Below are 144,179 nucleotides of genomic sequence, written 5' to 3'. Positions count from 1 at the left end.
TCATAACTTTTCCAAATTCGAACATCACAATCGATCACCGAAAAACGAATTATATACGCAATCACTCATGATACTTATCGGCAAAATAATAAATACACACACACACACACACACACACACACACACATATATATATATATATATATATATATATATATATATATATATATATATATATATATATAGTATGTGTGCTGTATCAATGATATACCACTAGATGTGCAACGTTTTCATCAAAAGGAACCGAGGTTTATCGCTACTGACTGCAATGACTACGACATAGTGAATTAACTCACATGCATGCAGAGTGTGTCGGCTACAAAATGTAGTTCTCTGCCTCTCTTGATATTCACAATCACCATTACACATTGGCCAATTGATGGTTTTATTGTTTCACTATCTTTTTCATTCACAATGTTTAAATCAATATAAAACACAAGTACTATCTATACGTGAAAGATGGTTTTACTTTTGAAAGTAGAGAACCTCAAACAACTTAAATTCTTGAACACTGAACTCTCAACTAGTCATGTACAGGCGCATGAAAATTAGGGACGAGTGGAAACTGAGCAAAATGACGAACCAATAAAACGTAAGTAACATATTTTAATATGTGTTCATTTGACCTAAGCCATTGTTCTGCTTTAATCAACATTACTATTGACCATAAATAATCTCTCTCTCTCTCTCTCTGTCTTCTTTTGTATGGCTTGACATAACATTTATTTTCATTCTTCATAGGGACAGAAACATTGCGGTATGACACAAGCAAGAATGAGAAAGAGAGAGAGAAGGAGGGAGAGAAGGAAACATGGAGAAACGGTGGTTGGGTATTCTGTTGGACAATTTCATATTTAAATAACACAAATCGATTTTTAGAACATTTAAAAGGTTTAAGAAACAACAACAACAACATAAAGAATTAAAAACATTGTATTTTTTGTTCCCCATAACCAAGACAGTTTATTATAACTTTGTGTTATTGATTATAGTAACGATTTAGATAGTTCTCAAGGAAGTGTACACAAACTGTTACGACGAACCATACTTTTGTAGGTTATTTGATGCAACTCCAGTTTCAAAGTTTACATCCAGACCTAATTTGTTTTCTCTCTGAATACAGATTTCTGCATATTTTATCCCTTATGGATGACAGGGGAGAGAGCAACAGAAAAAGAAAGGATTGCGATAAAATCATGCACCATCTTAAACTGATTCAGAAAATAGGGATTATTGCTACTTTTATCGTTAGTAGAATACGACACTAATGATTAATGAGTGGAAAGTCATCATTTTTCTATCGGAAGAGAAACGACAGGACACAATTTCAATATTGCATATAGATGCGCATTATTGCGCCATTGGCATATCACAACTTGATATCCCAATAGTAGAGATATATCAAATTCCTTTATCCCAACACTATAGGCCTTCACGACATATTTTATTAGGTTTGGTCCTTGCATACGTTTATTATAGCATTTTCATCACTTAACTTTTAATTCACCCTCTATAGTCATTATTGCGATGAAGATCTGTTTTCCTAGGTAGTAGATCTGATATATATCCTCACTTTACTATTACTCTATTTGATCTGACTTGAACGTTTTCTGGCAGTTAAGAACACACACACACACACACACACACACACACACACACACACAAACACACACATACATACATACATACGTACATACACGCGCATGCATACATACATATAGAAAGACAGATATACATACATACATCCATACACACATACATCCATCCATCCATCCATCCATCCATACATACATACATACATACACGCATATATACATATAGACAGACGGACAGACAGACCCACAAGTATATATGAATGCATCCATGCATACCTGTAATTAACAGTCAACATTCGACTCAAATGCTATTGCTAGCAAGCCATCATTAGTCCTAGGACACAAATCCATTTATAGTTTGTTTAGTTTGCTAAAACCATAGGAATACATATTTTTAGATGAAGATATATGGGAAGAATTCTAGGCCACAACCGCTTATAAGAATTATTTAAAAATTTACAATACCAACACCACCACCACCAAACCATCAATATATACAAAATAGGTAGCTTCAACAAGCACATACCAGATGCCCACAAATTATACATTTTTTTAAATTTAAAACAGCCACCATCACCTTCAAAATGTTTTCAGGAAACAACAAGGACTCTCAAGCGAAAACAAACCGAAAACTATTGTTATTAAGCCAAATTGTTTTGATAGAACTTGATTGTTTACCTATTTTCAGTTGTTAAATTCATTTGCCGTCAGTAATAATATAATCTAGAGGTAAGTGCAAGAGGATTTTTTTAACAGAATTAGGGCTTTCATCAACTACACATCTAAATTTTAACAATTTACTTTACATATTTAGAACACGGTGTGATATGAATGTTTCTAAGATAAATTACCTGGGCAGCAGGGAGGGCGAACAGACCAAGTTTATTTCTTCGAATGAAGGCTCCAGAGAGAAAATCATTTGTTTAAAGTCTCTATTTCCCAAATAAAAGGCTTCCACAGAGTATTAATTTTGCTCCGGCCATCATATAAGACACCCAGTAGGTCAGAGGCCCTCATTGCTGCTGTGATGAAGGTTAATTTAAAATATTTTTTCGAGACCGATTCGATATCGTGTTTGTGGATCATGCAAATTTATCGTTATGAATCCATGTGGAGTCAACTGGGCATGACTAAAAAAATTTCTAAATTTAATAATATCCTTGTCTCCATAACACCAAGTTTGATGAATATTCCTTAAAGTGTGCGTGTCAACGCCGTTAAATACTGCTAAAATATTACAATTATCTCTAATTACTTTCGGAATTTGTGTATATCGTTGAGTTCCATAAATAACATCAGTATTTTTATGTCGTCCTCGAGAAAATATCCTTGCAGGATTCGATTGTTTGTCTAACATTACGTCGTCATATACAATTAAATTATTGACACCCCCGTCAAGATCATCAACAGATGGTGCGTCATTGATATCGGTGATAAATTCAATAATATCATCGTGATGTTCATTTAATAGTCGCGCATTTTCATTAAAATCCTTTAATACCTCATAGCATCGCTGATCATCAACTGATGGTACAACTAAATATAATTTATCGCATTTTAGCCACCGCATTATCAAATTCAGCAACAATTGTGTTTTACCCGTACCCAGATGGACCTAGCATGATTCATCTGATAAAATTTGGTAATGCCGGTTGATGTTTAACCGGTTCCTGATGTTGTGGCGGAAAAATCAATTACATTCATGGTATAATTATACCCATGGATTTATATTGTGTAAAATGTCGTGCGCGTACTCCAACAATAGGCCTAACTAATGTTGTCACGCGCAATAACATATCAGCCGCGACAGGTGCATGCGCGAAATGCGGCACAAAGAAATTTAGATTTATATCATCTGGTAGACGAGCAAAGCCGGCCAAAATGAAATCTATTTTTAAAAAAAGAAAAATGGGCGGTGACATTGCAGCAACGTTAGCCAGGTTACCTGGAATACCCTGGGCTAAATATCCTGGAGAAAAACATCTTCCAGGATATAATTATTGTGGTCCTGGCACTCGACTTGATATTAGACTCGACAACAATGACAAACCAAAATTAAATGAGGATCCCGTAAACGCCATAGATAAAGCATGCTATGTTCATGATATTGCTTATCGAAGCAACGATCTACAACAAAGGCACCTCGCGGATGTAAAATTGAATCATACGTTAATTTCTATTCCTAATAAATCAATAAGAGAAAGATTAGCTAGTTGGTTAATTAATACTTCAATGAAAGGTAAATTAGCGCTAGGTGCTGCTAATTAATATTATGGAATCTATTTATTATTCTTCGGTTGGATTTTGGGAAGGTAAAGCGGCAATTAGCAAACTTGACAAGGCTGCTCGAGTAAAGATTCCAGCTGCAGCATTATGGATATCTAAACAAGCTGTGTGGCAAATTTATCTTCCGCCGCCAAAACGAATTGAACACGCACAATTTGACGTTAGTGTCCCTAATGAAGTTCATCAAGCTGATATTAAGTGTCTACCACACGATATTGTTGGTCAAAAAACATACAAATATGTCCTCACGGTAGTTGATATCGCAAGCAGATATAAAGAAGTAGAACCGTTAGTAACAAAAACCGCCGTTGAAGTTGCTGATGCATTTAATAGCCTTTATCAGCGAGAATCCTTAAGATGGCCAACTTTACTTCAGGTTGATCCTGGTAGAGAATTTTAGGTGCGGTATCATTTTTAATGAAACAATATAACGTCAAAATACGGCGAGGACACTCTGGAATTCACCGAGATCAAGCAATTGTTGAAAGATTCAATAAAACACTAGCTGAGCGATTATTCGGATATCAGTATGCGAGGGAATTTATTCAGGATTCAAGGTCGTTCGAATGGGTCGAAAGATTACCAAATGTAATATCAGCAATAAATAACGAAATAGCACGAACAATTAATATGAGACCGGCTATCGCGATCACAAATGAATTATACCAATAAAACGACGTGATTTTTCAACTAGGCCGGTACTAGGTAGTATCATCGTGAGATATTTATATAAGCCAGGCGAGGCTGAGGGTGGCAGAAAAAGAGCGACGGATCCCGTCTGGAGCGTTACATCACACAAAATATCCACCGTGACAAGGTCATCGGAAAGACCGGCAATTTACATTCTTGACTCACTAGCTCCTCAACGTGGATTTACTCGTGAAGAATTACAGGTAATTCCCACGGACACTCAAGTGCCACCTAAATCACTTAAGTAACGCGTCTGTTACATTCTAAACACGCCAAAGTGACATTTTCTCGTGTATGACCATGATGGTTATTTTTCCTGTCCACGGTAAATTGTCTCGAATCATTCTTCTGATATTTCCATAACATTACTCAATTACAAATTGCACAGTGGTTATTTTGTTGTTGTTTCAGCGACATTACAAAATCAACATCTAGGTCAAATTCACGATTATTATTTTTTTGTCACTTTGTTTATAGCTGGATAATTTTTTTGCTAATTACGTCGTCGTCAAATTCATCGTTAATTATTAGCCCATCTATGACAATTCTTCTCAACTGAGATATTTTTCTGACCCTAGACACGGCTAAATAAACTAAACTTGACCTTTCTATGCGATCGTCAACAATTCAAACAATTATATCAGAAATAGTTAACCCCTGTGAATAGTGAATCGTCATTGCATATCCTAGCGTCCGCGGATTTTTTTCCATATTTAGTGCCTCTTCGACGAAATCAATATCAACGGCGACAATATCATTTAACACTACATTCTTTTTCCCTTGTCCCGGCACATCAACGTCAATATTTTGTCGTCGAGTATCTGCCGGTTGATAACACAACGGCACAGGTAATGATGGAAATTTCTCTAGCTGTAATTGAAATAATTCTCGTTGAAGCGTATCACGGACTACTTTTCTACTAGCAATTATCACATCATTTGGTCTCCACGTGGATAAAAAGTTCTTCATGGATGTTTCTGAGATTACTTCGCGCATAATCGTACATTGAATTATATTTGGTTGTAATCGAAGTAATTTCTTAAATTCACTTAATTTCACATCGAGTGATCTATAATCGGTGTCAACTTCTTCGTAATAATCAACAAAATTATTCAGCCAGTCATGAGGAGATTCACCATCAATTGGACTTGGTTGGCCGTGATCGCCAAACATTATTACGGCAGTATTTTTCAGCAATAACCAATCAAGAAAAGTTTTTAATATTTCTATCGAAACAGTACAAATCTCATCCCAAATAATAATTGTATTAATATATTTTTCTCCCATTCGCGAAGAAGTCCATGTTCCGCCGCTATATTTGAAAAACTACGATACGTACACGAATTAACTCCTCGCTGCTTCATTTATTTCGCTAATCTGAGTGTCGGTGTTAACACGATCAAGTCAGAATTTTTAAATAATTCAATTACTCGTGCTGTTCTACCTGAACCCCCTCGCCCGTTCATGTAGAATGATTTATGTCGCGATATCGGATCATACACGCACGGCGAAGAAGAAATTTCTGATATTTCACCACGATAATATTCTTTTTTAACTTCGACGTCAGCTGATTCACAATAATTAAGAATATCTTCGCTTTTTATTCTCCATGTGCCCCATGAACCATCGCTGGTTAAATTTTCTAACAGCGCTGAATATTTATTATCAATATAAAATGAATCAGTTGCTACTCTAACTGCGTGCTTCGGAAATGTATTTATCATTGAAAGTAAATTTATACTTATATAAGCCAACATCAATGATCTTAAATGAGTATACTGTGGAGATTTTCGGTCAACGTAACTGACAACGGTACCCAATATTACTCCATCAGCGAGGTAAATATTTTCTCAATTACAAAATATAGCTTTTTCGGCGATATCAGCAATTATTAAATCTAATTCAGCATCATCCATTAACCGAGAATGATGTCGCTGATGATCATATGACCCGCCCTGGGTAAATTTACTACCTAGATCTTTTGCTGTTTTTTCGTCATGATCCATTGGCAACCACACGTTAGTTTGTTTTTTTATATGATATAATTGCTTCACTGACTATCAACGACGTTAATATTGCCGAATCTAGCATATATTGCTACAGAAACGTATGAACCCAACGTCGTTCTGAAAAATGTCTACCACACCAAATATAATAAATTTTATGAAGATTTTTAGCAAATTCGAATGATTCTACACGAGCGAATCCTGTTATTGGAAAATCCGGCAACGGACCATTAATTGATATTCGTGTCATTTCGCTGCTAGGATGTCCAAATTGAGCAAAATATTTGGCGCACTCTCCTAACCCTAGGAAACGTCCAGGATAACACGTAACCATGTCAACGGATATCATATCGTTGCGATTATATTAGTGTTCCATAATCCGCCGTGTCCATATTCGACACGACTTTCTTGTACATCTTTGAGAAATTCGCCTCGTGTCGGTTTCCAAAGATTTTTCCCTACCAGCGTGGGCAGCAACTGATGGAACAGTAAAACAATTAACCAATAACTGTTCAGAATTTATTGAATATTTTCCGCTATTTGTTTCATCTCGCCATCCAGTGATTCATTTCTGTATAATTCACCGCTAGGGACCCCGAGTGGCCGAGTGGTCTAAAGAGCTTTTCTTTACGGACCACTGCCATCTCACCTATGTCTGCGGTGGTTCGAGTCTAAGATTCAGCCAATGTGGGTATGTGAGAAAGCTTTCCAGTAGCTTATCGTGGGTCGGTGGTTCTTTTCGGGGTTTTCCCGGGTTCTTCCTCCACCGTTAATACTGGCCATCATATATAGCCTATGCTGTCCTGAAAAATGGCGTTAAATCCAACAACAACAACAACAACAATAATTCACCGCTAGGCCTTACAAATTGATCATATTTGTCCTCGCTGAACTGGATCGGATTTACTTATTTCATAAATAAAAACAAACATGTCTGCCTCAGAATTTTCTGAGGAATAAAATGTAACAGCACGATCTCATGGGAATATCGTCATCGCGGATGTCCACGCGTGTGAATTATGATCAATAATTATAATTGGTGTTCCCCGAGATTTGGAAGCAGATTCATATAAAATTTCCGCCGATAACGTCTTTACTGTAATTGGGAATTTTAATGTACTTGATAATTCAGCAACATCATTTATTGACGCGCCATTAGTGACTGATTGCGCCCACGTATTTATTTTCGCTAGCCTCAAATCGGTCAAACCAGATCCACATTTTGTATTTTTTAGATATTCTATTACTCGTTCAGCTACACAGTTTATTCCCGAAGATAATTTCATTAAGGCTAGATTTTCAACATCTGGTTTATTATTTATCACGAATAATCCAGATTTCATTGTCGGTCATTTGTGCAATAAATTTTATTCCAAATATAAATTTCTCGTCGCGATGATTAGCGCTAATATAATCGCTTATTTGTTTCGCTCTTGCATCGTTCATAGTGTTATCGATGAAGTTGGTTTTCCACGTTGACCACACATGAACTGCGCCGTCGTCGTAAAACTCCTTCTTAGCTTTATCAGCGTCAGCTATATCGTATTCAGTTTCATCGAGGTCAAATATCTAAATAATAATGAATCAATGCAACTGGCTGATAGTTGGTTCGTTGACTTGTTGCAATAAATCATGTAGAAGTGAATTCTGTGGCAAGCATTTACAGGCTATTCGCAAGGGCGGTTTATGACCAATTAGATGTATAAAATGTGACATTGGAACACGAGGAAAGGCTGGAATATGTGCAAATTGTTGCAGAAAACGTTACAGGGAAATTAAAAGATATTATGACAAAAAAATAATGACAGTGACAACGGTATCAAGTGTGAGGAGGATTATATAAATAGGTTTCCAAGCAAACTTTGATTTAGACAAATAATAGTTACTATATGAATCCAATATTCATGAAGCATCCAATCATTGAAAACTACGAAGCATCATGCGATAGCGTGGTTACACAATGCAAATTGAAAAAAAAACACTTGGTAATATTATCAATTCTGGTTATCTTCATTTTAAGGTCTGAGGCAAGAAGAATTATCTTAACCACCGTTTTGTTTTCGAATGTTTCCACGGACCAATCAAAGATGGTCCTGTAATTGACCACGTTCACGGAAATAGATTAAATAATTCCGTATCAAACCTTCAGGCGGTCACACCAAGTGAGAAAAACATACGAGGAAATACTGGTAAACACAATAATGAAAGTGCTAACGCTGTTAAATCAGTAAATTCATAAACCAGCGAGAAGATGATATTTCAATCAATGTCAGCGGCTGGAAAATATTTATAATTCACCCTGATTCTGTGAGAAAAGTTGCAGAAAAAAATACAAAAATCATCATTTTCATATAAGTTTGGTGAATGGATCACATTTTATTATATTCCCCTAATATTAGATTAAAATCATTTTAAAAATATAAAAATTATAATATATTTTTTACTTAAATAAATGATATCAGTATTATAATGAATGAGGAAAATATCAACAATGGAATTAACGCCATCGAATAATTAAAAAACAAAACAATAAATTATCCGCAGAAAAGATCATCGTTCACTTTGAAATACTGGCACAAAACAAACACGAAGGTAGATATATTCTACCAGCGGAATATAAATTTATAAAGAAAATTCAATCATCAATGTATCAGTCGTTAACCGGCGTAGATGAAGCACAAGTAAAAGATTTTGATGCGTTATATAATGCAGTCGAGAAGATCAGATCAGAATTGTCTGAAGAATATGAGGCAAAAAAATAATTAATACCCGCGTGATACAACTAAGAAAAATAGTAAATGATGAAAATTAAATTTATTTATTTATTGAAATTATTTGTTTTTTTACTGAAATTATTTGTTTTTTGCTGAAATTATTTGGGGTTTTTTGCTGTTTTTTTACTAAAATTATTTGATTTTTACTGAAATTTCAGGTAAATCGTTCAATTTCCATGATTTTGAGCACCAAATACCCCCTCAAAATTACAAAATTATACAATTCGCACGATTTTGACCACCAAATACCCCCTCAAAATTAACAACTTATGCAGTTTGCACGATTTTGACTACCGAATACCCCGTGAGAATTTTTGAAAAAAAATGATATTTTTGTTAATATTTACCGATTTTTATCTATTTTTTGTTGTTGTTTTTTAGGTGGAGAATCTCGATTTTACCAGCAAATTAATACTTAGCGTCACGTTTCTCAAATCTAATAAATTTCCTTTCTGATCTGTTAATCTGAAATTATTTATCGATAATAAACTATTATGACATTGTAGATAAACTATATTAATTGGTTATTGTACGATTAAAAATCCAGGAGGTTCTTTTGATGAAAATGAAAAAAGAATAAATCATTGTTGAGCTTGATTTGACACAGATGCGTCGGCGCTGTAGCTGTTTTCGACGACGTCACAACTAAGATTAACTGCGACTACATTTGTTATATTTACGACCTCTGGTGAAATATGCCGTCCGCCTCTAGATTGATCATTATTATGTCTAAGTATAGCTGGTGGCGGTAATGATCTTCTCCACGCGGCTAACATCTCAAGAAATAATTCATCAATGGCGTCGCTGACAGATTTTCTTAATTCGTCTGCGTTATAACTGGAAAATATAAAATTTGGTAATTCAGCTTCTGTCAGTGAATACGCGTCTAAAAACAATTTGTTTATTTACCGTTTTATTATCAATTATTGCCTGAATTAATCGCCCGTGAACATATTCCGTGCCGGATGCGAACTGATTTAATATTTCTACGCGCTTGATAATCTCGCTACATGAACTTGATACATTAAAAATACACTCCTGAAAATACTGCCGTAATCGCTGTAGCTGTTTTTTATGCTCTTGATTAATTTCTTCGAAATATTCAATAATTTGATTCATCATAATAGATGATCTTTCATAATAATCGCGATAATAAGATATACGCATATTGCTGTAAAAAATCCACGATGATATTTTTTATCGAAGATAAAAAAATTCACTGTCTTTAGTATCTGGATTAAATTCGTGATCTGATTGCTTGTCTGTGGTATAATCTGATTTTTTAGGTTCTGGTGGCGCTGGTGACGTTAGTGGTTGAATTTCAGGCCGGTTCTAATTGAACTTTGATAACTATCTACGGCGTAGTTGGGTGAAATTATCTCAACGACCGAAGTTAACGTTGGTTCGTGAGCGGATATTTGTATTCCAGGTTCTTTTTCTCCGGTTATATTTTTTATTCTACGTGATAATTCATCGTTAATTTCTTCGACTTGATAGATACCTGTTGGTAATCCATCAACGGTCCAGTCAGGGGTGCCGTCGAGTTTGTTTTTATTAGCAAAAACAAATGACTTATTTGATAATAATCCACCAAATGATTTAGATCTAATGTTGGGCCAGCTGTGATAAACTCGCAATTGTGCCAGCGAGATCTCGTCAACGGAAGTTGCCGCCGGAAAATTAATATTAAATTCTGGATTAGTCGAGCTTACGGAGATCATCGTTGTTTTGCGCGGGACTGTGTTTGTCATGATCTGCTGAAGTAATTCAACATTATTAATATTTGTAGCTTTAATATCGGCTTGATTGTAAATTTTTTATCATCAGCGAGAACTCAAAATCAGATATACTTCCGTCATTGAGACTCTCCGATAACAGAGAAGATAATTTTGAATATGCTACCGTTGCCACGCATACTTTAATTACGTACTCGGATAATTTCTCATTCGTACACGAACATACATTTTTTGCAATAATATTAAGGACGACCGTTGTTGCCGCGGAGATACAAATAGTCACAGCTATCGGTGCCATCATTGTTACCGCGCATAATATTATTCCAGCTGCAGCAACGGCCGCTGATACCGAATAAACAATTACGTCAACGATAACTTGTCGTCGTTAATATTTTGTATTTTTGCCGTGTACGTATCAATGATGTTTCTCAGCGACAATTGCCACTCACGCGCTTGATTGTATCTGTACTCGGACGCATCATTCATATTTTATTTTATTTAGTAAATAATTGAGGTGCTTCAGATATAAATTCCATGCACCACCAGAATGATGTTGGCGCTGTTGTTTTGTCAGTTTCTAGCGTAAATGTTTCCTCGACATTTTTATTTAATAAAACAGTTAGAAATCCAAGAAATATATTGCTGGGATATCTCCAGTCATATTATTTAGTAATTATTCTGAATCTTATATTAGAAAAAACGTATAATCTGTACACGCCAGTGACAGCGGCGGTGTATTTGAGAGTGTTATTTTCTGGCGTCCATGTTGATGATCCCTTTGACGTTGAGAATATGATATTATTGACCTGTGATGAGGTTATTGTTGGTGGAATCTTAATAAATCCAGTTTTTTCGATAATTCCAGGAATTAACGCTCCAACACCTTCAAATAGGTCAATACTGGTCTTAATATTATCGAGTCTTTTACTAATATTAACAATACCTTCATTGTGTTTTATTGTACCAATTTTTGAGGCAATAGAAGAATCTACTCTTTGAATAGTTTCGTTGATTTTTGTAGTAACAAAAGAATCTAAATTTTTAATAGCCTCATTGGCTCTTTTAACAGCTTCATCAGTTTTTCTAATAGTTTCTTGGAGGCTAGCAAAATAACCCACGTGAATCATATACTCGGTCCGTCGAATTATATCACTTAATTTGATATTACTTGTTTTTAATTTTCCGTGTTGATCTTAAAAAAATAACAACTTCGTCAGGATCTATTCCTGATATTGCTAAGAGATTATTAAGGTCGTCTTTTGTTGCATACTTCGATAAATAAATGTCGGCGGGTCTTTTTTTAACGTTCGCGATAAAAGCGATCTTCCTTAAATGTCAACCATTATTTTTAAGTGATTGATTTAATTTATCAGAAGTGTACATGTTAACAACTTTATGATATGGTTTAGTTGATGTTGACATTGCATCAAGGACATTAATTGCTTCACGGCCACATATCGGAGGATCGGTTAGTGTCTGCGTCGGTAACGTTGAATACAAACTGGCACGTTTAATTGTTTTACGTAATTTAGAAATTCCCGTGGCGGCGCTAACCCACATGAGTCAAAGTAGATAATTTCACGTGGATTTATCGCGAAGCAACCCAGTGTGTGCCAGGACCGTCGTATAAGTCAAGATTTATAATTCCTGTTTCATTACGGTTTGGTTGTGCTGGTAATTGATCTCGCATAAATACACCTCTGAAGAATTTTATCTTGAGTTTTTTAGCGGCGTCGGATAAATCAAAATTTGACATTGGGGAAATATTTAACGGATTTTCGGATACCACTGAGGCAGTATTCCTGGTAGTCGAAGGCCTTTTCCGTACCAGTATGCTGGTGTTCCTGGCAATCTTAGACCGCGTCCTTTTTTCCGTATTTACTTCCTGTTATTTTTTCTGCTATTTTACTACCGGCGTATCCAGCAGCACCTAAAGTAGCCGTTTTTCCTATCATTGGGGCAGCAATTACTGCATTTACAATTAATGCTGTATTAAACCAGCGAGAAGAGGGAAGAAACCACCTATTTTGATCATATCCTTGACGGCGCTCGGAGAAAGATCATTTTGAATCCCAGTATTCGCTGATTTAGCTTTAATAAAATTTTTATGTTGAGTTTTAGTTAGCGATAATTTATTTGGACCACCATGAATTTGAACAATTTTTAATGTTAATTTTGCCCCACACATTTTTGTTGTATTTGATTGGAGTTTTTTCACCTGACCCTGAGTCAGGGTCACACTAGCATGATCGTATGGCATTATAATTACATGATTGATTTAAATTAATCTCACATTTTTTCCAGTGGAGCATCAATGATTCTCATTCGTCCGCTAATACCCTCGAGAATCATAGTTCTATCACTAAGTATGACAGCAACTGCTTTAAAATTATTGCCAACTGGATTAGTTATGCTGTCTTTGAAATGTATATCAACGACAGCAGATTGTTTCATCAAATCAAGGTGTTCTAGTGAAAAATAATAAATCGGATATAATGTCATAAAATCTAATTGTGATATTTATAAACCAGTGTCAACATTTTGATCTCGCCCCATAAAACTCATTAAACGATAATATCCACTCGCCACTGAATTAGTTTCAAAATCTAGCGATATTTCCTCAGATGGTTCCTGATGTCCGTTTATTCTTAATGATATTTCGATGGCATTAAAATTATCAAAGATCATGTGACTAGCTGCCTGACTATATCTATTAGCATTTTGGAGAGCAACAAAGATGTGTCTGGGCGCAGAAACACCTTGTTGTGATGCCATGTGCCAAGTAAAATTACCATTAATGTTGCTAGTGATGCTATCGGTAGTTGTTGTTAGCCAAATAATACAGAATTCTTATCAATTCTTCCTCTTGGACTTCTTGATTATATTACATACTTCGTTTCGTCAAGATAAAGCTTAGTATTCTTGTTTTTAAAAAATCACAACACTATTCAGAGAATGTATTTGGGGTGCCTGTCAATCAAACACATCACAATAACAGTCACTATTCTTCTTTTGGTACAACATATCACCTACAATCTATTATGCACAATACAATATCGAAATCCCATATTTAAAGCTAGCTTTCAAACACAGGGAACTGAAATAGGGGCATCCTAACTGGACAGTTTGCTGGGAGTCTAAAAGCAATAAATTCTGACATGAATGAAATTCACACTTGTTAATAACAAGTTGATGACAGATTCATGTTAATTTGATGTTGTATTCTGGCGGCAGATATCGGCCATCTCATTATAATGAAGTTTCATATAAAGAAGTTTGCACATCATATAAGGAAGAAATCACAGCATATAATGAAGTTTGCACATCATATAAGTACAAAAGCACAGCATATAATGAAGTTTGCACAGCATATAAATTAGTTTGCACATCATATAAATGCAAAATCACAACTTATAAAGAAGTTTGCACATCAAATAAGTACAAATGCACAGCATATAACGAAGTTTGCACATCATATAAGTACAAATGCACAGCATATAAAGAAGTTTGCGCATCATATAAGTACAAATGCACAGCATATAATGAAGTTTGCACATCATATAAGTACAAATGCACAGCATATAAAGAAGTTTGCGCATCATATAAGTACAAATGCACAGCATATAATACATATTCTAATATTAAGACAGCTCTGGCGTTCCATAGTATCACGGCGGCATATTGCATACACTGTAGATGAGACTCTTTTCCTCCGGCAGCATTGTGATGTAGTTCATCATATTCGGTAACTGCCGGATAATTCCTTCCATTACCATAATGTTGAGAGCTTAGTTTTTTATCTCTTTCCACTCATGAAAATAAAAATTACACCGCTTTTTAAATCTACGGGAAAAGCAAATTTGTATTTGTCATTCTTTTATTTTGCTTGAATCGACATTGTAAATATTGGAAGCAGACAGCATAGTATTTTCCTTCTATGTATATACATGTGTAGTGCTGCACATACCACTTAGCTGAAAATGGACTTGTCCAGGAACCGCAAATGACTGACAAGCATGGTTGTCTTTAAAACTGAAAACGTCGTTTTAAGTACAATGCGCAGATGATAACTGTGTTAGGGACCCCTGGGCACAATCATTAAATTTGAAATTATAAATCAATGAATGAACTGATTAAATTCTGAGCATCTTTGATCTCATGTGTGCCTTTGCTTTTAAAATTGGAAGGGGCGTTACAAATAAACGGGGAGGTATAGTCAGACTATAGTTTAAGCTCGATTTAGTGGAACTTGATGTTGTTACTGAATGGGAACACCATGTCAACATGTGATATGTCAGAGCACTTTCACATCAACACGTATATTCCTGCAGAAAATTAATTCTCAATTTGAAAAACTCTGCATATTGCTATTTATACTTCTACACTTCCACACAAAACCCTAACGAACTTTATTCTAGTTAGGACTATGCCATACATATATACGGTAGTCAGCAGCAACTGGCTGTGAGTCATCTGTGAGACTGCAGCTATATTTAATGGCCACCATATTGCTTACATCAACGTACAGTGTTGACAATAGCTTCCTTGGGCAGATGAGTCTGTTGTAATATTTGTTTCACTGATGTTCTGTTGCAGTGATACAGGGCTATGGACTATTACATGTGCTATCTGCATCTATTATTAGCACACGATAGTTGACCTAGAGTGGACATCAGAAGACGTCACTTTCCTGTGCCATAAATATATATTATCTGTACACAGAGCTAGGTGATGTTTCACCATAAATATATGGCCCCCAAACTACCCGAGTTAAGATTTGTCGCACTTTTCACCTTCACACAAGTCTATTACTTCTCGCGCCACCGTTGTAATATATGCTCCAGTAGAAAACAGCGTTTTAGAGTAATAACAGTAGTACATAGAAAACTCTAATTTACCAGAAAAATGAGACCAAAAAACTCACTTTAACATTCCTAAAGGTTTTCTTATAGTTATTATAATTTTGATTGGGGAGAGATTTTGTCTAGAAAGCAAAAATATTATAATTTGGGGAAAATCATGATGGTATTATAACAAAATTGTTTACTTATTAGTAAAAAGATAGTAGCCATGCATCAGATTTAGCTTATTACCCGTTTTTAAAACAAATAATGGGTAATGTGCATTTGCATCCATCATAACTCATTTCGCGAGAAGTGAAGATAATCATAGACGAAAGACAAAGTTACAGAAGAAGATTTTAATTTCAATATTTTATCATTCTTACCTTATCGTGGGTCGGTGGTTCTTTCTGGGGGTTTTCCGGGTTCTTCCTCCACCAATAATACTGGCCGCCATGTATAGCAAATTGTGTGCTCAAAAATGGCGTTAAACCCTACAACAACAACAACAACTTTCATACATAACAAATGTTGTTGTTGTTGTTGTAGAGTTTAACGACATTTTTCAGCACAAGATAGGTTATACATGGGCGCCATTATAACTGGTGGAGGAAGTACCATGGAAAACCCCAGGAAGAAACACCGACCCACAAGAAGCTACTGGCAAGCTATCTCAAGTGCCCGCGTTAGCCGAGCCTGAGACTCAAACCCACGCAGACAGAGTTGAGATGGCAGTGATCAGGAACGGTGAGTGCTTCAGACACTTGGCCACTCGGAGCCCCTAAAACAAACGTAAAGGACGCTGATACAGCTATGAAATGTATCACACAAGTATTTGTATCTTGTAAATATGCGCAGATTACAGTAACAAATAACCACCTAAAAAATCGGTTACAACAGCTTCTCGTGGAACTTGAGATTTCATTACAGCATTCTGAACAGTGTTACTGATGTAGAATACATGTTTAGTAGCTGACTGTTTTAGAAAGACGTTGGCTTGCCTCATCCAAAAAGTTACGAAGGACTTTGATGAGAACTTTACTGATTCAAAACATGATAATTAGTGTAATGAATTTTTTATGGCATGTAACGTTTTGATCACTGAGAGATTCATTCTCTTGAGAACTGGCAGTTTATGACTTTTAGTCAAAACAATGCATCATCAAAATGGGGTAGGATGATGCTGTTATTGTATGTGCTGTTTTTAGACCATGATTTCTTGTGCATAAAGCACATTAATATAGCTGCAATATCGAAACTTATACAGCATAGTGTTAGGAACGATTTAAATTACAACCTTTGAAAAGACATATGATAAAATGCACATGAGATTTTGGAATTAAATGTCAGATGACTCTTTAGTTTGGAAATCTATTGAGAACCCTGCCTCTGTGTATAAGGAGGGCAAACCTTGTCAAAACAGTACAATGATTGTTTCTACTTTGAGATTTTTTATCAATACTTTCTATAGAATCAAATGAATAATGCATAGTTTTTATTACATATGCAGTATTTAATGTATTATTATGACTAGCTTTATTTGAATCTTAATTGATGTTTATGAATTAAGTAGTTGTCCCATTGCAGGCCCCATTAAGTGGTCAGTAAAGAATGAAATTATAGAAGCAATGGCTGCATTACTGTTTCCAAAATTAGAAATTATGCTTGAATGATGGACTACTGTATCATTAAGGTTGCTAACTGAGCAACATGTTACTGTTACCCGAGTCCTACCGTGTCAGCTGTCGCCCCTAATATGTATAGTGGAATTAGGGCTGGTAATTGTCTTACTTCCTGAACATACCGTGCCGGTGACCTAGTAGTTAGTGTCCGCCTGAGATGAGGGAGATCGTGGGTTCGAAGCCGAGTCATACCAAAGACTTATTATAATTTTACTAGCAGCTGCCTAGCTTATCGCTCAGTATTAAGAGGTTAGTGCTAGCACTGGTTGGACTGGTGTCATGATGATGTGACTGCAGGACCGGCCTTAGTCCGATTGGACCGAGTTTAAGTTCAATATCATATAAAACTTGTTTTAAAGTTTACTTTCACATACCTTGTTCACACGGGGTCCCGTGCATAAATCCAGGGGGCTCCGCCAAAATGATCCAAATCGAGCCCCACGTTTCCTAAGGCCGGTGCTTTGTGACTGGGTGGGACAAGATGGTACATGTCTGTAGCATAATGTCCCTGTGCTAGATATCACTATAAACTGTCTCACTGCAGACATCATTGCGATATGACTGAAAACTTTTTAAAGTTAAATTAAAATTTCAAATCACACACACACACACACACACACACACACACACACACACACATTTCCTAAACAATTTCTGCTGCATACATGTTCCATTGTCTAATTGCTTTGGTCGTATTGAAGTTACCATTACGCCTTTTTCCTTATGGAAGTATATCCAGACAGAATCAAGTAGTTTTTTTTTTTTTCAATTTTTGGACCACCAAATGTTATTAGCCACTTGTTAAAAGAAAATTTACACTTAGTTCAAACATATTGGGCATAACTCCGCGTCCATACCTCTTCAATCTACTGAAATGATGGTCAACACATTTTGAAAAAGATACCTGATTGTATCTCTATATACTTCTGTAAGGAGAAAGTCATCCTAGTAAATTTTGTATGATTAACACAATTAGAATCATATCTGAGCAGTTTTATCAATAAGGTTTGTCTAGTATGAGAGATATTATTGAAACTTTGTCCTTGTTGTTGACTGCCAATAGGTTAGGCTATAGATCAGTGATTGTTCAGGCAGTACATAGACCCTCCACCAGTGTATATATATATATATATATATATATATATATATATATATATATATATATATATATATATATATATATCAGGGGTGATGCCCTTCATGGTATGACTGACTGGTACCCTAGTAGAAGCTTCTTATAATGCTTCTAACTTCTGTTGCATAGTAAAAACGTGAATGGGTTGTTGATACAACCAAACACTGATCATCCTGGCTCCTTTCAAGATATGAACATTGGGTTTGATAAATGCTCCTATAAATAATGAAATGATGAAAAGCACAAAGTTTAGGTATAAATGACATTCAGCTTGAATAAATGCATTCCATTTAATTTGTTTAAATATAATCACTTTGATTTTAATAACCTCATTTTACATATTGATAATTTACTTTCCCATTGCAATCAAATAGTTCTCATTATTATTAAAAATAGCTGGAAGGATGATGATATCATTGTGCTATCCAAAGTCTGTCCGATTATTATGCAGCTTTGTTTTGTCCATTAATGTATCCTCTTACTGATATTTAACCCAGATATGTATCATAGCTAGACAGAGTGTCACGTATAGCGAAACATTTTCTGTCTAATGTGTTTTATGTATCTGATATGTAGTTTTCTTAGCTTCAGGAAATATGATGATAACACTATATGCAAATATACATTATAGCTCACCATTTTCACATATCTGATAGGTCCCAATTGTAAAGGTCAGATTATAGCAAGATGTAATACACATACCATGTTTGATTACCTTGTTATAGTATTTTTGATAATGAAAACAATTGGCAAGTATCCAGTTCTTACACTTTATTTAATTTAAAATATATTTGAAGATTTATCCTTACAGATGTTATTGAAGAACTTCCGGATGATGGTTCAGAGGAGGGAGAAGAAGAAGAAGAAAGAGCTATGTTACAAGTCTATGCTCTTAAGATAAGTAACAGAAAAGAGTGAAAAGCAATAAGCTTTTCAAAATTCAACAAATAATTTATTTCCCTAGAATGCAAAATGAAAAGTAATTAAAAGGAACTTATGGTATTATGAATTAAATCCCACATAATCCTAGAATTACAGACACAAGTCCTAATAATTTAAAGTCCTGAATAAGTTAAATCCAAAACTGAGGTTGTTGATGTGTCTCTAGTAGCTTGTAGAGTGTTGATGTTCAGTCTTTAGTTGAATCGCAGTAATATAGTTCCAGATTTGAATTCATCATATATTCCAGTGAATGTCTCTATCCAATAATTGTATCAGAGCACTTTTGTATTTCCAGAGAAAATAATCACTTGAATAATTTGAAGAAAAAGATTCCAGCCCGAAATAAAATACTGAACACAACTTATAATTCAACTTGAAAGTGCTAGATCTTAAAGCATGACTGACAAATCCTCTCAGTTACAAGATTATATAGTTCTATACTTCACATTAGGTCACTATTAGCGTTTTCTAAAACAAAACCTAATACCTAATGGACAATAACATTCTAGAATGATCCTGATGTTTACAAAATGAAAATGTTAGTTATTATTAGAAAGCAGAACCTTGACTATGTGAATTATACTAAGGGAATTTCAAAACTTAGACCAGACACTAACAAACAAACATATTTACTTCTCATGTTAATAATGATCCTGATATTAAGCTCATACACATAGAGATTATTTTAGCTATGTATTATTTGTTTACAAAATAAACGTTTTAAAAAATGTCAATTAAGGTCTGGCAAAAGATGATAACAGTTTTGGACAAGGTCAAGTCCAACATACAATGTTACATTAGAAAAGCATGTAATGAAATACAAAATTATGAAAAAGCAACTAACAAACAGTGCAAATTAAATTAACATAACAGCAGAATTTTTTGACGGTAATATATTGAAAGTTATGCCCCTGGAGTTAAGCACTTGAAATAAATTGATGTGCAATGCTTTAAAAAAAAATGTGATCACAAAAACCGCTAAGGCTGTGAATTCCTTTCTTGATGGTTACCACAAACAACTAATTGCAAGATCCCATGACAATATGTATTTGAAGACGAGCTCACATGTTAAAGATATCCACAAAGTAATATCTACAAGTTGAAATTACATGATTATAACATGTTATTTAAATGTATCATGTTGATTTCTTAGCCCTTTTGTTGTATCAGAATAATTATATTTCAGAACATTAGAGCACTATCAGAAATATATTATTTACAAACCATAAGCTTTTCACATGAAGAAAAAAAATCACTGTTAATGCTAACATCTGTACTTTTAAGATTGTTTAACGAAAATTGGTGATAACTTTATCCCACAATATTAAACTAAGTTTATTTTATGTCAAAACTAATTGTTCTAGTATATCTAAATTATATTTAGTTAATGGCACATTATTCCATTTTTGATTTTTGATGTGTTCCTAGAGATGTTAACAATTAAACTTGTTTATTTTATTTTGCTGGCTACAACTCGTATACTATATGGCTGTGATGCTGGGGTTAAAGGTTTTGCATTTACTATGCTTGTAGATGATATTCTCTGGTAGCTGCTGCTGTTAAAACAAATTAATAGTATGTTACAATAATATATTTGCAAGTGTGAACTCAAGATCCTAAATTTAATGTTTCCTATTGGCAATCTTGATTTTTTTACATTGGTTTCTTTGCATTGATTAGGGCTCTTCCATTTAAACATACCTGGTGCTCAGGGAAGGCAGTGTTTTAAAACTATATGCCATGGTACTTAGATTTCAGACAATTCATGTTAAAATTATAAGAAAATTCTAAATTGCATCTTTGGGTGAGTAACCACTTTAAATGTGCTTTCCCTGGGTCACATGTATATTTTAATGGAACAGCCCATACATGGTAATCAGTTGAACAATTTCTATTTCACATGGTATCAATGTTTGGGGAATGTAATATCTGAAAGTAAAAGGGAATATTGTGTTTTAGGTAAAAACTGCAAGTCAAGTGTGAAGGCAAAAACGAAGACAATGACTAAAATACCATGGTCTAAGGAGGAGAATACAGCTGTAGAAAGACAACTGGGACAATTTATAGGAACTGCTTCACTACCAGGAAAAGCAGCATGTGAAGAGGCAAAGAGGAAGGTGCCTATTATGACAAGGTGTCCATGGCGCCAGATTAAAATCTATTCAAAATTAAAAATCTAAAGCTATGTTAAAGCTAACAAAACTAGACACTTTACCTACAAAATTCGAATAGATGATACATATTTGCTGGCCTGTAAGTTGATAACTTTTGGATTAGAAAGATTGGGCTTTATCTTATACTGCAAATCGGCATGTGTATGGATTATGTAAGTCAACTAGTGTTATCGTTCATCGTGTATTTGTCTGTTATGTAAAAAAAATTCTCCAAAGTATGAGAAAAAATGTGCAAAATAGTTATCATTTTGGAAAGAGATAGCATACTAAAAAATTAGGACCCGACATTGCGAAGGATTTTAAAATATCTGCATGATTTATAATATTAAATTCATGTGCATCAGGTGTAATTGCGCTAAAACAGTATGTACTAGTAATATATGTTGTTTAAATTAGATTACATATATGTGCGTTAGAAAATGACTAACCATGACAAAGACAGGTATTCCATCGCATTTTTCTTCTTGCACCTTGTGATCAAATAAAATATGCCCTTATAAGAGAGAGAGGTTTGTGGACTATTGCAATCTGTATTGTTAAGTTATGTGACAATAGTGATCATACTCTTGTACAAAGGCAATGTTACATATCATTATCATTTGATATCACTGTCAACAATTTCTTCTAGTTTAATTATGATATCCATTGTCTCAAGAACAAAACAGCTTTGCTGTGCTATTTACATGTTACTTAAATACACTAATGCTTGGTTCAAGTTATTCCAGTAAAAACCTGTTTGAGGTTAATGTTCGACAGACCAGGTCAAATCTGGTAATGAGACTACCCATATTGTATTATGAATACAGTACCATGTAATGCCAGGTGCTTACTCGTGCAAGTTTCTCAACCAGTGACACATTTTGTACAGAAATATCATTCAGACTAACAACCAGCCTGAGCAAAGATGAAAACCACATGCCACCTAACTATAGGAAGTGTACATGAACTTAATCTTATTTGTTGGGAATGGAGAGGTCACCGTGCATACAAAGAATATTACACAATATGATTCAGTTCCCATTTTTTGAGATTTTACCCATATGGAGTCTATATTGATATAAATATTGTGAATATTTAAATTTGAAACCGAAAGATTATGGTATGTATTTTCTACATTTACTGTTTAGTTTATTACTGTTTTCTTTTTCACAAAAGATTCAGATAAACATGACAGTAGTGTAAATAAATAGCATGAAATGCGATGGAATGCACATGTCTCTCTCATCAAAAGAGAACTCTGGAAAAGACAATTTAGCATCAGTGATGCAATTTCCCTGTTGCCGGTAATCTGAAGTATATACCTTTAATATTCCTGAAAATGGAAGTTGATAAAGTGCATTTCACACAGCATTGAGAATTGTATCGTATCTGTATGTCATTAAATTTTCAGGTCATCTGTAGCTAAAAGTAGCAATTTTGTTTTAAATATTTTGTGTGAAACGAATTTTGTACTTTTAGCTACATTTGATGGTGCTGACCTGCAAATTTATGGAACATTCTCGATGCTATGTGGAACAAACATCAGTGAAAAAGACAACATTAAGGTATTGTTCTGGCCTTGTCTTATACTCAGCATCTAGTTATACATGGATGAAGGATAGAAACTGTACAGAATGTGCAAATTCGACTTAAACTTCACAGTGACTTATAGGCCGACAAATAGTGTAGATATTCCAGTTGTGTTTACAATGTGTTCTTAGATTTCATTTTGGTTATTTGATTAATTTGCGTTCAGGGCAAAGAAGTATAAATTGTGTTCATATTTATAGTTTTGTTATTTGTACCTTTTCATATTTTTCTTAAGCAAATAATTTTCCTGTCAGTGAAGTAGTTCTTATATATTTGTCATTCATTGAAAAAGCATAGAAAGTATTACCATGTTTCAAATATGTAAATTTGAATATTTCCATCAGAAAATAAAGAGTTGTCTCTGAATTCAAGATTATTTCGTTATAATTATTCATTACGGTTTCTTAACATGCTGTGTAAATTTTGCTTCTTTTTACAAATGTGCTCCTCCTGTAAATATTTTCCATATTTGCCTTAAAGAAGTTTGGATTTTAATTTCTTTACCCATAGTAGATTGAGACATTTATACTGTGGTAAGAAATGTAAAGCAGTTTTTAAATGGAACATTGCATAACTTAAATGCAAGTCTAGTACAATTTTATTGCTCCAACCTAAGTTTGTGTGAATATTCTGAAGGCAAAACGTATTAAGCATATTTCAGGTGTATCTGTTTATGCAATAATTCTGTTTGTCAGATGTTTAAAATGTCAATCAACCAGGGCAATGTACCTGATAATAAAACACTCTGAGAAGCTCCTGTGTCCCTTAATATTTTAATAAAGATAGGCTTGGAATTATTGCCTACAGGTGATATAGAACCTTACAACGTGAAGGTTTATAATTCTCAATAATAAAATCAGGCGGATTTGTTTGATCCAACAAATTTGTCGCATTCAGTATAGGGCTGTGACCTTGGCCTCTTACAATAAGAGCATTTGGAACGTCTATCTTTTATTATTTTGCTTATTTTTCAATCTGTAACAATCAGAAATAGCATGCACTTTCTAGTTGCAATATTGGTCTAATCAGTTTCCATTTTGAAATTCCTAACCTGTGTTGATATATGTCAGGTATCAACTCATCACTCCTCAAGATACATTCCTTAACCACATCATAATTAACACTTTCTTGCAATGACAATGAAATGTAGATTTTATTAGTTTTGCCAATAAGTACACTTTGTAAAAATATGTTTCAATTCTCTCTTGGCCATATTGATCTCCTTCCTCTTCTCTGAAAATTGATACTATCATATTATTTAAGATAGCTTCGAAACAGTACCGTGTATGTAAAGGAAGGGGTTACTTTTCACCTTTTTCCTCTCTGTGTTTCCATCTTTTCTTTTTTATTTACTTTTGCTTATCGACCAGTCCGGTGGCCTAGCGGTTAGAGCATCCATCCCAGATGGGGAAAGTAGCTGGTTTGAACCCCGGCCGAGTCATACTAAAGACATAACAATGGTACTACGTGTTCACCAATAAGAGTTTAGCGTTGGGACTGGTTATCCTGGTGTTAGAACAATGTGTCTGGGTGGGACAGCAGCATGATGCCCCAGTGCTAGACATCACTATATACTGCCACGCTGCAGACATCGTTGCGATATGACTGAAAAATTGTTAAAGCTATGATAAATATCCAAATCGCATACACACACTACATTTGCATATCTTCTCTATCTCTCTCTCTCTCTCTCTCTCTCTCTCTCTCTCTCTCTCTCTCATTCCTCTTTCTGCAACTCTCTCTTTCTGAAATTGCATTTGTCTTCCTCAAATTAATTCCAGTACTGATCCAAATAAAATTCCAATATTGAACTTGATATTTCAGTAGCCTCGAATGCGCTAATGTTCCAATAGTCTTCATGTATCAGAGTGATATAATCCAAAATGTCTAAAAATCAATTCAGTACAATTCCAAAATAGTGATTTAGTCCAAGAAGTAATAATGAGCACCTTGAAATTCCAGTGAATAATTTAAAGAAATGAATCCTCTGAAATATTAACTGAAATGCAACCTAAATAGACTCCTCAAAATCTGATGTTAAGACTTGCAATAAAAAAGTTCTGTTTACTTCTCCCATTGTAAAAGAAACCCAAAATGTATTAACAGAACAAGGTTGAAGGTTATTTTGAGAATATTTTAAGTTTTAAACAAGATTAAGTCACTTACTAAAACTTTAGTTAAGAACATGTAATGCAGCGGGCACACTAGGAATTCCCAAGAGGAACATCAATGTCTTAAATATAAACTCAAGTAAACGTTTATCTCCAGTAATAATGATCTTAATACATAATCTAAAGTCATAGATAAATATTAGCTATGTATTATATTTCCTACACAACAACAAGACTTTTGTCAGGTAGGCATTAAACTCAATTACTGGAGGTCGTGGGTTCGATCCCCGGCCGAGTCATGCTAAAGTCTTATAAAAAAAATGGTGCTAACAGCTGCCTCGCTAATCGTTCAGCATTCAAAGGTTAGTATTAAGACTGGTCGGCCTGGTGTCAGGATAATATGACTGGGTGGGACAGCATGCTACATGTCTGCGGTATGACGTCCCAGTGCTAGACAGCACTATAAACTGCCACACTGCAGACATCGTAGCGATGTGACTGATAAATTGTTAAAGCTATGTTAAAAACCCAAATCACACACACACACACACATGCACACACAATTACTGACCAAGCTCAATATCACAATTTAGATATATGTATAAATAATCATGGATAAAGTCCAACATATACAAATTAAATATACATCACAAGCGTTGTGACATGTTTTTAAAGTTGTGCTTTTATATGTCAGCGGTATCTAGAGTCTCGGCTACTTCCCACATTTATATTAAGAGAAATAAATCCTTGCACTGTACCACCTGAATAATACGTACAAGGACAAACCACCACCAGTGTTTGTTTTATTACAAAATAACACTGTAACAATGCATTTTTTGAGAACAGTGAAAAGGAAACTGAAGTTTGCAGATATATGGGGTTCCCCTGCTACCATTGGTCTACAAATGTATTTCAAACTGAAATAGAGTATGTCTTTGATCAAGGAGAGCTGAGAAAGTGAACGAAACTTTACAACTGTACAGAACTCCGCCCCCATCCTTAGTCCTGAACTGATTGGTGCATAATGTAGAGCAATGAGGAGGGGAATCCCTAGCACCTGTCATATTCTTCTCAGGTAATGCCTTGTTTCCACGGTTATATTTTACAATAAAATTCAATGAAATTGTTCAGATATTTACATGCATGATCACTTTAATGAACTATGCTCATTGAATTTATCTTACAAAAATGTGAAGATCACACAGTCTAGATAAGCTTTATCTGCTGGTACGATTCGACCTTGAGAATTGCCATGAAAGTTTACAACACGTAGTCTAATTGATTCTGAATGAAAATGATGCCACTCAAACATTCAATATTTCCAACAAAGCGTCCATATTGACAATATTGTTCTCGCCACTCCTGAGTAGATAGTCGCAGCAATATGAAATCTCACCAACATAAATATTGTAATATATTGGTCCTAAATTAAAATGGTGGAAATCTGATGTTAAGAAGGCCGTCGTGGTAGGCATCTTGAAAATCGTTTTGCTACCCCATAATATAATGTCATATTGCCATCAGGTCTTCACAGAAAAATAAAACGTATGATGTCTAGTTTGCTCCAAACAAAAATGGTGCTGATCGGATGTATAATATGAACACAACAGTACTGCTTTGGTCCTATTAGTTTGATCTTCTTGGAGGGGGGATCATGAATTTGCTATGATATGTGATCTGTAACTGTTTCAATGCAATATATTACACGTAAATAATTGAATATTGATGATGTCAGTTGTTCAAAAAGTAGGAATAAAAAATAACTGGATCTTATTTTATGCTCTCTCTCCCACCCATCTCGTACAAGTGTTATAGTTATAAATCTCGTCAACAGTCACTAGCACAAGTCATCTTCAATTTGATCCAGAATATAATAGACACTCATATTTTTGTTTCAGAATCTACTTACCTGATGCCAGGAAGAAGTTCATGTTAGTCTCAAGCATTATCACGTCGGCAAGGCGAAAAAATTAAAAGAGCTCGTGTATAGTTAGTAATTTTGTATGTTTTGCAATGTTCATACTTTGCGATCTCCCTAAAGTACATATGTCATCACCTTTATGTATGATTACATATATCGCAGTCTTCTTTTACATAATGGTCCACAGTCTCTATAACCAATCAATCCCTATTAAAGTGTATAATTTTCATTTTATAATCCGTGACATTACATGAATACTTGAAGCAATTTTGACAACAGGTACAATATGTTTATATGTGCTGTCTACTTAGTAATTACTAGTAACGTATGAAAATAGCGTTAACCAGTATTAATAATCCCCGTTTTCTAAATGAATTTAATATGGTACACAATTTCATCGCAATCCTTTCTGCTTTCCGTTCCCCTTCCCCTCTCATCCATATGGCACAAAATACTCAGAAACCTGGAGTGAGAGAGATAAAGAATTTGGGCTGGATGAAAACCTTGGAATTGAACTTTGACCAAGTAACATACAAGAATATGGCTAGTTGTAACGGTAAGTGTGTACTTGCCTTGATATTTATATAATCAAAGATTTAAAGTTACAAACCCTGTCAACATTATACCGTAAATTTATCGGTTACATGGTACACATACATGTACTATGATGTGTGTGTTTGTGATCTAAATTTGTTGCGTAGATTTAGCAATTGTTCAGCCATATTGCTACGATATCTGCAGTGTGGCAGTTTAGAGTGATGTCTTGCACTAGGGCACCATATGGCAGACATGCAGCATGATGTCCCCCGCCTGTCATATTATCTTGACGCCAGGCCGACCAGTCCTAACGTTAACGTCTTAATGATGAGCGCTTAGCGAGGCCGCAGTACTATTTTTATGAGTCTTTGGTATAACTCGGCTGGGGTTCTAATTTTCGAGACCTCCCGTATCTGACGCGGATGCTTGAACCACTAGGCCACTGGAGCGGTCCATACTGTGATGTATTTAATGTTTAGCTGTTGTTTCCTAAACCTATTATAACGTTCTGAAATCGATTTTTATTATTATTTAAATACGAATATTTCCAAAGGCCTCCCTCCTCTCTGGACCATAGTAACAAGATACGGGCGAAAACCTATGAAAAGACGAGCGTATAGGATGATTGTCTTTTGTGTCATCCCATCATGCCTCTGGACTTATGAATGATGGCAAAAGTTAATTCAAACCGTCCAAAGGTAGAGAGAGAGAGAGAGAGAGAGACAGAGAGAGACAGAGAGAGAGAGAGTTTATGGTTGGTAGTACTATTATGAAAGCAGAATAATTATTCACATCAACTGTAAATATATTAAAATATGTGTTTGTTCATCATTTTGCTAGGTTTCTATTACAAACTAATTTCCATGCGCTGGTACGTGAAGGGATGAGCGTTCATGTCAATGATTGAGCTAACCATGTGTTGGCATTGCTCTACTTCCTTCATTATAGCCATCTTTCATATTTAAATCATAAATGTGTCTTATGTTGATTTAATCAATGTATAAAATAGAACCTCAAAAAGAAAACAATCAACTAATCAAATTGCAAAGGTGATTTTAAATAACAACAAACGGAACATACTGCATTTTGACGTGGATACACTCGGTAGGGATGTGAGTAGTTCATTCATTCAGTCAATACACAGGTGCTTGTTGTCAATCTTAAACTCCATTCAAAGTTCAAATACATGTATTTGCAAGTGATATAAATAAAACATATGTACAGTATGTACGCTGGTTCAAATATATACCACTCGCATACATTTTTCATTAAAAGGATATTCGGCAAGCCTCTTTTTGTTTTAATGAAACATTTATACATCTCGTGTTATAACATTGGTACAGCGTACATTCGCGGACTTCAAGCCATAACGCAGCCATGGAAAGTTTGCGGGCTGCATTATATGCCAAGATTCCAGACTAAACAATCGGCTTCTCAAAGATTATTTTGATACATGTCGCTGATTGGAAAGTAATTAGGTAATACATGTACATGCTACTACTGTAACTCGTGCGAAATTTATTTTACAAGCATACTTAATAAAGTACTTATTCATAATGATTATAGCAATTTATATTTTCTTGAAATGCCTAATCAGTCAACCTAAGCACTAGCAACCCAGTCGGTGCTTATCATCTATTTTCGGATTGTTTACATGAAAACTACAGAAGACTGATTACTTTTTATTTTTGTAAAAGAAGTAAAGAAATAAAAAAAAGAGTCTTAACTCCTTCTCAAAAGTCAGCTCGTCAGAGAGAGAGAGTATAAATGTATGTTGCCGACTTCATGGTGACTAAATGATTATTGTTAGGCAAATGAATAACCAGTGTTCTCAAATCATTTAGTTTTTAAAAAAATAAAATATTCAATACAGTCCAGCTTTCAAAGATATTGATCTGGTAGCATATCTAGGCGTAAAAAGTGAATTTAACAACATTTCCAAAAGCAAATCAAATGAACCCTTTCAAAGAAAAATGTTTAATGTTTCACTTCAATGTGTTTTACATACTCCACCTTTCACTTTATACTCTCTTTCTCAACTCTACCTATTTCAAAACCATAATATATTTATCTATGTATTTACACATGCATATATCTGCATTCTAACCCTTCATTTCCTTCTCACGTACATAGTTATCTTCGTTCACTATTTACACACATCTTTTCGATAACTTGAATTATTTATGAAAAGTGGCAGTAAAATACATGTCCAATCATGTACAGCACTACTAATGACATCTAAATATTTATCGACAACAAACGCGTTTGTGTAAGTTGGAGTGAGAAACCCAACGTATAAGACATTTATGACATTGGATTTTGTGGGGTTTTTTAAATCTGTATCGCGATGCCTATGTCTCCACAAAAGTGGTTATGATTGCACGGTCCTTGCACCTCTTAACTGTTCTGTTTCCTTACACCATCTCGGTTAATTCCTCTCAGCATCATATATACTTCATTGTTAAAAATGTATGTGTGTATGATTGGCGGCAATAATAATGTCTCGTCTAGGGTCATGGGCTTTGTCTGAAATATTTGACATTTAGTTCAGTTGTGTATTTTACCTAAATGTTTACTATATGCTCCAGTGTTATATTTTGATTTTAGGTAGAAAAGCTGTAGCTCAATTTACATAGTAGAAAAATGTTCTGGTATCCGGAATGTTAAATTTTCAGTGTTAATTGTTCTTTTAGTCTTCACGGGCGAGATCACGGTTGGCGTACTATATTCTAAGGTGCGCAACACCTGCGTTGTTATGGACTGTAACATCTATAACATAATGTATATATGTATTACCAAATTAATTGAAACAATACAATTATTCAGCTCGTGACAGAATATTTTATATGATTTTAAAGTCAATTAAATTAATCCAAGTATATAAATGTGGATTTTGATTATTCCAAACTGATATCGTTCATCTTAGACAAGGGATAGCGAGGTTTCTATAATGTGTTCAGATTAGAAAGAATGAATAAAAATAAAGCTAATTTCTCGTTGAAAATGATTTCCAACAGTTTGAAATGAGTGAGTGCGCTCGCAACACAAAAGTACGTTTAAAGCCAAATGCTAACACTAATTAATACGGACTATACTTGTATGCACGTTTTTAATGAGATTATTTTAAAATTCAGTTGGCTGATAAATGAATGGAAAAAATAATCTGTATTCACAGGATCTCAATGTACTGGATGGGTGCACTTATTACATTCACAGGATCAGAGTGAACAGGGTGGATATCGTCACTGAATTCCGTGGGAATTGATTGAACAGGGTGGATATCGTCACTGAATTCCGTGGGAATTGATTGAACAGGGTAGATATAGTCACTAAATACCGTGGGAATTGAGTGTACTGGATTGAGGTACCCATCGAGTTCTTCCTTCCTTCCTTGTAATGTTACTTGGCCTCAGAAACTCTTCTGATTCATTATCCTTTTGAACCATGGTTTGTGCAATTAGCTGTGGTTCGCTGTGTTGTTCCAAATTCATTTCCATGGCGGTGCTCAGTTCTCCCCTTGGGTTGCTTACAATTGTCCAATAATTTCCAGACAGATTATCCTCCTGTATATTTTCCGCTCCATCATCTTTAATTGAATCGGTAACTCTGTTATCATTGGATACTCTGTCCGTACGTAAGCTAGAGAAGAAAATCATAACTTTTAAGGAAAAGGATAAATGCGCATGTGCAATACATATAGATGCATTAGCAACATTAAATTTACTATGATACAAAGTAAGTAGATGGGGTACTTAATAGTGTCGAAACGTTATGTGTAGATATTACAATAAAATAATTGCATCAACTTAGTCGCCGGATGTACGCCAGCCATTGAATAATATCAGGTCGAAGTTCAATGATACAGTTCTCAAACCTATACGCTCAATTGACTTATCACACACACACGGTTGTGTGCATATTATCTTCTATCAAAATGTATGAATTATTAGAGCAGCTGATTATGATAAATAAATAAGTATATATTTCAAGGATATATCTGTATTGCAGATACTACATACCATCTTGTTCTGTGCCTTTTTTACTTTCTTTTCGATACGTTGACAATTTATAATTACCAGATTCTAAGTTTGTGTTGAAGGCAGGCGATGAATGCAACGGCCAAAATACATCCCATTCCGAGAACAATATACAGCAAGTCGCGTTTAGATGGAAAAGCTGAGGAGAAATAAAGAATTATTTTTCTGTCTTATTTGGCAACTGAAAGTTAACAGTTCTTTTTTATTTATATATTCATTTCAAGATTCTAATTGCCGCAATTTCATACAAAAAGTATTGCTATGAAATCGGCCCAAAATTTATCACAACTACTAGAGGGTTATCTCCCTTACAATAATTATTTCATTACGAAGCATGATACATACTTCATCACAAGTAAAGTATTTTAGTGTCATTTGCATACAATAATAAATCGAAACATTAATATAAGAAGATGTGGAGTCAAGAAAAGCGATGGAGGCAAATAACATGCAGATGAGAAGACAAGACCGGTGAAAGGAGACATTATGAGTAATCGACACTACCATATGAAGCACTGGAAACTGTAACAGGAAGAAACACCCTGATCATCAAAAGTAATAGTGTGTGTGTGTGTGTGTGTGTGTGTGTGTGTGTGTGTGTGTGTGTGTGTGATTTGGATTTTTAACGTAGCTCTAAGAAGTTTTCAGTCATATTGCTACGATGTCTTCAGTGTGGCAGTTTATAGTGATGTCTAGCACTGGGGCATGATGCCGCAGACATGTAGCATGGTGTCCCACCCAGTCACATTATCCTGACACCAGGCCGACCAGTCCTAACACTAACCTCTTAATGCTGAATGCCAAGCGAGGCAACTGTTAGTATCATTTCTGTAAGTCTTTGGAATGACTCGGCCGGTAATCGAACCCACGACCTCCCGCATCAGGGGTTGACGCTCTAACCACTAAGCCACCAGGCGGTCAAAAATAATAGGTATTCTTTCTTCTGATAATGTGGACATTCGAGAAGTAATCGGCTTTTTCATACTAAGGGCCTTTAGAACAATATAGTCTATTTGCAAGATTTACACGACATGAATCAATTTAAGACAAATGCAAATATATTACAGTTTTGCTAGGATAATAATTGATTTTATATTTTCTTTCGTGAAATATATAATTTTGTTATATACAGTTTTGTAATATGTCCACATGTGAAGATTAGTTACAGTCGAATCAGGTAAATTCCAAACAAATTCAGCCTGAATGAAAGATAAAGATAATAGTTGATACGTCCTTGGCATCAACTTTAATAAATTGCTTTCTCTAAAACGATAACTGCATATATCTTAAGAAGAATATAAAGTGGTTGTGGGGAACGACACATTCAATATCGATGTCGTTCAAACCCAGGTTATGCATGCAATTGTTTGGTTATGTCGATATAAAATAAAAGCCACATGCTTGAAATTTTGTTTTTATTTGGGGAGGGTGGGGGAGGGGTTACACTATTCCCAGTGATGACCATTCCAAGAGCCCACAAATCTTGTCTAAGAGTATGTTCAATGTCTGTCACAGCAACCCTTTATAATTAAATGAAGAATCGTCAGCTTTTTAATTTTCTGCAGTATCATGGAATAAAAAACGACAAAATTGGTTACAATACGGGATCAACGAAATGTTAACATCAAATGATTTAAACGTATATGATCCATCATATTTAAAATCAGTGCTGTTTTCAGATCATAAATAAGGAATGTAAAACATTTATGTGAAATAACAAAACCTGTTTTTAAATTGATAATGATATACTACACGTTATCGAACGCATTTAAAATATCAACCTTAACACATATTTCACATCAAGAACTTTGTAACAATTATGACATATTCAGTCAAGTAAACGTTCTTATATCAGTACAAACAACACAGTTGAGATATATAAATAAAAAGAAACGTGTATGTATGTCTAAGTACGTACTAACTAGCCTAGCCGGTCCGCCCTTTTTAGTCTAGTGGAATGAACTCTCGACTGTGAGACAGACAATCCGGGTTCGATTCACGACGCTAGCCAGAATCTGTTACATTTGAGCGTTTGTCCAACTCTCAGTAGGGGATGGCCAGATTTGGACTGGAGTTAGACCGCACAGTGAGGACGAATATCAAAGTAAGCGGGCGACGAGTTAGACCGCACAGTGAGGACGAATATCAAAGTAAGCGGGCGACAAGATTATTGGTCTAGTGGTATGTTCGACCGAAAATAACGCAGACTAACAGGGTTCAATTCCCGATCGTGATAGTTGGAATTTGTCGCCACTCCTATTACAGTTGTATGCATGCGTGAATACAATTCATGCGTAACAACTAGCACGTTTGATAACAGTTTCATGGATTCGATAATATCAACTTGTTGAATTGCTTAATATCTAACAGTTGACAATTTCATTATAAATTAGATGCAAAGAGACTGAAATCTCATTAACTTTTTCAACAGTTTAATGTCTAATTGGATCAGGTCCTCGAGCTTTATATCATCCCGAAAATGAATTAATGTAACATTATCCGTGTATGTGCTTGTGTGTGTGTGTGTGTGTGTGTGTGTGTGTGTGTGTGTGTTTTGGATTTTTAACGTAGCTTTAAACATTTTTTAGTCTTATCGCTACGATGTCTACAGTGTGGCAATTTAATGTGATGTCTAGCACTGAGTCATCATGGCGCAGACATGTGGCATCATACCCCACCGTATCACATTATCCTGACACCATTCCGACTAGTCCTAATACTAACCTCTTAATACTGAGCGTTAAGCGAGGCAGTTGCTAGGACCATTTTTTATAAGTCTTTGGTATGACTAGGCCGGGTTCCCACCCGCGACCTCCCGCATCTGAGGCGGACGCTCTAACCAGCTGGGCCACCGGAGTAGTCCATACTATTATCTATTAGCGTTTAAGATCTGCTAGCTACAAAGTTTTAATTGTTTTTAAAGTATATAATAAGGAAAATATAGTATATACGTGTACCGATATACATGACATGCTAGACGGTGAATGAATGACTATTTAATTTTCAAATAACCTGTATAGTGAATGTATCAAATACTAAATCATTTCGTTTAGAGCTAAGTAGAAAATGGGACATATTTTATTTATTAGACTTTATATCATATTTTCCGTTTGCGCGTGTCGTTTCCGTTGAATAACAAGTGACAAGACAAATCAGGAAGTTGATTATAAAATATTGGCAACATATGTCAACCAGAGACTTGAGGTGGATTAATCTGTGAAAACGAATAGCACATTATGTATATAATATTATTATATTTACTTTATGAAATTAACACATCAAATATGATCGAAACAGAAGTAGCAATGTTATTTTACAACTGAGGTTGTAACGTTTTGGGACGTAGTACCGCGTTCACGTCAGCGGGTCACATCAGCCGAAGCTCAAATCCTTCTTTCTCTCTAGGGTCATAGATGGTCAACCTATTGATTTAGGTCAAAAAATTTTGTTCCTCGTGCAATTATCGTAATTTTTGTAACGAAAATGCAACGAGCTGTAAGTATTGCATTAAATGAAACATACATTGTTAATGATGGTCAGCACATCAGAAGACTAACAAATTAATGTTTTACCAGTCCATGCAAGTACTTTACAATTAGTGAACATAGGTTTGGTACAGTACCTTCTGCATCCACTTCTGAGGTCATAGCTGTGGTCTTGTAATGATTGATACCTGAGCAAAAACCAAAAATTTAAATACTTGCGAACTCTTTGCCTTTGTAAGAGATACATAATTCTTCTCTGTCTAATATAATGGACGCTTCAAAAAGTAGACAAATAATCATGAATACGGGCATTGAAAGTTTTTTTCCAAAAAAGGCAGTACGCAAGTGATAACATATCGTCAGGTAGATTTATCTATTTCTTTATTTATTTCAGTTATCTTTTTTACTGTTTATCTCTCACGATCTCTCAATATAACGGGATGTCCGCGGTTTACCGATTATTTTCTGTTGTCTTTTGTGATTATTCACACAGAAAATATAAACAGTTACATAATTATCCTTCTAAATTCATATTAAAATAGCACATCCTGGATTTGAACTGGAATAGTTTTAAATTAACCCATCGGCAAAATATACATCAAAGAATAAGTTTGAATGTCACATTTATTATGTTACTGACACGGCACTGAAATTATGTATCATAATTCACTCAAGTGAATTTTCACAATCCTTCTACTTGGAAAATATTGTAACTCACGGCCTAGCATAGCATAAATTATATATTAGTAATTATATATTAGTTTCAAACGAAAGATAATCCCAAACATGAAAGCATCTAAAGTGCAACAAACGAGTGCAAAACTAACAATGGGACTAGTACACACCTCAAATGGAATTATATTTGAAACAAAAATGGACAAACGTTTTTTTTTTTTTTACAATTAAAGTAACTTCTGTAATTAGATTCCGGCTCAGAATAGCGGTTGTATAATCATCTATTCCTGAAACAAACGAAAATAAAACTGCATGGATTTTCTGCCCTATTCTTCGCAAGCCAAGTTTCCCCTATGTTTGCCTACCTACACCTTGGCGGATCGATCAAATATGTCAATGCGTTGCACTAGCGTCCTCTATTGGATTTCACTAGTTTACCCCTGGTATTTATTTCACTCTAACCATGGCGAGCAACAGCGATGCATTGTACATCGGTATAAAATGGTGGAGACAATTGACAACAAAAGGAAACTTTGCAAGTTTAATATCGATTGTCAGACAAAACGAAAACACTAATTGTTTAAGGAAATGGTGTAATTTGCAAGCAAGGACCGGCAGTGGAAAATCACCTATTTACCTGTCCATTCCAGCTGTGTGCTCCTCTTGTCTCGATTATGTAGAAATCGTGTTCAGATTTGAACAACTTGATTTTGATTGGATCCAGTGGCTTGCCACTGCATCCAATGAAACTCACTGACCAGAAGTATTGAAATGTCTGACCGATCCGGCAGTGTGGAGATAGGCTTACATTTCTGAACCTTGGCTAGCGAAGATGTTTAAAATAATGGAAGCTTTGAAAGGTAGTGTTATGGATATCTATATATTTTGTAACTCCTGGTACATGATTTTATCTAATCTTCATAATTCTTATTCATGGTTGGAATGTGTATAGAATATCTTTAATTAAGTTTGGCCTTCGTGATTTGCATCTGTTAACCTCACAATATGGCACAGGATATATAAATAGATGTTATGTATGTTTTGACAATTTTAATGACAATTTTAATAAGACTTAAAATGGCACCTAGGGCGTGATTTCTCAGTCACTGATGTGAGTTCCACGTTTCGAGAATAATTCTGTAAATTCCTATTAGTATACGCTAAGTTACGTGAATTGGTCCAATTCAACGCAAAATGAGTTGTGTAAACTGTCACGTGGGGTCTATTGTGAGGTACAGTCACAGTATACGGTGTATATAAGGAGAGAGTTAAGCATTCATTTTCATTCAGATTTTTTTAGTCAGTCACACTTATTGTGTTCTTATTGTAAGTCTGCAGATGCGTTTTATGTTGTACTTAGATATTATTCGAGAGCAAAACATTTGTTTAAAGTGTTTAGCGGAAATAGAAAGTGCTCATTAATTGGACTATAATGTTATTCTGGAACTATTAAAAATTATTTGAAAGCGTTCTGGACAACGCCATCTTGACAACATCGCAGTAGTTTTTGGAGGACCAGTACATTTTCGGTTTTGAAATTAATTTAGGACTTTCATAGACGTTTATAAGGACTATTTTGGATTCACTTCATAATACTGTAAGATCCTCTTACAGTTTTGCGTATAACTTTTATAACTAAATTAGCTGGTAAGTTTAATAAAACTTGCTGCTTTTGCTTCTTTTCTTTTACTTAAGTCGGAGACCACAGGGTCGTAATTGTAGCCATATTTAAAGAACAACGAACAACTGTATACGAAGTCAACGAGAAAAATGAGACGAAGCTGAAAAAAGAGCACATGATTTACAAATAGATTTTGTTTCTATATCATTATCAATATTATTATTAGTAGTAGTAGTAGTAGTAGTAGTAGTAGTAATTGTATTAATGAAACTAGCAAAACCAGTGTTTTTATCTTTGTTGCTGTTCATGTACTACATTAAAGTTCTTATTCATATAGAGATAGACCATGAAACACCCATCAACGAATTGTTGAGTATTCAACAAACCGCGACAGTGTTTAGCATGTCATTAAGCTATAAGAAATTTTAAACGTCAAATCTTGTATGAACGAAGTTTGGTCGTTAGTCCGCGATCCTAGTAGGCAGTGAGGTCACATATTTTCTTGTTTCACTTAATTTGCAGCGAAATGTACTTCCATTCATGACATCATCACAATTTTAACAAATATTGTACAAGTGACATCAATAAGAATGTAATACAACTATTCAAGTAACGTTTTCAGAAATGAAAACGGAAAGGAGTATCAATTGCAACAAAAGTATCTTCTGTGGCCTCGTTCCGGCTTATCGCTTTAGCCGTGTAATAATGGATTTCTGAAAGGAACAAAATGATTTTATGAAAATTCTGCTGTCTTGAAAGAGACGTTTTCCTTCTTGCTCAGAAATATTGGCAAAACAACCAACATTTCCAACCAATCAGTATGCTGTTTTTCAGCAGCGTTCTTTTTATTCATGGTAAAGTTCTGCACTGTAAGAAAACATTGTCATAGATCGCTGTGTAATTAAATGAAAACAAAACGCATCATCTGGAAATATTATTTTTCTCCATTATTCTGATCCTCTCTCTCTCTCTCTCTCTCTCACACACACACACACACACACACACAAACACACACACACACAACCACACACACACAGACACAAAAACATACAAAACATAACAGAGTCGGGTGAGACGCCTTTATACCAATCATGATATGTTTCTCGATTCTGAATCGGATATGAAAATAATTGTATTTACAGAATCATTACCTTCTGTACTCTCCTTCTGAGTATTCACTATGGTTGTGTAATAAGTGTTTACTGGAAAAAGTGAATATTGTATGGACGCTCAAGTTAAAAAGGATAACTACTTCTCCTTTCCCTGGTATACTTCAAATTGTAATCAGTACGAAAATACAAGTACTACTGTACCCGAAAAATACAAGGACTATTTAATGTCATTTATGGCATAATTAGCTTGTTTAAGACATAGCAAATGTTTCTAGAGCAAATAAGAAAAACAGACATTAGAAAACACAAGCTCTCTGTCAGGAAACGTCAGCGGAACTTAGAGATGATGGTGAAGTTTAAACAATTGGGGGGAGAGAAGATTACAAATTTTCACCACACAGAAAAGAAAGTGCTATATCTAACCCATACGATAATGAAACATGTCACCCATTGATTTATGTGATTATAGCATTCTAAACGGAGTATTCATACAGGAAGACAACAATTTTGTGTATTGTCCAGTGTGCTATTTTTCCAGTTGGATCGATTTACAAAACATTTCTGAGAAATTATACAGCATTAGCAATCAGAAGTATTTTCCGCAGAGTCGCCAGATTTTAAGTTGCAAAATAGCCAGATATACCATATATAACGACAATATTTGGCACAAAAATAAATTAATAAATACATAGATATTTGTAATTGTGCGCCAATAGTATGTTGCAGCTATAATATACCCATCAGAATGAGTGATGTGACCATCAAATAACATTGTCTATCATATTTTCTATTTCAATCACCTACCTACCACCGCCATATTGCCATTCCCAAAAATAAACAACATTTCCAACCAATCAATAAGTTGCTAATCAGTAATGTTTTTGTTCATGGTAAAGCTCTGTACTGTTAAAAAAAACGGGTCGTAGACCGCTTTATAATTAAAAGAAAATGAAACGCTTCATCTTCTTGAAATATTATTTGTTATTTATTTTTCTGATCTTCTCTCTCTCTCACACACACACACACGCGCGCGCGCGCGACATAACAGAGTCGGGTGAGGTCGCTTATACAGTCATTAATTGTTTGTCGAGTCTGAATCGGATATGAAAAGAGCTGTGTTTGCACAATCATTACCTTCTGAAGACTCCTTATGGGTAGTCGCCATGGGAGTGTAATAAGCGATCCCTGAAAAACAAAAGTGATTATTGTATGGGAACTCAAGTTTTCAAAGATAAATAGTTCACCGTTCCATAATATACTTCGAAGTTCAACCAGTCCGAACATATACGGACTATTATATTCGAAAATATAAGGACTATATAACGTCATAAATGGCATAATTAGCTTCTTTTAGATATTGGTTTGGATACATAACTTAGCAAAACCTCGCCTTGTCGTTTGATTTCAAGTTCTTTTTCGTCGTGACCGCATGTTATTCGACTTCGTAATTTTTCAATGAATATTCAAGCGTTCTTATGCGGGTAAGGGTCGAATATGTAAAATAATGTATTGTGCGTACTCAGTATGCAAGAAGTATAATCGAGTTATTTGTGTACATTTGTGTATCATTTTTAGTATATGTTGTTGGACACGGTCAAGTAAAACGTAAAAATCTTAAGGTCAATGCTGTCCCTAAATTTCCAGTGTCTATCAATAAGAAGCAATTGATGGGACTCTTGGGTATGACTTAATATTATCGGAAATTTAGCTATATTTGTTTTCATAATTTCTGAACCCTTGACCAATCTTTTCGGGTAAGAAAACCAAGTTTCATTGGTCTGACAAATGTCAGGAGGTTTTTGATAAATTAAAGCAAATTCTAGCGTACAAGAGTTGTTTTTTTTTTCTCTTCCAGGTTTCAATCAATCATTTAAAATGCCTTCAGATGCGATTGTTGAAGGGGTTGTTGGAATATTCATACAGGAAGACAACAATGGTGGGTATTATCCATTGTGCTATTTTTCCAGTTGGATCAATTTACAAAACATTTCTGTGAAATTATACAGCATTAGCAATCAGAAGTATTTTCCACTCAGTCGCCAGATTTTAAGTTGCAAAATAGCCAGATATACCATATATAACGACAATATTTGGAACAAATGAATACATTAATAAATGCGAAGATAATTATAATTTTTCTCCAATAGTATGTTGTAATTATAATAAACCCTTCCGAATGAGTGATGTGATCGTCAAATGACATTGTTTATTGTATTATCTATTTCAATCACCAATCTGCCACCGCCATCATCACCAGAAATACATTTACTGACCTTGGAAAGATGAATTCAGATGTGCAACTTACATGGGGCCAGTGTACCATCCTTACCCGCTAGGCACCATGGCAACGATTAGTAAGCTTAAAACCATTCAGATCTTCATTTAGTCATGTACCTGCTTATTGAGTTGGACTATCCAGATTTTCATCCGTTAACTATTTACATATTTACTGATGAGGACTATCCAGATTTTCATCCGTTAACTATTTACATATTCACTTATGAGGACTATCCAGATTTTCATCCGTTAACTATTTATATATTTACTGATGAGGACTATCCAGATTTTCATCCGTTAACTATGTGCATATTTACTGATGAGGACTATTGAGATTTTCATCCGTTAACTATGTGCATGTTTACTGATGAGGACTATCCAGATTTTCATCTGTTAACTATGTGCATGTTTACTGATGAGGACTATCCAGATTTTCATCTGTTAACTATGTGCATGTTTACTGATGAGGACTATCCAGATTTTCATCTGTTAACTATGTGCATGTTTACTGATGAGGACTATCCAGATTTTCATCTGTTAACTATGTACATATTTACTGATGAGGACTATCTAGATGTTCATCCGTTAACTATTTACATATTTACTGATGAGGACTATCCAGATTTTCATCCGTTAACTATTTACATATTTACTGATGAGGACTATCCAGATTTTCATCCGTTAACTATGTGCATGATTACTGATGAGGACTATCCAGATTTTCATCCGTTAACTATGTACATATTTACTGATGAGGACTATCCAGATTTTCATCCGTTAACTATGTGCATGATTACTGATGAGGACTATCCAGATTTTCATCTGTTAACTATGTACATATTTACTGATGAGGACTATCCAGATTTTCATCCGTTAACTATGTACATGTTTACCTACGGGGACTATCCAGACTTTTCTCCGTTAACTATGTACATGCTTACTGAGCAGGACTAACAAGTTTTCATTTGTTAACTATTTGCATGCTTACTAAATTGGACTATCCAGATTTTCATCCGTTAGCTATGTACATGTTTACTGTGTTGGACTGTCTAGATTTGCATCCGTTAACTATGTATATGCTAACTGAGTCGGACTATCCAGATTTTCGTCCGTTAACTATGTACATGCTTACTGAGCAGGACTAACAAGTTTTCATCTGTTAACTATTTGCATGCTTATTAAATTGGACTATCCAGATTTTCATCCGTTAGCTATGTACATGTTTACTGTGTTGGACTGTCTAGATTTGCATCCGTTAACTATGTATATCCTTACAGAGTTGGACTATCCAGATTTTCGTCCGTTAACTATTCGGATTTCCATCTGTTATCTATGTACATGTTTCCTGATGAGGACTATCCAGGTTTTCATCCATTACCTGTGTACATGTTTACTGATGAGGACTTTCCAGATTTTCATCCGTTCACTATGTGCATGTTTACTGATGAGGACTATCCAGATTTTCATCCGTTAACTATGTGCATGTTTACTGATAAGGACTATCCAGATTTTCATCCGTTAACTATGTACATATTTACTGATGAGGACTATGCAGATTTTCATCCGTTACCTATGTACATGTTTACTGATGAGGACTAACGAGATTTGCATCTGTTAACTATGTACATGTTTACTGATGAGGACTATCAAGATTTTCATCCGTTAACTATGTATATGCTTACTGAGTTGGACTATCCGGATTTTCGTCTGTTAACTATGTGCATGTTTATTGATGAGGACTATCCAGATTTTCATATATTAACTAGTTACTTATTTACTGATGAGGACTAACGAAATTTTCATCCGTTCACTATGTACATTTTTACTGATGAGCTACCAGATTTTCATATGTTAACTATGTACATGTTTAATTATGTGGACTTTCCAGACTTTTATCCGTTAACTATGTAAATGCTTACTAAGCAGGACTATCCAGATTTGCATCTGTTAACTATGTACATGTTTACTGAGATGAACTATGCAGATTTTTATCTATTAACTATGTACATGTTTACTTCTGAGGACTATCCAGATTATCATCCGTTAACTATGTACATGTTTACTGACGAGGACTATCCAGATTTTCATCCGTTAACTATATAGATGTTTACTGATGAGGACTATCCAGATTTTCATGCGTCAGCTATGTACATGTTTACTGACTTGGACTATACAGATTTTCATCCGTTAACTATGTATATGCTTACTGAGTTCGACTATCCGGATTTTCGTCTGTTAACTATGTACATGTTTATTGATGAGGACTATCCAGATTTTCATCCGTTAATTATGTACATGTTTGCTGACTTGGACTATCCAGATTTTCATTTGTTCACTATTTACTTATTTACTGATGAGGACTAACGAGATTTTCATCCGTCCACTATGTACATGCTTACTGATGAGCTACCAGATTTTCATATGTTAACTATGTACATGTTTAATTATGTGGACTTTCCAGACTTTTATCCGTTAACTATGTAATTGCTTACTGAGCAGGACTATCCAGACTTTTATCCGTTAACTATGTAATTGCTTACTGAGCAGGACTATCCAGATTTTCATCTGTTAGCTATGTACATGTTTAATGATGAGGACTATCAAGATTTTCATCCGTTAACTATGTAAAAGTTTACTTCTGAGGACTTTCCAGATTTTCATCCGTTAACTATTTACATATTTACTGATGAGGACTGACGAGATTTTTATTTGTTAGCTATGTTCATGCTTACTGAGTTGCAATATCCAGATTTTCACCTGTTAACTTTTTACATGCTTACTGAGTTGGACTATCCAGATTTTCATCTGCACATGCTTACTGAGCAGGATTATCCTGATTTGCATCCTTTAACCATGTGCATGCTTACTGGGCAGGACACGATAGGTAGAGATCAAACTTGAGCAGCTTGGGGATACATTTATACAAATGTGTAATTATGGTTATTCATTGTAAACTGATAATCGCGCATTTATGTGCAACAATGAAGCATAAATAATGCTGAATGGTGATTAAGATTAAATCGTTGCGTGTATTTTATAAAACACCCATGTCTTTCTTTTGCAGAAATGTTCTTAGAACTGACATCTTATTACTAAACAAAACCGTAGGAAGAACCCCTAGATGCAGGAAATATGTTCACGCACGGGTAAAACGTGTCCTGCGTATATACGGAATTGACGTAATTTGAAACTGTTAAACGAATAAATCACATGGTGGATGAGTTATTCTTCTGCTGATATTTACTGAATATGCAAATCGCTACATATTTATGCTTATTTCATTCCAGGAAAGGTAAATATTCAAAATTAAATGGTATGATAAAATACGTTTTTTTTCTTCATAAAACCGTACGTAATGGTCAGAATAAAAGAATAACGCATTCATGGCAACAGTTAATGTTAAAGGAAAATATAACTAGTAAGTTTTTACATTTCGTGCAATTTTGCGAGAGGTTACCCTCATGCGATTTCATTTTGCGTTAGAGGTTCCTATTTGGGTTGACGCAAATCCGAATGTTTATTTAAATTCAGCCGTACATACCAATAGTTTGTAGTTCAACACGGTTATCCAAATCTGCAGAATCCCATTGTCGTATGACCCTGTACGTCCCAGCATCATTTTCGGTTAGATCCAGAAAGTGGATTGTCACAGTTATGTTTTCTGGCTGAGTGTAATATACAATAATAAGCCCTCTTTGAGGTTGTTTGAGTGGAACAGAATAATTGCTATTGGGGAAAAATCGATAGATAGGTGACTCGTTATGCAGTATATAGATGGCATCATTGCGTATAATGCTAAATTTCCATGATAAAGACACATTTTGCCCAATTATGCCTGATATAATTCTTCCATCTGAGATACTATAGCTAGTTAAGCTGCAGAACAAAAGATGTAGTAAAGACATATTCCGTCTATGACCGTGAAATCTGTTACGTCCGGTAATGTTGCATTATTTTACATCAATACGCAAAGACAGTGCCTCTATCTTAAATATGTTTAAAACACCTCATTCATACAAAGAAAGGACATCCTTTCCAACATCCAGTGATGACAGTCGTATAATAATAGAGACAAATTACCTTTTGATATCTTTACATTCATTTACTTTTTTAATACTGGCACAAAGGAAAGAAATATGTCAGTGAATGTGATATGTTAAAATTGAATTAAAAAAAGAAAAAGAAAACAACAGCTAGCTCCTAGGCTACGTCTTCAAAATTTGGGCGGAAATCGTGCTTACACAACCATTTTACTTCAGCTTCTATCTATCAGATAGATATCTGAAATTAACCTCGTATTTCGATCTTTCCCGATCTGGTCGGAATTAGATACACCACTCTTGTATTCATTTAATAATACGCGGAAATGAAAACGGAAATAGTTTTAATTTCATCATATTAATAGTAGGACATACATACATACATACATACATACATACATACATAGAGAGAGAGAGAGAATTATAAATATACACCAGACAGAACGGAAAGTGCTCTTCGATGATTCTATAGAAGAATGCTCGATAATAGTAGGCAGCATTATTATTTAATACAAATAATAATATCATACAGGTTAGAGAATTTCTAATTCGTGCTCGACGGAGATTCGAATATTATATGTGTATGTGTGTGTGACCGTATACCAATTTACCGCGGTATTATTTGCCGTTGTAAACACAGTACTTTTCACTCTACCGATCCTTCCAAATTACATTTGCTTATTCTTTTTTTCAAATCACAAATGAAATTATTTAATGTGAATTTTCAAATTTTAGTAAATAGTCACAAATTTGTTTATATTACAAATATAATTATATTTATGAAGCCAAATCACATGGTTGACACGTAACACGTATGCGAAGATAGTTGTCTAATATAATGCTATGAATTATATTCGGTCCATATCAAACTCTAAATTTTGGATTAAAATGAAAAAGAAATAAAATATATCATTTATTTTTGTTATTTACAAGCGGATGTTAATGTGCTAAAGATATGTATTCCTTTGTAGAACCGTGGGTCTTCCTAAGATGCTCACGAAAGAAGTAGTTTTCTGTTTAAAATGTTACGCAATTGCAAGAACACTAAACATTAATTTTTTTCGTTTCTCGAGTCTGCATGTATTATGGTTGACGTTTACTGGCCTTCTGTGATAAATATCTTCCCAGGGTTTGGGCATCAAAGTCAGAATTTCCCCACCTATCATTCCAATAGTGCAGATAGTAGGTTTCAGTGTAAACTCTATTTCTTGTCAACAATCTCTCTAATGTCAGCACAATGTTTTGGTCAGAATGTCCGCCTTAGGTTAAGCTTTAAAATCCATGGTGCAGCGCTCTGAGTTAAAAAGTAGCGTGCGTACGTAGAACGGAACCAAATAGATTTGACCTAATTTTTCGGTATAAAAACACCAAAACCATACAAAGCTGGGTTGGATTTGGTGGAGACTGAGTCTGGTGTGTAGATTTATTTTGAAAACAAGATATACTTCAAATTATTTAACAGTGAAATTTAACCTACAACTTGAAGATCTCGTAAACTTACGAACTGCACCGAATCGCCCAAACAAAACAGCGATATAATTTCTGGACAACAATGTTATACTGAAAATAACCCATGGTGACTCATTGTAAGAAGCGAATCGAGAACAGAAATTTAAAAGTGGCTATCAATCTGAAATCAATCATACATTTGAAAGGACTGAAGGAATGTAGCACCAATTTGCTTCGAATAAACGTTCTGGTTGTGGAAGCCTGTTCTCTTGCTGTGATCGCATAAAATAATTAGTCGTGTGCAAAGTATTGTCTGGACATTTCATTACTATTCTATACAGCTTATAAAGAACAGTATTGAATGTATCTTTACTGCGATACTGCAAGTACAGACCCTTATATAAATATCAAATGACCGACATGAAATAGGGGTACAGGCTGCTGGTGCAGGACTACATTAACCAGCTTGGGGTCCGCACGCACATATTTAGTTTGGAATGGAACGAGTCTGTGCAAACCAGATCGATATCGTGCGATGGAACCATCACAAACATGCGAGGCCTAGCTGCGACCAGTCGGGGATAGTCGCGTTTGTACAGCAGCAGCAAAGGAAGCCTTATCCTGGATGGCCCCGATTACTAATAAAGCGGTTTGCTTTTGAAAAGGACTCGCTGTGCCGCGTCACTGTCATCGCCCCAAAATGCAACAATCACTTAAACTCCGGATAGACGGCTATGTGTCTTTGGCCCTGTGCGAACCAGCCGGCTAGCGTTACAACTACAACATCATAGCCGGTGCTGCGCTGCTTATGGAAACACTGACATCTACGAAAACCTCGTCGCTGTCATACGGGTGCATCAAAGAGAAATGCTGGAGGTGCTCGCCCACGAGGTCGCTAAATCGCGTTGAAGGATTACAGTTTAACCTCGCCCTGCATCGTCGTGGAGATATGAGTCTGTATCCAAACTTGACAGCCCCTTTACGTTCGTGTCTGTGGGAAGTGGCTTGGCGGTGGGTCGCCTTTCAGTCCACAATCGTCGCCGTCTCCATCACGATAGTCCTCAAAGTCGTGTATGTGGGTTGTGGCGTGATTGTGGCTCGTGGTAAAGGAGATAACACATGTGTGATATCACGTCCTGGATGAGGGTAAGTTCAACGCAACGATAAACTACGTATGACATTTGCTGCATGACAGCGTCATTCTTGAGGATGAGTTTCAGCTCATCATGGACTATCGCAACAAGTACGGGGGTGGGGGCAGAAACGGTATCCACCGAGTACCCTTGGTTGCAAAAAAAAAAACGTACACATACAAGCGACGCTGGCTGAGGCTGAAAAGTCGCCTTCAATGTAATCATGACTTAGGCGAGGCTAATAAAACTTATAAAACGGGGTAGAGCAATCTACTAACGAATATCTACTCTTACGAAGCTGGTACGGGCCTTCAACAGAAGACGAAACCCATGAACTGGACCAAAACACAACCTTCTGCAGAATAGTCATATTCCCAATACAGGTAAAAGCCATCTCTTTAATAGAACAGGAGTTTGACGTTTTATAATTATAGGTTACTGCATTTGTTTGAGAAAATATTAACGAGTTTTTCGGATTGATATACTACGTGACCTTTGGAGCTCAGTATATCCATCCGACAAAACCAGTTCTTATTTTCCAATGCAAATGCAGTAACCTTTTTTATATGCTCATTTTCTTATTATGCCTAAGGCTTAATTATATAAACACAAATACACTACAATAAAAAAGTAACCGAATTTATGATGTATCCAAAACTAAATACACAATCACAGATTCATCAGTACACAACAAAAAAATATTAATGCGCGCATAACTCCGCCCAGCTAAACTTCAAATAAGTCGCGCGATCGACATCACTTTCGAAAGAAATTGTCGTTTTGGTCTACTTAATATATAAATTTAGAGTCATATTGTGAATAAATGCGCATTGCAAAATATTTTCCATTTGGTCCGAAATGAATAGATTTGGGTATTTTTTGTTGATTCTACTAGATTTCGTGATTATTGACTATATTTATCTGTGTCAATTCTACATGAAGTGATATCTGATTTGTGCAGCGAGGAAGCAGTGTATTGATTCATCTGCATGTGTGTTTCTGTTCTGTTATTGAATGCTGGAATCATAATGTGGGGAAAATATGAACTCTTTCAATTGTAATTATCAAAACCACGCAATGGAATTGATGTCCGTTTCATTCTAAGAGCAGTAAAGGTGTGATTTGTGATTTGTGATTTTGATTTTTAACGTAGCTTTAACAATTTTTCAGTCATATCGCTACGATGTCTGCAATGTGGCAGTTTATAGTGATGTCTAGCACTGGAGCATCATGCCGCAGACATGTATCATGATGTCCCACACAGTCACATTATCCTGACACCAGGCCAACCAGTCTTAACACTAACCTCTTAATGCTGAACGCCATGCGAGGAAGAGTGCAGTACGGGTGATGTTATTACACTTGTAATGTAGTCAAAGTTACAGTGCAACTTCGAAGTGTGTAATCAAGCTTTAGAATCCATGACATAGCTCTACATGAGCTATGTCATGGGTTCTAAAGTTTGATTACACATTTCGAAATTGCACTGTAATTTGGACTACATTACAAGTGCAATAACATCACCATTACTGCCTCAAAATGAAACGGGTTCGCAAAACTAAGAAAGTATGTTTTGAGGAAATTCAGGATGTAAAATTGTAAGTCTATTTTCCCCACCCTTATTACAAGCTAAAGACGACACGTTTATACCTTGTCACTTGCAGGCTGATTGTAGGGACTCCATCAATTTTATGACCTGTCTGGCGTCTATCGCTAGCCTAAATCCGAAACATTGTACCAAAAAAGTTAACGCGGAATATTGCAAAACAGCTGATATGTGGCAGTACACGAGACAGCTGTTTTAGTTCATTCAGAAACAAATTTAATCAACCAAAACGTAGAGCGTCTACTACACGAGTGTACATGATTTGTTTACAAAGTAGTTCCTAACACACTATACTACTGTTGGGCACATGTGTCGTGCACGTGCGTGCACTATGAAAGTGTTAATATCGTAAAATAGTACAATATTCTGACAACGTATAGTTAACGGATACAAAAATAATCATATACTAATAGGTAAAATTAGTCACAATACTGATAAAACCAAATAAATTGACTCGAAAACCCTTCTACAGAAAGTAGCCTTCCCAAAGCTACTAAACCCAAAAATTTCGACTCGAACATAAAACATAAATATATTATATCGTTGTTATTTTATTCTGGTCTCTGTATTTTGTTGCTACGTAACGCATTTTAGGATTAAAAAGCTAAAATGATCGGTCCCTCTCGGTGCAGTGCGAGAACTCACGAGAGAAATATATCTAATACTGATCGTTTCAGGATAATCGTTTAAGACTTATCTCCATACATGAGTTGATATTATACCTCTTCAAGACTCAATTTCAGAAATAAATTCCTATTATACATCCAAGTGCTCGAGGAAAAAAAAAAAAAAGAATTATAAAATACATGTAGTTGTTGTTGTTATAGGGTTTAACGCCATTTTCAGCACAGGATAGGCTATAAATGGCGGCCAGTATTAATGGTGGAGGAAGAACCCGGGAAAACCCCGAAAAGAACCACCGACCCACGAGAAGCATCCGGCAAGCTTTCTCACATATCCACATTAGCCGAGCCCGAGACTCGAACCCACGCAGACAGAGGTGAGATATCAGTGATCCGTGACGGAGAGTGCTTTAGACCACTCGGCGCCCCTAAAATACATGTAAATTAAAAGTAAGTTATCGAGTAGTTTTTCTTTCCAATTCACCTTTGAAGTGCAGTATGTATCTCACCTAACCACCAGGTCGTTTAATTCAAATGCACTTAAATCATCCCATGTTCCATTGAAAGTTTATCTAATGATATGACATCAGTTAATGACACATATGTATAATAATTACATAATACGTGTTATTTCCATTAATCAAGGATTAATACTGGATACATCTTCAGTTGGATAATCAGATAGTCACGTGTTAAAGAAAACAATGACTTTAATTTGTATTAAATTTTTTTAACAGATGTTATCTTGATGACAATCCTGAATGTTCTAGAATGGAAAATTCCATTGAGTCCTATTATTTCCAGAAAATGCTAACTTTGACCTAGGTCAAGTAGAGGGCTTTATAATCCTGTTTACATGAGAAATTAGTCATTCGTGCTTTAACATCTTTAGTCAGAAATCTGTCTTATTGTCGTGTTCAGTATTTGATTTAGCTGGAATTACTTATTCAAACTAAAATTATCTTCTTCTTGTCCTTAGGCTGCGTTTCACTGTTGGCCCGTAAATCAGCACTCTTTTGAGGCATCCTTGTCTTTCTACGTAGTTCCTACGTATCCACAGACTGGTGTCTGTCCTGTGGACAACAGTCCACTTAGACCGGACATACATGAGCATGTCCGTCCTAAACATCATTGAAGACACAAGGGTGGATGATTCGACTGTGGTCCACATCTTGAAGCGACGAGAACAGGTGAATCAATGCAGTGAACTGCGCTTATTTATAGGTAGAGGAAGGATTGAAACGGATTGAGTTCATTCACCAATCCGAACACGCGTTACAAAATTCAGTCAGCCCGCATCCAATCCGAAGAGAGCAGTCTGTGACGTCACATGGTCTATATAGATTCGCTAGCGCTTGTGTGCAGTCAATCTATGCGACAGTGATTCAACATGACGGAAACTCAGAAAACGATCCATTGGGGTGCACCAGCAGGGGGGACCGCCCAAGGGAACCCGGACTTACTTTCAGAAGAGGTGAATTGGGATTTTGTGGATTTTCTTACCTCGCAAGAATTTGTTCCGGAACCTTCGTTACCTTCTTCATTACCGCAAGTGGAGAATTTTAGACAGAGACAGAAAGAAGAATTGGAGAAATTTATACAACGACAAAAGGAAGCGGAACAAGCTTTTCTCCTACAGCAGCAGCAGCAAGAAGAAAAGGTAAAAAAAAAAACAACAAGAAGAAGAAGTAGCAGCAAAGAAATAAGAGGGTGAAAATCAAACAGTCACGGTACTGTTGGACATTTTAGCGGAGTTAAGAAGTCTGAAACAAATGTATCAGACTTCTTTATTACGACCGAAGAGAATACGACCTTCCCGAGCTAAACACGTTAACCCTGTGACTAAGCCTACCGTACCACCCTTAGTGATTTCAACCCAATCATCATCAACATTACACAGTCCAGAAGTAGGCCTTGGCCGTGGCAAAGGCTTAAGGCAGTTAAAGTTGATTGCTTAAACTCACCCCTACACCAAAAAAGGCCCTTTTCAGGGCCACCCACATTTCTCGAAAAGAGATAGCCTTTCAATTTGCCAATAACTCAAAAAAAAAACCCAACCCATTTTACCCCTATAGTACGTGTCTTTGTATGAGTGCGTGAGTGTACGTTCTTATTTTAAAATCATAACTCAAAGACACTTACCTTATATACTTAATTTATTCTTTTATCCATTGTTACAATCCAATTCACAATTCACAACAGAACACTTTAATTAAAAGTTCATTTACTTCTTCTTTCTCCTTGTTTAGTCTCTCTGTTTTTTGAATTTCTTCACCGTCTTTTCCTCTTCTTTCTCATCATTTTCTTCCCTTCTTTTCTTCTCCTGTTTCTTTGCCTCTTGTAAATATAATTGTCTTCTTTCTTCCTCTTCTTCCTCTGAAGAATCCCTCTCTTCTTCTGAAGAATCCCTCTCTTCTTCTGACTCCTCTTGTTTCTTTTTTGGGCAAACTGGAGACCAATGTCCTTTTTCTTGACAATAATAACAGGTATCTTTACTTTTGTCTTTTTTAGCCTTTTTTTTTTCTTTTTTGACGGTCTGGACACTCTGAAGACCAATGCCCTTTCTTCTGACAGATATAGCAAGTATCTTGACCTTTATCTCGAAAGGAAGGAGAGTAGTCCGTGGGCTGGTCTGAAGAGAATTGTCTAATGACCCCTCGCAAAGCTCTGACGAAACGTTCGATTTCGCTAGTCTCTTCCATCGTTGTGCTCAGCTTGAGAGTGAAATGAATAGTGAAAGGACAAGACACACACCCTTTTATATACGCTGGTCTGCCATGACTATAAATTAGTCTATGGTGTTTAAACTTGAGTCATTTGACGTTTTTCACTCAAGATGAAACGATCCTATTCATTCGAGAAGAAAGAAGAAGAAAGTAAGAGGCAGAAACGTGATCTATCGCCTCGTACCAGGGCTGAAATCTTGGCACAAATTCATGCCAGTGATTTTGAAGAGGACATGAGTGAACCAGAATCCGAACCCTCTAAACCAAGTTCACCACCCTTAGTCAACCCTGAAAAATACTATTCCATTCGAGAGACGGAAAGGCGCTCCTCTAGAAAATTTAGAACCACGGCTTACAAATACACAGTGAAGTTTAAAGATTTCAAGGCTGAAGTGCCGTTAGAGAAAGCAGAAGTGTCTATCACTTGGGTGTGGGATTCTTTGCTCACCACACTCAAGCGACAATGTCAACCCAAAGAAGACGATCGCTTGAGACTTTCCATACAACACGACGGTTTGAAATCCCCTGTTTGGATCGAGTTTAGCACCCCTGCAGAATTGACCGCTTCCAAAGTCATGGACAAGATTCAACACGTACAACAATCTAATGACCAGTTTGACATCACCGATGGAAAAGCCACACTGGACATGACCCACGTCTCTCCTCCTCAAGGGACTGGACGCAAAAAGATGTTATTGGTGAACGACCTTCGCAACACCAAAACAAGTCTCGTCCGAATTAACAACCCTCATGACCAGATATGTTTAGCCCGTGCCATCGTGGTGGGACGAACCTATGCCAACAAGAACGACACGGTAGAATGGAAAAGAACCTGGAGAACTATTCAACAATCCGACCGAGCCAAACAACGAAACGAAGCAGAACTCCTGTTACAACAAGCCGGACTGTCCAAAAACATACCCTGTGGCATTCCTGAGATGCAAAAATTGCAAGATGCCCTAGCTCCACGCTACACCTTGAAAGTGCACCCTCAAGAAATGCGCGGGCCTCTGTTGTTTCGAGGCCATGATTTTAAGGACGGAAAATACATTCATGTTTATTATCACGATGACCATTTCGATACTATTACCAGTATCACTGCATTCCTGGGATACGGTTATTACTGTGAGAAATGTGATTATGGTTATAATAATCGAGAGCAACACAAGCACTGTGGATGGAAATGCTCAGGATGTTTGGCCTCTCCACCCTGTCTGAGCGAAGAACCAGTGCCTTGTTCAACTTGTCTGCGCACGTTTGTCAGCCCTACCTGTTACCAACAACATTTGAAGACGCAAGGTTCACAGACGAAATGTGCTTGTCAACTCCTGAGATTGTGCCCTACGTGTGGACAAGGCATATGTACCAATACTGCCAAGGCACACGTATGTCGAGGAAAGATAAAATGTCACATTTGTCACCACATCGTGGACTTGGAACACCAATGCTACGTGCAAAAATACCAACCTCCACCAGAGAAAGAGGACGGTCACAAGAAGAAAGGCAATTTCATCTTTTTTGATTTCGAATGCATGCAAGAGACCGGTATTCACATTCCTAATTTCTGCGTGGCTCATCGAGCGTGCGAGAAGTGCATTCAAGAACCTGTCTTCAGTCATTGCCCTCACTGCAGCAAGATTCCTGGAGGGCGTGAAAAAATCTTTCGGGGACCGAACACGTTAGCCGATTTTGCCCAATGGGTTTTAGACCCCGTCGACAAGACGTGGAGCCAAGAGGACATCGAACGTTACGGAGATTGTCATCGTCATGCCACGGTGATGGCTCACAATTTCTTCGGATACGATGGACAGTTTCTTTTGAGATACTATACGGAACAAGGCACAGAGCGTCCTAAAGTCACTTTGAACGGAGCCAAAATCATTTTCATGCAAGTGGGACAAGTACAGTTTAAAGATTCGACGAGTTACTTGGCCATGCCTTTGAGCCGAATGCCTAAAACATTTGAAATGACAGAAATGGCTAAAGGGTATTTTCCTCACTTTTTCAATACCGAAGCCAATCAACACGCCGTTCTACCCCATTTACCTGAGGCTCACTATTACGACCCCGACAACATGCGTACCAAACAACGAGAAGCTTTCTACGCTTGGTACCAGGTCCATGCCTCCGACCCTTTCGACTTTCAGGAAGAAATGTTAAAGTATTGTCGTTCCGACGTGGACATTTTACGACGATGCTGTGGAAAATTTCGAGAACTGTTCATGGAACACGGAGGGGTCGATCCTTTGAAAGAAGCTTGCACCACTGCCAAAGCGTGTTCCTTAGTGTACCGACAACGATTCATGCCTGAAAACACCGTGGCTGTCATCAGTCCTCTGAATGCTATATAAGGACTGATTGAGTTGAAAGTGTTCTATTGGACAGACATTGATCAACGACCCCCTGGTTTTAAAAAGGATTGGTTTGGTATTGATAATTCCATCTACTACATTGTAAACGTACTCATCGAATTCCAGAGGAAGAGTTAACGAATTACCAACATCTTTTAGGCAATGTCGACTTGGTGAAAGAGGAAACTTCTGAACGAATTGTAATGTGTAAATTAGTGACTAAACGATTTAGATTCGACAATGAATTAAAACTATGTCTGTGCAAACAGTACATTTCTTGTGTCAGAGAAAAGAGGATTTAGTATGACCTATTCATGGATACTTTACAAGAGAACATTCGTGCTTTGCCTGAGGAGTTGAGAGAACGCATTTACCGAGAGCTGGTCATAATACAAGTCAAACGTAAAGAACAATTGCATCCGTTACGTCACCAGATCTTTAACCACTGGTACCTGAATGGTATAAGAGGACTGATTCGTCAGAAATTGTTTCAGTGGTCAGACCTTGTTAGTGAGTTAGTGAATGAACGAAATGTTCATCATTTTGGTTACTTCGAGATTCACCTAGAACAACGCATTGAGGAAGACGAGTTAAAGGATTACCAACATATGTTACATGGAATCTACTTAGTGGAAGAGAAAACTTCTAATCGAAGTTTGAACTGTAGGTTACAGTATTCTAGATTTCTTTCTGGAGAACGAAGATGTCTGGGTAGAATGTACGTGTATTACTTCCGAAAAAAAGAGAGTACAAAAACAGGAATCCATGCCACGGCTTATGTCACAAGTGATTGAACAGATTCCGTGGAAGGAACTCAATGACCATATTCAAACCGTGGATCATTACCATCGATTATTACAAGAACTGTATCCATTCAATTTGGTTCGACAAGTGGTGTGTGTCTTAGTGACTTGTTTTCTGGGATTTCGTTTACCAGCCGATTCCTTGTGGACTCTTTACGATCAGTACTTACCACCCAATGGCCTTAAATGGTCACGAAAGACTCCTTTTGCTCAAAGCCTTGCGGTTTCATCTTGATACTTCTCGACCTCAACAGGAAAAAAAGATTCGTCAACTTTTAGCTACACAAGACGTGTATGACGATGTGTGTGTAGCTTGTGACTTACATCCCCATTGGACAGATGTCCGTGCCTGGAAAGAATGGGATTTTGAGGCTTGGACCCAAGAAGTGGCCCAGTATGCACGAGAGTTGTTCAAGGAAAAAAGTTACTTTTCAACCCGTGTTAGTGACGGTGCCAGAAGAACCTTCACCCAGGACGGGACTGTCGTGGACAGGCCTGAAAGACCCTTTCGGGAGGACACTTGTGTGACCTTACCCCCTACTATAGAACTGGTTAGAACATTACCCAAAACATGTTGTACAGACACTTGTGTTTATTCCACGTTAATGGTTATCATGTGCCTTTTATCCTTGTACTTAAGCCTTTGGCTTTTATGTATTTTTGTCTTTCGTATTCATGTTTGAAACATTCAATAAACGTGTTCTGAAAAAAGTATATAAACTCTTGTCTTGTTTGTTTTCGTGTCACAAGTGACATTTCTCACACTATGGCTACCTCTGCTGTCTCTGCTCCCTCTTCCTCTACTGTCAAAGTCATCGACGAACACTTAGATCGTGCCAGTTGGGAGGCTTTGTATCTTCGCTATCCCTTTAACATGCTCATTGCTGGACCTAGCGGTTCAGGCAAAACCGAATTCGTCAAACGTTTGATCGAACATAAACATCATTTGATCGATCGGCCACCTTAGCGGATCGTGTGGTGTTACAAAGAGTGGCAATCGGCGTACAGCCTCTTGCGAGAAAGTCAAGGCGATTCCATCGTGTTTGTGGAAGACGACGGTATCGTCTCTGACTCCCGTCAAACCCATTTGGTCATTGTCGACGACATGTTAGGAGAAGACGAAGAAGAAATTAAACTGTGGTTCACACGCAAAGGGCATCACCGTAACGCCAGTGTCGTTTACATCACACAAAATTTGTTTCAGCAAAGTAAAGCCCATCGCACCATCAGTCTCAATGCGCATTACGTGGTCTTGTTTAAAAGCCCTCGAGATAAATCGCAAGTGCAAGTCGTAGCCAAACAGTTAGGAACTCCTTGGCTGACTCAGGCGTACGACGATGCCACTCAAACTCCACACGCCTATTTACTCGTCGATTTGAAACCTACGACCCCCGAGGATTTGCGATTTCGTACCCATTTGTTTCACCACTGGTGCCAAGACGGAGGGCCTGTCCTGTACACGTCTCCATCCTCGACTTAATTTCACTCCACAAAAAAATCTATAAAAACCTCAGACCCTTTTCGTCTGTCTCACACAACGTCAACATGACGCCCCTTCAGTCGCATCTTCACGTCAAATTGATTCGTGCCTTGTATGGCATCAGTCGAGAAAAAAATCCACAAATACGAGCTCGTGTCTTAGAAGCTAGTCTCAAAGACGTCTTACGATGGTTCACGGTGACGGCACGTCAATTACTCCAAGGGATCATTCAGATTCCTCATCAAACCAAACGCTTTTTTGATCGAAACAAAGTCGCTTTGGTCCAACTGGCCGATCCCCGCATCGACACTCAAACCAGAAAACAAATCATTTTGAAACCTGGAGGGAGCGGTACTCTAGGAGGTGTCATCATTCGCTCTCTCTTAAGATGGGATCCTAATGCCCCCAAACTTCTCCCCAAGAAAAAGTCCAACGAAGCCCCAAGAAGAAGAAGAAAAAGACCAGGTCCCCAAGGAGAACTTCTCCAGTGGCGGGACCCTCCTCTTACCAGACACCACCCCGGAAAAAGAAAAGAAGCCCCCAGAACAAGAAACAGAGAAAAAGTCCCCAGAAAAAGTAAAGCCCACAGAAGAAAACTAGTCGCAAGAGAGGCACTTCGGCCAGGACGCAACCTTACACTCGCAAACCAGTGACTGCGTCTCCGGCATCCTCACGTTCATCCACTTCTCCGTTGATGACACCAAGAACTGAAGAGTACTTGGAGACGTTGATCACACCAAGAACTTCTCCGTTGATGACCCCAAAAAGAACTTCCCCAGTGGCAGGACCCTCCAATTTAGCGGCAGTGGCTGCTGCTCACAAAGTACCTTCTCCCAAAATCAAAGTCCAAGAAAGATCGGGCATGTTACAAAGTTTACTGGATTTGTCCAAGCAAGAACTGGCTTGATTTAGTCCGTTACGTACCCCTGCACGACGTGTCATGCCTGTCCTCAAACTAATACGATGTAAAGACAATCAGTGGCGACGCGTTTCAGTATAAAAAAGGCCTGTGACCAAGTCGGGGTATCAGTGTTTTTGGTGCTCCTGAAGACTCAAAGATGTCACCCTCCAGAAAACCCCAAGGAAAGAAAAGGAAAGGACTATCACCACGTTTAGTCAAACATGGGGACATGTTATCTGTCCTGTCCAAAGCTTCTCCACCTCTACGAAAAAAACTCATTCAATCGGCCTCCAAAGAGGTCATCGATACCGTGTGCGAATGTTGTTTGAACGTCTTGAAAGGCACGATCCCTTTGTCCAAACACCAGAAACAATGCTTAGGCAAACATCGTCACGTTCTTCGCCAAATGGTTCAAAAGAAAATTTCCATTCGTCAAAAGAAGAAGATGTTGGTCCAACATGGAGGCATTTTACCCCTCTTGTTAGGTCCCTTACTGAAAGGAGTCTTGGGAACCATGTTGGGAGGACTGGTGGGAGCAAGATAAAAAGGCCTTCAGAAGTCCCAAGATCTCAGAATCGACCCCATGGAAGGATGAAAACTGGCTTTAGTGCCTTACAAACGATGGATGGAATACCATCGTTGGCAAGAACAACGCACCCGCATTTACCTCCCAATCCCCATTTGAGCGAGATGTCCCAGTTACAACACGAATTGCAGTCCTTGATGGATCGCCAAGATTTGTCCGAAACAGAAAAATCGCAAAAGTACGGTCAACTCTTGCAACGACTGCAACTCTTTCACCAGAAAGCTTTAGACGAAACAGCTCTACCCACTCTGAAAGATTTTAAGACCTTGATGAAAAGTCCAGCACCATCACCAGTACCAGTACCAGTACCACCACTACCAGTGACCAAGACAGAAAAAGGAGAAGAAGAAGAAGAAGGGTTTCAAACTCCACCAGAAAAAGTACGCAAGTTAACAACACCACCTACCTCCAGAATTGGATGGATTAAAAAGATGATGGCCACCCCTTCTTCATCACAAGAGAAAAAGAAAGTGAAGACAGAAGTGAAGACAGAAGTGAAACAAGAACCGATATCCCCCGCTCAGACATCCTCCTCTTCAACACCTATTGCCGGTCGCACACGCAAAGCATTGCAGTCCAAGAAAGTACCCCAAGAGAAAAAGAGTAGCATCCTCCAAGAGTGGGTGTCTTATTAACATACGAACACAAAAAAAATGGAAAAAGTCTTAGCCAGCATTTACTACGATCCCTCCCATCCTGCAGGTTACGCAGGAGTTCAAAAATTGTATCGTGCTGCCAAAACTCGATTGAAAAGTCTCCGTTTACCTCAAGTGCAAAGATGGTTACAAGAACAAGCTACCTACACTTTACACAAACCCATTCGAGGCAAGTTTACCAGAAGTCGCACCCGAGTGGAAGGCATCGATCATCAATGGCAAGCTGATTTAGCCGATGTCTCTCATTTGGCCAGCTACAATCGTGGCTACAAATTTTTGTTTTGTGTCATCGACGTCTTTTCCAAATTTGCCTGGGCCGTGCCCTTGACTTCCAAATCGAGCAGCGAGTTAGTGCGAGCCCTGCAACGGGTGTTGAAGCAAAGCGGTCGTCACCCTCTTCGATGGCAAACGGACAAAGGCACCGAATTTCTGAACCAAGCTTTCCAAAAAGAATTAAAGAAACGTGACATTCATTTTTTTACCACCGAGAATCCCGAAACTAAAGCCAGCATCGTGGAACGTTTTCAACGTACTTTGAAAGAAACGCATGTGGAAATATTTTACGCATCACCACACTCTGAAGTACATCGACATCTTACCGCACCTGGTGCAATCGTACAACCAATCTTACCATCGAAGCATCGGACGTGCCCCGCAAGACGTGTCTCCCGAGAACGAAGTGTTGGTGTTTGAGCGCCTGTTTGGTACGTCCCCGACGAGGGCTGTCCCCAAGAAAAGTGGAGAGTTGACCGTAGGAGATTGGGTGCGCATTGGCAAAACCAAACGCACTTTCGACAAAGGTTACTTACCTAACTGGACGACCGAATTGTTTCGTGTCACTGGACGAGTGCATGGCCGTCATCCTGTCGTCTATAAATTGGAAGACATGAACGGAGAAGTGCTCAAAGGAACGTTTTATTTGCCCGAGTTGCAACGTGTCACCAAAAAAGAAGACGACGCGTACGACATCGAAAGCATTCTCGAACGCAGAACCCGTAAAGTAGGCAAACGACGTGTCAAAGAAGTCAAAGTACGTTGGAAAGGATATCCGCCCAGTTTTAATTCTTGGATCGACGCTTCGCAAGTCATCGACTATAAAAAGAAGTGACCATCATGCCCTTTCACACAGACGCAGCTACGTCGACCACTCCTTCACCTAGTTCTTCTGTGCAAGATTTACAAAAACAACCTTTGTGGGTGTGGTGTGGAGAACGTGTGCCTAAAACGCAAATCGTCTTTTTCTGCCAAATCTTCGTGGTGTATTGTGTCATCGGGGCAGCCATTGCCAATTTGAGTTTGCAACAAGGAGACAAACAATTGTGGACCATTTTATTGAGCAGTTACATCGGTTACCTGCTTCCTAATCCCTCCCTGAAATTCACCTCGAACGGGAACCACGGGAACCTTGTGTCCAGTGCCAGTGCCAGTCACCACTCCAACAACAACCACAACCAGAACCCCATTTTGGGCGGAGACACGCCTCTGACGTCCACTAACCCCTCGGACAGCCACAGAACTCTTGAATTATGAGTCACCAAAACCAATTTTACTTAACCTTATCCAGTGACAGTTCCATGGAGGTGTTTCCCCACAACACGTTGTGCTGTTACACGGCCAAATTACCTCAGGCCATCCAGTTAGATCACGAAGCCCATTGGGAAGTGGCTTTGGTAGAAATGATTCACCCTACACAAATCCAAAACATCACTGAAAAGCAAAACACTTTTGAGGTCGAAATCCTGAACCAACAATTGCAAGAAACCATAAATGACATCGGGTTTTCAGGGGACACAAGACCATCCAACAATTCACCTTCAATATCTACACCTTGAAAATTCCGGCAGGGTTTTATGTTAGTGGCCAACATTTGGTGGACACCATTGCTTCCAGGTTCGAGTTAGCCTTTGGCAAAGTCCTGAACAAAATTTAAAAAAGTGTCACCCTGGAGTACCATAAAGTGGCTCGTCGCTTACTGATGAAATTTCAGGATACCCAAACGTTGTCCATCAGTTTTAATCGTGACTTGTTTGACATTTTAGGTGGAGACACAAAAATGGCTCCAAATTTTAAACCAAAGATCAACAGCAATACGGAATTTTACAAGTTTCTTCGATTCCCTGTAGAACTGAACCAAGGACTGAATTTGATGTTCGTGTACTCCGATGTGGTGGAGTATAACGTGGTGGGACACACCTCTGTGCCGTTACTGCGTGTCATTCCTTTCAAAGTGGATAGTACCACGACCAGTGACCAGGAAGGTGGAAACACTTACCACGTCCACCGCGAATTTGTACATCCTCACTATTTGCCTGTCAGCAAGTCCTATTTGGACACGGTCAACATTGCTATAAAAGGAGATTTGTGACAAAATATTCCATTCACCAAAGGAAAAGTCACGGTGAAACTCCATTTTCGAAAACGGTTCTCTCACGACTCGTAAGTCATGTGTCCAGTGTATCGAGGGGTTGCTCGGCAGCGAAGACACGGTTTAGGAGATATGTTAAAATCGGCCTTTCGTTCGGTGGCCCCAGTCTTGAAACCGATGGTGACACGCGGATTGCACGCCTTGAAAGATGCGGCACTGACGCAAGGCAAAGAATTTCTCCAAAATGTCATTATCGACAAACAAAACCCTAAAGAAGCCTTCATGAGGGCAGGCAAAAATGTCTTGCTGCAAACGGGCAAAGACATTTTGGGCCGCCGAGAAACACCTATAAATGCCCTGCACGCTACCGAGCCATGCATTCAGCAAGGACAAGGCAGAAAGAGACGACGAAGAAAACACCCTTTCACCAGACTTCACACGTCTAAAGCTAGAAAGACAAAGAAAAGAAGAACCGTTCGAGACTTAGACTTTTTCGATTATTGAGAAAGAGACAAAAAATGATGCACCGAGAGTCTTGCGTCTGTTCCAAGACGGAACTGGATCTGTTTGCCATGCCACCCACCATGATGACCATGCAAGAATCCCAATGGGTGGAATTTCATCCCGTCTCCTTATTGACCGATTCCGCTCCCATCGAGTCTGAAATCAAAGGACAGCCCGAAGATTACATCGATCTGAATAGCAGTTACTTGTACTTGAAAGTCAAAGTTCAAGATAAGGATGGAAATGCTATAGACACTGAGCCAGTAGCTCCCGTCAACAATTTCATGCATTCCTTGTTTAGCGGAGTGGACTTGTACTTGAATAACAAACTAGTCAGTAGGAGCATGGATACTTACCCTTATCGAGCGTACCTGGAAAATCTCTTGACGTACGGAATAGACGCCAAGAACACTCATCTCAATGCCTGTGTGGTATGGGAAGCTGACGATGCAGGCGAATTTGAAACATTCAAAACTGATACAGCCAAAGACCACAATGCGGGATTTGTAGAACGAAGAGACAGAATCAAAGACGGACATAGTTTAGAACTGATGGATCGTTTGCATTTGGACATGTGGTTGCAAGAAAAGTATTTACTGAACGGGGTGGATGTCCGCCTGAGACTGAATCGCAGCAGTACCACTTTCCATTTAATAGCTGATAGTGACGATAATTACAAAACCAAAATCCAAGAAGCCAGACTCTACGTACGCCGTGTGGAAATGTTACCTAAAGTGGGAAACGACATCAGTCAGACGTTGAGCAGAACGACCGCCAAGTATCCGATCCGACGTGTGGAAGTGAAAACCTTCACCATTCCTAGGGGACAGCGATCCATGATCGAAGATCATCTGTTCCAAGGACAGTTACCCAAACGTTTAATCGTTGGTATGGTCGAGAATACAGCCTTCAACGGAGCTATCGCTAAAAATCCTTTCTACTTTCAACACTTTGACGTGTCCAAGATCGAAGTCAGTCGCGATGGCAAGACCTTGTGTACCCGACCTTTCGAACCTAACTTTGACAAGAAGAATTACTTGAGGTCGTACTTGTCGCTGTACCAAGCCACGGGACAGTTAGGAACCAACACCAGTCACGGCTTTACGTACAAGGATTATGCAGGAGGCTACGCTTTGTGGGCTTTCGATTTCACTCCAGACCAAGGCAGTGACGAGGGACATTTCCACCCTATAAAATCTGGCCAGATTCGTGTGGAACTTAGTTTGCAAAGCCACTGGACGAGACAGTGAACGTCATCCTGTATGCAGAATTCGATAATACCATAGAAATCAACAGTTTGAGAGAAGTCATTTTAGACTATTAGAAGCTATGGAAGACTGTTATCCCTCTTTACCTAGTGGAGAAACTTTGGAGATGGAATGTGAGAAGACCATGGAAAAAGAAGAAGTGATCATGATGAAGTCAAGATGGCCAGAACAAGAAGCCCATTTAGTCTCCTGTTTATCCAAACACTTGGTCGAAAAAATGACGGAATTGATCTTGAAAGATTGCTATGGATGTCAAAACGATCATCCCAGTCAAATTCAACACGATAAATGCCTGATGCTGAGTCAAGAAGAAAAATTGGACGAGTATCTGGACGATGCTTGGAGTCTCATCTCGGACGAAGACGTGTTGCATCAGTGGTATAAAGACTTGCGTGAACATTCTTGTCCACCATTAACCACTCAAGAGATCGATCGCATCGAAGCTCTCCTGAATCAGAGTGAGGAGACGAAACGAAGAAACGGTTATTTGTCAGACATTTTCAAGCAAAAGGTCAGGATCGAATTGATGACTTATTATTACCTGTGAAGAAGAAAAAAACCACACAAAACATGGATACCTGGGAACTTTATTACCTTTTGAACCACAGTTCGTATACGGCTTCTGGAATCCTGTCGTCTGTGCTAAAGATGAACCCCCTCATCGCAAACCTCAAGACCATCTGGCTTACGTGATCAACACGGACGACAGTCATCTCCCAGGAACCCAATGGGTAGCCGTTTACTTTCCTCAAGAAGGATGTGTGGAATATTTCGATTCGTACGGATTGCCCCCTTTGGAAGACGATATTATCGACTTTATGAGAAGAAATGCTCAGACCACCCGATTCAATAATGTGAAATTACAAGGCACAGATTCCTTGGTGTGTGGACAATATTGCGTGTATTTTCTGCATCATCGCAGCCTGGGCTATTCCTTAGAACATTTAGTGACTCATTTTGATCCTCGTTCTTCTTCAAGAAACGATGTGAAAGTAGATCGATGGTTCTGTGACCATTATGCTTATCTTTTGTCTCAATGTGTCCATCAATGGCCTAATGACTTCCAACAGTGGAAATCACAATTTCATTCACAACGTTGTCAACCCTGTTTAAAGTAGAGTGTGAATTGAAAAAAATGTTTGTGATTAAAAAAAAAATGTTTGTGATTTGAAAAAAGTGTTCGATGTTATAATGTTGGATTATTGTTAAAAAATGTTAGAGTTGTTGTTGGCTAGTGTTAAGAGATTTTTGAATAAAAAATGTTGTGTTTTGAAAAAATGCCTTTGTCTTTTGTTTGGCTATAAGAATGTTTGTTTGATGCTCTTTAATTTCTTACTATCCCTCTCATGACACTCATTGAACGTTGCAGCTCGAAAACCGTGGAGGGATGTTTTCCTTCACGTCCGCGCTTTGACTTTAAGAACCGGGGGAGTTTCCAGTCAAACCATCCATTGTCGACTCATCCTCCTACGAAGATGTGCTCCAAACTAGCTAAGCTAAACGAAGCCTACGTGGATTTGCATAGGGTCAGACACAGTCTGATACCGAAGCCAGAAGAGATAGAGAATGTGAGAATGTTAAAAGTCACTGAAGACCTGATAGAAGAGCTCTTCAGACAAGAAGTGAACAGGGAGAAAGAAGAATGGACAGAGAAGTACAGATTTCAGAGACAGCAGCAACAGCAGCAACAGCAACAACAGCAGCAGCAGCAACAACCTGAACCTGACAGAGGCTTTGTCGATTGCCGTATCGACACCAAAGAGTTCTTCTTCTCTTTCCGAAGAAGCAGACCTATCGCCAGAAAGTCTATCCTCAGAGGACATCGCATTCTTAGAAACTAAAAGATTGCCATAGCAAACAAAAAAAACCCCAAAAAACCAGTCCTTTTCAGGGCTACCCCAATACTCTAGAAAAGAAATAACCATCGATTTGCCAATATGTGTAGGTAGAGTAGTGTGAATATAAACACTAACTCTTTTTAATAGTGTGAGGGTATGTGTTTGTGTATAGGATTGTGTGTTTGTAAGTGCTCAAGTACGTTGGTGTGGATAGTAGATTAAGATGATGTTTTGCCAAACACTTGGTCGAAAAAATGACGGAATTGATCAAGAAAGATTGCTATGGATGTCAAAACGATCATCCCAGTCAAATTCAACATTAATAGATTAAGATGATGTTTTTTTGGCTGTTAAAGGTGTGGGGAGAGTAGATTTGAGGTTGGATTTGATTGCTTTGCGTATGTGAATAGTATATTATTTGTTTAATACATTTTTTTAGAATAGTGATGGGTAGCATAAAAAAGTGAGTGTTTCTTTTAGGTCCGCGCGTTGTTTGGTCATGATCTAGGTAAGATCAATTTTATGTTTTTAGGGGTTTTCCTTCACATCCGCGCTTTCACTATAAATTGAAACTCGCTGGACAGTCTAGCTACCCTGTTCATTCGTTGACAAAACAATGAATACCAGAATTGTGAAACTGCTAGAACTCCAGATGCACCTGGAATATGCCAGGCGCATACTAAATGAACTGGCCGCGGAGGCCATTGTAGAAGAAGCAAGAATGAAAGAGGAGAAGGAGGAAAGAAGAAGAAGAAAAGAAGAGGAGGAGAGAAGAAACAAAGAAGAGGAGAGAGGAAATTTCAGAATCCCAGAGACAGAAAATTAGGATTCTGAAGCCACATATCCCACCTCTGCACTCCCAAGAAGAAAGGTGAAAGGAGACTGGGGAAGAAGATGCGTGTGTGGCGCCAGGCCATGAAGGTGCCATCATTAGATAGGTGCATCTGGAGTTCAAAAAAAAACCAACAGCCCTTTTCAGGGCTACCCAATACTCTAGAAAAGAAATAACCATCAATTTGCCAATGTGTGTAGGTAGTGTGAATATAAACACTGACTCTTTTTTATAGTGTGAGGGTATGTGTTTGTGTGTTTGTGTTTGTAAGCGCTCACGTAAGTTTGTGTGAATAGTAGATTATGGGTTGGTTTATTGTTTCTTAGCGTATGTAGAGAGTATAGTTTGGGTTTTGTAAAAGCTAAAGTAGGATTGTGTGGATAGTAGATTATGGATTAGGTTTTAATGATTTGCGTGTGTAAATAGTAGATTTGGGGATTGTTCTTTGATGGTTCACGTATGTGGATAGTAGATTATATGAATAGAGAAAAGTAGGGGATGTTTTCCTTCACGTCCGCGCGTTGTTTGGTGATGATCTAGGTAAGATCAATTTTATGTTTTAGGGGATGTTTTCCTTCACGTCCGCGCTTTTCGTATAAGAACCCACAGTATTCGTCGTTCAAACCATTCTACAAAGAATAAAAAAAGAAGATGGCTTCGAACCACCTTGACAAAATGCAAAAATTACAAGACGTTTTGGACAATTTAGGAATGATGGAGCAGATGTTAGTGAGACTCAATGAAGACCACTATTCCTATAGTCTCCATCGAGTAAAGATGGAGATCAACAATTTAAGAAAAGTAAAGGACATAATAAGTGGTGTCATGAAAGAGATAAAGGAGGAGAAGGAGGATGAAGAGGAAAGGATAAAGAATAGAGAATGGAACGAAAAAATTGAAAAAGAAGATGAAAATGAGAAGAGGAAGAAAGAAGAGGAGTAGAAGAAAGAAGAGGAGGAGAAAAAAAGAAGAGAAAGAGTGTAGGAGAGAAAATAAGAAGTTGGTTGAGAAAAAGAAGAAATTAGAAGCAGAAGAAGAAGAAGAAGAAGAAGAAAAACCAAAGGCCCTTTTCAGGGCCACCCACATTTCTCGAAAAGAGAATGACTTTCAATTGCCTACCCCTTTTTTTAAAAAAAAATTTAAAATAAAATTTTTTTTTAAAAAAAAATTTAAAAAAAATTCCCATATTCAATTTCCCTTGCCGCTAGACAGTCCCACGATTTTTCTCCATATTCAATTCCCCTTGACGCTAGACAGTCCCACGATTTATTCCCATGTTAAATTCCCCTTGACGCTAGATTGTCCCACGATTTTTCTCCATGTTAATTTTCCATTGACGCTAGAGTGTCCCAGGGGTCTCTGTAATGCTAATTCCCAATGACGCTAGGGTATCCCTATTCACTACTTGTATTATACAATTAAGGTGTAAGAAACAGAAAGGTATTTAATAGCTTGTGTAATTCATACCTCGTGAAGGACTTAAGTGATCGAATTTTATCATTAATCCAAGGAACGCAATGCCAACGTCGAAGGAAAAAATGTTAATACGAAGAAAAGAAATACTCTTTTATTTGTATGAGTAATCAATATATTTTTTAAAAATCGCATTTTTATACAAATTTACAGCGTGTGGTAAATTTGATTTAGCTTCATTCAAATTAGCGTGTATTGATTAACTTAACAAAAGTGACTTTAATTATAATTAACTGTTTACATCTCTTTTTTGACGATTTAGCGGTTTATTTTGATTCATTAATTACATCCATCAACGAATAATAGTGTGATTAATGGGAATGACCATTAGTAGTGTGCTAATTCTTGTTAAAAATATCGGATTTTGTTATACAAATTTACAGTGCGTGATAAGCTTGATTTATTTTCCTTCAAATTAGCGTGCATTTATTAACTTAACAAAAGCGACTTTACTTATAATTAGTTGTTGACATCTTTTTTTCGGCGACTTAGCGGTGTGTTGTTATGATCTTTAATTACAGACAGCAATGAAAAATCGTGTGATTAGTGGAAATTACCATTAGCAATGTGCTAATTATTGTTTTAAATATGCATGAATTGGGGTCGAATTTCCTATGGCTGGAGTTGAAATGAGTTGGGGTCAAAATGTATAAGGAATTTCATTGATGTTGAAATGTCTCGCTCCCCTGTTGTATTGCTACTTACTGCTAAATGTTGATGAATAGTCACGTTACTGGACACACGGTACTAATGGTATGGTATGGAAATATAGGAACCAGCCTGGAAATGGGTGGACCTAAAATAGAGTATATATGAGTTTAGGTTGACCAGGATTGGTTAATAACGTAAGTTTTGTTTTAGGAAAAAGAATCTTTTCAAAGTTTATCCTAGTTGTAAGTAAAAAAAAAAAAAAAAAAGAAAAAAAAGAGACATTGTTTTATTGCTGGAATTTCAGTTCTGTAACAGTCTTGAGTTTGAAACACTCATTGCTAAACTTAGCTCCTGACTCTTTGGTGCGGAATTGAAAGCATATGTTTCAAACACATGCAGGTCTAGAAAATGCCGCGGCTCATATCATCTCCTCTACACAGAAGCTGACATCCATGCAGGGCCGGCGCTACCATATAGGCAAACTAGGCAGCCGCCTAGGGCGCTGATTTCAGGGGGCGCATTTTTAATTTTTTTTTTTATTGTTTATACATTTTGAAATTGATATTTTCTCGGGGGGGGGGGGGCGCCAGAATCTAACCTTGCCTAGGGCGCCAGATAGTTTGGCCGGGTCTGGCGCCGGCCCTGCATCCATGTTTCATCTATACTGATAGATATAGGTTTGATCATGAGCACTCGACATTTTTAAGTTATTGAATTTTTAATATCATGGTGTTTGCATAGATTTGCTATGGGAAATGAATTAGTACCGTGAGTTCCACTGTACGCGAACATTCTGCCTCTAAACGGGAGTTATTTCCCTTGGCAACTCTTGACCTCAATACATTTCCTGTTACACAAGCAATCTCTAAAGATTGACACCTTTTTTTTTTTTTTTTTTGAAATTTAAAATAGGTATTTTCTAAATTCTTAATTTGTCCTTGGAGAGTCTTGGGATGTCCTGGGGGTGTATTAGGGTCGAATATGGAGCATTGGGATGTTTAGTAAGACCCGTATATGAAAATGACTAAACGGAGATAGCAGTCTTTGGAGAGATGCACATCTGATATAAGGTAAAGATATATTGTCTCGAACCCAAATTACACCATTCTTTTGACACCAAAATAAGGAGTATTAAAGTTCTTTTAACAAACCTAAGAGATATAAAACATTTTCTTAATGATATGCCAGAAAAACATGGGAATTCTTTTTCTTTAAAAATCAACCTGTGTATGTACGAAGCTAAAACGCCCAACCTATGTTAGAAACAGATTTGTTCGCGCAATACGTCATTGGACGAAAGTGAAAGTTAAAGAAATGATTCAGAAGTTAATCAAAATAATATGTTAGCGGTAAGGGGACTTTTTTCTTCTTCTTGTGCACATGATCAGCTAGGATTCATAAGAAATGCCGGGCAATATATTTGGTGGAGGAAGAAACCGGGGGACCCCGGGATAAACCACCAACCTACGGGTTTAATGTTTAAGCTATTATTAGGTTGATTATTGTATGGTGGTTATTAATAATTTCATTTTTCTTATTATCTTAAGTTCCGGGATGTGTGAGATTTGCGCCTACCAGCGAGTGAAACAGCTGTAAAGTTTAAGTGTAACTATCATGAATTATGCGCGAACAATTATTTTGATGGTCTAAATGCAAAGAAACATGCAAATCACACGCATACAGGAACTTAAGATAATGAATTTAACATCTGTATGTGATTGTTTTCTTTTCTTGAATGTCCAATAAATTCGTCTGTTCTTATGAGAATTTGTGATTGCCACATTTTTACTCACCTGATGTAACACTGTGTTTCAACATTCTTGTCTACCCAGTTTTGTATGTCTTGTGATCTACACTAGAAAAACAAAGGTATGGAAATTATGAATAAATATGTGCTGTTATTCATGGAATGCATCCTAAATTGTACTGATAATTTTGACAGCCATTGTGTACAGTTTTGTTGTTTCATAAGGTTTCTTCTTGGAAAATGAATATTTATGTATGCATGTTCTTATAGTATGTTGTTTAGTTCGGTGTTTATCTGCTGCTGCTATTCTAGGATTGCATCCTATATGGTACTATTAACTTTGACAGCATTTGTGTGAAATTTTGTTGTGTAAGGTTTCTTGTTGAAAAGTGAATATCTGTTTATGCATGTTTGTATAGTTTGTGCTTATCTACGGCGGTTATTTTATAACTGATTGACTATATTGTACTGCTAAATTTATTTGACAGCCATTATGTTCATTATTATTGTAGTGCAATGTATATGTGTGGAATTTGATATTAGAATTTAATATTTTTGTAATTTCACTAATTGTAAATCTGAAATTGTGTTAGCATTATTTTGTCTTTTGCTAATGCCAGCTAGACATTTTACCTTTTCTTCTTGTCGGTCTATCCCACCATGTTGCAATTAATTTTTTCATGATCACTCACGTACAGTGGTGACATACTGCACATGAAGGCACTCAGCCATAACCTCTGGCTAGTTTTACTCCTGATATACTTTTATACTCATCAAGCTGTCCTTGATAATGCATGTATCTAAATTGCACCAAACAGAAGAGTTGTGTGAATTTTGCATGTCCTGATAAAGTTATTTTCACCTATAATTTGCTGGTACATACCGAGATGTGTCATTATGTGAGTCTATGGCACATTCCCTCGTTAATTGGAAAACAGATGCAAGGAAGTTTGTTTCCCATTTACTCCAATCAACTTTCAGAATGCATTCCCGTGGAAGAATTATATTTTTGTGTTTGCAAATAATCACTACAGTTTGGAACTTTTTTGTCATTCATCCTAAAAACAGCTGTCAGTGTTTTGGGCTGGCAGACCAATAATTTATGGCAGGTTGTCATTGTTATAGTTGTGATCACAGCTGCACAGTATTGTCATCGTTGCAAATAGGAAGATGAAATCAGAGAAAGTGATCTTGAAAAATTGACTCCCATAACAACCATACAGTTGTAAATCAAACAAGAATATCACTAACTACCAGACTGAGTGCTGTTTATTGGCGTCATAGTCTGCTGCATTTTCTTGTTGTTTTGTGTGCTGGCACAACTTTCCATGTGCAGTAAAAGGAATACACTTGGTCATTGTTCCACTAACAACTGCCTTAAGCCATTTGGCTACTGAGGAAAATAAAAACATACATTCCTCTTCAGTACAGGGTTTTCTTGTATAAAGTTACATTCAGCTGTGTCTGGAGTATTTTAATGTAATTTGGGGTAATACCTCTAATTCATATATAACAAAACTTTTAAGACTTCAAAAGAGGGCTTGTCATTTAATTCTAGATCAATATATACACAATTTCCAGGCTGCAATGAATAACATAAGGATTTTACCAATACATTAAAGAATATTTCTTCTTAGAAAGGCCATATTGATGTATAAAGTATCCAGAAAAACCATTCCTGTCTATCTAAGCAGTATGTTTCAGCAAAGAGATGCTGATGGTACTCTAAATTTAAGGTCCATAAAAAGTAAAAATTACATTATAACAATGCCAAAGAAGGAATTGTTTAAAAAAGTTTTCAATATACTAGTCCACTGGTATGGAACAACATTCCCAGTGACAAATAAGGCAGGCTTCTAGCATTTTCTTTTCATAATCAGTTTCTCAAATGGATGAAATCTTTCGACAGTTGAACAGTAAAATATATACCGCCTGCTTTTCTGTAACTTTGCATCAATTTCACAGTTTAATTTTTCAATGCAATATGATATTTTATATATTGTGTGTTCACAGATGCTTGTGCGTATGTTCCAGGCTTGATACTTTGACTTCTTAAATTCTCTTATTTAGTGTCAAGCCAGATTCTTGACATCATGTTGTATATGCTATATATACCGGTATTGTACATAACATATAGAAGGCCTCAAGGTAGATTAGTTCTGTAACTAATGAGTTACCTTCTCTAAATAAAGTCTTTATTATTACTATTATTATTATTATTATTATTATTATTATTATTAATATTATTATTATTATTTTCCTTGTGATTTGTTGGCTGCAGTTGTGTTTTTCAGAACTAGCAGTGGGAGCCTGCATGAGCAAGCTCACATTAACATCTGAGTTGTTGCCTAATTCTAAGTTGTCAGCTGCCAAAATTTCATTGTTAGATCCCAAATAAACTCTTCCTTGTTATAATGCCCCTCATTATTACTCATTTCTTTATGTCATGCAGTACCACTATGTAATACATGACTAAAATCATACCAATATGCAACAATGAGGGTTGAAAGAAGATAAGATTAAGTCATTGTTAAATCTCTATTTAACTATTTAAAACACCACTGTTTAACTAATTTTGTACAGTTTTCACAATGCCATGCTTCTATATTAATCTCAATGTATCGTGTTTCCATGCATAATAGAGTCCTTATCACTATCATTTGGTTTGTTACATAAAGCAGTTGATGGTTGTGGACCCTTAAACTATCATGTTATCCCATGTTAGAAATGTACCAATACATAGTTCCAGGTCATCTGAATCATGTAGAGGCCCGCCCCCCATTTTCTAATCTAGTATACTTCTGGCATGATGGATCATATCTTACTACTTATAGACCACTCCAGTGGCCTAGTAGTTAGAGCGTCCGCCTCGGATGCGAGAGGTCATGGGTTTGATCCCCGGCCAAGTTGTACCAAAGACTTACAAAATTTGTTACAAACAGCTGCCTCGCTTGGCACTCAGCATTAAGAGGTTAGTGTTAGGACTGGTCGGCCTGGTGTTAGGATAATGTGACTGAGTGGAACATCATGCTACATGTCTGCGGCATGATGCTCCAGTGCTAGAAATCACTATAGACTGCCACACTGCAGACATTGTAGTGATATGACTAGAACATTGTTAAAGCTACATTAAAAATCCAAATCACACACACACACTTGGTACTTTTGTATCATACTAGTAGCACCTACTTTGATGTGACTGTGCTAAGGTAAATAATCACAAGCAAGAGCTTTTTTATTTCTTCTTGCATTGAATGGAACTCTGATACCTCTAGTTCTTCATGGCGACTTACTGCTTAATTGCATTATGGTTGTTTGAAACCACTTGTAATAACATACTCCAGCGACCCAAGCGGACATCCTGTTAGATTTTTAAGGTCCTTAAGGTATTTTAGGGCTGTACGATCAGTGTTCATGAAAGTGTAATACTGTTCTCCTTCCACTAAGGCTAAACCTTCTCTATCGGATACACCCCATTTCATTTCAATATACGTAGTGCTCTGCCAGATGTTCCCTACCCTGGCCATCTTTTTGACTGAGAATAAATTATATGGCATGTCCAGAAGCATCTTTTGAGAGAATGAAAGGTTTTTCCATGTTTGGGTAAGATTATACAGGTATTATAATCACAGCTGTTTTCAGTTTGTTACAAGCTGATTCACATTTATCAGTGCACTGAAATTTTACATCCTTTTTGAGAAGGTTGTTAAATGGTGCACATATGTTTCTATAGTTTTTCACAAAGTGTCTGTGGTAATTCCATAATCCCAGGAAACTTTTGAGAAATGCATTTTTTGGTCTTGGACAGTCTGACACTACCTTGGTCTTTTCCACGTCTACTTCTACTCCATCTTTGGAAATAACATGTCCCAGATATTTGACCTTTTTTATTGCAAAGCGACATTTTGATGGTTTCAGTTTAAGATTGGATAATACTCAGTCTATCAAATACTTCTTGTAAATGAGAAAAATGTTCCAGAAAGGTGCAACTATGCACCAGCACATCATCAGTGTAGCACAGAACATGTTTATAAGCTATACTCTGCAATAGTTTCATCATGGTAAGCTAGAAACTCATGGGCAAATTGAACAATCCAAACGGAAGCTTTTTGAATGCACAACAACCATCGGATGTGACAAATGTACTCTTTTCTCTGGTCTCTGGATTAGGCTAGACTTGCCAGAAGCTGGAAAACATGTCAAGCACTGAAAGGTATATTGCTGAAGATTGGCCAGTGCTATCTATCATGTCATCAAATGTGGAAGAGGAAATATTTGTTTTTTTAAGTTTGTTTAGCTTCCTGTAGTCGACAGCGAACCTGTATCCCCATGATTTCTTCTTCACGAGAACCACTGGATTTTGCCATAGTGATGTGGATGATTCAATGATACAGGTAAAACCTATTATAATGCGATTCGTTATAACATGAGTCTGCTTATAACATGATGGCAGGATGGCTTCCAGTTTTTAATTTAAGGTGACCTCTATTTTGAACATGCTCTCAGAAAAGCAGATTAATCATATCCCTAGCAGATTTTTAATCCCAACTTTACCGTGCACCATTTCTGCTACATTTGCATGTATACAATTAAGAACTGAAGTATATTTGATGTCTGATGAAACTCAGTGAACAAAACAAATAATATATGATCAAGAGGTTAGTTAAAACTGATGACATTGAAATTTCAATGCACATTTTCTGTGGTGAAGTTTTTCGAAAAATTTGTTAACGTGATCCTGTTTATATCGCATTGTTATTCTTTGGACCCTGAGTATTGCGTTAAAAGGGGTTTTTACCTGCATCATACTTTAACATTTCTTTAACTTCTCTGTCAATTTCTGCATTTTGTATGGGGTTGGTTCTGTAGAATCTTTGTTTAATAAGTTTTTCATTGCCAGTGTCAATTTTATGTTGGTAGATATCTGTACATCCTCATTCTGATAAGAACACCACAAACAAATCTCTATTTCTCCCAATAAATTCTTAGAAATGCGATTTTTCGTCAGAAGTCAAATCAGCGTCAGACAAATCAAAGCCAATGTATTGTGCAATTTTCACAAATTTATACCTTTCGGAACTGTCAGCTGTGTGTGTGTGTGTGTGCAATTCACACTACAAGGTTCTTCTTGTAACATGATACATCATGATTCTTGGCGGACCAGTACGTTTACAGTCTTGAAATGTATACAGAACTTCATGTTTTTTTTGGACTTTCTTAGAATTTTATCATGATTATTATAGATTCACTTCATAATAGTGTAAGTTCTTCTTAAATTTTCATTCAAGACTTTGATAATTACATTATTGGTTAAGGTTTACAAAACTTGTTGGTTTTGCTTCATTGGATTACTTAGTATATGAACGTAGAGGCATAATTGTTATAATTGAAATTTACAGTCAGTTCTGACTAGTTTTTGTTTTTGCTTTGTAGAGTATCAGTCCTGTCCAGAGAATGTTGTTCTCTTTATACATGTACACATACAAACAAATTAATTTCAAATGTTAAGGGAGTGGATAAAGATTTCTCAGTTAAGAAATACTTTTTTATTTATGCACTTGTTTATTTTATACTGTGTAGGTTAATCATAAAATGCTGCTGTGTTCTGATGCTTGCCTCTGTTGTGGGATCATCTACCGGTAAGTTGTATTAATATATTTATGTTTATTTATATCCTGTTTTGTACATATGTATGTTTATCAACCTGAAACATTTTTAAACAAGACAAACTTAAATTTTTATTTCTTTAAAGTTTTGTTGAAAAATACCACTTACTCTAAGGGGAACAATAAACATAAGCAGTATTGCTCCCTGGATTGGGTTCATCATTAAGAAAATGTTTCAGAAATAAAATATTTACCAAACTTGTGTTAAAGTGAAGGATGCTTTTACCATCAAGCTTTTATGTTTTGTTGATGAAGGGTCAGAATTAATATTACTTTGATACAGCTTTCTACCAGTATTCGTGTTCTAGAGATGCTCATAATTTTAAATAAAATTTGTAATTTATTTTGCCCTTCAGCAGTTGAAAATTAACGTGCCTTGGAGCTTTTGACAAATGCACAAATTTAATGCTGGTTATCCATTTTACAGAATCAGAAAGCCTGGTTTGGCAACCCCAAACCACAAATGACTTTGTTAAAAATTATAATGGAATTTTACACTTTTCCATTGGCAGACTTTTTATCAATGAACTGTTTTCCTCATTACCTGCAGCAGGGTTGCCAAATTATATCCATATATTACTGTAGTTGAACATTGGGATTCATATCAATTAGAGACCACACTAATTCACACATTGTTGCTGATCATTATATGATTAAGTGGTGAAAAGCCATTCTACTCACCACTCAGGGTCAAACCGTGAAGAAACAAGACTAGCTATTGAGTGATTATTAGTTATTTCCCATATTCAGAGCATAAATATCTTAAGATTTTGAAAGTTTTGGCAATATATCACTGTGTTCATGTACGACTGATGACTGTCTACAGATGTGTTCCTTTATGCTCGTTTCTAACGTTCTATTTGTTTCCCTAATGTAGTCATTCTCACAATCATTACATTTGATATAATAAACCACTCCACAATTTTTCAAATGATCTGTCTTATCATTCACTAATGTAAGCTGAAGTTGTCTTAATAAGTTGTGTGGTTTGTGATATACGTTGATCCCATGTTGTCTGAATAATCTAGCTAGGACTTCTGATGTATCACGGATATATGGCGCATTGATGTTAGCTCTATTTGGGTCACTCCTTGTTTTGTTAGTGTTTCTTTCCACTTTTTGTTAAGTTTGAAAATCCACTCTGCATTTACACTTAGTGCAGCTTTCACATTCTCTGCTTCTTCCATTCAGTCTCATTAGTGACTAGGGTGTAAGCTCAGTGTATTAATGATCTCACTATTTTTATTTTGGGTCACTACTGGTTTTGTTAGCCAATCAAATTTAGTTTAACAACCATTCATGTCAAGCAAAGGAAACCAGATGTGTAAATAGTTACGAAAAAATACATGTCATGACAAGCGCTACAATATTTCTACCATTTCTGTACGTGTTTAAGAGAGAACCGCTGAATAAAGTTATATAATGCATTGACTAGATTTTGATATGTGGGACTTGAAAGTAATTTGTGGGAGTTCTCAAGCATCACTGCTTTCCAAGTGTGCAAATATGTACAAATTTGCATGAATCACATGAGAGGGCACCCTGGGAGCGTCTCTGAGATTAGGGACTTAGCATGGTGCATTAAAGATCTCACTGCTGACGTATTGTGTTCTAGATGGTGATTGGAAAAAAAGCTGAGGTTCTGGTCAGAGTGGGTTGGTTTTCTGTACAAAGTGACTTTGGTTGATCCATCATCATTTAAATGTATACATGTTTCCAACAATGGTAGCTTGCCATTTTCTTCTTGACAATGTCCTGAAGTGAACTGAATGGGCTTGAATAAAAACCACCTATCTACACCAGTCTCCTCATATCATGTGACCATTATAAGTCAAGTGATCAACATTAGTGGCTGATAAAAGCAGGGAGATATTGCAGAAGATATCAAAATCTTAAGATATTTATGCTCTGAGTATGCAGAATTACTAGTGATGATGAATTATCCAGAGCAAGGAAGAAACCTTTCAGTTTTGTAGCTATTATTAGAGTTTTGTCAACACACCAGCATATGTTTGTGGTATCTTTCATCTTTGATTTGACACAGTGTAAGTCTGTGATTTATTAATTTACTTTCTCATTGGTCTGTTAAAGAAATGGGCATTCATTGTTGAGCATATGAAAGTTGCTTCAGTTGGTCCACTTTACCTAATGAAATATGACAAGTATAGAGAATCAAACCAGTAGCAATTGATGTAATGATGTTTACTTTTGTACATTTCATGTTTTCTTATATGTTTATTGTTTGTCTGTTTTGAAAATTTGCCTCTGACATATATTCAAAGAGAGTCAAAAGCACACATGATAGTTAAAACTAGTTTTGCTTTGTTGACTGTCAGTTTTATTTTACAGTTATCATAGTCAATTCCTGAATCATTAGACATAAACACTTAGTGGTTCCAGTACTGTCGTTGATTTGTATTCTTTCTATCTTTGTATCTGTTTATTTATAGTCAACAGATTTTTTGGATGAGTAGTCCTAAATGGACTCTTTATTTATGGTACTCAGGAGTCCCCAGCTTATTTCTAAATGTTTCAGACAAAAATTGAGGAGTCCTTCACTTTAATTTTATTCTTTCTATCTTTGTGTCTATCTATTTACAGTCAACGTAGTTTCTGGACGAGGAGTCCTAAATGGACTCTTTACTTATGGTACTGACAGGAGTCCCCAGCTTATGTCTAAATGTTTCAGACAAAAATTGAGGAGTCCTTCACTTTGATTTTATTCTTTCTATCTTTGGATCTATCTATTTACAGTCAACATAGTTTCTGGATGAAGAGTCCTAAATGAACTCTTTTCTTATGGTACTCAGGAGTCCCCAGCTTATTTCTAAATGTTTCAGACAAAAAATAAGGAGTCCATCACTTTCAGGAGGAATAAAAAGAACCTGATCATTATTTTATTTCATATCTGGTTTAATTTCTTTGCCTTTTATAATATCACACAAAATATAAAAATATTTTTCAGTAAACAGAATGTTAATTTTCAACAGTATTCATGTAAATTTATAAATGTAACCTCTGCAACAACACAAAAAGTACAAAATAGGCCACAATAATAAAATCATCAATAGAAAAAAATTAGTTTTAATCCCAAGAGGGTTTGTTTAGGCAGAAAAAAAAATATTTGTCTCCTATTGCTCTGGTGTTAGAATTAGGGTACTAGGTAGTTAGTTCTGTGCATTTAGTATTGGGCTGAATCGATGCTGGGATGCACAAATCAATTTCAAGATATTCTTTTAAAGCATAAGTTTTTTTTAAAAAATTTTGTTGGGGAAAAGGTGTTTGGGTCATCAATGAAAACCATGGATGGTCAGCTGACTGGAATCACACCTTTATTTTTGCCTTGGAAAGCTGTGTAGTTTTCTTTGCAAATAAAATAACTTCTCCATTTACACCAAAAAAATAGACACAAGTAAATACATCATTACACAGCACATACATGCAAATGTAAATTAACATCATGAATTAAAGGAAACAGTTAATGTTAAAGTATTCCATGTAGTATAATGTGAAGAAAGCTAATTCAAAATAAATATATTAATTAGTAGACAATGTTAAATGCCTAAATTGCTTGTCCTAAGGCATCAACGGTGGGCTGTATAGAAAAGGTAAATTAATCTTGGTACATATACCAAAATATAATTACTTAAATAGCTTGAGACTGCTATTGTGAACTGTTGTCAAGATGACTTCACATCACACAAGCCTTAGCTAAGTCAGATGGAACTTTCACCTATTTGTCGGCATGAGTTTATCCCAAGTCAGTTTCCTTGGAAATGAAAAGAGATTGTGGCTTAGTGGACATATTTTTCTGTACTCTTTTAAAAGTTTCTCTGATGCTATGTTATTCGTCAACAAATCTTGCATACTTAAATAGCAGTTATTATGGCATATCAATGATTTGACAATATTGTCCAAATCAGATGCTGAGAAAGCTTTGATTATTACATTCATGAGTTATGCTGTAGACATCACCAGTTTAATTTAATCACTAATACAGTAAAATAGGCCACAATTTTACTTGCCAAACAATTGCAGGTGCTTACATATGTACTTGGCAAAACATTAGTTTCTTTGAAGTCATCCCAGAGTAGCCTTCAGCTGTTCAGAGGCCAGTCCTGTTTACAAGATAGTTACAGCAATGAGGATTAACATTTAATTAGTTACAATGGTTTCATGCTTATTTATTTAAGTTTAGCCTTTAGTTATTCTGTAGATTGGCCATGGCTGACAAAAAAATTAAAAAGGGGAGCTTTCTGGGATAATTGATGTGCATGATGGGGAGACATTAAAGGGACAACAGATTTTTACTTTGAGAATTTCATGCATATTTGACCTGGAAACTCAGTCCCAGAGAGCTATGTGTGTGCAGTATATATATATAATGTGTGTGTGTGTGTGTGTGTGTGTGTGTGTGTGTGTTTGGGACAGGTTGTTGAGTAATTTTGAGATTTAAGTCTCACCTCAGTCCCCAAGGATTTGAGTTCAAACTTGACCATAATGGATATGTGAAAAAACTAATTCCAGTAGTTTCCTGTATGTCATTGATTTTTCCAAGATTCTTTCCTCACCAAGTATACAGACTGCCATGTAGCCTATCAACTGCTGAAATGTGGTATTATAGCCCATGAAACCAAAGCCAAACACTTGGAAGACTGCTATTTGCAACCCATCGGTTCCCATTTTATTGGCAATCTGGAAACTACACATAGATTCCCCGACAGCTTGTTTTTCTGTAGGATTCAAATTTCACCAGCGCTTGAGTCGGTGGGCCAATTAGGATTGATTTCTGACTGGATTCCCAATGCATGGCCCCAGAGCAAAAGACCTATCTGCTTACGAATGCTCGAGATTCATGATGGGGTGCTCACTTTTTAGTTGGCAGAATTAGTTGAGGTTTGTGATCCTTGGAAGAAATAACCCTACATTGCAGTTGTGGTCAAGAGAGCCACAGGCTGTACAAGTTATTGAGTTCACTGAAGACATAATCAGCATAATCCTCCATTCGGTTTGGATGCAGACAATAAGGTATAGATTTCTTCTAGAAATATTTTCTTTGGGTATTAAATGAAAGAACTGTGCCCTGTAATTAGCAACAATGCAAAAATAATGTAAGTAAGAGAAGCCCAACCATATTTCAAAGAAAAAAGACATCATGAGGTGCCCTCTTGTGGAAATCAGAGTGATGAAAGAATCACACTGACAAAAGATTGTTGTAGCTTTTATCTGTGCATGGTTTTGGTATATAAAATTAGTATTGCAGAAAATAACCAATATAATTGGCCCAAATCATCAGCCAAAATGTATTTGTTTTACCTGCAGGAGTATCAGGCACTGGTAGACAGACTTCAACCCATCTGTAGTAATGACTGCAGCAAGCTAGCAGAGCAGCAGGTCACTACAGGTCACATGGGCACTGCTTCAGTGGCCTTGTGGTTAGAACGTCCACCTTGGATGTGGCAGGTCACGGGTTCGCACCCAGTCCAAGTCATACCAAAGACTTATAAAAATGGCACTAACAGATGCCTCACTTGACACTCGGCATTAAGAAGTTTGTGTTAGGACTGGTCAACGTGGTGTCAGGATAATATGATTGGGTGGGACATCGTGCTACATGATGCCCCAGTGCTAAACATCACTTGAAACTGCCACATGACTGAAAAAATCTTAAAGCCATGTTAAAAATCCAAATCACACACACACACGCACACAGATGGTACTAATTGTATGGAAAAATGGGAACCAGCCTGGAAGTGGGTGAAGATAAAATAGAGTATATATGGGTTTGGCTGGCCAGGATTGGTTGATAATGAAAGTTAGATTTTAGTACACAGAATCTTTTGGGAGCTTATCCTAGATGTATCTGAAAAAAGAGACATTATTTTATTGATGGAATTTCAGTTCTTTAACAGTCCTGAGTTTGGAACACTTATTCCTGAAATTAACTCACTCTTTGGTGCAGGATTGGAGGAACTTGCTTCAAACACATGTAGGTCCAGAAAATGCCACAGCTCATCCTTTTCTTTACACAGAATCTGACATCCAGGTTTCATCTATACTGATAAATCTAGGTTTAATCATGAGCACTCAGAAAGTTAAAGGTATTGAATTTCTAACATTATGGTGTTTGCATAGGTTTATTATGTTAAATGAATTAGTACAGTGAATCCTACAGCAGCCCTTTCCACAATGAACATGTTCTCAAAAGGCCTAGCTAATTTGTTTCAGATTATCAGGTATTTTAAGCTGCAGAGACTGGTGTCTCACTCCTTATGCCAAAGATGAAATAAAATGTCAATGTTCTGGTCTTTGACCTTCAAAAAACTGCTTGTCCTATTCTCCTTAGCATCTTCAATTTGATGGAGCAAGCTTCATACCTTGTTTATGGAATGTAGGTTGTTTATAGTTTAATGGCAATTTTTCAGCATCCACTTGGTATATTCTCCTCAAATTCACAAGGGCGTATTAGTCATTTAGTCATAGGACTATCTGTCAGTTTCATTAGAGGATTATAATGCACTTTGGTGGTGGCATACTACTTTCTCCTCCTCCTGCCTTCCGTCTTTGGTTCACCAGAGCAAAGGCATAGTTTCATTGGGACCAATAGGTGAACAGCCAACAAAATTTTAGATGTCTTTACATAATCACAAAGCAGAATTTGACCCAGTAAGACAGAAGCATTGATGCATGGCATTTTAAGTTTGATCAAATGAATATACCGCCATGTATGACTCTTATTAGTCAAAATAGAAACAAATTATTAAGGATTTTTTTTGGAACTGCTTAAAAAATATTGGCCATATTAGGTATACCTGTAATGAATCATTGCAGAAGGACCCTCAGGTAAATAATGTACATGCTCCATCAAAGAATGTCACGACTACTAAAAATAGATGTAAAAACTTCTAAAATGACTTATTCCCCAAACTCCTTAATTATAAATGTGTGTGTATGCAACTTGGATTTTTAACATAGCTTTAAAAAATATTCAGTCATATTCCTGCAATGTCTGCAGTGTGGCAGTTTATAATGATGTCGAGCACTGGGATATCTTGCCACAGACGTGTAGCATGATGTCCCACCCACTCACATTATCCCAACACCAGGCCAACTAGTCTTAACACTAACCTCTTAATGCTGAGCACATAGTGAGGCAGCTGTTAGTAGTCATATACCATTTTTATGTCTTTGGTATGACTTGGCCAGGGTTCAAACCTGCAACCTCCTGCATTCGAGGCAGACACTCTAATTACTGGGCAACTAAAGCAATAAATAAAATTGTAGTTTCACTAAGTTGGACAGAAAGTTTATAGGCATGAGGGCTTTAAAGTCTGCAAAAATTTATGTCTGGATACCAATAGGCATATTTTGAATGATGACATAGATCACAATATTATATGTATGTATGTGTGTGTATATATATATATATATATATATATATATATATATATATATACACAAATTGATAACGGTGCTAATTCAAAATGGTTTCCCAATGTTTCAGGCTAAGCAAGCTCTTGATCAGGGAAGAAAAAAAACAACATAAAACAGAAACACATAACACAAAATCTATGAAACATTCTCGTTGGAATCACTAGGGGCAATTTTACAACAAGAAATATAACAATACAAAGTTGTGCAGAAATAATTGACATGCAGGTTCTTAACGAATAAGGCTGGATGTTTTGAACTGCTTCTAAGTTGTGAAGAAAGGAAGGGACAAAGTGTGACAAGGGATCCATGCCAGAAACCATATATACTTGAGTTATTCTTGGAAGTTTCGGAAGGAAAGATGGGAAAATAATTGTGTGTTGGGATAATTAATGGGAACTATAATAATAATAATAATAATAAAGAAAATAAAGACAATAAAGTCATTTTAAATGTCATTTAAAATGTAACTACTTGGTAGATATTTGTTCAAACTTTGTATTGGGTGCAAAATCAATAGCTGATTGTAAGTTTGTAACTTTCAGATACACATATTAATTTTGGAGAGTTTGACTACAAGTAAATCTATGGGTACCTGTACAAAAATGGAAATGATACGTAAAAAGAAGAAAAAAAAACATTTTACTGAAAGGAATTTAAACCTTCAAATTATTTGATGTTACAACATCTAGAGGATTAGTAATGGTTATCTTCTGACAAAAATAACTAATTTTGTAAGAGATATTGGTAGAAATACCATTACTTATAGCACAGTCACGTAGAGATAAGTTTTTTACATGGTTATAGCAGTTTTGTTATTTGAATTTATGTGATGAAAAGACAGCAATATAATTTGAATTTTGGACATTTTATATGATTTATTTCCTGTTTCATAGTACAGGTACTTTTGTCCTGTATAAGCACTGAGTTTGTATCATGAAATAGAATCACCAGAGGAAATGTCTGGAATTACAGTGATGTTAAAGACACCTTTATATTAATTGTGCTGATCTGCCATCAGATTTATTGACCATTTCTAACAGTGACTATAACAAACAACTGCTTCTCAAAAACCAAATTTAACAACTGATTCAGACCTTAACCAGATTTCACAGAAATGGATTCTAATACGTTTGCATAAATGAAGTGAATCCATCATCAAATACTTTTGCTATTGCTAAGAAATTTCTAGTAAAATCTTTATATTTAGGAGAACACTCTAAAAAGTATTTCTTGGTCAACTGTTCTTGCATTCAGTTTTAATGGTGATGTCTTCCAGGATATCTTAGGGACTCTAGAGCTTTCTTGTTTTAAATACTGACAGAAATGTTAGAATGATGATAGTAATTAAATAAGCCCATCTTCTTCATTTGCAGAAAAGAGATGTGTTCACAATGGGGAAGCAGTCAGATTGTTATCAGACGTTGGTAATGATGTTAAAGATGTGACCTTGTATAACGAGAATGGATCCATGATTGCATCATGGAAAGATAATACCGATGAAGCTGAATATGTGGATCCTAATTATGGTGGAAGGATTCACATGGATAAGAAAAGAAACATTTGGATTTTAGGTGTGGAGAGAAAAGATGCAGGGAGATATTATATAAAATTTGGCATACATCATCGATTTGACATCATATTGACTGTAAAAGGTGAGTTCTGTGAATGCATTTGTTTATCCATCCATTTGACCATTCATCAGTACATTTACATAAATACTTTAATCCATTAGTACATAGTTAATTTGCCTTGGATTTTGAACCCTGTTTTTTTTTATCAGTCAGTATCAGAAATGGAAATAGGAGATTGAAGCATTATAAATTGATATCATTGTTTATGTGCTTCAACATATTATGGCTCTGGGCATATGTTATTTGATGTATTTTCATGTTTGCTTTAAGTCTTTCTGTTTATTTAAATGTTAGTCCATCCATCCACCTTCTGTCATTTAAATTTTCATTAAGGATGACTTCTTGTGCAGTTTTTGCACTAGTGTCGTACCATTTTACACACTGTATGTTGATTCCACTTGGTTATTACAACTCCTTTACCAAAATTAGTCAATGTAACCTAGACTGCTTTGCATTATAGTTGAACTAATTTGGTGTTTTAATAGCAGCAATAGCTTACCCATTGCTATTGTTTACCTATTTTTTCGTGCCACAAAAAATGCACTGTCCATTTGATGTGCATATATATCCTCCCTTTGATTGAAGAATTGTCAGTGTGATGCAGTTCCTGGTGCAACTCGTCCTTGGTTTGTTATATGCAAAACAAGCACATATAGCTGATCATTTTCAGCGACATTGATGTGGTCAGATACATGCCTAACACAGGAGAAAATTTGCTGGTAGCAATGTTTTGCAACTGCAATGGTAGCCTTGCCTCCACAATAATTTATCTCAAATGGTATTAGATTATCCACTCTTTTTTCCCCCTGATCTTTACATGGTAAACTTTTCCCTCTGGTTTCGGTTCCTCCAGGGACTTGGGGTTACTTCATGTACACCCACAGGGGTCGGATACACTTTTGATCAAAATCATTTTATAACTAGGTACCGGTAAGTCATATGCAAGGTGTAACGACAGCATGCTCACTAGACTCGATGTGTTCGTTAGTTTAGATTGAAACAGCAGGAACCATGTCCTCAGTGGTATCTTTATACAGTATATTTTAATTCAAAGCATTGAATTTTGTTCACATTGTTATTGTATGTAAGTATACTTCATTTTCTCAATAAACAATTTATAAAACACTGAGAAGTCTCTTATTCGGAAAAAAGCCAGTAAATGTATGCTACTGTTTACTATGTCTATAGTGATCACAGGGGTGTACTCTGTATATGGTACATACAAACAAGGTGAGTTATATGTGACATAAATATTTTAATTGATTAACTATTTTAAGGAATAATTCAACACAGTCTGTGGGAAAGTGTGGCCACAATAAGTCTTCCTGGGACGCTCATCCAGACTGTATTAAATGTTCCGAATGTACAGGGAAAAAAAGTGTTGTACATTTTGTAATTCATGGTCTGCAGAAAGTTGGAATCTTGTAGACTCCAGCTGCACATATCACAGAAACAAGAAGCTTTATTCTCCTGCTTGGATCACTGGAATTTTCCGGATTCTCTCTTACTGAAAATAAGGGGTCTTCTGACCAGAATACCCCTTCCAGCACGTTCCTACCTCCCATTGTTAAGGAGATACTACGACCATGTAGCAGCATGTCGCTGTCTCCCATGGAGGAGATGCACCGCTCATCCCATGATGTGTTGCTTTATCCCGTTGTGGAGGTGATGCACTGCTCACCTCTTAGTGTGTCTTGCCTCCCATTGTGGAGGATGTGCACCACTCATCTCATGGCATGCTACTAAATCCCATTGAGGAGATGCACCACCTATACCATAGCGTGTCACTGCCTCCCATCAGGGAGTAGATGCACTGCCCCACCCTGTCAGAGGTATAGTGGCTTACCCTCCTACTGGGGTGGATCAGTACCGCACCTTTCTTAGTGATGCATCAGTTGACGATCCTGTATCCTCTGATCATCATACTAAGGTTTCACAATATATAGATAGGGTTCAGACTGAATTCAACCCTCTACGACCTCATTATGAACATTGGGAGTCCAACCAGCAGGCTCAGACTATGATAGGGGATCAGATCAGTATTTCCCCATTTCCTATTATCCCGATGAATCCCTATGGGATGTGTGGCCCTTCTCCTCAGGGGCCTTGGTCACGTATGCCCCATTGGGCCTTTGGATCTTGCCTTTATAACAGAGATGATGCTGCGGCTTATATCCTGCCATCACCTCGTCACCTGGTGGAAACTATTGAAAAGCTAGAGGCATCACTTCTTCCAGGACAGACAGATGCTTTTGTCTCTCTCAGAACAGTCCAAAAATATCCTTTCCAGCCTCGAAAAGATCTTGGGGGCTCAACCTCATCTAGACCTCTTTATCTGTCCTCATTTTTCTACGATTGAGGGAATTGCTGAGAGGTTTTCGACAGACCAAAATATTATTTGACAAAACTAAGGGTGGGCCATTCCCTCCTCAATGTTGTGACCCTTTGTCTCTTCTGCAAGCTATTGGTTACATTCCCCAAAGTGGCCCATGAAACCTTCCCAACTTGATGCCGGTGCAGCCAAGGTGGGTATTTCAGCTGTAGCCTGGGTATGCCTTTCTGTTAAAGACATTGAAACTATGGAACAGAAAGTCTGACTGCATGTTACTGTAGCTTCACATGCTGAAATCTTCCCAGCTGCTTCTTTTAGTATACTGAGAGAAGCAGCCTTGAATCCAGCTGCCCTTCAATGCAAGCTGGAAACTGTGGCCAAAACATCTCAGCATGTACTTTCTGTTTCTGTGGCATTGTTGACAGAGGAACTTCTTCACATTCATCATGATCTTACTTTTGGACTCTTCAAAGGTACTTTTTGATCACAGCAAAGACATCAGTTGGGCTGCTGCACTTGAAGCCGAGAGTATGGAGGCCTCATTCCTTCTGTGGCATCTCAAGGCTTGTTGGATCATTAATGTAGATCCTTCACATCCACTTGTGGCCCATTGCAATCAGCCAGGAAGCATGTCAATGGGAATTATCTTCAAGGGCCTCCTGCCATTTTCTTCAAGCAGACACAGCCACAGACTAATATATGACCACAAAATGTGCCTCCTCCTCCTCCTTGTCCATCTGTCTCCCAGAAAGCGAAAAACATATGTGCTCAACGAACCTGGAAAGGAATGAGTTTCCACAGCCCCCTTCTTTTTCCAAAGGAATGGGTGGGGGACAGCCCTAAGGACTGGAATCTGATACCTGGTCAAGCATCACTGACATTGGTTAGGTTTTTCCAATAGTGAATGAGGGGTACCGACCCCAGTTTTGGGAGCTGTCTTTATCTAGGATCCCCATCTTTCTTCACCAATCCAATCTGGTGAAACTGAGGGAGGAAGTGCCCACCCTTTACAGAAAGGGGCAGTCGAGATGGTTCTGAATGATAAGTCACACGCATTCTATTCCTGTATCTTCCTTGTCACCAAGAGAAGTGGAAAGTTTTGCATGATAATCAAACACTCCCCATTAAACCAGTTACTTCTGGAAGAAAAATGAAAGATGGAGACCACCTCTTCAATCCAGAATGTGTTTAAACCATCCGATTGGGCAGTTTCCATCGACCTTTTGAATGCTATATACGTATCCCCATATTTCCTCCTCACTGCAAATATCTTTGGTTTTGCTGAAGTTTTTTCATTCTGTGTTCTACTGTTCAGAATTTCTTTTGCACCCAGACACTCAGCCAAGTTATAGGAATAGTGGTGGGATACCTTCAGTTACTGGGAATATCAATTCTCCAGTATTCTGACAACTGGTTGATCCATAATATTCAAATTCAGCCCTTCATCTGTACCGCTATCGGTCCATGTTAAATCAGTAAAGCCTTTTGACCAAACTTCCAAAATCAGAACTCACTGCATTGCAGTGGTGGATGAATCGAGACAGGTTCATGATTGGAGTCCCCATCCATGCACCCAAACCTCACTCCAATCTTTTTGCGGATGTGTCAGATTCCGGTTGGGGTGCTCATTTAGAACTAGAGGGCATAATTCTACAGGGACATCGAAACCAGTATGAATCATCCCTCCAAATAAACACTCTAGAAATGTAGGCTGTATTCCTAGCATTGTAAGGGTGCATCGACATTGTAAGGGGTTGATGTGTCATGGTATCCTCATACAACACGTCCATCTTAGCTTATCTCTGACATCTCACATGCCCCTCCTCCTTGTTGGAAGCCTGGAACCTCCTGCACTGAGCACTTATACAGTCCCTGTTCTTGCTCTGGAAGGGCCCCTAGTGTATCTATTTGCAACCAAACTCAACAACTGACTCACATTTTATGAATTTTCTGTCGTGGATCAAGGAGCTTGGGCAGTGGATGCGTTCAGTCTCCAGTGGGATCAGTTGTTCATTTATTCCCACATTTCCGACTGATTCCATAAGTGCTGCAAAATGTCAGAGCCTCCACTGCTAAGATCATTCTCATAGCCCCTCTGTAGCCATAGTGCTCTTGGTTCAGTGATCTGCTAGACCAGTTGATCTCTCAACTCAGGTTTCTACCTCTCAGGAGGGATGTTCTGCCGTAACACCAGGGATTCTTCCTCAACCACTGCCCGCAAATTTTCCACCTTCACACTTGGCTCTTCTCAAGCAGTCTCTCTGCCAGAACAACTATTTGGGCTGAGTTGCCAGTTGCATCATTCAGGCGAGGAAAACTTCTGCATCCAAGGTCTATAATGCCAGGTGGAGAATCTTGTGATTGGTGCAGTAGGAAACGTGTTGATCCTAGCTACCCCTCTTTAGCCTGATTTCCTTTTGTTTCTCTTTGAGAACAAAAAATGCTCTGTATCCACTATCAAGGGCCATAGAGCTGCCATTTCTAACACATTTAAATTCTCTCAAGGCATGGTAATTGGTTTGGATTGGCACCATGCTGATCTTATTAAGTATTTTGAGCTGCAGAGACCTGTCTGATGCTCTCTTACACCTAGATGGAATCTTTATTGTGTTTTATTGTCATTAACAAAAAGCCCCCAGTGAACCATTGAGTGAGGCTTCTTTTCAGGACCTTACTCTACTTGCCCTTGCTTCAGCATGACGACGAAATGAGATTCATGCCTTATCTGTTGTGACACTGGCTGTCTCGGGTTTAATGGGAATTATGATTCAGTTCCCCTCATTTGTCAGCTTGGACTTTAGCCAAAAATCAATTACCTTCCTTAGCTCCACTACCAGTAGAAATCCCCAGTCTCGGTCGCATGTTTGCTGTGGATGATACAGATAGACTTTTATGTTCTGTTAGGGCACCCTGTTTCTGTCTTATGGCATCCAGAGCAAACAGAAAGGATAGGAGCATTATTTCCTCCTTCTTGAGGGCTCCATAGACATTTCAGTCACCACTATTTCATGATGGATTGCCACCACAATGAAAAGAGCATACCAGTCTCCTACTATGAGGTTCAAGCCATTGCTGCCTTCTGGGCTTACCTTAATCATTCATCCTTGGAGGACATCATGAAGGCAGCATTTTAGCATTCCCATACTGCCTTTTCCTCCTTTTATCTCTGCATGTTATGACCACAAAGTGCAGGCATCTTTTCTCAGGGTCCCACTGTTATTAGGCACATTATGTGGCCCCAAGAAATACCAACCTTCCATAACATGGACATCTCCATCAATTGTGAGTATTTTCCATTTTCTGGATGTTGATCAGTTTAATAGAGCATCAACCAACCCTCCTTAAGTTACTGACAATTTCGGTTAAACAATAGCTATGGGTAAGCTATTGCTGCTACTAAATGGTAGTTTTGGGGGTGGGGGTGGGGTAAAATAATTTTAATACTTACCCATGGCTATTGTCAAATGCTTTTCTCAGCACCCTGCTCTGATGTCCTAATGTAGTCATCTCTGAAAAAGATGAGCTAGCTGTGTTTGTTTTGCACAAAGACTAGCGAGTTGCATGAGGAATTACGCCATACTAATAATTCCTCACTCTAATGAAGGACATGTGCATATAAAATGGATGGTGCTTTTTCTGGGCATGAAAAAGAAAGCTAAATAATTGCCATGGATAAGTAATGCATAGTTGAAATTAGTTTACCCCTTAAAAAAATACATTTCACAGAGGGGACAAATAATTTAATAATTAAGGTTAATGATTAAGAAGTAATCATTAGTTTTTGCAAAAGTCTAATTTTTCTCACCTTTATGTTTATGTTTTTTATCTGCTGTTCATCTTCATCAACTAAAGACTTTTTGAAGTTTTCCCAGAATACTGTGTTTAAAAGGAAAATCTGGGCAAAGATGTACATGCGATCAATACAGTCATCTTTTCTTTGTTAACATTTAACTAACTTCGGGCTGATTAGATTACAAGTTAGAATTGCATCAAGAAACAACTTTTGCATTATCAGAAGCAGTTGTTCTTCACTATGGAAACATTAAAAGTAATTAATATCTGTTTACAGAAGAACTGACAGAAGAGCAGCTCCAAGAGTGCCCAAATAATCACACAGATTTCCCAAAGGAAGCTTTTACCATACCTCAACAAAGCAGAGGCAAGCTTGTTTTATACCTTGTCTCATAACAATGCCTGCACAGACATAAGCTTATTCATATCAGCTTCATCATTTACTATCAAGCATTGTTTTTGGACAAGTTCCTAGGCCACAGTTTTGAGTGGGTTTTATATCAGAGTTTTAAATTAGCACCATCATTCTCATCAGTTTGTAATTCTTAAGTTTTTGCGTTCATTTTAGGGTTTTACACTCAAAATAAGCAAGCCAGTGCTGCTGTAAGCATACACAAAGTCTGCACTATGTAGCAAAACTGGTAGAATAGTATGTGTTCTACAGCAGTGTCTTTGTGACAAAGGCTCTCTTTGAGTACCAGATGTATCTGTCAATGGTTTTCATGGAGTCATGAGTAATTTTGATGCAGCACCAGATCTTTGGTTTGCCACTATCTGAACAAATTGGATATATCACTTTAAAGTGAAATATGGGCCATTCACTTACTGCACTTACATACAACATGAAAACAAATTTTCATATACATTCAATGAAATTGGTGCAAAAGCTACCCCTCTCCCACCCACCTCCTGACAGGAATTTTTTATTTTTTTTTTATATGAATAGATGTCCTCAGTTTGATAAAATGTATATTTAAATAGCTACTTAAAAGTTCTGACCTTATACAAATCACAGTTTGTTGAATTATGACAACACATTGGCCTGATGCTTTGAATCACATTTGAAACAGTTTTCTCAATATTAAATTTTTTGCTGAAATAAAACAAAATGTTGGTAAACCATAAATATGATTTATTCCCCATGTAATAAGTGAAAATAGTCTTTGAAATAAGTTTCGGGCGGAATCCATCATCATGTAGGTCCATGCATCCAGATTTGAAAGTTGATTTTGACTTTTGGAAGACAGTGTAGTTTCTTTTAGAATCATAGAGCCGTTACTCTACTTAAGCTAGTAACTGTTGGCTTTCTGTCCCAGATTCAGTTTGTTGGCATGCCAACTCTGAGATATTCATGTATACTGGATGATGCTAGAAAGTACAAAAAGCAAACAAAAGAAAATTACCATTATGGGAGCAAGTGGATGTAACACAGTTCCATTATGCAGACTGCCATGGTTGAAATTCTGGAACTAGGATAGGAAGCATGGCAACGTGAAGTTATGATAGTGTTTGCCTTGGAAATCTTTCAAGCTCTGGACTTTTGTTAAAAGATTTTGTCAATGTCAGAGAGTTTTCCAGTTTCCAACAATAAATTATCTTCTATCATTTCATTAGAATATACCCATTTTGAATTTCATTGTTCAGTGTCAAACGATGTCGGTTTTTGATGAAATTATTGAGAATTTATTGCTGCATGCTAAAAATATCCTTTACAAAGCATGCCTGATATGTTTGTGTGTGCTTATGTCCACATATTGTAAATTACACACACACTCACATATACAGACACATACTTTATTCTAGCTTTGATCAATAATTTTGCAGGTTTATTTCAACATAGTTTTTAAAAATCTTAAAATATTTAAAATAAAATGATAAACTTCATTTGCTTTTTTGTTTTTTAATACAGTTCATTGAAATTGATAGATCTGGTGGAACATAATGAGTTTTGGGAGAATATAATCGTGGTAGAACCTTTGTTGGTTTGAGACTCTATTTTGCAGTAAGCTGTTAGTCAAATAATGATAATGTCCATGAACTTACATTTCACTTGACCACTGTTTTATCTACCCATGCGTCATTTGTCAAATATGCACACTTTTCCCATTTGATGCACAAAAATCGTCGCCAGTAAGTAAATTGATGCACGCTAATGTTATGTTTTGCTGATTAATATAAAACAAAGGTTTGGTCAAAAAATTGTCGCCAGTACGTAAATTGATGGGTCTCAATATTATGTTTGGCCGATTAAAACAAAAAAATTAATGTTTGGTCTAACTACTTTAATGTCTAGATTACAACTCTCCCAAACAGGGAAAATATGTGCACATCAGTTTCTTATGCTAATGTTATAAATAGGGTTACAATAAACCAACAAGTAGGTCTCCGCTTTTTTCTTTTTCCGACAGCTGTCAGAAAGAAAGAAAATATGTGGAGACCTACTTGTTGGTCTATGGTTACATCTGATTGTAGAGCCTGGAGCTGACCTTATTTGACCTGTAACTGTCACGTCATTTGTAGCAACATGATGATAGAACTGTATAATAATCACATCCAAGAAAGAGGCAGAAAATAAACATGTGATTTTAAAGTGATTCTTATGACAAACTTTATGCGCACCTATGTCATGCAATGAAGCAGCAATTTCATTCGCTCAGTTGTATGCCTTGAGTTGTTCCAAGATCTGTCAGTGTTCAGCTGAAATTGGCATCCAAGGCAAAAATATTAAAATAGATCAGAAACAAGCGAAATTATCTTTTGGACAGGGTTTATGGCCAACCGATGATAATAGTATTGTTATTGAACCAGTGGAGCCTTCATCATCCAAAGATGAGGTAACAGTTGCTTGTAAGATAAAACCTAATTTCTGCAGCAATGGTTGACAACACAGCAGGTTAGCTTTTTAGAAAGAAGTTAAGTCGAGTGAAGAATGTGACATTGAAGATGCCTTTATGTTTTGCCATATATATACAAAGGCTAAAAAAAACTCCTTGACCAAATAGACAAAAAACAATAACTTTCAGAACAGTACACTGGCAAGGTATGCTGGGTTGCCAGAACACAAACTGCTGATTGAAGGTCCACAACACCAGGCAGATCTGAATGCATTCACAAACACATTCTTCCAAGCAAGACATAGCAGTGAAAGTGCACATTGGCTGAGTGTAGAAGACATCCCTTTTTTAAAATACAAATCTCTTCTTAATTTTATACATGACTTAACAGCTGAAGAAATTGATGCCATTGGCATTTTGAAGAATTCTTCCAGTCAGTGTGGTTTGGCTACTACCTCAGTTCAGAGTTACTTGGAGAGCTGTTGAGCATAGTTGTATACATGACCTGTGAAATTCATCATTTGTGACAGCAATTGCAGATGAAAGCATTGACATAGCCAACAGTAAAGACCTTGTCATATTTGCTCAGATTATTTCTGATGACATGAAACCATCAACAAGATTTTTTAACAAATATAGAATGTTCAGTTGCTTCTGGCAAGGGAATTGCCTTATTAGCTTTAGTCACATTATATAGCTAATATGTTGTTGTGTATTTAAACAATATAATTAGTTTTTAAAAACCACTGAAAACTGATCATCAGCATGAATAAGATTCATTGCTTTGTATGTTGGCTCACCATTTTTTGCCATGATGAGTCAAATGACTTACATGAAGCCATTTGTAGACAAAACACTGCTTGACTCAGCTTGTAAATGCTTTTACTCCCTACAAATGCTTAAATATCATTTATAAGTTAAATAAAGGTGAAGCATGGATCAGTTGTTATGTATATCTATATTGCATGTTTAACTTTTGTCCATGATTGTAAATTGTAAGTGTCATTTGTAAATAGTACATTACATAGATAACTTTTGCCAATAAGTGTAGATTATACTTTAGGATAATGATCATTTGTCAGCAACAAGTTGCATCTCTAAAATCATTGTTAATTGTGTTTAGATATAGTTTGAGATGAATTATTTATTTAAAAGTTATTCATTGGAATTACAAAGTGCTCATTGACATGTTGGACTAAATCACTATTTTGGTGTTATTGGGAATTCATACAAGGACATTCGGGATGATATAATTGACATACGTCAAGACTATTTGCACATTTAGCACCATAATTCATTAGAAACACCATACTTTTGGCTTGTAATAGAACTTTTAAGATTATCTGGGATTTAATTCAGAGTATTGTAAGTTTCTTTTACATTTTTGTTTTGCATTGTTGGGAAATAATATTTGTGCTGAATTTTGCTAAACTTTTTGATTTTGATTTTACTGTTACTTGGTTTAACAAGCCCATTGAATCATAACACAAATTGTTTTCATGTATACTGTACTTACTCATTTCACTTCCTTACATATATAAGTTAAAGCACACATCACATGTAAGTTAGATTAAATATTTATGATAGAGTCTTGTGAGAAAAAGCATTATTATGTGATTGGTTTGAAACATTGTTTTGCACAGAGATTGGGTGTATTTTTTAAGAACTTGAAATATTTGCTTATATGCAAAATGAGAAGTTGTGCATATCGTTGTGCAAAATGTAAAGTCTATTCGGTACTAAAATCGTTTCTTTCAGAAACCAGTCATTACATGACCACATTGCCATACTCGGAAAAGTTAAGAGAAGGTACTTTTATTGTTCCATATTCACTCATTTATTTGCTTTTTGTTTGGTTCATTTCTGCATTAATAACTGCTCCGGTGGCCTAGTGGTAAGAGCATCTGCCTCGTCTGCGGGAGGTTGTGGGTTCGATCCCCGGCCGAGTCATACCAAAGACTTACAAAAATGGTACTAACAGCTGCCTCGCTTGGCGCTCAGCATTAAGAGGTTAGTGTTAGGACTGGTCGGCCCGGTGTCAGGATAATGTGACTGGGTGGGACATCATGCTCTGGCAAAAGCAATTGTGTGTTATTGTTGGTTGTTCCATATATGTGTCTATAATTCATAGTATGCGCTCATTTGAGAGAAGGGCAATATTGATCTTTAAATAAAGAAGAAATCCCATACATTATTCTCTTTGTTTCTTTCAGGAATCAGTCACGACACCACCACAGAACAGAGACAGAAGGATGTTACAGAAGGTACTTTTATGATAAATAAAACTCTTGTCCATTTTCTGTTTTGCTTATATTTCATGGTTATGGTGAAAAGTACAATTGGTAAATTTTTCCTTTACAGCAGTTTATTGGACATAAATTTCAGTATCATTGAAACTGCTTTTCACTAGAAATTAGGTTAAACAATTAATTAGACTATTTTCTACCAGTATGGCACAAAATTTTTATCAATGTGTCTATACAGGATTTCTAGTTTAACATCTACTAAAGTTGAAAATTTAGTTAGATGATAAATAAGGCAGGTTGTTGGTGCAGTATCTACAGTAGGATTGTCAGCAGTGTTTGACAGCATATCAGCACATGAAATACTATTTTATGCTGAGTCTGCAGCGTAAAATGCTTTTCCCAGAGAAAAACAGTTTCCGATCTGAGCTGGAATGGAAACATTTATTGGTGTGGGATAATGCTATTCCATATCCAGTATGTTAGTAGTATTTAAGTTTTATGAATTATGAAGTAAACATAATTAATTTAAATTGTTAAAAAAACCCACAAATTGCTTTCATGTCGTAGTTGTATCTGACCCATTGACTGATAAGTGCTATAAAATATTGATGCATTTTAGAAGTTCTTAAAATGAATAAGAAACGTTTTGAGCTACAGAAATATCACTAAAACATTAACATTTTTGTTTACAGCAGTGATGGTTGTTATCACTTTTAAAGTGGGATTCAGCTGTTCTCTTGGCTTGAGTCCAATTTTCCTTGATATAAGTCTATTTGTTTCTGTCATATCCTGTCCAGTTTTTAAATATGTCTGTCCAGCTCCATGCTACAATAGTTCAACAACAGGTTTTGGAAACTCTATCAATGTAGCAAGAAAATTGTAGAACATCAGGGTGGGGTGGGTGGGCATATACATTCGTGCATGTATTAGGCAAAGATGACAACATGCCTTCTAGGTGGATAAGGGTGCCATTCAGAATATTTTTACAAATCACAGTATGGCTAAAATGAATGAATGAGAGTCATCAGTCTGCAATGGTACCATGATTAAGGATAGTCATTCCAATGTAACCCAGAAAAATCATTTTAAATCCAGCATGACCAAAATTAAATGCAATTTCATGTGTCTGCACATGTAACAACATGTTCCATCATGGAATATATATCTGTGGATAAAGAAAGTCTATACACTGTTTGCTTCCATCATGGAATATATATCTGTGGATAAAGAAAGTCTGTACAGTGTTTGCTTCCATCATGGAATATATATCTGTGGATAAAGAAGAAAGTCTATACAGTGTTTGCTTCCATCATGGAATATATATCTGTGGATAAAGAAAGTCTATACAGTGTTTGCTTCCATCATGGAATATATATCTGTGGATAAAGAAAGTCCATCCAGTGTTTGCTTTGTTTCTTTTAGGAATCGGTCATGACACCACCCCTGCTCAGAGCAAGAAAGATGATACAAAAGGTATTTTTATTGTAAATAAAATTTTGTTTCCAATCTGTTTTGCCTAATGACATTTTATAGAGGGTAGATATACAGTACTACCTCCAGATTATTTCCAGTGTTACAGTTGGTTGAACATATGATTCCATTGTTATGAAACTACCATTCATTAGAAATTAAGTTGGAAAAATATTTTGACAATTTCCTGCCAGGATGGTGCAAACTTTGTGTCAATTTGTCCATACAAAGATTTCTAATTTAACATTTGCTAAAGTTGAAAACTTAGTTGGATGCTAAATGTGGCAGGGAGTTGGTGTAGAATTCACAGTAGGGTATTCAATGATGATTCAACAGCATATTAACACAAGAAATACTATTTTAGGCTGAGCCTGAAGAGTGAATCGTGATTTTCCCAGAGACAAATCATGAAATTTGATCCAGGCTGATCATAACCTAAAAGAAAACATTTATTGTGTATCAGTTTGTTAGTAACATAAAAGTTGTCGAATGATAGCTTAAATGTTATTACTTGATATGAATAAGTTTTACTGAAATAAGTTGTTTATTAAAAGCAGGCCTTTGAAAACACCCTTGATGAGTACAGCTCTGAGATCTTTAAATTAATTGAAGCAAAGCTTGAAGAAGGTATTTAGAACTATGTTGCACCAAAATGTAGAAATTCAAAATCATACATCAGATTAGAACAGTATTGTTAGAAAACATTCGAAACAATACATTAGAACCCTAGCTGTATTGCAGCGAAAAGGAAGTTATTTTTTATGAAGTGTAAAATTTATCTCAAAATCATGTTAGAACCCTTATCAAGTGATCTAATTACAGACTTGTATGTTTTCATCTTTTGTGTTTTACTTTTTGCTTTTGGTAGAATGTGCATGTATAATGCATCTTAAGAGACTAAGAACAAAGAAAAATACTCAAAACAAGTTTTGTTTGAAAAGCAGTCCCTTTGAAAATAACTTGATGAAGGAAAGATCTGACATTTTAAAAACGATTATTGTTTGATGAAGAGATTAAAACTATGCTGCACGAGAAAGCAGATTTGTAAGTAAATTATGTTTCTCCAAGAATACTTACCCAATCACATTACTTTAGGAATATTAGCCTGCTACCTGATGAATCCAGCCCTACTAAAAGACAAGTCCTGTTTTCCCATCTCAATAGACAAAGGGCAATAACTCTTGCCCATTACACTTGTCTACATTTTTTTTAAAAGAAGTTTTCTGCTTCTGAGATACAATGTTATATTATGGATTTTGATGTGCTGAATTCAAATATAGCAATTAAAGTGATTGATTGGCTACTGTTTCCAAAATATTTAAGTTTTTACATTTTATGTTTATGTATATTGTGTAGATAGTAGAGTTTTAGTCATAAATTGCAAACCTAAGACTTTTCATGTGTTTATGGTTGCTTTACATGATACTGTTTCTCCTGTCCTGTTTATGTACCATTTTAAAAAAACAGCAAAAGGGTTATATATATATAAAATTTATGAAACAAAAGGCAAATTGTTGTTGTGGGGTTTAACGCCATTTTCAGCACATGATAGGCTGTACATGGCGGCCAGTATAAATGGTGGAGGAAGAACCCGGGAATACCCCAGGAAGAACCACGGACCCACGAGAAGCTACTGGCAAGCTTTCTCACATACCCACATTGGCCGAATCCTAGACTCCAACCCACGCAGACAGAGGTGAGATGGCAGTGATCCATAATGGAGAGCACTTTAGACCACTCGGGGCCCCAAAACAAAAGGCAAAAACTATTATATATATATATATATATATATATATATATATATATATATATATATATATATATATATATATATATATATATATATATAAGTACATAGTTTAGTCCTTATGCATTGTCTACTCGGCCCTTCTTGGCTTGTCTCTTGTATTCGTTAAATGCGGGATCTTTTGTCACTGTCCAGCAATAATCTGCAAGCAGGCTTTATTTGCCCTGACAACATTTCACCATGGTTTCATTGTCCTGATGAAATTGCTCGCCAGCGCTTGTCGCTCACTGCTTCTCAGTTCGGTGGGGAAAAAGCTAGATGAGAGTGCAAAAAGTTTATCTTTAGTGAAATGTGGCAATCAAGGCTTTTGTTTACCTGTAGTTGCCTGTCTTGTTTCTGAGAAAATGTTTTTCCACTAACTGGAAGGCTTTCCATTACGTCTTTTCCTTGCCACGCAGTGTACGGTCAAATGCATTATCTTGAAGTTCACAGATCTGAGGACCAGCAGAAACACCTTCCTTTACCTTAGTTTCACTTATTCTTGTAAACTTTCCATGGAGGTACTTGAAAGCTGCTTGTGTTTTGTCCATGGCCTTGACACAGTTGTTCATCAGGCCCAGCTTGATGTGCAGGGGTGGTAACAAAATCACCTGGGATTCAACAAATGGTGGATGTTGAACACTTTTCCTCCCAGGCTCCAATGACTGTCGTAGTGGCCAGTCTCTCTCTATGTAGTGGGAATGTCTCATACGCTATCCCATTCACAGAGAAAACATCAGTACTTTATGTATCCAGTCTGCAGACCAAGCAAGAGAGCAAGAACCTTCAAAGTGCCACAAAGCTGCCACTGATGTTGGTCTTAGTTTATGCACTTCAAAAGGCGTTTCATGCTTTCATAGATTTCCTTCATATGGACTGAATGACCAACTGAAATTGATGGCAGAACATTGCCATTATGCAGCACAATAGATTTAAGACTTGTCTTCAATGAATTAATGAACAGTCTCCACTTACCTCGATCATGAAAGATGTTGAGGGCTGCCATCACACCATCAGTGGTGTTGCTGGCTACAAGATCACCTTCCATGAAGAAGAATGGGACAAGATCCTTTTGATGGTCATTGAACATGGAAACCCTAGCAGCACCTGCCAGGAGATTCATCTGCTGTAGTCTGGAGCCCAACAGCTCTGCCTTACTCTTGGATAGTTCCAAATCCCTTAGTCATTCAGTTCAAGTTGTGTTATGAGGTGTGGTTCAGAGGAGAAGGATGGGAGAAAATATGGGTCATGTGACATTGATAGTTCAGGACTAGGAAATTTCATACTCTTCTTCATGTGTCTCAAGTGAGAATGATTATGGTGCATCAGGAACAGGCAGTCCCTCTCCATGGGGTAATGGGTGCATAGCTGATGGAATGTTTGGATAATGCACAATCCACTTTTTTTACACACCTTTCTCATCTGGAGGCACCGTGCAGCATAACAATTGCTGATATGATTTGTTGGCTCTCACTGCAAAAGGCATATATTTTCTTTTCCTGTTCAACCACTGGTGAAGATTTGTTACTCAAGTGTCACAGCATATGTGTGGGTCACGCCTCTCGTCCTGATCTCCAATAGGCTTTCTTAACCATAGTGGTTATACTGCGCTTTTGTGATGCAAAAGTCACTTCACCACAAACATATCAGAAGTTATTGGCATTGTTCACTCATGTACAAGGCAGCTCTACTCAGTTTGGCTAAACAGAAATGTGTCCCTTTGCAAAATCAGACACTGACAAATAAGACAGCATGACACTGTGTGATTTCTAGAGCTGATATAGGGCAATTTGTTCAGCAGAGTGATATAAGCTTTGTTATGATTGCAACATCAATGACTACTAGGAATACAATTATGCAATTCATATCATGTATGATCCATTATCAGCTTAGATTGCATCATTCATTATTTTGCCTAAAAAGCAAGTACTGTCCAAACCCAGTCATAGATTTATTCAAGGATCAAGTCAAAGATATATTTTAGTCATTTCTGGTTTAAATTGAGATCCCTTTCCTTTATAACTCCTTTATCATCTGCCATACCCATGTCAGAGTTCATATATACTGACCAGTATCATATCTTTAAAACTAGAGCCAATCAACAATTCTAAGCATCATTTTCGTTCTCAGTGACCTGGAATTAGTTAAGTTGGACTACATTTATTTCAGAAGCATTTTGGCTGTAGACCAGTGTTACCTCCCCTGGCCACCACCAAGTATCTCAAGTTTTAACGAGGATGCTTTTATGGTCGGGTAGTTGGGAGGGTTTTTAAGTAAGTTGACTGGGTAAGTATTTTCAGAGATGCTTAATTTACTTTAAAATTTGTTTTCTCCATCATACATGTTCCCCAGTCACATTAAGTTAGTAGTCTAAAAAATAGGTAATAGGAGGAGGGAATGCTGAGGATGTGACCTCTGCCTTGGCTATCCTTCATGGGAAGGATGGTTGGATTCCTCATGGGAACAATAACCTGTTCTCCTAATTACATATGCAGTGCAGCCTAGGGTCATTTCCTATGGTTAAGAGGATGAATATTGAAATCTTCTTACCAACAAAATTTCACTGGTGAATCAAGCAAACCCAACAGGCAGTGTTGATTGTTTTAGTTAGATCTGGTGGATGTCTATGTTGCTACCAATCAGCCTATAAGTTTAATGCTAAATCTCTGAGATTAAAACTTGAGAAGGTTGGCTTTGCATGCCAGCCAACAGCTTATATTATACCTCGAATCGAAACGTTATGTTGAAACACGAGGCTTGCAGAGATGGCTTGAATCTCATGAATGGTAATATTCATGAGATGACTTTTTTCTTGTGAAACCTTAGAGGATGCAGAGCGTATAACCCATTTCAGCCAGGAAGCAAGGGTGTGAAGGATGATATGCTGTTCCTGAGATTCACTGGAAGGAAGAGGCATATGCATGTGCCACAGGACATTACTCAAAGTTCTTTAAAAGAATGCAGTTTCAACAGTGCAAAAAGTAACAGTAATTGAAGCCTCCTACCTGCCAGCTTTTAGCTAGGAAAGGCACCCAGAAGGGCCAAGGGAGAAATTCTTTGCAGTCCTCTTTCTTTTGCAAGGGAATTGTTGCAAGATCCATGTGTTTCAAATTCGTTCCTGCCTACATCCCTTTGGAGCAGTGTGAAAACTGATGGTATGTCGGCCTTCGTCAGAACCTTGGTATCCAAAATTTTGTCATGCCACCTTAACCACATAACCTTTTGGAGACAACTCTTATGGAACTGACTGAGTTGTCAAGAATGTCTGCTATAGAAAGTCCACGTGTCACTGGCATACAGGAGGATGGTGAGCACTGCAGCATGGTACACTTTCAGCATTGTGGTAAGACTGATTCCTCTGTAGTTACAAACATTTCCACATAGTCTCCCAAAGGCAGAACTGGCTCTGGCAATTCTACTGTTGACCTAAATGTCATTGTTGGCTGCTCTTGAGAGGTTGTTGCCTAGATACAGCTGACAATCTGGAGTTCCCAACCCTTCACAGTGATGCTCTGTTCTGTGGCTTAACAGGAGCAGGTTGGTGCATGACTTCAGTCTTTTTGGTGCTGATTGTGAGGCTATACTTGTCACATACCTCAGAAAACCTGTCCATTCATTGCTGGTCTGCATGTCTTCTTCTGAGCTGGAATTGAGGGCAAAATTGTCCCCAAAGAGGAAGTCCCAGATGACTGTTTCCTTCACCATCTTGACTGCCTGCAGTCACCTGGGATTGAACAATTTCCTGTCAGTCCAGTATCTGACATGGATGCCCTCATCACTGTTTTGGAATGCCTCTGTGAGCATGGCAGTGGACATCATGCTGAAGAGTTGGGGCAGCAGAATGCGACCATGTTTGATGCCATTTTTGACTGTGAAGGCATCAGAAGGCATACCCACACAGGCAGAGGTGAGATGACTGTGAGAGCTTTAGAACTGTCAGCAACCTGGGTCTTCATTTGAGCTTGTGAGGGCTGGATTTGCAAGGTAGTAGTAGTTCTACTAAGGTACTATGATTAGGCAAATATTATTAAGAAACATATTTTACTAGAAAAAAATTGGTTTTGTGTTGTGTTCTCAGACATGCATACAGATTTTGTATTCATCAATTCCCTCTTTCACTTTATGTTTGGTCAGCCAATGTGGGTATGTGAGAAAGCTTGCCAGTAGCTTCTCATGGGTTGGTGGTTCTTTCCGGGGTTTTCCCGGGTTCTTCCTCCATCATTAATACTGGCCGCCATGTATAGCCTATCATGTGCTGAAAAATGCCGTTAAACCTCACAACAACAACAACAACTTTGTGTTTGCGAGTGTTAAAAGGAGAAAACTATTTCTTATTTTGTCTTATTAATGATATTCCTTAATTAAATAAAAAATGCATGAAGTGCAAAATACATCATTTAATTTATGAGATAAAGATATAACCACAACTACAATAAGTGTAAAAATATGATTGTGGATTATTTGTCAGGGTATTTTATTTATTTCATTTTGATTTTTTTTCATATAAATATTTTACAGATACAATATAATGGATGAATATGTCATCACATTAGTGGTGGTGGTCTTTATATTAAGAAGAATGTCATGCCTATAAGGAACAATAGGGCCACTTGTTTGTAATATTTAAAGAACCACTCTGAAAATTCACTTGAGTTCAAATATATGATCGTACTGGCTGTACCACTGCTGAACCTGAATTATAGGTTGAAGAAGTTAGATATTTTATGATAATGATTTTTATTAAAATTGGGCCTGATCTGCACTTTGGAAATATAACATTATTACACACTGACATACATCATCACATATTGACTTATATTATCACACGCTGACAAATATCATCACACACTGACTTATATTATCATATGCTGACATACATCATCACACACTGACTTATATTATCACATGCTGACATACATCATCACACACTGACTTATATTATCACATGCTGACATACATCATCACACACTGACTTATATTATCACATGCTGACATACATCATCACACACTGGCCTATATTATCATATGTTGACCTACATCATCACATGCTCACTATTATTATCACATGCTGACATACATCATCACATGCTGTATTATCATGTGCTGACATACATCATCGCATGCTGACATACCTCATCACAATACTGACCTACATCACCACATGCTGACCTACATCATCACAATGCTGACCTACATCATCGCATGCTGACCTACATCATCACAAGCTGACCTACATCATCACTCGCTGACCTACATCATCACAATCTATGCTGACATATCACCATGTTTTACACTAGGTCAGGGATCATGTCTTTGGATGAGGACCATTGGATAAAAAAATGTTTTAGTGATACTATTTTCCCATCCAATTTACTTTCTTTTTTGAATGTAACAACATCATATATTTTCCATTCTTACTGTGTGATTTCTGCCTGTGGATTATACCACTGGACAGTAAGGGCCATGGACTCATAGTATTATGCCCTTTGGCATAATGACAACTAATCTTGAGTCAAATAATGTCTGCTTAATACCTTTTTTTTACAGATAGTTCCAACTCTCTGACCATTGGACTGTCGTCAGCTATATTATTTATATTGACTGTGGATAAAATTCTCGCAAGCAGTAAGTTATATTTACTTTTCATATTACTGTCTTATTTTTCTGTCACCTAACTGTATTTAAGAAGAGTGAGTTTATGTTATTGGCTTTGCTTAAAATTACCATCTTCAGTCACAATTGTCCTTTTCAAATTCATTTTTAAAAATCACCTGACCATTTTAGCACCAAGTTTAATAGAAAGCATTCCGGCATCAAAGCCTTGTAAGTTTAACACATTCCATCCAGATATATATATATATATATATATATATATATATATATATATATATATATATATATATATATATGTGTGTGTGTGTGTGTGTATATATATATATATATATATATATATATATATATATATATATATATATATATATATATCTATATACACATACATGTGTGTGTAGTAACAAGGTTTAAAACAAGCAGCCTGTCAAACTGAGATTATTTTATTATGTAGGATTAAAATATAACTTACAGCACAGAATTTTAAAGTAAAAAGTATTGTTGGTTGTAATGATCAGAGTTTCAAACTCCATGGCAAGAGGATTCTTAGTGGGTTGGTGTAACTTTCATATTAAACTGTTGACTAACCTTGATTTAACTTTACACTGGATTGTGATAATGCTTGAAGCCATTGACTATGAAAGAAAGTGAAGCATACAGGTAAACAGACGTGCTTCTGGCATTTCCTACAGCCATGGAAAGTTTGCATTTTGCTTGTCAGTAAGACCTAATGTAGTTCTTGCATAGCAAACATGACATGACCTGCCAGGCATTCTGCTGTTGTTGTTATTGCAGGGTTTAACGCCATTTTTCAGCACACGATAGGCTATACATGGCAGCCAGTATTAATGGTGGAGGAAGAACCCAGGAAAACCCCGGAAAGAACCACCGACCCACGAGAAGCTACTGGCAAGCTTTCTCACATATCCACATTAGCCGAATCCGAGACTTGAACCCACGCAGACAGAGGTGAGATGGCAGTGATCTGTAACGAAGAGCGCTTTAGACCACTCGGCCACTCGGGGGCCCCCCAGGCATTCTGCAAGGCACCTAACAGTGTATAAGTCCTGTAAACAGTGATGTAGGAACTTCTGGTTCCAGTTATATTTCCACAACTCTGCTTTGTACCTTACAATGTGTATTTTGTGGTCCCTCAGGTTCAGTACATATGACGCCAAAAAGCATGATAGTACAGTTGAGAATTTAGAACTAATTATATATAAGCTATAGAAAATGAGTGGATATTGAAATTCAAATGAAAGATAATCAAAAACATCATTTCCTTTAACTGTTCAATAGTCTTTCAAACAAGCCATTGTTAGTAGACTTTGCATTGTGATACACCAAGTTTCCAAGTTTCATTTCTAAAATGCATTAGACACAGAAATACTAAATTAAGAATTTAGTTTTGAATTAAAAAAACATAGACCCGCTCCCTTTAGCAAACTTTCATGGCCATTATGTTCAGTTTGGTACTCGTTGTACTCATCCGTACACAGGTCTAAAAAAATGATCCATAATTGCAAATGATATTGTGCTTTGCTACAGACTATGAAATAGCGGAAAAGTACTTTATCTCATGTTACTGGATCTTGCAGTGATTGCTTCAGCGTGTTAGTTTCTTTTGAGATTGATTTCTGCTTTTGCACATTGTCCTGATACTTGGTGGTGTTATGTTGTTGGATGTTTTTCACTACATAATGGCTAATGTTTGTATGGGGTTTTCAGTATACACAAAGAACAAAAGCCAGATCTTTTGACATTTGCATCAAATCTGTGATCACTGCTTGCATTTGTTTACTTAATTGAGTATATGAACACAGTAACTTGTTTTTGACTGTGTGTATATATGAATTTTGACCACATTTTGTATTTAGTTGGTTTCCAATACACAAGTTGATAGTCAGCACTCCGTCATGGATTTTAAGTGAAAGGTCTTGACTCGGGTTGCTATAGCTGTACTGGCTTGTAAGCATGGTAACACTTACAAATTTATATGGATTTTTTAAGTTTATTTTGTTGATATGTCTGATGAATATCCTGAATTATATGAATTCAATAACATGTTTTGGAATGGGGTGGAACTTAAACAATGTTATAAAATTAGCCAAACTTGAGTGTATGAATATCTTGACATTGTCCAAGACAGATTTACAGATCCATAATAGGCAATTACCCAGAATTGTGTACTGTACTTGCAGGTATCCTGTGAACCCATGTAAGATCAATTATATATAGCACAAGTATAAAAGAAAATCATTTTGTAACCAAATTTTTGTTTCACAATATCTGAGATGATATCAATGCTCAGCACTTAAAAAGGATTAAAAAAATAGTTTACTAAACAATTATGCCTTTCAAGATATATATGTTCCTACTTTTCTCTTTCTTCTTTTCTCTTTTTTTCATGTGAAGTAATTGTTTTCAAATGTAAATAATTGTATAAATTAAATGTTATATTTACTTGTTTCTCAGTGTGCTGCAATTTTGACATAATAATTTTGTAGATTATATCAAAGTACAACTACAAACAGACTGAAAGCCAGCAACACAATTTGTTTTGTAAATTATTTTCAGAAACTTACATCAGAAAGGGTTGGATAACCTGGAAACATTGGATTCAAAAGAGATTTGGTAGCCAAAATATGAATCTTGAACAGTTGCCTCAACCCCATGAGAATACAAGAGTACCCATTGAAAAATCAGGTATGAAAATTCAAATATTATGTAGTATCTAGAACAGATATTTATTACACACCTACCATAAGGCAGGTGATATTATATTTATTACACACCTACCATAAGGCAGGTGATATTATATTTATTACACACCTACCATAAGGCAGAGGATAATATGCAATTGTCACATCTGTACATATGTTAACCATGTCCTTTTCTTAGAATTAACTTAAAATTTGCATCACATATCTTTGTCAAACTCTGCTGGTATTTTGCCTTTTAAGGGTCAAACTTCATTTCATTTACTTTCAAAACGTCATGGTCAAATCAGCTTACCAGAATGGACTAGGCAATTTTATTGATTCTGATTTATTCACCACGGTCAAAATTCGGGAAATTGCTCAGAAAGGGGACAAAGAACCCTAATGATTTAGGAGTTAAATGTCTGAAGTCATGGTTACTGACAATCCATACCACAATGATTTATGGGAAACAACATTAGTTCTGCTTCATGTACCTTTATCAGACTTTGTAGTTCGGGTGCCATACAGGAGACAAACAAAGAGTTTTGTCAGTTTGGGTGCCAGACGGTAAAGTTCATGGTTACTGTTCTAACAGGTTGAAGCCTGGTTAGGATTGGATTTAGCAAAGACATCAAAAGAAATTTCATGAATGAGTTGTTTATTATAATGTAATTGAATGATGAATGAATCTGACACAATGCTCATGCGAATAAAGTCTAAATGAAGTTAACAGAATGATGTGCACTGAGTTAAACAACTGACATTAGGAAATCGTATCATTCCTAAATGGAATGTGTCAAAACATGTAACATAAATCAAATGAGAATCAGCTTATAGAACTTATGAACAAATATTTTTGATATATGGATGATCAATATATAGAATTTATGAAAGATTTCACTGTAAACAGGAATACCATTAAGAATCAAGGGCTGTGTGTGCAACAAGAATTTCTCGAGTTTCAAACCTTGTCTCTTATGTGTCTATCTAAGGAGTCATTCAAACCTTGTCTCTTATGTGTCTATCTAAGGAGTCATTCAAACCTTGTCTCTTATGTGTTTATCTAAGGAGTCATGTATTAGAACACACTGTTTTCATGGCTTTTAGTATTGAGTTTAAATGTGGTTCTTTAATAAGTTGTGTAGCAGACAAATGTATTATGTTGAGTATAATGATGAGGGACGAGTAACTGTTCTGACTCGCTATTCTCAGTGACGAGTGTTTGGGATGTTCTTTACTGAGCATTGATAACAGGCTTTACATTTTGTGCAGGTGATTCTGGTTAACGTTATCAAATGTGACCACCTTTACTATGAATGGAAAATCCATGAAACAGCTTCACAAAATGCACTCAACAGATTTCTTTTGTCCATATTTGACAGAAGTAATCCATTCCACATTTGTATAATTTATGCCAATCTGTTATCATATATGGTTACTATTAATTGCAAAGTAATTTTTAAAAAATGAAAAACTTATTTAAATAATCTTTTTTCTAAAAGAAACCCCCAAAACCATTAAGCAGAATTTGACTAACTTTGCAGAAAAGTATTATGCCATAAAAACCCTCGGCATTGCACACATAATGCTAATGTGAAATCAGATATGGATGAAGGTACAAAAAAATACAGAAACCTTGAGATGTTTTAATAACACATGGAATCAACAGCATTCAAACATGAAAGTATTGCCCGTTCTGATACAGATTTATTTGGCAACTGCTGTTATTTTTGGCTATTAGGCTGATGTCAGTCAGGTGAGTGACCTGATGCCTACTTGGGACTTTGCATTTCCTCTGCAGCTTTTGTAATTACTTTGTAGTGTGTCATAAAGCTGGAGAGGTTTGTAAGTAAGATAGTACCACAATGACTCCATTTTCACACGTGCTTTTGAACATATTAGGAGATCTGATTGTGAATAATAATTGAATATTCCATCATTGGATGCCTACTTTTGAATATTGTTATGTCACAGTGGTTAATTGGATGTCAGATCAACAACAGATCAACTTTGTCTGTAACCAATAAATGACATTTACTTTTAAATAATCTTATTAATATTTTAGATAAATTTATTAAAAGTTGATCTGTTTCTCAGTTTTATTTCCATTTCTTGTTATCACTTGCGTTATTCCTTAGCATGCCTTGTCCCTATTTATTAAGTGCATTTATAGAACAATGCGCAGCTCTTCATCTCATAGAAATTACAGGTAACTGGTCCATCTGTTTTACAGAATTGACAGAAGATCAAGTTGAATATTGGCTGGATGGTCATCCGGATTATATAGAGAAATATCATGGCAATATTTCATTATTGTTTCATTATGCTGTTTTTCTTCTATATTTTTGCCCTTTTTTTCCGCTGGTTATTTTTCTGTTTACTCTCCTTGAATCCTGTCTTGTTTTGTTCTTGCAGGTGTGCTCAGATGTGGTCTCTTATTCCAATATTACTGCATGTTAATTGCTTTGCTGGGCTTTTATTTAATGATTGTTTGAAAATGAATAAGCCATTTCTGTGATGGACTTTACTGATACTTGTATGTCCATCTTTCATTCCATTCTTCCTCCGGATCTTAGGTCAATTTTTTATGTACATTTGGTTATAGCGTTGTACATCTCTGCGTGTTAATGCTTTTTTTTACCAAAAATTAGGTCACACTTATATACAGTGCTGTCATCTCTCTTCTCATTTGCTTTTAGAGCAGCTAAACCCACCCGGACATATTTGACATTATAGATCTATGATGAAGAGTCTTATAACTTAACTATCCTGGCATGACCATAACTCTGTTTCTACATATTATGCTTTTTTGCTTGGACTGGTCAAGAAACATCCTGCATGATACCAGTCATGTAATTGTAATGAAAATTCATATTCACTGCATGAAACCAATCATGTAATTACTAAACTGTTATAGATATTCAGTTAGATATCAAATGGACAACTGATAGTGCATATATTTTATCTTTAAAAAATAATGAAATTGTAAATAATTGTGTTTATGCTACAGAAATATTTAAGAACATTGATAAGATTTTCTGCTTGGCTGGCATGTCCTTTTATCAAGGATGTGAATTCCAATATTAGCTTACAGATTTCCTTCCAATGCTGTGAACTATGGAATTTCATTCAGATCACTAAACATTACAGATTGGAGTTTTAGTAAATGTACAGTGTAAATTCCTACATTTTCAGTTTAAAAAAAGACCTTTGAATTGTAACTCACACATTTGTCTTCATGACAGGCACTGACTGTTGAACAAAGAGGGAAGAAATTACAGTGCATTGGATTATTTTAATATCAGTTATATATTGCCTGTTGTTGTTGCTTATTTATTCTGTGATGAAATGAATATCATCTGTACAGGATAATAAGAATTCATCTCCAGTGGATGAACCTTCAAATATAATGTAGAAAGAATCCAAAACATAGATCAGGCCCAGTCTGCTGCCTAAATCACAGGTGCATGTGCTGTAGCCATCTTTTATCTGGATGCCATATACACTGTAATCTATGCAACATCTGTCTGCAGAATGTTTGCATTCCAATCATGCCTAAACATTCATTGGCCATACTACAGGTTTCTTTAATTCTTAGATGTTATGCAGCCCCTTACTTCATTTATTCCTTGATTTAATCTCTCTTGTATATTTTTCAGGCAGTTATTATGAATTCAGCAGTGCCCTGTTTGACATTTATTGACCCCATTTGTGGTGTGGTGGTTAATCTATATTTTCATTCATAATTATTGTGTCCTTTTTCAATCCCATGGGTAGGTGTAGTCTCCCTTTCATTAATGGAGCTTTAGAGACCTTGTTAGATGTTGCTTGGTTTTGGATAGTGAACATTAATTAATGCTTCATTTTCTATAATTTACATTGGTCACACACCAACTATATAAGTACATTTTGTGACAGGTAATGTTCATCAAACTGAGTATGATGAGAATTTTTTTGTTTTGTCTTTATATTTTTGCCGAAATAAACATACAGTTTCCTTTCAGACATCAAAAGATCCATGTGATTATATTGGAACATGCCATTTTATTTGAATGGCATGTAAATGCCCAGCTGATCAAGTTTTTGTGAGTGGGTACTCATTTGGATACAGTCATGTATTAATTTCTCATAGCTCGTGTTTAAAGTTTATGTTGCATTTTTAGTTTTATCTCTTTTTAGAATTCCAAGCTTTCATTCACACACAAACACTCTTTATTAAATGCACTGTTTCAACTTTGGGCAGATCTTCCTCTTTGATAGTAAGTGTAGGTATTTGCCTCTTGTTTTACAGGAAAATTGGTGGAGGACCAGATACAGAAATGGCTGAGTATTTTTCCTGGACCTTTCCTTGTCAAGAAATATACTGGTAAAATTTTATTATTGCTTTATTATTCCATCATTTTCACCTGTATTCAAGATTTTATACTTACTAGTCAACAATTGGTTTATTTTCTTTTCATGGCAAGTTTAACTTGTAGGTGTGCCAGAATGTAGCATTTTCATGCATTATGGCACACATGGACTTTGTGTTTTCAATTGTGTTAGGAAATTATTGATTCGGTCATTTATTTGTATCAGTCTTTCATTCCAGCCATCCTCCTTTTTTACATTAGGGTCAATACTTTGTGCTCTTGACTGTAATGTTACATAGCTTGAGAATGTATGCCACTTCCACAACATAATTAGGCCCGTGTTTTCTACAGTAGAGCTATCCCAATGCATTTTCTCCAGCCTTCTTGAGAGCCGTTAGACCCTCCCATATTTTCTTGACATTATAAATCCATGAAGTAGAGGTTTATAACTAGCCTAGCATGACCATGACTTTGCTTGTTTGTTATGCTTTTTCAAGAAACTCAATAATATTAATTAATTTGTATTATATCAAGGCCAGCTTTGCAAATATTGAGATGTCATTGTCATTCATTTGGATGTCAAATGCACAACTGTTTGTGCATGGATTATTGCTGTAACCAATAATGAAAGGTTAAATTTACGTTACATACTTGGACCAAACTTTGTCGGTGGGTTGCTCAATGTCATGTGGAAGAAGCCCATCAATTCTGGGGCAGAAAGGTCATGATGAATGACTAAAAGAAGAATAATCATTTCTGCACAAAATCTAAATTCATTCTTAATCACCGACATGGATTAAACTTTGGGGATAACTCGCAGGTAGAAGTCTATTATTTTGGGAGTTAAAAGGTCAAAGGTCAAGTTAACTGTAATTAAAAGAAGCAAAATCATTTTGAAACTTAATTTAATTGAACTATTATTAGGCAAAGCTATTATAATTCATTCTTTGACATGCTTACCCAACTTTTTGACATTGGTGTCAAGAACACACAGTTTTCTTTGATCATGCGCTAAGCACACATACAGTGCCCTCCGTGTTGGATAGAGTTAGGGATATGTGACTTTTTTTGCATTACTGTTTTAGTAATGCACAGCTTGGCACCATATGTTTTGGTGCAAGATTAAAGTAAATGTTGCATTTATACGTTACATATTAGATGTAGGAATATGCCACAGCAGAATATTTCTTTCTACAAATCCGGTCTGTCCACGAGAAGACCGTGAATGTTCATTTGATGCATCACTACCATATTCTCTACAAAAGCAGGTTATTTGTATATTTTTATACTTTTGAGTGCCTATGACGATTATCTTGTGAATTTGTGATGGACTAATAATACAACCTGTTTGTGTTTGTTAAGAATTTATTTTCTTGAAGTAACTTTACCATATTCTACAAAAAAGACATGTTATCAAATGTCAATGAGCAATCGTTTTAAGAAAGAACTAAAGTAAATCTTTTTCTACTATGACAATCTGTGTTTATATTATATTATGTTTTGTTTACATTGCACTGTTCAGGCTATGTTAACTTCAGAATGTTGTGTTTCTTTCAAACTAGCTGGAAACTTTATGTTTAGGATATCCTCAGCAAGGCTCAGTATGGAAACAGTGCAATGAAATGGCTGGTGCCTAAATGTTTAGCCTCCATAGTTATGGCCCTTGACAATTAACATAATGTCTTCACATAAGATGTTGCTTGTAACAAGCTTATCTTACAAACATTGTGATGTATTCTAATTTAAGCTGGTATAAACATTGTACAATAGACACAAATGTACCTTTTTGTAACATCAGCTCATTATTTACATAGTTATGGCCCTTGACACCTCGTATCTTTGCATGGGATGCTGGTTATAATGAGGATAGGTCACAAACCATTCAATTCACTCTTCTGCAATTTGTTGTGAACATTATGTCATAGAATAGCATGTGCTTTTATGGGTTTGGTCTTTCCTACTCTATTTGGGACATGGTTATATCCCTTGTCATAAACGTTGATGGGCATTTGTCATTAGTATAACTTTCACAAGTTCCAAATTTTCATTCACACATATACACACAGACACAGACACACACACACACACACACACACTGTCCTTTAAATGCATTGATAGAACAAAGAGAAGTTCTTCATCTTATCATAGAAATTAAATTTAATTATCTAATCTCTTTTACAGAATCATTGACAGAAGATCAGGTCCAAGGTTGGCTGGATCACCATCCAGGTTTTATGAAGAAATATCATGGTAATATTCTATTAATGCTTTATTCTGCAATGTTTTGCCTTCTATATTTCTGACATTTTTTACCAAACAACTATCTGTTTGCCTAACTTTTAATCAATGCATGATTTATTTGCTGGTGCCATAGTGTAGTAAGTTATTGAGTTATTACTGAATGTCAATTGCATACTTGGGCGTTGATTTTATGATGGTGTTAGGAATTAATTCATTGAACCATTTCCATGTTGGATTTTGCTCCTATATGTTTGCTCATCTTTCCAAACATAGATCTTCCATCTGTTTTACATTAAGTTCAGTTAATCGTGACTAGTGCTGTAAGACACTGAGTCATGATGCCCCTTCTACCAAAGGTAGGCATATCTACAATACATCTCACTTCATTTTTCTCTACCTTTAATAAATCATATATTTTGTTAAATGTTCTTTCCAAACAACATTCTGGGCATACTGTAAATAACATTATTCTGTGAAATTTCAAGTAATCAAAATGTCACTAATGCTTACTGGTGGCAACAAATTGATAAATTTATACCAGTTAAATGCATTATGTGAAGTGAAATTTGTGTTTTAGTTCTGTCTATTAACTTGGTTTAGCTTAATCTTCATAAATGCAATCTTGTCAAGTATAAAAAATAATTAGGCCAGTGTTTTCTATAGTAGAGCTATCCCAATGCGTTTTCTCCAGCCTTTTTAACCCTTTACCTCATAGAGTATAGTGACAAAGTGCAGCACGCTATAAATAGAACACCTGTTACCTTGCCGACCGCATTCGCATAGCCATGCCTGTGAATTGTTAAGCAATGTAGTGGTGTTACGTTTAACAGCAGTTTTACCATTTTACGTTTTAGGTAGACATTTATTATATGTGGAAAAATTTAAGAGTAAAGTCCGATTGTTATAGCTGTGTAATTATTTTTCACAGAAGAATATTTTATGTGCGTTAAAATCGAGAGAGAACTCATTCACCGTCATGTCAGTGAGGCCGCGTGACCGACCGTAGCTGCTATTTCCTATACTCGAAATTTACACGTTTTTCGTCTGTGTCTACATCACTAAGTCATCTGAATTTGATAATCAATAAAAACTAATTGCTGCTTACATAAATATCTGAGCCTTTACCAAATTTATTGAATCTTTCGTGGTTGTGATTCTAATCGTAAAATCTTCGTAAGTACTGAATGAAATCCTGCCTGTGAATTGTTAAGCAATGTAATGGTGTTACGTTTAACATCAATTTTAACCATTTTACATTTTTGGTACACATATATTATATGTGGACAAAATTAAGAGTAAAGTCCGATTGTTATAGCTGTGTATTTATTTTTCACGGAAGAATATTTTATATGCTTTAAAATCGAGAGAGAACTAGTTCACCGTCATGTCAGTGAGGCCGCGTGACCGAACGTAGCTGCCATTTCCCATACTCGAAATTTCCGTGTTTTTCGATTGGGTCTACATCACTAAGTCATCTGAATTTGATAATCAATAAAAACTAATTGCTGCTTACATAAATATCAGAGCCTTTACCTAAGTTATTGAATCTTTCATGGTTGTGATTCTAATCGTGAAAACTTTGTAAGTACTGAATGAAATCCTGCCTGTGAACTGTTAAGCAATGTAGTGTATGTTACATTTAACATCAATTTTAACCATTTTACATTTTTGGTACACATATATTATATGTGGACAAATTTAAGAGTAAAGTTCGATTGTTATAGCTGTGTAATTATTTTTCACAGAAGATTTTTTTTATGTGCTTCAAAATCTTGAGAGAACTTGTTCACTGTCATGTCAGTGAGGCCGCGTGACCAACCATAGCTGCCATTTCCAATACTCGAAATTTACAAGGTTTTCATGTGCGTCTATGTCACTAAGTCATCTGAATTTGATAATTTATAAAAACTAAATGCTGCCTACATCAATATCAGAGACTTTACCTAATTTATTGAATCTTTCGTGGTTGTTATTCTAAGCATGAAAACTTCGTACATACTGAATGAAATCCGCGGCTGCCATTTTTGGAGACAGGAGATTACGACCCAGTTACTTTAAATAGCAGATATCGACCAGTGCATGAATAGCGACCACGTGATCTGACGTAATTGTCATTCGCAGAAATGAATGTAGTATCTACTAGGGGGGTTTCCCCCGAAGGTGGCGCTACAAAAACTAGCTCAAAATGGCCGATGTTTACAACAGGCGTCAAAAGGCGCCTCCATGCGAATCTTGTAGAGGCGTCAAAAGGCGCTTCTATGCAAATGGAGTAGAGGCGTCCAAAGACGCTTGTATGAGGTAAAGGGTTAAGAGCCATTAGACCCTCCCATATTTTCTTGACATTATAAATCCATGATGTAGAGGTTTATAACTAGCCTGGCATGACCATGACTTTGTTTGTACATGTTATGCTTTATCAAGAAACTCAATATTATTAATTAATTTGTATTATATCAAGGCCAGCTTTGCAATTATTGAGATGTCATTGTCATTCATTTGGATATCAAATGGACAACTGTTTGTGCATGGATTACTAAGGTCAAGGTCATGGAGGCAAAGACAAGATGTTGTTGATGGTTTGCAATTTAGCTAGTAAAGAAACCCATATATTCTGGTATTGAAAGGTAAAAAAATCAGAGTTTTGATCAGTCTGATAAGAAAATAATATGTGTATATAAAGTTCAGTGTGTTAAGTGCTTACATAGTTAACAATTTGGCATCATTTGGTCATATAATTCGCATATAATATCTTGGTTCATTTGCTAATTATTCCAAAACCCCTTGATTAATTGTCACTCATACTTGGCATGAAACACTGTGAGCTAGAATAGCTCCTTCTACAGCATGCTTGCTTCATATATGGGATCAGTCATTATGAAGCCAAGGACAATTCTTTACTTTATATGCTCTCTTGTCCCTTTTAGTCACAGACCGAAAGGAGTAAGAGTGTTTGAAAATGTGTATTAAATCTTAAGTTTTGAATTGGCTATTATTTCCTAATGGATTTGTTTGATCCTCGTCATAATTCTTTGTTGAATTTTTATTAGGCTAAGCTGTTACAATTCATTATTTGACATGCTTACCAAGTTTCTTGACATTGACTTCAAGGACACAAAATTCCCATCAATACTATGATCATGTGCTAAGCACAAAGAACCAGCCCTCCATGTTGGATGGAGTTAGTAATATGTGACTTTTTGGGGTTGACCATTTTGGCACCGGACAATTAGGCAATTTTGTTTTCTGGTGCAAGACAAAAGACATGTTGCATTGATACATTACATATTATATGTAGGAGCATGCCAGAGTATATTTATCTTTCCACATTTCTGGTCTGTCAGTGAGAGATCCGACTGTTCATTAAAATTTTTTTTAAAAATGGCATTCAGCTACTGATAAAATTTAAAGATGAATACACGTTTTCCAACTTGACAGTAGCAGTATATGCTATTTTATTACACCCTACTGAAACCAGGTCAACCTTACAGAATAAAAAAAATCCACAGCATTACTGCGATGATCTTGTTAGGGTTGGCAGGGATGCATCTAACTTGAAGTATGCTTAAAGAGGTAACATTTTCTCATGCACACAGAGAAAACAGATAAATCAAACAACTTAGGATTTTAAAAACAAAGAAGAAAATGAATCTGCAAAATTATCAGTACTTTATAAATAAATAAATAAAACCTGCTGTTAGAGGTTTGAGGAGTTAAAAATGTCAAATATTGTATAAATTTTAGATGGGCATGAAAACCACCGCCAATCCATTGCACCAACCCTCAATGAGTTAGGTATTACAGTAACAGAGACAGGGACTGGAGTAGAGGACAAACAAAATCGACGGGTTTCTACACAAACGAAGGTTGTTTTCTCTGAAACATATAGCAGCCAGATTTCAGGTGAGATAAGGAAGAAGTGGTTTTTTAAATAAATATTTTAGAATGAGGTTTGATAATATTCCTGCATGGGATATGTGTAGCCAGGGTATTCATAGCAGATAATAGTTTAGTCCCTAGATTGTTTCAGAATTGGAATATGTCAATGAAGCTAGATCACATGAGAATATTGTAATTCACTCACTCAATATATTGATATGTATGCTTGATTGTGAATAAGGCCTTTACATGTGAATCCAGTAACTTTCATTTTGGCAGTACATTGTTGACAGATAAAATAAAGCATTGAGATTTAAGGTTACTTAGAATAACAAGATGGTTGTAATAGAGATAAAGAAATCCGACTTTGCATGAACTTTTTCATGTAAGAAATTGTTGGTTTCAATGAAAAGTGTGGGGGTGGTAGCTAATTATAGAGGACCACTGATGCTAGAAATAGCCACATGCATACTATTTTTAGAACTGTTGTCTGATCAGCAGTCTGTGATGGTATGAGAGTCTACAGACAGATGGCTGAAATGTTGGACTGGATTTGGTGGAAACTACTAAAAGACATATGTCAAGGCAGATGTGTCTAAAACGATTAGTTCCATGCATGAGCAGTTTCCAGTAATTTTTTGGTATGAGTGGGATCTTCAAATGTGTTGAAATGGAATAATTAATAAAAATGCTGGGGACATTGTCCTTTTGTAAACATCCTATGAACAGGTAAAAAGTGTTACAAACAGATTTTTTTGTTCAGCTTGCATACCAGCCCCTATCTTGACACCACTTAGCTTAATTCTACTTTGAGTAGTAGTATTGATTTCCCAGCCTAATAGACCAACTAACAGCATGAATATTGATTTTTCTGTTTACCAATCATATAAGCACACTAACTCTCAAGTGAAGCCAAAATTAGGACATGATGGTTGCATCAATATTAAAATGGCATGTGTTTGGTCATTTCCAGTGGGATTTCATTGAGTCATTTTGTGTTTTTCACATCAATCTCCAGCCATTTATCCTTTGTTCTCTATGGGAAATACATTGTCAAGTTAATTTTGTCATCTTTTGGCTGAAAGTAGAGAAATGTAATGTGCATTGACAGACAGATGTGCAAAATTTTGACAGTACACAAACTTTACAACTCATCATTAAGCAGTTCCCTCAGCAAGGTGAGCCTCAAGCTTTTAAAGGGAATAATACATTAGAAACAACTTTTCTTCTTGGGATAGATAGATCATTGTGGAATTAACTAATTGCGGGCTTTGATCATTGTAAATTGAGTGGTCATTTACTGTTAGAGTTGATACAAAGGTAGAGATGCTCCTAGGGCACATATTCCATTAAAGTAATGGGTTAACATTTAATTTGTTTTAAAGGGATTAAAATATAAGACCGAATCTTGTAGTGTCAGTTTTATTCATATTTACCCTTGGTAACGTAGCTGGTTCAGTCTTCAAACCAAAACTGGAGTACAGATCATGGTATTTTGCAGCAACGTAACTGAATCAGTATAAGTGTTTCGATTCCATTACAAAATTAGGCATTGATCAGCTTATTTGGAGTTTTAGTGTCAAGGTTGCTTCAAGAAGTTTGAAAAAAACATGGAATGTCTTTTAGATTTGAGTGGTAACCTAATATGAATAGATATATGACTGCCTACAAATTTTGTTCTTGTTTGCACTCGTCACTAATGAGCAGAAAGATGAAGACAAAGTGCATAACTTAGACCATCTGCTATGTTGATCACAATACAGTTTTAGGGTGTCGCTTCACAGCAACACAAAATGCCGTTTAATGTTTCTTTCAACAAAATTGATGTTTAGACATAAATTACATTTTAAATGGGTGATTGTATTTTTTTCCTCTCTCTGTATCTTGTTGCATTTTGAGGCACTCATTACCACAAATCATAATCAGAATATTTGGATGAGGACAGCCAATCATAGAAGAGGTGCATTGAAAAATAATGCTCACAGTGGTCCTAAAAGTAAAAGATACACTGATGCAAATTTTGATTAAAATGGTCTATTAAAATGGAATGACGGTAATAAATAAAATCCCCATGTATTTTTTTCATTTCTTAATCATATTAAGTTGCATATGTTATTTTTATTCTACTCCTCGATGATTTACAATGTATTGGCACTCAGGCAAACGGTATCATAATATTAATAACGTGAATCACACTGATACATTAAAGTTATGAAATTAGCACTGAATACAGTAAACCAGATTGCAATATTCGTTACTGTCATTCTTCATTTGTTTCAATTTCATGAATTATTTTAGTACCTAGCCTTAAATTATTGTCCATTGATGGAATTTAAAATAGATATACTGAGTAGGCTACTAGCACATTATAACACAAATTATTGTTAGCAGCAATTTTCAGTGAATTATTTATTGAAGAAATGGATTGTTATAAAACTTTTTATTTACTTTTAGTGTAATGACGTGCATAAATTTGTAGTCTTTTTAAAATAAAAAGCAAAGTAAAAACTAGATTATTGAAGGTTTCGATGTATTCATTATCCTAAGGAACCTCACCAGGCCACTCTGTTGTTGATACATTGTAATTAATTTGTCAGCACTTCCTGTATGGAGATTGATCATGTAAAGGTAAAACAGTTATTTATTCAATAAATAATTATCAGACAGTAGTTGTTCAAGCTCACTCATACTTGTTTCTTCTTTTCTCTTTATGTTTTTCTCTTTTCCTTTTCTTTTAAATAGAAATAGTTTCTATATATTTTCCATTTGTAATTCATGCATACTCTGTTCACACCAAATCTTTACTCCTGTCTTGCATTCCATTTGTTAGATGTTTCTGATAAATAACTCAACCGTTATCAATACATAGGCTTGAATTAGGAATTTAAATTAAACTCCTTAAGTAGTTTTCTATAAAAAACTGCAGTTTCAACCAGTTGCTTTGAAATGTTGTAAAAAATCATGAAGGTGAATGGGTTTTAACAGAACATGATATACACTGATGGCTTTATTATTTCCAGTGACACACTGTGGCTGTGACTTTGGAAGTAATCACACCCAGAACCATTTGATCATGAACTAGATGTTCTATCAACAGAGAGACCATGTTTCCTCCCCCACCCACAAAAAATTAAATTGTGGGTCCCAGTAAGTCAAAAAAGGGTGGCAGGTGTTTAATGTAAATTGAATTTAAAAGATTATTTTTTGGCATTTTTCATATGTTTCCATTCAGCTTCCAAGAATATATGGCTTTACAAACTTTAATGGGCAAGGGCAATTATCACGTGAGACTGGTGCTCATCAATTTTAGGTTATGATGCCTTGTCTGCTGTATCTTTTAGGACGGGATTGTGTTGTCCTGTATGCCTCTCAGTGCATAACTGTAGACCTATGGCTATACATGGCATTGGAGTATCATGCACATATATATTTCCATTGATATTTGACTAAGAGCATTCATGAGAGAGAGAGAGAGAGCTATGTGAATGTAGAAAACTGTGGCAGTGACACTTCCATTTGTAGCATATCTTTAGTACTTTGCAGTGATCAGTTGCTGCACTTTGAATGTTTTATAAATTCTTATTCAGAATGGATTCACAATCATTGCACAAGAAAAGCATTTTTGACATTTATCAGACCTGAAAAGTTGGCTTGTTTCCTTGTTTCATAATTAAAGTGAACATTGAACAAATGGTGTACTTGTATTCAAGGATTTGTTTTCTGTTTAATTTTCCACATGCAGGGGGAACTTTTGAACCTGTGTATTTTTCTTCCATGTACCTAAAAAAAACCATATCAACTAATAAGGACATAATAGGTTCTTTGTACTTATATATGCCAGAGCAAGAATATTTTCTCCAAGCATTTGAGAACCAGAGTTTTTAATGACTTCTAATTGGTTTAGTGACAGTAATGATTTTGATGAAATAATGGGATGAGGGGTGGTGGTTGTGCACACTGGAACAAATGCATTTGTAACAATTTGTCTGCTGTTTTGTTTTTATTTCTTCATTCTGGAGGCTCATATCATATAAAATAAGAATATTGTGCCTGTCCACACATAGTCTTCTGATGAATATATAAAAATCAGAAACATTAGTGTGTTGCATCCCATTTGCCTTACAGATGCCATACTCTCTCCCTATCTCTCTCTCTCATAAAAATTGTAAAAAAGTACATTTTGTGATCATTGATCAACATAAGGAATACTTTTATTGAATTGGGAATTAAAAAAAGTGTAATGTTAGCTTCCCCTACAGTTACATACTCAAAACTACTTTAATCACTTATGTTCTGGTTTTCATTCTTAATTATATACTGTAGATACATATGGCTCTTGCTTTTGCGAAAAAGATCTGTGCATCTTTTGGATGTTTATTTATTGTATAAAAAAAATGAACACTGTTATTCTGTGGCAATCATGATGTTCATGCGCTTAGTCAGTGTTAAACATAGACATAAGCATAACTTTTAAAATGAAAGCTAAAAAAAGGTGTCAGAGATAATTATCTGTACTTAACGTAAGTACATAAATCATTTAGACAATGTTTCCAAACAAAATACTTATTTCTACATACTATCATTAACTGTTTTGTGCAAATGCAAAATTTTCTATTTTGGCAGTCGGCTACTTAAGAGCGTGTTAGCCATAATGTTGATAATACACAAAAAAGGTTCCATATCTATATCATCATGTTAGTTGCATTTTTTGTATCAAATCAAATAAAGGGGCTGGAAGAAAAGTATCGTACAATTTGGCATGCAAATCCTATCTGCGTAAGAGGAAGTTGTCATGTTTTTTTTTGTCAGGTCAACACATTTCAATTGATCAATTAAACACTGTTATTAATATTTTTATGTAAGTAATATAAATGCACTACCTTAAATTAATTTATTCTCATTCACAAATGTGATCAAAGATAGCAAGGCAACCAAGCAAAATGAGTATATACTAAAATAAAAAGCTTTGTTTTACATACACAGTTCATTGCAGAATTTGATATAAATTTAACTGAATTGGCACTTGTAGATGAGATGAAGTTTCACTATAACTTACAATGAACTCATGACATCAATTTTGATGCTGATGGTTGTTTCACAAAATAAATTTTCATAGGTTTTTAAATAAAAGAATCTTGTTTTCTTGTGAAACAAGCAATAACAAAAGGCAGAGAAATAAAAATGGTTTCATGTAAACATGATGATTTCTGAATAATGATGTTATGGATTTTTCAAGGGTGAAAGATCTTGAAAAGAAAGGCAATTTACATAAAAAAGCAAACAAATTCATTATAAAAGCTGTTAGTGACATTTATTCCTAGTGTGACTATCAAATGAGTAACCAACCATTAAACAGGCTCCCCCCCCATTTTTCTCAGTGTCCATCTGATATGCCTTTCCCTTAATTTATGAGGTCCTTCAGTAACTGAATGTCACTTACGGTGCTTTATATGTTTTTGGACTCCATATGTTAGTTATCCAAGATCAAATATGTCCACTGTTAATAAATGAAATATCAACATTGAAAGAACTTGTAAATAGCTGCTGAACAGAACTGGATCAGATTTGATAAAAGGCCTCTACACGATGCTTATCACCCATCAAATTTGGATACGTAATGGGGGCGCTCACCAGTTAATATGTACTTTAGAGAGAGTGACGTATGTAAAGTGAAGTAGTTTGTATTTAAAACATGCACAATGGAGAGAATGTTGGCATACCTATATGCTATAGTAATGTAATGTGGATGATATTTCTTTGGGTATTGTACTTTTGGAAATTTTACATGATTTAAGCACACTGCTGACTAAAATGACTGCTCCCTTGTGTTAAAAAATCAGCCTGAATTAGTCTAAAGTACACTATACATTGCAGCTATTAAAATAGGGAAAATGAATTTTGCCAGATTAGACAATGCCAGCTTCTGAAAGTGCAATGAATGAATTGCCAAATATATAAAATGTGAAAAAATGTTATCGGCTCTTTTTTATACAATTTACCTCTGAAGTTCAGGAAGTGAAAATGACCAAGTAGAGCTAGCACTTTTTTGAAAGGTTCACATTTGAAGTAAGGCCAAGCTGTATACCTTATAACCCATTGTACACCCATCAATCATACATCAGAATAAAGGAATTAAAGGTTCTTTTAATTATACCTAAGATATACAAGGTCTTTTTTAAATAGCCAGTATAACCTGTGAGGAAAGCCGGGGAAATTCTTTTTCTTTAAAATTCTAACCCTATGGAAAATACGAAACTGTATAGCGCCATCAATGGAAAATTGGCAAAATATCTTAACATCCTAAAATTGCCCACAAGAACCAGACCAAATGTGACTAAAAGCTTCCTAGCACAAGAGCTTTTCAGTCTGGCTGACGTTACTAAAATTAAATAGCTCTTAAACTGACATCTTCACCAAAACCAAGCAGCAGAAGTCTGTGGAACTTCTTATACAGTATTACACCACAGGGCCATTTATGTTCGACAAATGATACTAAGCTGGTCTCCAATAGTGCTACCATTATTAAAATAGATAAAGACTATTACATGTCATAAAGCTTCTTGCTAACCCAGATTGTTTGGTGAAATGTCCGTACGTTTAACTGTTAGGTAGATGAGAATCAGGTGAGCAATCTCAGCTACCACTTGGGCCTCATGTTATATTCTTCCTTTAGTCATAAAACATATAAATTTAATGTTAAAGATTAAAATGAGATAATATCATCAGCAACATGTGAATCATTGAAATATGCTAAGGAGGTAAAAAGTTCTCATGCGCACAGACATAATAAGAACACAGACAACTTAAGATTTTAAAAACAGAGAAAAAAACGAATCAGCAAAATAATCAGTGTTTCAGAAATACAGCAGCATGGTCACTTGCTTTTAGGAGCCTGCGCTTGAAAGCTTGATCAGTTATTAAAGTATCAAATATAATTTAAATTTCAGATGAGGATCAGCTCCATCACCAAGACGTTCCACCAACCCTCGAAGAGTTAGGTATTACAGTAACAGGGACAGGGACTGGAAGAGAGGGTAACAGTCAGAGTTCAGGTGAGATAAAGACGAGTTTGTTGTATTTAATGAATGTTTTATAATGAGGTTTCCTAAGAATCTTGCATGGGACGTGTGTAGCCAGGGAAGTTGCAGCAGATACAGTCCCTAAATTGTTTCAGAACTGGAATATGCAGATAGATATCTTTGTAGCTGGAATACTTGTTATTGTTGTAATTCACTCAGTTCATTCATGTGTGCATAATTGTGAGTGACACGTTTGCATGTGTATCACCTGACTTTGATGTTGCAATGAAAACATGTTGACAAATAAAGTAAATTAGTGGGACTTTGGTCAATCAAAATGATAAAGAAGATGGTATAAATATAGATGAAAAAATTTGACCTTGCATTAACTTCTTAAGGCAAATTATTGTTGTTTTCACAGAAAAAGGGTGGATGTATTGGCTAATTGTAGAGAATAAATGATGTTAAAAGCAGCCAAATGCATATTTTTTTTTATCAAATTAGATAAAAGGGATAGAATAAAAGAAAAGTTCAAAGGCGTGCAAATCCTGTTTGCATAAGAACTAGTGGTCACAATTATGTGTCACATCAACTGTTTTCAAGGGATGAGTTTTTAAGTTAACAGTTGTTTAATGAAATAAATATCCCTAGTATTTTTAAGAAAGGAATCTTGTCTTACTGTGAATCGACTACAACAAAAAGCCTCTTATTTTCACTCCTTCTGTCTTGCAACATCTTCAATAACTAGAATGTTAAAATTACAATGAGATAATAACTGCATCGTGTCAATCATCAAAGTATGCTTAAAGAGGTCAAATGTTTTCTTATACTGATTTAACAAAAATAACAGAAACGATTTAACGAACTTAAAAATTTAAAAACAAAGAAGAAACTAAATCTGCAAAATGATAAATGTTTCAAAAAAATGCAAGTATGGTCACCTATTTTTAGGAGCCTGCTCTTAGAGATCAGAAAATATTATGTAAATTTCAGATGAATGTGAAATCCACCACCAAGCCACACCAACAGTTGATGAGTTAAGTATTACAGTAACAAAGACAGGGACTGGAAGAGAGGGTAACCAAAGGCAGTGGGTGTCATCACAAAAGAATGTCATCACCTATGAGACTTGTAGCAGTTCTAGCTCAGGTGAGATAAGGAGGAATTCCCTTATTTTTGTTAATGTTTTAGAATGAGGTTTGATAAGAATCTTGCATGGGACATGTGTAGGCAGGGTAGGTGCAGCATGTATAAGTGCAGTACTAAAATTGTTGTCAGAGAAACGTTTCGGTGTGTTAGCTAATTGTATAGGACCACTGAAGCTAGAAATAGTCACATGCATACTTTCAGTTTCTTTAGAACTGTTGATATTAGATCAGCTGTCAATGATGATATGACAATGGACAGATAGGAGGCTAAAATGTTGGACTGTGCTTGGGCAAACTAGTGATAAACATCTGTCCAGGTAGAGAGTTCTGTAAAATGACCAATTCAATACAAGAACAATTTCCTGCATCATTATTGTACTTGAAGTATGGTAAATTGGCACAAAGTGTATTGAAGAGTACTACAATGTCATCATAATCTTAATCATAAATTTCGTTCAAAGAATTGTATAGTTGGTGCAAATACATTGAAATTAGATGCAGTTTTAAATACTGTTGAACAAGGATATGGAAAATAAGGTGCATCACAAGGAGAAATGGCATGTCCTTGGAGAAATTCATTAAAAAATGCTGCAAAAAATCTCCCAATTTCAGGTCCCAGTCTCCCACTTTTTTCATTCAATCTCCCAATATCACTTTAAAAAAGTTGACAGGTATGAGTATCTGTCCTATAACATATATGAACCAGTGCATGGAGTTTGCTAGTGAATGTATTGGGTGGTCTAGCAACACATCCCTCTTCCCAAACATTGAGATGATTGGATTCTGCAGGTAGTTATATGTTCACATCCCTTCCTAACTCTTTAAACTCCCCCACCTTGGAAGCTTGATTGGTAGAAATAGTTATTTCTGCAGGCATCTGGGCCCAGATAAAATACTGAAAGCTTTAGAACTAAGCTCTGTGGTATTTCTGTCACCAACTGTCTTTTGTCAGTTGTATGTATTTAATTTAATTGTTTGTCTGTTAGTTTTAATTTTTTTAAAAATTCCATTACATGCTATTGTAATGTAACATTGTTTACCAGACTTGACCTTGTCCAGAACTGAGTTGAGTTTTGTTTGACCTGATTGACTTTCTTTTATTTTTTTTTATTTTCGATGTAAACAACTAATAATATAAACATTGTATCTAGTTGCTGACCTTGTTCAAAAATCAACTTTTTTTTATTTATTTATTATCTTTCTCAGAGTAAGAAGCATTAATTTGAGTCAAGGTCATGCCTGGACTACATGATCTTAAGCATGTTTTAATTGGTAAACAAACTTCTATTTTTTCCAGAAGGATGAACTTTTGTGCCTCATCTGGGAATCTGTTTTGTGTTTTAGTTGTATAACTGACGTTTGGATAAGAATTATATCAGTCCTGCTTTAACATCTGATATGTTAAATTGTATTATGTTGTGGCCAGTTTAGGCTCAATTTTATTTTCTTCAAATAATTGAATTCAAGTGATTATTTTCTCTGGAAATACAAAAGTGCTCTGATATAATTATTGGATAAAGACATTCACTGGAATTTATACGGAATTGAAAACTGGAATAATATTTTCTTGTTTCAACAAGAGACTGTGTTGTTACATCAGTACAATGCTGGCTATTACAGATGTCATTGCCTTCCATCTTGAATTTTATTGGGATTTGAACTGAGATTCACTTAGAACTTTTCATTGATTGGACTTGTTTTTTCATTCTTTGATTATTTTTGGATTGAATTTGTAAAACTGAAAGATTTTTTTTCTCATTTTTAACTTTGTATTATAGGGAAATAAATTATTTGTTAACTGTTACAAAGCTTGTTGTCTTAACTCTTTTCTGTTACTTATTTTAAAAACATACACTCGTAACACATCATTTGTTGGTGGCAGCTGCTAAGATATCCATTGCATTATAAGCAGAGCTAATCAATCTCTGTAGGGACATTGCTTTAGAGACCTCAAAGATCTTACTGGAGCACAGTCAGAACATTCTGCAACTTTTGGCCTGGAGGCAGAGACCCTCCTTGGAGGGCGCATTCCCTTTGTGGCTTCTTAGGATTTCAGAGACCAGCAATACCATTCACCGCTCCGGTGGCCTAGTGGTTAGAACGTCCGCCTTGGATGTGGGAGGTCGTGGGTTTGATCCCCGCCGAGTCATACCAAAGACTTACAAAAACGGTACAAACAGCTGCCTCGCTTGGCACTCAGCATTAAGAGGTTAGTGTTAGGACTGGTCGCCCCGGTGTCAGGATAATGTGACTGGGTGGGACATCATGCTACATGTCTGCGGCATGATGCCCTAGTGCTAGACATCACTATAAACTACCATATTGCTGACATCGTAGCGATATGACTGAAAAATTGTTAAAGCTACATTAAAAATCCAAATCACAACAACAACAACAGCAATATCATTCCCTCTCATCAGTTCCTGGTATGTTGAAACTGCCCAAGAAGTGAAATTATCCTGACTGTTCTCAAAGTCCTTTAGATAAATTCTTTAGAGTCATGCAGCCCAGGTCAAAGCAACAACCTCAGTTAAGAGCTCCTCTCTGCATTCAGGCCCTAAAACAGATTGAAGCAAAAGCCCAGGGAAATAGTTTGTTTGTTTGTTGGCCCTTCCCCTTTTCCTTGAGAAAAGGGGTCAACCTTTAAAACCTCACTGCCTCTACTTCACTATGTCCCAGCTTTATTGAGTGCCAGGCTACTCCATGTGTGCTTCGACCAGTTGAATCCTATGCAGTTAGAGGAAGAGGGAAGTTTGTGTCTTTAGAAAGTTGCAGTAGAGTGGGTATCTCTCTGGCTTTATACTCTGATAAATGTTCTGGTATCAAAATATAGCAGGAAAATTTTCTACTAATAATCAACTCTTCCTCCATAAGATGGTTTCTGCATGAGTTGCCTTTCAAGATGGAAACCACAGCCTCAGTAAGAAATCCCAGTCTTCACTGATCTTCAGGATGTGCATCTTCACAACCCTATTTTTCCCCTCACAGGAAGTAGTTCCAATTTTACTTGGAGTGGGAGGTCTTCCAATTTCAAGCTCTGCAGTTTGGCCTATCCTTCATACTGACCTTTTGCCAGGGTCATGGGAGTAGTTGCTGTTCACATAATATCATTCGGAATCCCAATCCTCCAACATTTCCATGATTGGTTGATTCACATCTTGGTCAGCTAAAGTTCTTTTATAATCCTAGAGGTATCAGAGGTTACTCCATGAAAAAATTTTGCCAACATGAGAATGAATTTCTTCATGAGAAGAGGATCAATCCATTTCTCCTCTGGTTGTGTACCTCAGCCAGAAAGGAGGCACACATGCCACTTCTCCCTGCATAGATGTTTGGAACTGTGCAGGACAGCTTCAGAAGGGATTTACCTCCAAGTTCATTACATTTCCAGCAAAATGAATATTTTGGTTGGCAGTCTACCCATGAGGGGAAGATTTTCTCATGGAAATTCGTCACAGATCCAGGGAGTAAAGAAACAATAGCCTCCTGTTTAAACCATAAAAATGTGTATTCATACACGATGGGCTGATCACAGTTTTTTATACTAATGATATGTTTGTGTGTGTGTACATGTGTGCAGATATATGTGTATAATGTCAAGTCATTGAAATTCTGTGTATGGGCCTCTCTCTAATTTTGCACCTAATCAGCTAATAGAGTTTTATAACAAACATAAACACAGAATCAAATATAAAAATGACTGTTACATTTTTGCAGAATAGCCTAATAGTGTGTCTAAGCAGAAGTGATGATTATTTGATATGTACACATGACAATTTTGTATAAACTGTTTCAACACAGGGTTATTTGAGAGATGAAACAAAATTGTATATGTGCAGTTAAATCCTTCTTTAATAATGTATTTTAGTATGTATTTGCAGATGTGTTTACTTATTGTTTTCAAGAGAGAGAGAGAGAAAAAACTTGTATGAAGACACATTACTTTTAATACCACTGGTAATACTTTGACCCCAATATATTAGTTGTACTTTATTCAACCATGAAAGTGTTGAAGATAAAAGCTATTTTTCTAAATGAACCTTTTCTTTTTCTTGCATTTGTTTATGTGTTCTATTTACAGATCAAGCTCATTGCCCTGGAGTTTGTGAATAAAAATTAATGTAATTTACATTCAACATTTTCTCCAGTCTATTTTAGTTCATTCTTAATGTTTATTGATTTTTGTCTTTACTGGTTCAACTCCAGAATAGCTTATGGAATGGTTTGTTGTCTGACATAATTATGTACATCATCCACATATCTGTTAGTACAATTTTGTTATTGCCAAACCTCCAAACTACATGAAAGAAACTTTGAACACACATTCATTGCATGGTCTATGTGATCCTGTTAAAAATGTTGCCCCTTGGATGGCCAATAGGTGCACCACGTTCTTTGGCTATCTTGAAAATCTTGGTGCTATTCCTCCTGAAATGATTGTTGTATCACAATTTGGTTTTCTTGAAAAGACATGATATCTAGTTTGCCCTAAATGAAAATAATGACAGCCATCTTTAAAATCTTATTGTTGCTGTTTCCCCTGAATGGAAAGTTGTGTCTGTGTTGTGTATTGACTAGATGACTCCAATAATGTCTAGATGAATCGAAATAAAAATTTTACAATTTTTACCTCCAGTATATTGCCACCATGGCTATCTTGAAAATCCTGTTATTTCTACTCCTCTCAGATTGATGTCAATATTAACATCATATTTTCACCAGAAGACTTCCTATGCTGTCTAGTTGGACCTAAATGCCAGAAAGGCAACCATCATGAAAATATAGTTATCGTTAATCCTTGTCAGTGGGAAGCGATACTGACATGAGGTTTTCACCAGAAGACTTAAAATCACTAGGAAGACTAGGTAAACATGGCACCAGTTCTACAGCAAATTTAGCTCTCATGGTTGCCACTTTGAAAATCTTGTTACTGCTACTCCTGCTGGATTGATGTTTCTGTCAGCAAGATGTTTCCTGCAGAACACTTGTTTTGGTGTCTAGTTGGTCCTAGATTAATTCAATTGCTGATCTAATATCCAGTGTGGCCAGTATGATGGCGCTCTTGGAAATATTTTTACTGCTACAGAACAAAATGGTCACAGTCACATGGGGCTTACAACAATAGACTTTTAATGATGTCTAGATGGTCCTAAATGAAAATGATGCTGACCTTACATCAGATATGGCCACCATGTGGGCAAATTTGAAAGTCTGTATTATTCCTTAAGAATATCAGAGGTTTGTTCAAAACTCAACCATTATGAAAAGGAATTGGTTTTATTGTGCATTGATGAACATCTTGGCAGACAGTAGAGTGTCAGTTCCTCTTAGGAACATGTTGTTGTTTTTTTTCAGATCACAAGTCTTTTTGTTAAATTGTTTTAAATCCTTCCCTCCTTTTTAACTTGCATTGCGTGTAATGTGCTTCATTCAGTTTTTCCAATTGCTGTTACTTTTTGTTTGGTAGTTATCAAGTTAGTCGAGTTTCACAATTGTTCCCTATTGCATGCAGTTGCAGTTAATATAGTTTTATCCCCATATGCAGATGATTCCTCTATTACTTAAGATAATTCTGAAATGCCATTGACAGCTACCTTTGATATTTTGAAGTTCCGTGCAAAGATCTTAATACTAAAATTAAAAAACATTTGTTTGGAATATTTGTTATGTTAGGAAATGGGTGTATTCACACTGCATATCGCTGGATTCACAATAAATCTGGGAAAACTGATAGAACTAAATTATTGCAACGTAATTTGTTGAAATAAAACTTGTGTTGTCACAATGAAAAAATTTGACACCTTTGTAAAATTTTCTACTATAAAAAGCTTTTCTTACTTTATTGTGTACTTAATTCATCCAAACATGCCTATTCAAGCATTGTTGTATTTTTTTTTAACATATTACTTATGGGATAAATCAAATGATGAGGTAAAATGACTAGTTTATACTTAAGGATGGTGGCATGAAAATGATTAACATAAAAAGTGTATATGATTGTATATAAAACATTCTGAATATGAAACTAATTTTGGATAGAGCTGTGTTGAAAATTAAAGTTGTTTATTCAAACACATCCAATAATTAGTGAAGTTTTGTTTTAAAATTAAACCCATCACAAAGATTTTTAAAGGTTTGAATTCAAATTTTGAGAAGGATGTTTTATTTAGTTAGAATAAAGCTGAATCATGGCAAGCATTTTTTGTAAAGAAAAAGGTCCTGAAAAATAGAGAGACCTGCTTTAGTTAACTGAGAAATAGCATAGCTTGAGAGCTCCTGAAGAAGTGTCTTGAACTTGAGTTCACAATATCACATGATTATTTCAAAGACAGGAGACTGCTGAGCATTTAACCAGGATATCAGAGGATGCTATGCAATTGTCCTGAGATATCTTTGTTCATACTGTGAAATAAAGATATATAGGCTTTCTAGCACTTGTAATGTGATATTGCTCGGCAGGTTCATATGTGTTTTACAAACAAAAATCTCATTTTTAAAAATGCTTGCAATTTATTATGAACATCATTAGTCAGTTTTAAAGAAAATAGCAAAATTATGCCATATTTGTTACTTGTAACATCTTTTTAAAAAAACAACATAACTGCAGTATGTTGCAGATTTGTTTTTCCATGTTGCAATCAATAAAGCTTACCTATTTATATGTAATCTCCCTGTATTTCTCATATCTGTCTGTATTAACACAAAGACCAAGGTGTATCAGAGCTGTGTCTAATATATTTTGTATGGAAAGAGAGCATTGTCATTTAAATTTTCATTATTTGACATGATAGTATGATACTGCTAACAAGAAGAGAAAGAATTATTAGGGCTGCATATTTCATCACCATTAATTGAGATATTATCAAGTACTTTTCCTCCATATACTCCATAGACTCTTTCAGAGAAACTGGTCATTCAGGCATGCAGTCCATCCGCAAGGATGAGAAGAAGGCTGATCCAGAAGGAGACATTAGGCACAGACTGGGTAAGTCTGTTTTTAAATATCAACAACCGCAGCTTAGAGACAAAATTTACATTTCCATTCATGTGCCCCATTGTAAATACAGGTTGTCCTCAAGAGCAAACCTGTCATTGAAAGAGCAAAGGGCCAAGGAAATAAGAATGTGTCATGTTTCAGCTATGGCTGAAGGACAAATTTGTTTAAAAGGTCTTGGCTTTTAAAAGCATTGTATAGGTTAGCAAGGAATACAAAATCATTGACTTTAGAATTAAGTGCTATGTTGATGTGACTTTGTCAACAATGTCAGCAAAATGGTCCTGTTTCTTGATCTTTTTTACTTGTGAGACAACCATACACAGTGAGTGGCACAAGTCTTTAACTAGATATGATTTCTACATAAAGAATGCTATAAATTTGACACCTAATGTCTTCACTGAATGCAACAAGTCTTGCACTGGACAGAATATTTATACCATGAATGGAATTAGTCTCACACCAGACAGAATGTCTGCATTAAACGAATGCAGTCAACAGTAAATAATGTGGATTATATGGACTTTTCTAGCCTACTTACTAATATAATATCCCCCTGTCCAGATATGCAATTTATTCAGTATAAATTTATCAGAAACATTAAGACCTTACAGTATGCACAATGATTGGGGTCTACAGAACTCTGTCATGCTAATTCCCTTATGCATATAGCTTATTCTGATATAATTATGTGATGTATGCTTGACTTATGCAGAACCAATAGGTCACTTTTAAGTTGTTTATACTTTGCATATGTAATGAAGTGAAATGGTAGTCTATATAATATAAGTACCATACAAGTGAAAACAATTGTGATGCCTGCTTTGCCTACATTTTACGTGTAAGTGGGATGTAGGTTATGTATAGGTGATATAATCCTTTATCAGTTGAGTAGAAGTGACCTATAAGTTCATTAATATTATTGTTTTCGAACAGATGGCTGCAAAAAGCCAGCTCAGGTTTAAGGTTTACTGCAAATATTTACTCCAAGTTCAACAAAGATGCTACTTTTTGTTTTCTCCAAACTTCATAACTTCCACCAGATTTATTAATTTCTGTCCACTTTATAAACATGTTGTGGACATTTTTTAACCATTGATTCTATGTAATAAACATTATAGAGAGTTTCTGTCTTGCATTGCCTTCTTTATAGTAATGTATGCATTTTTACCGGAACATCTCATCTTTTGATATTGTGAATTTGCCCAGGCAGCATCATCTTTCAGTTTGTTGGGCCTCATGCTAGGTAGAGGCAGCATAGTGCATCTCTTTGTTGTGCCTCATGTGAGGTAGAGGCAGCATGGTCCATATGTTGTGCCTCATGTGAGGTAGAGGTAGCATGGTCCATCTGTTGTGTCTCATGAGGTAGAGGCAGGATGGTCTTTCTGTTTATTGTGCCTCATGTGAGGTAGAGGCAGCATGGTCCATCTGTTGTGCCTCATGTTAGGTAGAGGCATCATGGTCCATATGTTGTGCCTCATGTGAGATAGAGGCAGCATGGTCCATATGTTGTGCCTCATGTGAGGCAGAGGCAGCATGGTACATTTGTTTGTTGTGATTCATATGAGGTAGAGGCAGCATGGTCAACCTTGTCTGAACAGCGTTTTTGATAAGGGTTGTCTGCTGCAGTGCAGAACCCGTTTATTCTTGAAAGTTTTCTGGATTTGAAAAAACACATGAGTAGAGATCTTATTGGTTCTGGTACACAAGTCAAGTCAATCTTTTGATTCTGTCCAACAGTTGTATGATTTTCCCAGATTTTCTCTACATTTTAAATAAAATAATCCTACTTTATCAGTAATCTTTTCTTAAAAGAGTGCTTGAAATATTGCATCCTTTGTATTTCATCAGAATGATTCTTTCATTCTTATACTCATGCAAGCATAAGATAGGTTCTCAATAAATATCTCTGACCCTTATCAGAGAATCATTTGATGTTTGTCTGTCATAGTCATTGGAAGTGCCAGACTGTACATGAATATTTGATCTAACTTTGCTTTGTCACTCATATAAATAAAATGAATTCATGGAGAAATCACCTTCATTTATTTTACCTCTATGCATGTTTTTATCCTCGCCTTAGATTCTTTTTTATATCAGTACATCTTTTGTCATCCCCAAAGTTTTGTATTTGTCTTGTTTCTAAATATATGAATCATTCTATCTTTGCCTGTGACAAAGCATCCATTCTTTTTTTATTAAGTATAGTTAGAATTAATATTAATAGTAGCACACTTAATGACCTCATTTAAATTGGTCTTCCTGTAGTATAGAGTCCACCCTATATACTAGCATGGTTTAAATATTAACTTAATGAAGTAAAGAAACTCAGCTCTCTTCACAGAAAAATGTGAACATAAACTCGTCTCCCAGCAGACAGAACTTCATCCAGCCGCAAAATACAATCAATATGCGATGCAGTTCTGACTTAAAATTAAATTTATTTGTCTTCTGTAGTCCACCATTCCACATCATGTAATGAAAATAACCAGTCACAAATAAATTACAGTAAATATGGGAATGGTAGAGAATACTAACACCAATAATGTTTCAAATGGTAAATTAAATGCAGCATCTCTTGTATCAAGAATAAAAGACATAGTGGGAAAATATGATTAAGATTATTTTAGGGCTGAATATTTGATACAGTAAATAGGACCATGAATATCAATATCTCTGGAGTTATTTGTTTTCCATCTGATCTTAGATAACATAGTATAATTTAACCAAAGAAGCCATCAAAACATGAATTATTTAATATTTAGTAATGTTCCATATCATCATTCATGATATTTCTGCTTATTTTTCAGTAGTGTGGAAATATCTGGAGAGTCCATGATGGAGTACCCAAAGTCTGATGATGATTGCAATGAACCCCTCCTTAGCAAAAACTTCATCCCAAAGTGAAGTTGTTGTTGTTGTTGTTGTTGTTGTGGGGTTTAACGCCATTTTTCAGCACGATAGGCTATACATGGCGGCCAGTATTAATGGTGGAGGAAGAACCCGGAAAACCCCGGAAAGAACCACCGACCCACGAGAAGCTACTGGCAAGCTTTCTCACATGCCCACATTGGCTGAATCTTAGACTCGAACCGCCGCAGACAGAGGTGAGATGGCAGTGATCCGTAACGAAGAGCGCTTTAGACCACTCGGCCACTCGGGGCCCCCCAAAGTGAAATAAAGACAAAATATGATAAATGGTTTGTATTATAAACAGTTATATCACTTTAATGTGTACAGCTATTATAAAGTATTGTCAAGGTAGAGTTACATGTATCACTTATATGGCAGTGTTGTCATCTATCATGTTTGTGTTTGCATGAGGCTTTGTCATTGATGTATATTTCTGTATAACTGTTGTGTATTTTGTCTTGAAACTTTTTGAGGGACACCTGTCTTTAGGAGTAGCAAAATTAGGTCACAGTTATTTATGTATCATGCTCCAGTGATAATGTGAGAGTTTGCACTTTCCTCCACTTCCTTGAGACTTTTACATAATATACAGTCATCAGACTTAATACATGCATTAATTGTAAGGAGCAATATTCATATTTAAAACAATTTGGCCACAGTGACCTACTTTTCTTGCCCTAATGGGATTACTTTTTGATTATGCAGAAGCAGAACAGGCAATACATAGCATTTCAAAGAATTGTTATGTGGAAGGAGTTGCTTTCTCATGCAAATGGACTGAAGGATTAAGGAAGCTTTACTGTCCCAAATTATAGGAGAAATTGAAATATATGACCAAAACACCCCCATTATCATGGAGACTTTAAATATGTGATTGATATCTCTTATCTAAATTCCTACATGATGCATTTGCCAATCACAAAGAACATGAATGTACCAATCAAAACAAATGTCTGTTAGAAAATTCATCATTAAAAGTCAGCCACAGATTATACTACTGATGCAATCAGCACAATTCGTTATTTGTTCTGATATTATAGTCATATGATAATATCTTAAAAGCAAACTTTTCTTAATACCAATTAATGTTACCTCTGTTTATAGTGTAGTATTTGTATTTGGTCCTGGATGTCCATCTTTCCTGGTGAATTGTGAGCAAGATTGTATAATGTAGACAACTTAAATTAGCAGCATATTTATAAACAAATGTAAACTGATCTGATTATAGTGTTGTCTGTTGACCATCAACCTTTACTATTAGCTATTCTGGACATGGACTGGATGAGCTTATCATCTGGCTTGATGTCTGTCATCTGTCCATTCATTAACACAATTTGCTATCACTGTTTCTGATAAGTTACTTAGAAGATTGCATTGAAACTTTACACATATGTATATTCTATGGTCTAGCCTTTTGCCACTTCACCTGAATGGATAGTTATATCATCATGAGGTTTTCACTAAAAGACTTATGATACCGTGTATGCCTTAAATGAAATGTTGATCACCTGTTGTACTGCAACCATCTTGAAACTGTTTCCATCACTACTCCTGAATGTTATTTCTTATCAATATGGGCTTTTCAGAAGTTAACTTGTTATGATGTATGTTGGGTAATAGATTGGACATCCGGCATGGCCATCATCTTCTAAATTGTGTTATTACTACTCTTTCTGAATGGAAAGTCATAACAACATGTTGTTTTCATTCGATAACTTCTGACAATATCTAGTTGGTCCCAAATGAAAACGGTGCTGCTTGGACATCCAATAAGGCTGCAGCATGGACCAGTCCCAGTCTTGTGATCACTGTTTGTCCTAGACGGTTTGATTTGGGGTTTTCACTAAAAGAATTTCTGGGATAGATAGTTGAACCAAAATCGAAATGGCACTGATTTGAAACTCAGTATACCCACCATTGACACTATCTTGAAAATCTTGTTAATTCTTGACTCGTTAATGTCAGGTCATACTGACATGGGATTTCCACAAGAAGACTCTTTATGATATTTAGTTGTTTCTAAATTAAAATTATGACAATTTGACCTACAATATGGCTACCTTTGCGGTTCTTTTGAGTAGTTTTTATCCCTCCTCTAAATGATTTATCATCAAACCAACAAGGGCTTTTTGCAGAAATATTTTCTAGGAAGTTTAGTTTGAATGAATATAGTGCTGATCTGACATCTAATATAGTCATAATCCTGGCCATCTTTAAAATCGTGTTATCACTACTCCCCCTCAGTGGTTGTTAATATTCTGATGGGTTTCACCAAAAGACTTCTAATGATAACTAGTTGGTCATAGATGGCAGTCCTGCCAATCTTATATCAGTACGGCTACCTCATTGGTTGGTTTGAAAATCTTCTTATTGCTTAAAATTATCAGCGATAGTTTCAGTACTCATAGGTTAAAAAGAAGAAATGATCTTATCTTGAATTTTTTAAAATTCATTTTGGACATTAGAGTATAGATTATCATATCCTTTGAGAGACTCTTTTTCAAATTCTTTTGAAATACTACTGACAGATTTCCACCAAATATTTTAGAGAGTAGCCAGACATGAAAAGCTTTCAAGTTCAGAGATGATGCATTTGGTAGGGAGTATTGCAGCATGCAGGCTTTTAAGATTTATACCAATGATGCCAATTTTAAATATGGTCACCATTGCTGAAAATATATTAACCTTTAGAGGACTTATTAAGAAGCATTGAGAGAATTTGACCAAAATTTGTTTATGCACAGTACTTGATGTTCTCCACCATCTACACTTACCAAGCTTTGTGCTGAATTTTCACTTTGGGTCAGGAAGAACCCCATCATTTTTGGGGTCAAGATCACAAAAGTGGATCAGAGTGACTGAAAGAAGAAAGATAAGTTTCAGCACAATAACCAGAGTTATCCATTGTCCACAACTACCAAACTTTGTTGATAAGTTGCACTTGTGGTAAGGAAGAATGCATTTGAGTATAGATTATGAAGGTCAAAGGTTAGGGTCAATGTTACTGAAGGAAGAAACAAATGTATACACAATAAAATGTGTTCTACATAACAGATCTGGATGGACCATCCTTTGTGGATGGTCTTTACTTGGATAAGAAAGAATTCATTTGATATCACAATCATTTGATATCACTGTCAAATGTCAAGGTCACTGTGAATGAAAGATGTAATTTGGTTCCCATACAATAACATTAGTTCAGCATGACAGCCTTGAACCAAAATGTATAGAGAGCTAGCATTAAGGAAGAAGCCTGTCAGCTTGTGGGTCAAATGTCAAGGTCATTGACTGAAATAAATGTTATTTCTGCTTATAAATATCAGTTTTCTATATTTAGGACTTTTAAACTCAGAGCAGGCATATACTGTTCCATTCTTCATGCTCTTATACTTTTATTTTAATAAGAAAGAATCATTGTTGCTTGGTGCATAGGGTGTCAGACTTGCAGATAAAAGGGTGTGGGTTTTAATCCTATCATCGGACTAACCTGGATCAGCTGCAATGGTTTGTCCTTGGGCAAGGCACTTTACTCCAGTTGCCTTGGTACTAGATAACCTTCTTGTGTTGCTGTGCCATAAAGCACTAAACCAAGACTTTGTATTTATGAGAAGTACTGTAGTAATTTCCATCAGTTATCTCTCTTTAATGCTCTCCTCTTTGTATTTGATCTTCACATTTTTTTTTTCAATGGGAGTGGTGGTGCAGGTTGACTAGAAGTATAGTTGATCAGGGAAGAATGTTCAGATGTGATAATGGACTATTTACATAGATAAGAAACAATTAGAAATTTTTACAATTTTAGTACCATATGCCCAGTAACTATATACATTCCCCATCTGAGTATTACTCCCATCTATTCACAAAAAGTGGGGAACATACTATCTGCATAACTGATCATCTTACCTTTTGTCCATCTGTTCATTGGTAATGTTTTTGTTTTATCTATGCAGTTTAAAGCCATTTGAGATAAAATATTGAAACATGTTGCATGTCACAATCTGAATTTTGACCAGTTATAAAATGCCTGAGTTAAACGGCTAGAGTTTTTGAAAAGAAACTGTCTATTCAGACTTTATAAGTAATTATTCCAAGTGAAACGTGTAAATGAGTATTGATCTCATCTTTTGTGCTTAAGGTGTACATTACAGCAGGCTTGAAACTGTCTTAGGGCCTCAGGCCTTTGTTAATGGTGCTGTGTTATCTGTGTGTGAGTATGTGATTTGGATTTTTAATGTAGCTTTAACAATTTTCTAGTCATATTGCTATGATATCTGCAGTTTGTCAGTTTAAAGTGATGTCTAGTCCCTTTGAGTTACATTATCCTAACACCAGGCCGACCAGTCTTAAAACTATCCTGTTAATGTTAGTACCATGTTTACAAGTCTATGGTAAGACTCTGCCAGGGTTCGAACCCATGACATCCTGCATCCGAGGCAGACAATGTCTGCTGTGTTACCTCTGACTAGGAAAAATATATGTGGATATAGATGGACCTCCAAGAAACAAGTCATTTGCAAAATGACAGGAAAGAAATGGGAAATGGTCACTGTTCAGCTGTTATGCTGACATCAGTGATGTGCTAAATGCACAGCAATGTTTGAATTAGAGAGTAGCAATTGTGATTGTAATGTATATACCTTGATAACTTCATGAACTATTCATATGACTACTTCCCCAGATGCTAATATCAAAATGAAATTTTCACTGAAACACAATAGCAATATGTACCTCTGTACCTCGTTTCTAAAAGGCTTTTCGCAACTTACATTGTGACTCCATCTGGAAAATACTCTGATTCTATGGTTTTGCACTGAAGCAACGCACTAAATAACTGTTGTTGATGTACTGCAAAGCACCAAACCAAATGAGGCATTCACTTTGTTGTGCAGTAACAATTGTAAACAAGTGGAAGTATTTGCAAGGTGGGCAGCCACATCTTAAACAGTAGAAATAAATGACGACAGGAGAGTATGATCACAAATGTGATCAAGAGAAGAGGCAAAGAAAGTACCAGAAATGCTTGGAAAATTAACACACATGTCAGAAGTATGACACAGTTGGGGCCGTTATGTTGAGCATGTACTTGCACTGAGTATTTGGAGAAATACAAAATGGCAGGGGGTACCTTAATTTTTAGTCCTGTTGATGAAATGCAGTTATGGTTTTGAGTTGATGTTAATGAAGAATAAATATTGAATTAGAAACTGAAATGGTGAAATTTAGGCAGAATCAGTAAATACTATTTTGATGATTGTGTGGGTTAATGACAACTAATCCTAATTACAAGTCCAGCTGAAATTCATATCCAGAATGATGTACAATTACTAATCCTTAGAATGCAGTATATATCATTTTGTCTTACAGATGCCATTGTGCTGACTGTGAGATTCAAATTTTATCAAGAAACTGACAACAGTATGATTTAAATCTGTTTGAATGATATGACAGTTATTCTGAACCAACTGTTTTGACATTTACTTAGAAACATTTATATTATCTCTACATTTAAAGCATATTTTTTCATTTCTTTCCACAGTTCTTTTTACAAGAAGACGCTCTAAAACTTGGCAGCACATGCAGTGGATGAGATGGCATGGTGTATTGTTGCAAAATTTTATATAGCCTTGTGCAAGAACATCATGTTGAGATTTTACAGATTTTTTTTTACTGATGTATATAAAATGGCTGTCAGAATAAAAAAGGAATTGCTTGCTTGTCCTTTTTAAGGAAATTTGACTATAGTAAAAATAATACATTGTTAATTCCCAAACTTATGCAGTAACAGTACTCTATATCCAGGCGCTGATTGTATGATCTCCAAAACCTGGTGTAGTAATAGAACTACAACTGATATAGTAAGAAATGCCACAAAGCTATACCCCAAAACCCATGTAGTAACATTACCCTATGTTCAGGCACTAATTTTGTGAACTCTAAAGCCCGAAGTAGTAAGAATACTACAACTGATGTAGTAACAATACTACATTACTACATAGCTCTAATGCTATCTCCCAAACCCATGTAGTAATATTACCCTATTTCCCAGCACTGACTTTGTGATCTCCCAAAACTTGATGTAGTAACAATACTACATAGCATCCCCCAAAACCCAAATAGTAACATTACCCTATGCCCAGGCACTGATTTTGTGATCTCCAAAACCTGATGCATTAGCAATACATCAACTGATGTAGTAATAATGCTACATAGCTCTAATGCTATCCCCCAAACCCATGTAGTAACATAAATCTATTTCCATGGCAACAGTCTAACATTGATTTTGTCATTTGAAAAATATCATGTAGTAAGATTATTACAGTTATGCCTCACACTGCCTCCAGAATATAAAAAAAAATCACTGTTGTCTTTCTTATAGGATATTACCGTTGTTGTTAATATTAAACATCATTATTACTTGCAAGTCCTTTTTTCATATTAGTATTACCATTTCAGTAGACTGAGTGGATGGACGAAACGCCTGAGATGCGGGAGGTCACAGGATCGAACCCTGGCTGAGTCATGCTAGAGATTTATAAAAATGGTACTAACAGCTACCTTGCTAGGTGCTCAGCATTAAGAGGTTAGTGTTAAGACTGGTCGGCCTGGTGTAAGGATAATATGACTGGGTGGGACATCATGATACATGTCTGCGACATGATGCCCCAGTGCTAGACATCACCATAAACTGCCACACAAACATCATAGAGATATGACTGAAAAAGTGCTAAATCTACATTTTAAAAAATCCGAATCACATGCACATAGTAATATTACTCTACTGATTATAAACTGTGACTACCTTCCCAAGTCAACATTGCTGATCTCCATACTCAATGTAGTAATGATAGAACCCATCATATGACTTTGCGTAGATTAGGAAAATGCTATTCGAAGCTTTGAATTTTAAGTCATATATCCAAGGAGGTGCTGAGCGTTTAATACATATTTGTAATCCCAAGGATGGAATTTTCAACCCTGCACTAAAGCACATTGATGGTTTATTTTTCTCACAGTTCTGTGCTATATAGGGTAGTCCAGGTCAAAAAGGCTTACTGTGAATACTGCTATTTCATTCAATTCGCAAAACAACCACTGAAAATTTCCTTACCACAACATAGAGCACACAAATATTCAGTGTAACTTTCAATGACATTTAAAACATCAGCTTTCAAGGAACAGTACCAGTAGTTAAAATGGCTATAGTAATTGCAGTACATAGTGTCTGTATTATGTACCGAATATAGCTTGTGCAGTGATACAAATATCAACAGATCACGAGATGAAGTCCACTTTTATTGTTAAGATTAATCAAGAGAGTCAGTTAATAACATCATTGTTATCGATTCAACTTTGAGCAAGAATTGAATTAAACTTCAGAAAAAATACTGAGAATATACCTTTTTTAAAACAAAAACCAATTACAACAACAGCTTTTTTAGCTCAGAATTGGACTATAGATGATGTTCATGTAGCTAGGTTGATCAGTGTGAAACTTTTTTGTGGGACTTAAACCACTGCTGAGTTTAATATGTAAATGCTTAATTTTTAATTTGATTATTGGGAAAAGAATTTAAATTGATTATGCAAACAAGTGTTTGATATTTTATGTGCACCATGATCCCAGTAAATTGTCAATATATTCAGAAGTCATGATAAAGGCCAGGTGTGAAGCATGAGCAAGCACTCTTGAAATGGTTTTCTAAAGTGGAAAATACATCTACATGTATATACTTATATGAATATGAGAATATTACTATATTGCCTAGTTGGGGTCAACTCAGGTGATTAGGATGCATGCAATTTAAAATAAAATTACTTGCTTTGTGCTGGGATCAGCCCAGAATACACTCTAATGCTGAGATCAGCCCAGAATACACTCTAATGCTGAGATCAGC

At 36.2% G+C, this 144,179-nt stretch overlaps 2 protein-coding genes across 2 annotated transcripts; one reads left to right on the top strand and one right to left on the bottom strand.

Moving 5' to 3' along the window:
• Positions 1-31,094: 31,094 nt before the first annotated feature.
• LOC149793195 (uncharacterized) lies at positions 31,095-35,705 on the bottom strand. The gene is made up of 3 exons (XM_089966317.1): positions 35,659-35,705; positions 32,076-32,175; positions 31,095-31,638 (listed from the first exon to the last, which is right to left on the bottom strand). Exons 1-3 carry the CDS (start codon positions 35,681-35,683, stop codon positions 31,329-31,331), a joined length of 435 nt encoding a protein of 144 aa, XP_089822443.1. The 5' UTR covers positions 35,684-35,705; the 3' UTR covers positions 31,095-31,328.
• A 34,045-nt stretch (positions 35,706-69,750) lies between these two features.
• Positions 69,751-133,263, top strand: LOC149793194 (uncharacterized). The gene is made up of 16 exons (XM_089967148.1): positions 69,751-69,840; positions 75,819-75,877; positions 84,712-84,990; positions 91,371-91,460; positions 95,686-95,736; positions 96,141-96,191; positions 97,596-97,646; positions 104,977-105,054; positions 107,617-107,745; positions 109,975-110,040; positions 112,033-112,107; positions 114,275-114,343; positions 118,076-118,234; positions 125,158-125,262; positions 126,223-126,378; positions 130,459-133,263. The coding sequence occupies exons 2-16, from the start codon at positions 75,847-75,849 to the stop codon at positions 130,488-130,490; spliced, it is 1,422 nt and encodes a 473-aa protein (XP_089823274.1). The 5' UTR covers positions 69,751-69,840; positions 75,819-75,846; the 3' UTR covers positions 130,491-133,263.
• Positions 133,264-144,179: the final 10,916 nt, after the last annotated feature.

Source organism: Sinohyriopsis cumingii, chromosome 8 (genome assembly GCF_028554795.1).
Source record: "Sinohyriopsis cumingii isolate HCF-2022 chromosome 8, ASM2855479v2, whole genome shotgun sequence".
NCBI lineage: Eukaryota > Metazoa > Mollusca > Bivalvia > Unionida > Unionidae > Sinohyriopsis > Sinohyriopsis cumingii.
The sequence above is the reverse complement of the archived record's forward strand: the minus strand, read 5'-3'. Positions and strand labels throughout refer to the sequence as shown.

Coding starts and splice junctions, on each gene's coding strand:
- LOC149793195 (XM_089966317.1), bottom strand. CDS start 35,683: ATGACCTCAGAAGTGGATGCAGAAG. Junction 32,176..35,658: donor CTCAGAAGTGGATGCAGAAG/GTACTGTACCAA, acceptor ATTTCTCCTCAG/CTTTTCCATCTAAACGCGAC. Junction 31,639..32,075: donor CAACACAAACTTAGAATCTG/GTAATTATAAAT, acceptor TTTCTTCTCTAG/CTTACGTACGGACAGAGTAT.
- LOC149793194 (XM_089967148.1), top strand. CDS start 75,847: ATGCTTGCCTCTGTTGTGGGATCATCTACCG. Junction 96,192..97,595: donor ACAGAAGGATGTTACAGAAG/GTACTTTTATGA, acceptor TGTTTCTTTTAG/GAATCGGTCATGACACCACC. Junction 97,647..104,976: donor CAAGAAAGATGATACAAAAG/GTATTTTTATTG, acceptor TTTTTTTTACAG/ATAGTTCCAACTCTCTGACC.